We start from the raw sequence: 144,179 nt of genomic DNA on the forward strand, positions 1-144,179 counted from the left end.
TTTCGATTTTGTCATTCGTGCTTTTTTTTGTCGTGGAGAAGCAGGAGTTTTCCAATGCATCGATTGGCGTTTAGTTTCGGGATCGTAAGTAAAAAACCACGATTCATCGCAAGTAATAACATTTTGTAAGAAGGTGGGATCACTTTCAATGTTTTCCAGGATGTCAGAACAAATCATTCTTCGGCGTTCCTTCTGTTCAATTGTGAGACACTTTGGAACCATTTTTGAACACACTTTGTTCATGTTGAAACTTTCATGAAGAATCTGCCTAACACTTTCCTTGTCGACTCCTGTTAACTCAGACACTGCGCTGATTGTTAAACGGCAATCTTGTCGAACAAGTTTACCGATTTTTTCAATGTTTGCATCAGTTTTTGCTGACAATGGTCTGCCAGTGCGAGTGTCATCACTGGTGTCTTCGCGGCCATCTTTAAATCGTTTAAACCACTCAAACACTTGTGTTCGCGATAAACAATCATCGCCGTACACTTGTTGTAACATTACAAACGTTTCACTTGCAGATTTTCCTAGTTTGAAACAAAATTTGATGTTAACACGCTGTTCTTTCTGTACACTCAACATTTTCCGACGCACAGACAAAACGTCAACTACTTAAAACAGACGCCACGGGCAGACTGAGTGCAGGAGGCAGATGAAACTCGAGCAGTAGGCGGAGCGAGAGTCACGTGACAGGCCACGCGACTTTCAGCCTTATTGCATTCGTTTTATTGTTTCACCAGTACTAGTCCGGTTTTTTTCTAGCCACACCTCGTATATTTTTTGGATCAAGTTTCATTTTCGCACTCTAATTCATCTGAAGTTCACCCACTGTGATCGTAGAGCGGGTGGATGAGCAGCGCTCACGTAGTTATAGTAGACACTGGGACAATTCGAGCGGGAGTTATTAGAATGAGCGTCAAGGAAGCTGAGTGTAGCTGCTCCCATAGTCTAAAGCGGCTGTATCGACATCTGCCTACATGCACTGAGCAGTTCGAGGGTATAAATGTTAGCTGGAGACTTCTATACAGTGTGCCAGGAGAAGTCGAGGCATAAGTTCTTGGTTAAAGGGCTTGGTTTCCTTCTATCACCTAACAACTGAGTGAATGTTGAAGACGTAGTATACAGTAAGGCATGCAAATCATCCAACCATGCAATAGCATAACGTGTCTGAGAAGATGCACATCATACATGGTAAAGGCAGTATTTTCGGAAAGCTACTGGTAGAAAGTATTTGACTGTTTTCTGGAAATTGTCTTGAATGATTAATTATGTCATTTTTCTCTTCTTGAATTTCAGTATTCTTTTATAAAAACGGAAAAGAAATTCAAATAATCTGAAAGTCCAGTGAAACGCTCCATCCGAGTCATGTGATGCCTGTGAGTCATTGTCCAGCTCGCTGCTCCTTCTGTTATAATGCTAATCCACAGTGATGTCTTCTTTTGGAATTTAGGTTTCGGAAAATGGATGTCAAATGGTGTGTAGTACCATACTGTACAAATACATCTATAAAAGCTCCTGGAAAGTTTTTTGGACTGATCCAGAATATGAGAAGATGCGTAAAATGTGATTGCACTGTACCGGCAGACTGCGACCACATCGACAAACTAGTTCACTAACTTAATTAAAAACGTGTTGCACTGTGAAGTTAACGAGAATTTACCTCCAAGATATGCTTTCCCACTGTTACAAGGAAGCATAGCGTCATTCCACGAAAATAAACTTTCAGTGAAAATTGTCGTTTTGCACATCTTCACTTAAATGAAACAGTAGTTTAGTTGCTTCGATTCCCGGCCGGGCTGGGGATTTTCTCTACTCGGGGACCGGGTGTTTGTCTTGTCCTCATCATGTCATCATCATCATCATCATCATCATCATCATCATTGCCGGCACGGTAGCTCAGCGTGTTCGGTCAGATGGTTAGCTGCCTTTTGTAATAAAAAACTGAGTGAAAGGATTAACAATGAACTTGAACAGGTGTCATGGGACGTCCACCCCGGACAAATGCAACAATGATTAACGAACAAAATGAGATAAAAAAAAGGTTGTTAGAGTAGCAGACTGTCGAATTTTATATGGTGGTGTCCACAGATCGCTGGTTCGAGTCCAACCCGAAAGAACTTTTTTAACTTATTTGTAAACCAACTCAACCCTCCTCTCATATGAAAACCAAATCACAACTGCGTAACTTCACCACACCCATCAGAAACAGAATATTGTTGTGTTTTCCTTGCTGTTTACATTCCCAATCACTGTTCTCACATGCCACATTCAAAAAGATATTTTCTAGTTAATGTGACCACACACGTTTTATTTTATTAGAAACCATGGTTTTTATCTTTGTACTGTCCAGCTAGGCTCCTTATTGTTTAAAAATGTTAGAAGTTTCACCACCTTACATAAAGATGAAGTAAGGGTGCTTCAGACACTGGTGTTAGTTTACGCTCACAAACATCACAGACCTTACGTTTGTGTCTCCGTACAGAAAACCTCATCGTCATATACCTCGTTGTACTGAGGGCATACGGTGATATCTTCACTACTACTAATGCTTTCCAAAAAAGTGAATTGTATGTTCGCAAAGTAAATGCATTTATCCTCCGTCCATTTCTCAGACTAAGATTAATGTGAAGCTGTATGTAATACATCGAAAGAACTGCTACAATCTGTTCTTGCTAAAGCTATTTACGTATTTCGTATAAATTTTTTATAAATATGTGACCCTTCCAGGATTTGTACATGAGACGTCAATACGCGCAGTCAGCGCCGCTGAGCTGCTCCTTATACGAACACTATCAATGATGAGTGTCTTCTTTATAGGAAATCAGCACTAAGAATTACCAAGAATAATTTTATTGCGTTCTGGGTCGTAGCTCATGACTGATAGTCGGCAATCTAGGTATAATATACTGACCCATTTGCAAAAGTTCTATAATTCCTTAGTTTTGAGCGAGTTTAATGATGTTGCAGGGAACAGGGAAAAGAATGTCCGTCGTTGCTCTTACTGCCGCTCTAAATGGGTGGGGCATAAACACATCAACTTTCACAGGGTTTCCACTATAAACGTTCACAAAAATCCTTCCTACTGTTACTTAAAATGGTAATTGCGTTTTGCGTCATCAAATAGCTAAACTTTTCGCAGAAAAAGTATCTAAAAACTTTGTATCTTCGGCTATCACTCCTATAATACAGGTAGAGCTTCTCCTTACTCCTAGTCAGCCAATAACAGAACGTTTTCGATCACGTGACCAAATCTTGATATTTAGTCATTTTTAAGCTTTAATTACATAAAAATAACATATATTTTGTGAGGATACTGACCATAAATGCTGTTTGAATGTTCTAATCAATCAGAATAACAACCATTCAGAACCATATTTTTAACACAGAAAAATAGCCTATTCTACATTCCCTCATTTAATTACTGCAGAGAGGAACAAAAGCTGAAGAAGATGCTAGCATGTGGTGATCGAGGACTTAATCTGTTAGGCGAGGCCTGCGAAGAACACGATACCACATATTCTGCAAATAAAAGTTTGGCAGGATGTCACACTCAGATTATATTTTAGCTGATAAAGGTTGGTTGGCTGATTCGCGGGAGGGGACCAAACAACGAGGTCATCGGTCCCAGATGATAAAGACATGCATATACAAGGTGGTCCATTGATCGTGACCGGGCCAAATATCTCACGAAATAAGCATCAAACGAAAAAAGTACAAAGAACGAAACTTGTCTAGCTTGAAGGAGGAAACCAGATGGCGCTATGGTTGGCCCGCTAGATGGCGCTGCCGTAGGTCAAACGTATATCAACTACGTTCTATTTTAAATAGGAACCCCCATTTTTTATTACATATTCGTGTAGTAAGTAAAGAAATATGAATGTTGTAGCTGGACCACTTTTTACGCTTTGTATGGATGGCGCTACAATAGTCACAAACAAATGGCTCACAATTTTAGACGAACAGTTGGTAACAGGTAGGGTTTTTAAATTAAAATACAGAACGTAGGTACGTTTGAACATTTTATTTCGGTGTTCCAATGTGATACATGTACCTTTGTGAACTTATCATTTCTGAGAACGCATGCTATTAAAGCGTGATTACCTGTAAATACCACATCAATGCAATAAATGCTCAAAATGATGTCCGTCAACCTCAATGCATTTGGCAATACATGTAACGACATTCCTCTCAACATCGAGTAGTTTGTTTTCCATAATGTTCGCACATGCATTGACAATGCGCTGGCGCATGTTGTCAGGCGTTGTCGGTGGATCACGATAGCAAATATCCTGCAACTTTCCCCATAGAAATAAATTCGGGGACGTCAGATCCGGATCGTGTGGGCCATGGTATGGTGCTTCGACGACCAATCCACCTGTCATGAAATATGCTATTCAATACCACTACAACCGCACGCGAGCTATGTGCCAGACATCCATCATGTTGGAAGTACATTGTCATTCTGTCATGCAGTGAAACATCTTGTAGTAACATCGGTAGAACGTTATGTAAGAAATCAGCATACATTGCACCATTCAGACTGCCATCGATAAAATGGGGGCCAATTATCCTTCCTCCCATAATGCCGCACCATACATTAACCCGCCAAGGTAGCTGATGTTCCACTTGTCGCAGCCATCATGGATTTTCCGTTGCCCAATAGTGCATATTATGCCGGTTTACGTTACCACTGTTGGTGAATGACGCTTCGTCGCTAAATAGAACGAGTGCAAAAAATCTGTCATCATCCCGTAATTTCTCTTGTGCCCAGTGGCAGAACTGTACATGACGTTCAAAGTCATCTCCATGCAATTCCTGGTGCATAGATATATGATACGGGTGCAATCGATGTTGATGTAGCATTCTCAACAACGTTTTTGAGATTCTCGATTCTCACGCAATTTGTGTGCTACTGATGTACGGATTAGACGCGACAGCACCTAAAACACTGCTTTTGCATCATCATTTGTTGCAGGTCATGGTTGACGTTTCACATGTGGCTGTACACTTCCTGTTTCCTTAAATAACGTAACTATCGGGCAAACGGTCCGGACACTTGGATGATGTCATCCAGGATACCGAGCAGCATACACAGCACACGCCCGTTGGGGCATTTTGATCACGATATCGACCTTTTCCGCAATTGGTAAACGGTCCATTTTAACACGGGTAATGTATCATGAAGCAAATACCGTCTGCACTGGCGGAATGTTACATGATACCATGTACTTATATGTTTGTGACTATTACAGTGCCATCTGTCACAAAGCGAAAAAAGTGGTCTAACTAAAACATTCATATTTGTTTACGTACTACATGAATATGTAATAAAAAATGGGGGTTCCTATTTTAAAAAACGCAATTGATATCTGTTTGACCTATGGCAGCGCCATCTAGCAGGCCAACAATAGCGCCATCTGGTTTCCCCCTTCAAGCTAGACGAGTTTAGTTCTTTGTAGATTTTTCGTTTGATGTTTATTTCATGAGATATTTGGCCCGGTCACTATCAATGGACCACCCTTTATATACAAGAAGGGATACCGGTATAGGGCAATGTATTGCAGCATTTGCAACTGATACATCAATGCACACCAGACTTAAAATGGGTGCTGAGGTAAATTTCCAATAAGTTACGAGCATTACTCGTCACCCACTTACGAAGAAGAAAACACAAGGGTATTGAAAAAATTGCATCAAATCATCGGTGTCAGAAGCTAAAAGTATCCTAAAGCAGAGAACTGTAAATCTAAAAAATACGGAACTGTACATTTAGATGTTGCTGGATTAGCTGGAACTCACTGGGTAGCATATGTTTATAAAAAAAAAGAAGAGAGAATAATATCTACTATTTTGATTCATTCTGCGTCTTATGCCTGACTTACACTTCATATTGATTGCAATCCTTCGTCCAACAGAAAATGTGGAATTTGGATAGGTCCAGTAGACACATATCGACGAACAGGTTTTGTGAACTCGACCGAAAACTCAGCCATCTCCAGAGCGTCGAATTCTTTGTTGAAGATTGTGGTCCATTTAACATTTGGTCTGGTGATACATTTTTTGCATTGTAACATCGCTTTCAGTGGGAAACTAAGTGAATTTTTTGGTGGTTTCTAACATTCTCCATAGTTCTGCTGAAAACTGCATTATTCATAGGTTTGTAAAGATCTTTTTCAAACTCACACATCACAAAGCCCTCTTAGGAGTGTGAATGCCAATGCATTATTTTAATCATCATGATTGGTTGAATTCAATAGTGCAGGTGGCTTTAATCAGTTCCATTCTCAAACTGTGTCATTGATGGGAGTTCCTATAATGTGTTATACACACATCAAAAAAAGTTTTGCACCACCTCAGTTCCGAGAATTCTGGAACCTGTACAGACAATTGGAATAGAGATCAACATAAACATCATTTCCACCCTTTTTATTGCTCGTGACACATTATATGTTGTACCACCATACAGCGACACCTTCAGAGATGGTGGTCCAGATTGCTGTACACACCGGTACCTCTAATACCCAGTAGCACATCCTCTTGCATTGATGCATGCCTGTATTCGTCGTAACGTACTATCCACAAGTTCATCAAGGCACTGTTGGTCCAGATTGTCCCACCCTCAATGGCGATTCAGCGTAGATCCCTCAGAGTGGTTGGTGGGTCATGTTGTCCATAAACAGTCCTTTTCAATCTATCCCAGGCGTTTGGAGAACATGCTGGCCACTCTAGGCAAGCGATGTAGTTATCCTGAAGGAAGTCATTCACAAGATGTGCACGATGTGGGTGCAAGTTGTCGTCCATGAAGACGAATGCCTCGTCAATATACTGCTGATATGGTTGCACTATTGGTTGGAGGATGGCATTCACATATCGTACAGCCGTTACAACACCTTCCATGACCAACAGTGGCATACGTTGGTCCCACATAATGCCACCCCAAAACATCAGGGAACCTCCACCTTGCTGCACTCACTGGACAGTGTGTCTAAGGTGTTCAGCCTGATCAGGCCATCTCCAAATATGTCTCTAATGATTGTCTGGTTGAAGCCACATGCGACACTTATCGGTGAAGAGAACATGGTGCCAATCCTGAGTGGTCCATCTAGCACGTTGTTGGGTCCATCTGTACCGTACTGCATGGTGTCGTGGTCGCAAAGATGGACCTAGCCACGGACGTTGGGAGTGAAGTTTCACATCATGCAGCCTATTGTGCACAGTGTGAGACATAATATGATATCCTTTGGCTGCATGAAAAGTATTATTCAACATGGTGGCGTTGCTGTCAGGGTTCCTCCAAGCCATAATTGGTAGGTAGTGGTCATCCACTGCAGTAGTAGCCCTTGGGAGGCCTGAGCGAGGCATGTCATTGACAGTTCCTGTCTCTCTGCATCTCCACCATGTTTGAACAACATCACTTTGGTTCATGCCAAGACACCTGGACACGTTCCTTGTAGAGAGCCCTTCCTGGCACAAAGTAACAATGCGGACACAGTTGAACTGCGGTATTGACCGTCTAGGCATGGTTGTACTACAGACAACACGAGCTGTGTACCTCCATCCTGGTGGAATGACTGGAACTGATGGGCTGTCGGACTCCCTCTGTCTAATAGTCACTGCTCACGCATGGATGTTTACATCTATGGGTGGGTTTAGTGACATCTCTGGACAGTCGAAGGGACTGTGCCTGTGATACAATACCCACAGTCAACATCTATCTTCAGGAGATGTGGAAACTGGGGTGATGCAAAACGTTTTTTGATGTGTGTATATCTCCTTTTACTCCCCAGTGTTGTAATCAGCTTGGGGAGGGAACTGTTTCATGGAACTCAGCTTCAGACAGCAGAAAATCTGTGTGCGTCATGCAAACAATTTGGATATATCATGTCCACCTCCACAACACAGCATACACTAAAATCCACTGCCACAGCTCTGAAATCACCTAATTCAACAATTTCATCATCAGACTATCATCAAAACACTCCAGTAGGCAGAGATCGTTTCATGTTGTGTCCATATAAACTGTTTACATCCAAGTAAAGTATGTAACTCGAATTACCAAGTGTTTTGTTGAACTTTTTACCCTTTTACATGTTTTTCCCTTGGTGTGCCGGTGGACAGCTTGGCAAAGTCCCTGCAAATCCTGTGTTCAGAAAACAACAGCATGTCAATATTGGTTGGGAGTTTGATGTTGACTTCTGTGCTTTTGAGCATTATTTCCACAAAAGCACTGGTATGGTGTAATAGAATGCAGGATCCATTGTGTATGTTTCCATGCATACACTCTGAAATTTCTCTAGAGTGTTTGTTAGCAAGCATACATTGTATCGTAAATCTGCCAAACACCCACCACATGCCCGTATTCTGCATCCGTTATGGTATTGTGTGTAAGGTTACTGGAAAATGGAGTTATGCCAGGAAATGTGGTTTTGTTGAGTTTCTCCATCAAATATAGATATTTGTATGGGAGAGCCCTTTCTTTGTCATGAGCTAAAACTTAACATCATCAGAATGTGTAGCTCAAGTGTGGTACACGTCTTCCTGATGCATGAAGTATTGCAAGCATAAATCATAGCAAGTCCAGAAATCACAGCATAATATTTGGGGCGATTTTCTTGGACATGAATATATATTTTTCAATGCTTTTAAATAGGACATTAACCTAACCAGTCCACAAATCAATATCAGCTAAGTGCTCAACAAGAAAATGAGCATCATACCTGCTCAAACTGTGGCAAAAAATGGGTATGTGTCATGGTATTTGGTTGTTAACGTCGCATGCAGTTTGTGCTGCACTGCAGAACTTGCCAGTTAGATGACACAGATCCCTGCATGGAGTTTTAGCTATTCTAACTAACAGAAACCCACAAGTATAGCAGTTAACTGCTTTCTCACACAATATTTAATTTTCCTGTGCTGATCCATGTGGTACATATAGTTCGGTGAAGGTGGTATGCGAGGCAGTGGTGTCATCCACAAGGCATGCCACAGGAACTTTCTTAGATTTTAAGAACTTATTTGCCTCACTGGGCATATCCACACTTACTGGTTCTTGTGTAGAGCAATACAGCAGAAGCTGTATTAATCACTCACTCGTAGTACAAGTTCCGAAAGTAAGTGTACTCAATTTTCATATTTTATGAGACAAAGTGTATTTGAAAAAAAATATGGGATATTGTTGATGCACTTATTGACAATTTTTTCGTGTAATCACCATCCCATTCAATATATACTGAGCTGTGGCACAAGCTTCTTTATGCCCTCCTTGAAGAACTCTCTCACCAGCTCCTTCCCCCACATCAGAAACTCTTTCTGCAACTGCTCATCGGTTGAAAATTTAGTTTCACTCGTGCGTGCCTTCAGTGAGGTGAAGAGATAATAATCTGAAGATGCCAAGTCAGGAGACTAAGAGGTTTGCTTCAGAACATTGCAACAAAATGAGACTAAGAGCGCTTTGGTGGCTAAGGCTGTGAGATGACGGGCATTGTCATGAATTCCTCTCCTTTTGTTTTGAATCCTCCTTTTCAAGTTTTCTAGGGTCTCTCAGTATTTTTATTCATTGATGGTCCTCCCAACAGAAATTGCACGAAAATGATGCCTTCTTGGTTCCAAAACATCAAGGCCAGAACTTTTCCCCTGAAACTGTAATTTTGAATTTTTTGGCAGATGGGGAATTGGTGTGACACCACTGTCATGACTGTCTTTTTATCTCATGTGTGTAATCAGCCACCCATCTTTCATCTCCAGTCATAACAGAGTGCAGGAAGTCTTCATCTTCCAATTCAAGTCACTCAAGAAACTCACAGGACCTACTGACCTTATTTTAATTGTGCTGCTTTGTCAGTTGTTTTGAGACTCATCTTGTGCACAGTTTTCGGCATCACAGTGTTTCTGGGAGTGTCTTGTGTAAGAGAGTTCTAGATTGTTGTGGAACCACCACAGAAATTTCATCCACTGTCAATTGGTGCTTTTCATTAACAGTTTCCTCAACTTTTTGCACCAACTTATCAGTCAAAATGGAAGGTCTTCCACTCATCTGTTTGTCACGAACATTTGTTCTGCCTCCACCAAACTCCCTACACCACTTAAAACACTCGTTCTGTTCGTACTACCTTCGCCTTAAGCCATTTTGATTAGCATATTATTTTTGGTAGGTGTTATTCCTTCAGAGATTAGCACATGCCTTGCACTTGGTAGAATGTCTTACCAACATCTTTCATGCAGCCGGACACTATAGTGTGAGTTTATGCTCACTCTGGACAGAGAATCCCATCTACCAATCAGTGTTCCTAACAAAAAAAAAAAATTACTTTTTGAACATGCCTCATAAATTAATTCAGACACCTAGGGCAAATATGGCCTGCATCTTTTCGTTTTTACATATGGGAGGAAATTAGGTGTGACATGTCCTTCACCCAGCAATAGGGTTGTTTTCCCCTGTGAGAGAATAACAACAAACCTACATGTTTAGGGCACTGACTGATGAAACTGGAAAAGTAAAAGGGTCTGACAACTTTATTCTCCTCTGGTTGCTTTCCCCCAGGCTGTAAACACGAATAGATATGTTGGGATTCTGCCATCTCAAAATTAGGTACCTCTTGGAGTTTCATGGGGAAATAAATAGCATTAAAGTTATACTATCCACAAATATTATCTGTCTGGTATTTACCAGGGTGGTTTGATATGTCTGGAAAATTTCTACGAATGAAAAATTTTTGTTGTCTCTTCATGGTTGGTAAGCTTGATTATACCTAGGATCATATACAGAATTACAACAATGTACAGCATACAGTTCATTGTTGACAGCTGTCTGAATTGCTCAGTGTGTGGACTGCGGTTGAAAATGGAGAAAACTGACTTTTGTGCTGTTACTAAACATTTTCCTTCGAAGGATTGGACTGCCACACAAATCAAAACAGAATTGGATGAAGTTCATGTGGACTTTGCACCATGACTGAAGACCATTTACTTTTGGATTACTGAATTTAAATGTAGTCAGATAAGCATAGAAGACAAAGCATGCTCTGACTGTCCAGTTGAGGTCACCACAAGGGAAACCATTGGCAAAATTCATGATATAGTGATGCAAGAAAGTCGAATAAAAATTCATCAGATTGATGATTGATTAATTAATTGGGGACTAAATGGCGATCATTCGTCCCACAATTCCAAAATCAGTCACCAAAGAGAGAAGGTCTGCTAAAAGTGGATTGATCCAGTCAGAGGTGTCAAACTATAAAACAAGGAAGTTAAAACACACACAGTAGAAGGCATAAAAGTGTAAACTAAATTTAAAAACTGGAAAAACAGAGGGATAAAAGAGTGGTCTTTCTGCAGGGGAGTGGTCATGGGTCCCAGACCAAGAAAACATGAAGAGAGGTCCCAACCACAACCACCCTGCTCCTGCTCCGGAGTAAAGCAAAACCTTATATCTAAAAATAGAAACCACTTTCATGGAGGAAACAGAGAACCAGTTCAACCTTCCATGAATTGTCTGTTAATGTTAAAGATAAGGAATCTGGAAGACTATACTTAGTACGCAGGGCCTAAACAAGGGAACATTTTACCAGTATATGGGACACTGTCAGTCTAGCTCCACAGCCACATTGTGGGGGTGGCTCATTACGCAAGAGAAAACAATGGATTAGCCTGGTATGACCAATGTATAGGTGGCATAAGACAGTGGACACAATAGAGCCAAAAGTTGAAGAAAGTGACACCGGACGGAGCCGGTCATATTTTTGGTGAGCCTCAGCATAAGATAGGCGATCGAGCAACATGTACACTTGGATCTTCTCTTCTCTCTTGTAAGCCAAGAAGTTTGGCGAGCGAGGAGAGTGGTGGTCATAACAATTCACACACCCAGGTGGTGGTACACAGGGGCTTCCCTTGTGGAGTGGGTGTCCACTGTCACCACATAGAGGATCTGCCATACAGCGGCAAGAGATATGCCCAAAATGCAAGCATCGGAAGCACCTCATGGGTGCTGCGACGTATGGATTCGTGTCACATATGTAGCATATAACCTTGACCTCTTCTGGGAGGATATCTCCCTTGAAAGCCCAAATGAAGGTGCCAGTATTTTTGCAGTTGTCTTTACAACTCTTCTGAACACATTAAAAAAAAAATGAACGCCGCATAGCTTTAGATTAGCCCAGAGTTCTCATCAGTTTGCAGGATGAGGTGCATATGAAAAATTACTCCCTGGACCATAATCAGTGACTGGTGAGAGGTAATAGACACTGGGTGATTGCCAAGACATTCACAAGCACGAAGAGCTGCAGATTGTGCAGCAGAGGAAGCTTGGTTCAACAGGCAGCCCAAGCGCATCTTACTGAGAGACTCCACTTCACCAAACTTGTCCCTAATACTCTCCACAAAAAACAATGGTTTTGTGGTGGTGAATGTGTCCCCATCCATCCTAGTACAGACGAGGTAGCAGGGAAAGTGTTTCTTCCCAAGATGGTGAGCCTGGCCCTCTTCTCAGGATGTAGCCAAGGAAGGGAAGGCTGCTGGGTCATATGAAGCAGTATTCAATGATCCTTTACCATTTGAAGAGACAGCCATTTGAGAACGGCCACATTTTTGCAGCTTGATATGCTTCATGCACCAAGCATACACCCTAATGCCAGCCACTCTCATCAGGGGCTCTCCCCATGGGCGCTACCCAGCCACAGCAATGGCCATCTGGCACAGCAGCCATTGCCAGGAGTTCTGGTGCTCCAGGATGACAAGTGCACCCTCCTTGGCATACATGGGGAGACAACAGCTCAGGTATCAGCAGAGTGATCCTTGTGTTGTCAGGGGACTCAGCCAGACAGGTACATAACAGCCCCACCACATGGACATGCTGGTGACCTAATGGGGTGGAGGGGGGGGGGGGGTTACAGTGGGGAAGGAAGAGGGGAAGGAAGGGGGGGGGGAGAGGAATACATGCAATAGATGCGAGGGAGGGAGCTCTTCCCCAGATGGCTCAAACTAAAGACTAAAAATTTAGACATGGAGGTCAAATGCCAAGGGGGGAGAAATGCCAAAAAGGTGGAGAGAGAACAGGCAAGAGGAAGAAAATCAGGTACCCATGTTGACATAAATCACAACACGGAGAGGGGAAGGAGTGAGGATGGGGAAGGAAGGTCACAGTGAAGGAAAAGCGGCCTGGGAAGGAAAAGAGGGCTGCAATAGCTCGAGGCTCTGTGTCTGCACCATGCACAGACTCACGAAAGAACCATGAGCCCCAGGGAGGGGAGGTGGGGGGGGCGGGGGAGGTGTCTCAGATTGCTGAGACTGTAGGCATCCCAACTGACTATGAAGAAGCTGTGTGTGACGTGGGTACACCAATTGTCCACGGTCGACCAAAAATGCATCCAGTACATTTCAACACAATATCTGGCAATGTTTAATCGCAGTCTGGAAGACTTTTTGCACTAATTTGTGGCTGTTGATGAAATCTAGATCCATCATTACACATCACAGTAAAAATGGCAGCCAAAACAATAGACAAAGGTTGGTGAAAGTGCATCGAAGAAGGCAAAGACCATTTTGTTAGCTGGTGATGTAACGGTGCCATGTTTTTTTTTGTTTCCCAAGGAATAATCATCATAGATTACTTGGGAAATGGTAGAACCCTAACTGGAGCCTATTAAGCTTCATTGTTGGATCATTTGAAAATTGCATTGACTGAAAAAAGATCAACAGTGGCATACAAAATAATGCTGTTTCACCAGGATAATGCATCATCCCACACACATCAGTGATAACAATGGTGTAATCTATTTGTGCATTGAAGCAGCAAAATGGCAGTGCATTAGTTCATCCCCTTGTAATATTCTGGGTGCAGCTGCTATAGAGTTTATATTCTCTAGGCATACTGAACTACAAGTCTGGACACACTATTTAAGGTAGTTTTAGATTGGTGCGTAAGTTTGTAGTGTTTTTGTTTTGCATGTTGGTATTCCAGTCGCCACAGGTTTATTTGTCGATTGTCCTTTTGTGTTTGTAATTCACTGTTGATATTTGAGTTTACATATCGTCATTTGGAGATAGTGAGTGGGGCTGCAGACGCTAGAAAATGGAGTGCCAAGAGGAGAAATCTGAACTTTCCAACATATTCTTCTGTATGTGTTCAATAGAGAGGCAACAGCAGTGGGAGGCAGACACATTTTCACTGTGAATGGAGATAATGCCATTGGACACATTATGGCAAGAAAACAACTTTCTCATTTTACATCAAATCGTTTTGACTAATTAGTGACTTTCCATATTCAGGAAGACCTTTGGTGTTTGATTAAGATCGTTGAAAACGGATTAATCCCCACTTATCCACATCACTGTACTCGAGAACTGGTAAATGTGATGAACTGTGATCTTTCCACCACCGTGCAACATTTGCACGTACTGGGGAAGGTTCAAAATTTGGGTGTATGGGTACCGCATGCTCTAAGCCAAAATCACAAAAATCAGTGGGTGGTCATATGTGCATCTTTGCTTGCTCGTCATCAGTTGGGCTCGTGAACAGCGCTTACCATTCCTATCCTATACTGTTACTGGTGACTAGAAATGATGTCTCTATGCTAGCATAAAGAAAACAAAGTAATGGTTGTGTCCAAACAAAGCAGCAACTCCCCATACAAAGACGTGCCTGCATCCACAAAAGACAATATTATGCATCGGGTGTAACAGCGACAGTACGGTGTACTACGAGTTGCCTCCTCGAGATGTAACCATCACTGCTGACATTTGTCAACAACTGAGATGTCTTGCGGCTACAATCCAGGAACAATGATCAGGAAGACTGTGTGAAGTGATGCAACTCCACGGTAATGCCCATTTGCATTCTGCAAGACTGACAGTAAACACTATACAAAAGTTGGCTTGGAAAGCCATTCCACACTCACCTTATGCCCCTGATCTTGCCCCCTCAGATATTCACCTTTTCTACTTTCTATCTAACAACCTTCAAGGAACTTATTTTATAAATGAAAATGTGCTCTGAACATGTCTCTACAAGTTCTCTGCCTCAAAACCATACGATGTTACTGTTGCAGAATCAAAAGGTTATCCCAATATTGGCAGATTGGTGTAAATAGTGAAAGACACTGTATTATTGATTATTAAAGTCTCTGTTATGTATAACCATTGTGTTTATTAGACTTATGGAAAAACACTACAAATTTAGGCACCAACACAATACTTGCAGCTGCTGTCTAACAGCCAGGGTGGTGAATAACAAAGTGGGATGGTTCACAGGTAAGTGAGTAGGAAGCATTGGGGAAGACATGTTGAGCTGACTGAGGTGCACGCCTTCACCTCTATGGTCGCTATGTGTGTTAGGAACACGTGGCATTACTTAGAGTGAGGCAACAACCCGCAGTACAATGAAGTGGCTGTCTATATCTTATTGGATGCCAAGTGGCGAGCTCTTTGATGCAACACAGTGAGCCGCTTGTGATGGTACAGGCATGGTGCAGTGTGGCATGCCAGAGTCTCTCACTGTGGACTCTGCGGCTGAATGTATTTGATGTTTGTGTAATGGTTTAAAATACTAAATAAAGCACACAACTAGAACTGATAATGATGTCTGTTCCAAGCACAAGTTCCTTACAGTGGCTATGTTTTTTAAAAGTTTTTGATTCATAACTAAGAGCATTGAAAAGTTATTATGCCAGTAATGTTTTTAACAAGCTAATTAACTCCAATTTCATACTTTGCACCATGCTGGTGATGTTTGTAGTGTGTTTTTGATGTCTTGGGAAGCTGCATTTTGACTGTGGTAACCATATTGGGTCATAAGTCATAGCTCTAAACATAAGAGTGACAAATACAGAAGCAACCATAAATTATAATGATAACTAAATAAAATAACCACAGGAAAACTGGCAACCATGCAGGCTGGCCGAGTACTCTCAGCCAATAGGACAACAACCCAACTACGATTTTGAATTTTCTGCCATTTGGACATAAGGCAATTGGCCTAGAAGGGAGGGGGAGGGGTGATATCTGGCAACAAGACAGGCTGGCCTGAAACCCACTCAGCCCCATTACTGGCAAGGTGGTGGAACTTCAAAACCCTCCACATTGTCTCACAAAGTGAGAGCATGTGGACACTGTTGGTGGTGATCTGTCAATCGGATAGTGTTGAGCTCAGCAGCCTGCTTGGTGCTATTCACAAGGAGTAGGCCATGTGCTGTTGCAGGATTTCACTCTCTCCCTTCTCTTATCACAATACAATACAAACATAACACCACACCATATGCATTCATTACACTCAACCATACTCCAAAAATACATGTAAGACACAGCTCATTCATATCTGTGTGGGAATAGACTGCTGTGCATGATGGAAGGAAACCCTTTACGACTAGGTGGGTGAGCTCATTCCTTGGATTCTCCCAGTCAACAGTGCCATATAACTTTACTTACCTCACCTCAACACTCATGTGATTTGACTCAGAGGCACATAACTTATCTGACATCCCACCATCCTTATCCTTGTCCTTGTCTTTAGAAGCAATGTTTAAAGTTGCTTACCAGCTGATGGACTGTGTTAATGACAGCTGGAGCAGATGCAGTAACGTGCAACGAGCTGACATGCTGTGTGACACACCTGATGTCCTCATGAGTTACTCGCTGCTGGCTGTGACTGGTTCTGCTGATCCACAGTGTCGTCTCAACATCGCTTGTGTGCTGCTTAATCGACAGAGGAGCTGATGCTCTCATGAGGCCCTGACATCACACTCACCACAGGAAAAACTTGTGAACTAAAAGTTTCTTTGTATTGAACCAAATATTTTGAGGCAACATTGTGTCAGTAACTAAAATGCACTGGCACTTAAATAACTGTATGCACGAAGGTTCTAGTTGAACACTGTCTTATGCACTACAATTTCACTTGCTCAGAAAAACAGACTACTACGACCACTTTCCTGGTGTGAATGAATGTGTACTCTTTCTAATATTTCTTGTAACTAGAGGCTCCAGGTGCAAGACAATGTGTTCATACACTAGTGTATACAAGGCTCACAATGAATGTACTATTACTTGCTCCGGGATACAAAGATACTTATCGAAATTTATGATACTGTTAATGAACATGCCAGTTCTGAACGATGTTAACTCCTAATAGGAGACAGATACATGACCACATTACACAATTGTAAAAGTGTAACACAGATTCAACTGAGGCCCCTAAGACTTATTGAGAGGTACCACTTTATGTTGACTTGCAACTGAAGATTAGATGTCCCCAGTCAGTGACTTCATCAGATGTTGCAAAAGCATATTCATATGTTTTGTGATGTGTGGTAGGAGACTGTCTTTTGCATCTTTATTGTTGTTTGAGATGGTGTATCATAATTAAGTATCTGCATGTGGTAACTTGCTATGATTGTCAAGAGTAGCAGTATGTGTCAGCATCAAATTTAGCCAAGAATCAGTGCATCATAACTAATGAATGCCACTACTTTGAATAATGTTGTGGTTGTTGCTTATTTGCAAAGTCTTTAACATTACATTCCACAGGTCCTGTTTGAACCTATACAACAGCAAGAAAAGGAATCATGTCCACAAAACTTATACCAAAACTGTTAAGCATTTTAAGATGATACTCAACTATTAAAAATAATTATAAAAAAATGTGTGAATTGACAACATGCCTTATGGTGTTTGTGTCTTTGAGTGTGTTCTAAACCATTACTTTTTAAGGATGTAACGGTTGTGTGAAAACACTTATCCACTTACAACCAAGCAGAAACAATCTTCCTAACCTTGTCTCACATGCTACTGTTCCAGGTGATAAGATGGGCAGATTATGGGATTTTAAGGGATCAAACTACTATTGTCATCAGCCTCTATATACTGGGTATGTCAGAAATATGGGAGAAAACTATTTGATCATAAAACACAGACAACGGGGTTGTGATATAGGACAGCCAGAAGAGGGTAAAGAATAAATTACTAAAAGAGTCATGAGATAAAAGATAACAGGGTAGGGTAGAAGACAGTTGAGAGCAACCGGAAGCCCAATGTGGCTTTTCATGCAGTGGGAGGCGCACCCCCACACCAGACGAGGCTACCCCACCCACTGTATCATGTCAATAGCGTTACGAAGTCAGATACCTAAGAGGAGGAGCACTAAAACAGATTCTTAAAAAATGGACACTCCCAGCACTATTAGTAATGAGTAGGTGTGTCAGTTCATACCAGCACCCCATCTGAGAATAGCCCAGCTAAAAATGAGGCAGAAGGCACCCCTCCTTCCACTCCATCCAGCAGCTAGCAGTCCAATAACAACAGTTTCAGATAAAATTATATTTTGGTACATTATAAGTTCATTGAGGTGTTCCCACTCAGAAAAAGGAGTGTTACAGTATTTCAAACACGGAATATTAAAAGATAGGGATATTTTCTGTTTGACTTTTGTGGGGTCACAAGTTATTAGGTGCTTCTGCTCAGCCAAAGGACAATTGGTCTGTGCTAAAAGTAGTATGAGATATCTGTGAGGATGAAATTGTGATATCTGGGATATCACGTGCTTTTTGTTGACCATGAATACACCATAATTTGACTCACATTTTGTGTGTGTGTGTGTGTGTGTGTGTGTGTGTGTGTGTGTGTGTGTGTGAGAGAGAGAGAGAGAGAGAGAGAGAGAGAGAGAGAGAGAGAGAGAGAGAGAGAGAGAGAGAGAGATACCCTAAGTCCTGATTGTGGACATACAAAATTTACCCAGCATCCTTTCTTTTGTCTTTTTATAAACTGGCAGGCTCTGGTTCAAAGTCGGTTAGGGAAGATAAGAACCATCTTTCAATAGATGGAACTTCTACTGCTGAAGTTCGCTTCTGTGACTGCGACATATAATGGCCATGATTATCTGTGTCCATCACGAAACTGGAGATCCATCAGGGACTGGGGGACTCTTCAAGAAAGCGATAAATTCTGCTGAGTGTATGATTTTGGTGGTCAGTTGTTTGAGGGTCCCTTCAGTTATCCCACGGGGAGGTGTATCAAGCATTAGGGAAGTACTAAGACTGGGCCAGACAGCATTGTTAAGAGTCCAAAGTAGGGGGCATCCAGCTGAGTATCTGTAAGAAAGGAATGGAATGACTTGATAGTAATTATTATGACTGGGGTCATTGTGAATGTTCCACTGAATAAAAGTGTAAAAATTAGGGCTACAGACCATAAGGTTGGTGCCTGAAAATGATCCATGTGCTGTACTCAAATGAGTGGGGGGACCGTTAGTCAATACCCAACATCAATATTTACGAAAACACCTGCTCTGATGAACCATCCATGTTCATGGTCTTAGAGCTGCCCCATAAATGGTTAAGGGCATTAAAATCATTCAGGAAAAGATACGGTGGAGGTAGCTGGGAGATCAGATTGATATCAAAGTATCTCAACTTTCCCTTGGGAGATGGGTGGTGAGGGGGAGGGGAGATAGACGTTGCAAAAGGTGAATCGTATGTGTGTTCCACATGTATACTGCTGTCACTTCAATCAAGGTATTAAGTGGTATTTAGTCACTAGAGCTGGTCTCGAGCACTGTACACATGTCACCTGAGGCTCTTTCAGTGTCAATTCAATTTTTATAACAGGCTCAATAATTATGTAGCACAGGTGAATACATCATAAAGAAATGAGTTTCCTGAAGAGCTATGCAAAATACTGAGAAGTGCAGGAGACAGTGTTTCGTATCATCAAGAACGCAATAGTAGTTATTACAGTTCAATTTGTTTATGTTTGTGTGTGTATCCAATGGTTGAGTGAAAAGGAAATAATTGTTAATGATGACTTGGTTTGGATTAGTATCACCTGTTCGTTGCCACCTTCACTGGTGTTGAGCTGCAATGATCATGTTTAATATGGCATTTGAAAACATCTTGATAGATAACTATGACCCACTTCACATTTTATGTACCGTTTGCAATGAAACTTTTTCCTTTGTCGTGTTTCTCTTTACTTCATCTTGACTTGTAGAAAACTCATTGTATTGACAGCAATATTCTGCAATGTTATACTCCAATATGATGTGTTATTTAACAACACCTCTGTCATAAATATACTAAACATACACAGCTGAATGAAATTTTATCTACATTATGAATACAAAGATACAAACCAATTTCTGTGCTGTTAGTTTACATGGATAATGAGTGTGTAGGTCTGCGTGTTTGCAATATTTTCTTCATAGGTAGAACAAAAATTCAAGTTAAATGGAATTTTTGTAATAAATTATGTTCAATATGTGCTCTTTTCGATCAGAGGCACAGGAAAGCAAACAACTCATGTAGGATGCTTGTGTGATGAAACTATAGATTAATGAAATCTATAATTATGTCTGCCTGGAAGTTTCAAACATTAATTTAGCCCTGTTGTTTATGAAACAGAACTGTGAAACTCAATGGAGAGACAATGGATGGCTTATCATGATGAGAGGTCAATTGAGAAATGCATATTAATGCAGCACTATATTTATTTAACAGTAAAAATATATTTCAGTACTACATTCAAATAACAGTATTAAAAATATATTTCACAGATATAATTCAACTAGTGTCAACAGTGTCATTTGTTTTTCAGAAGACATCAAATAAATGCAGTTTTATAGCAATCAACTTTCAACAAACACTGAAGATGAGAAGCACTTATTTCAAATCATATAAAACTTTTTCCGAATTGATCTCTAAATCTAATATCACATGGTAACAATTAAGACTTCTTCAGAGCAACAAAGCAATACGTAATGTTTAAACCTTTGCAAATAGTACAGCAACTCGTGATGGCAGGTAAGCCTAGAAAAAAGATGCTCAAAGTGAGAATACTACCACAGACAGAATGTAAAAAGAGAATAAAAATTTAGGAATTAAGGGGTACAAACCTTAATAGAATATTTTCGGCCTGCAAATCCTTCATTTGATGTGAAATGTGAGACTGAGGTATCAATGCGATTATGACCACCAAATTCTGAAGAATCAGTATTCAGAACCACTTTATATTCTCCAGGTACATTCACGCCAATAGTGTAATCTGTGAAGCTCTTCGATATGTGAAAATTGAATGCAAAAAGAACTTCTGCTCTTTCAAATGCAATGACTTTATCATCTTCATGTTTCCAGCTGACATAACCCTGTAACCAAATACATTGCACCTATATTTTAACAATGAATTATTTTATCACAGCTCAATAGGATAATTTCATATGCAAGAGTCAAGAATACAAACTGCAGACATTTGTGTTCTTCATTCTTCAATTATACATTTATTTAGCTGCTTTGTGGCAGTCTGTCCACCATTGTGTTTATTAATTTCTTTCATATGCCAGTTTATAAGCTGTATGGCTCTAAAAATCTAATATAAAAGCAATGAAAAATTTCTTATGGTTCTGTTAGAACTACAAAATTCTGTAAACAATAAACAGGAGACTGCAACCATTAGAGAGAGGCAGGACACAAAGTGAAGAAGACCAAAAGCTAAGCAACCTGCCAAAGGCATCACCAGTGCTAGACGAGGTAAAAATGACTCAAAATATTGTGGAATATATTAGCTGTTACTCCAGAGGGAAACTACACAGATGATTATAATTAAAGTTAAGCTTTCAAAACACTGTAGAAATAACGCGTTGGTCCGATGACTGCCGTGGGTTTGGAGAAAAGATTCGGAAATTCGAAAAGATGGGTTCTCTTGATGTGCAACCTGATAGGAAGAGGAAATGAATTGATTTGACATCAGTGGAAGCAGTGACCACAGCAATGCAAGAGGAGACAAGTAGTGGTGTGGAAACATGTAGTGCACAGAGAATTGCCCGAACATTTGACATACCCATGAGCACTGTGTGTAAAATCCTGCAATACATCCTTCTTTGCTATCCATTCAAAATTACCCATTTGCACGAGTTGCTTCCTGTTGACCTGCCATCATGAGAGACCTTTGCCTTAGAATTTCTTGCTTGCATCGAAGTGGACAGACAAAATCCACTTCCATCTGACAGGATATGTTATTGCACAGAATTGTCTAATATGGGCAATGGAAAATCCACACACAAATCAACCAGTACCACTTCATCCTGAAAAGGTCACTGTGTGGTGTGTGTTTTCAGCATCATTTATCATAGGGCCACATTTTTTGAAGAGACAGGTGCTCCAGGTCCTGTTACCTGTACCATCACTGCTATGCACTATGAGTGTCTTTTGCGCAACGATTTCACTCCAGCTCTCCAACAGCGTGGATGGGTTAATTATTATGCAAGATGGCACACTTCCGCACATTGCAAATCCAGTTAAGCAGCTGCTGAAGCACCATTTCGGAAATGCTAGAATTACCAGCCGCCATTTCCCGACAGCCTGGCCGTCCCAATCACCTGATCTTAATCCGTGTGACTTCTGGCTGTGGGGCTACCTAAAAGATGTTGTATTCAGTGTTCTGATTGCAAAACTTAGCTGTACTGAAGGCACGCGTTCCAGAACACATTCTGAACGTGACCCTGGAAACACTTTGATCAGTTGTGGAACATGCTGTTTCTCGATTTCAGTTTGTTGCAGAAAACGGTGGACAGCATATTGAACGTTTTGTTCCAGTCACATGGAAATTAATAATCCAATTTGATTTTAATTTATGCTTTTAATGCGGTTTTTGGTCTCAGGACAATTAAAAATTGATTTTTCCCATCTGATGTCATATGACCCTTACATAACTAACAGTATCACACCTGTACACCCATGGACACTGAGTAGTACAGTTTGTTTAATGTCAAACGTACATCTTAGGCATTGCTGTATGATTCTTTTGTCATTTGTAGTTGACCACTATTAAATTATGCTTCATTTTCTAACTATTTATTTTTCTTCTGCCATATGTTTTCCTCCTCCTCTGATAATATTCCGTAGCAATTTGACTTCTTTCTGGCTAGTGGTGTTATTTCTACAGCGGTTTGAAAATTTAACTTTAATTATAATCATCCTGTACATTATAAAACAATTAACCACTCAGTAACAAAACAGATTAGTACAATGATGTAGGGCCACAAGGAAAGAATGAACCTCCAGCAGATATTAACAAAAAGCAGGTGCACAAATCTTCCTCAACCCAATTGTGCAGCTTATGGAGGGCATCAAGTTGGATGCTGAACTGGTAATCACAGCATGGGAAAGTTAATTACAAAGAATTTGGTAATAATCTGGAGGAAGACCAAATGGTTTAAGCCAAAACAACTATGAAATAATAGGGGTTGGGGGTTGAGTTGTTTGGGGGAGGACACCAGACAGCGAGGTCATTGGTCTCATCGGATTAGGGAAGGACGGGGATGGAAGTCGGCCGCACCATTTCAAAGGAACCATCCCGGCATTTGCCTGGAGCGATTTAGGGAAATCACGGAAAACCTAAATCAGGATGGCCGGGCGCGAGTCCAGTGTGCTAGCCACTGCGCCACCTTGCTTGGTGAAATAATACGCCAAATGGAGTAGTCATATACAAGTAAATTATCATACTAATTAAAAGAACAAATTCGGACACATTTAGTATCAGATTGGCGGAAGCGAACAACTGAACAATGTATGTACAGATACATAGAAGATAATATGCATCAAAACCAAAGAAGGTGTATAAACATTTAGATGGCAGCATGAGATACGCTAAACCAGAGGGGACCAGCACATTCATTGCTCAAAGACAATTATGTTTCACAAATTCAAAAGGCCATAAAGTAACCCTTCTGTCTCCATAAGTGACTGACAGAGATCTTTAACACCAACAGGAAGATTATTTGCAAGTGTAATTAACATATGATATGCAGCTGAAGGTTTCACAAGACAACTAGAAACACTTTATTTGTAACAGGTAGAACATGATATAGTAATATTGCATGAGAGATTAGTTTTCATAGCCTTCTTTTTCAAGGTGAATGTGCACACTTAGTATTATTAGAGATTTTCCATTTAATGAAAGAAACAATTTCTTATTTATGTATTGTTAGATGAACTGCACAATAACAGAGATGAAAACAGGACAAATGGATCAGATGAAAGGTGTCCTGTAATGACAGAGTAGACTTCTTACAAGTTTTCACCAACTTGGGCTGAATCTGTCTTGCTAATAAACTGTCCAAAACTAAGAATTTTGTGGTGGCACTGTATTTCAGTTTATGCATGTTAACAAAACATACACAACACAAACCCCTTTAAATCCCTGTACAAAGAACATTATTCTGTAGATCAGGTGCATATACCAGTGGGCAACAAGAAGCAACATAAAAAAAGAAACACGGATAAACCATTTTTGTGCGACAAATTTTTCACACTGTCCTCAATTAATTGTAGTATGAAATAATGCCTTACACTTACACAATGAACTAATGCTACACCAAGAACAAACAGAACTTAAACTCAGCATGTTTTTCTAAAAGGTAACTCAGTCAATGATATTTTTAACTATGAAAACTATGATCATAGGCAATAGTTATGACTAGTAGATTTTGCCAGAATAATAGATGTCACTAGAACTTATGATCCTCTCTTGTGGCTCTCTCTGTTAATAAAGTTTATGAACACAAAGTTACCTATGTGTTTGTATTACACCAACTACGACTACTGCTATGTAGTGTGAACAACTTGTGATACGATGGTCATATGATAACTGAAGAATGCTCTCGGGGGTATTTATGTGATCCCATTTTTTAGGATAAACTGACAGCCACAACTGGAAATGATCAAATGTACAATGGTTGCCATATATCCACATGACGTCCTCACAGTAGTTACTAAAAAAACTACAGCTAAGTTAGAACAAAATTGTTACAAAGTTATATTGACGGTTCAGCAGTGACGTTCTAACATGTTGAGGACTGTCAAAAACAATAATCTTTTCATGTTGCTGAAAGACAAAACTATCGAGAACTAGGGATCTGTCCATTACAATATATTGTGGTCCATTGATGTATAAGACGTGAACTGGTAATTAGGAATGTATTTCCTTGCAGAAGGGACATACAATGCTCAGATTTCTAAATCCTGTGACAAAAAATATAAACTCCATACAAAAAAGTACCACTGAATCCTGTAAAACTTTATCGTGATGCCATACATTACCAATGTTGTTAGTTTCAGTACACTGTATGGACATATAATGATCAGCTGAGTTCTACTCAAATCCTTCTTTAAATTGTTATCAATTGTAGTCATTAAATTCTCATGAGCACTAAACATTTCACTGTCAAGAATCCAAAAGATCACCACCACTGCCACCAATAAAACAACAGAACTGTCCCTCTTGGCTTGTGAAAGTGTGTAGCTCAGGAGGCAACACTATATACAGTGTGTTACAAAAAGGTACGGCCAAACTTTCAGGAAACATTCCTCACGCACAAATAAAGAAAAGATGTTGTGTGGACATGTATCCGGAAACGCTTAATTTCCATGTTTGAGCTCATTTGAGTTTCGTCAGTATGTACTGTACTTCCTCGATTCACCGCCAGTTGGCCCAATTGAAGAAAGGTAATGTTGACTTTGGTGCTTGTGTTGACATGCGACTCATTGCTCTACAGTACTAGCATCAAGCACATCAGTACGTAGCATCAACAGGTTAGTGTTCATAACGAACGTGGTTTTGCAGTCAGTGCAATGTTTACAAATGCGGAGTTGGCAGATGCCCATTTGATTTGATTTACAAGTACGACACAACATGTGGTTCATGCACGATGGAGCTCCTGCACATTTCAGTCGAAGTATTTGTATGCTTCTCAACAACAGATTTGGTGACCGATGGATGGGTAGAGGCGGACCAATTCCATGGCCTCCACACTCTCCTGACCTCAACCCTCTTGACTTTCATTTATGGGGGCATTTGAAGGCTCGTGTCTATGCAACCCCGGTACCAAATGTAGAGACTCTTCGTGCTTGTATTGTGGACGGCTGTGATACAATACGCCATTCTCCAGGGCTGCATCAGCGCACCAGGGATTCCATGCGATGGAGGGTGGATGCATGTATCCTCGCTAACGGAGGACATTTTGAACATTTCCTGTAACAAAGTGTTTGAAGTCACGCTGGTACGTTCTGTTGCTGTGAGTTTCCATTCCATGAGTAATGTTATTTGAAAAGAAGTAATAAAATGAACTCTAACATGGAAAGTAAGCATTTCCGGACACATGTCCACATAACATATTCTCTTTCTTTGTGTGTGAGGAATGTTTCCTGAAAGTCTGGCCGTACCTTTTTGTAACACCCTGTATACCCTAGTTGAAAAATTGTATTTGTTTATTCATTATATATGTACTCCAGGGTTCAATCCCCAGTCAGTCGAAGAACTTTTCCTGTCACTCATTGTTTCTTTGGCCTCTGGAAATGGTTTGTGTATACAAAAATGTAGGGTAGCACCACAGTCTGGCATCTACATTAATCTGTATGTCCCCCCCAACTGGCTGGGTCAGTCAGTTTGAAGTCAGGAAAGTGCTTACTTCTTTCGCGATGTCTAGGAAGCCTACATTCATGTTACGGATATTTTTTTTGTTGTTGTTGACAGATTATCTGCACACTGGAAGCTACTGCTGGTCTTCAATTGTGGTTATTGTGGTTTTTACCCTGCCCACAGTTCCCTTATAAGGATTTTTAGTATCAAACTGGAGAAACATTGGAGGAGATAATTAGTGGTACTATAAATTGGTTTGTTGGGGGTTAAGGGACTAAACAGCAAGGTCATCAGTTCCTTGGTCAAGAGATAACTTACCTGGAGTTAGTGATGTTAACCCAACTTTGATCTAATTATGTAAGTATTGTAGTGGCAGAGGCCTGTGCAAGTGATCATGGCTTTAATCACACTGACTGCTGTAATCTCCTAGTGCAACATTTCAATACCACACCCATCTCAGTACAATGGTAAAATTGCTCAGACTATGACCACCAGTATTACCAAGACTTTAAAGACTTTGGTGCCCCCGCAACTGAAGCAGTACATGACACACAGAGTATCTGTCCAACAATAAGCATGCCCTGGTGCTTATTAATACTAGCATTCCAACCAGCAAATGGCATTGAAGTTGTCACAGCTGAGGAGAGGGCTACCACTGAGGGGCCGTTGTCATTCACTCACCATCCACTGGAGCAGCTGTCTCTGTTAGCTACACTAAATGCTGGCAGCCAGATGTGAGACCAGGGTTTGTTCACTGATGTCTCCACTGCCGACACATACCATGGCAGACCACCAGCTCACATAGCTAACAGCCTTGGGCCTCAATGGCTGCACCAGCACCTGATGTCCAGGAATGCTTACCCCGCAGGATCGTCACACTACTGGACCCTGCTGGGTATAGTATCTGTAGGCATCTTCGTGACTATGCATTCTGCACTGAGGATCATGGATTTGATGCCCACCTCTCACTTACAGGATGAGTCTTCTGCAATAAACTGTTGTAAACAAATAAATGAATCCACTGCTTGGAAACAGAATGTGATTGGAACTGCCTCATCTACCCGCTACAGAGCCCCAACATCCTATATTTGGAATGTCAAAAGCACTAGTGGGGAGGCTTCAACAGATGTCAGACATTGGTGCAGAACAAAAATGCAGCAGTAATTCAACAATAGTGTTCAGCAGAAGAATGTGAGTAATTGCGAACTATAAGCACTGTATGGGGTTGTATGGTCATCTTACTTTTCCCTCTCTAAACTTACTAATATTTTACATTTAATTCTTTTGGCTTCTGTCAGTAATGGATGGCGAGTGAAATGGTGTTGGGTGAGAAAGTAGCAGCTCGACAGGCTATTGATCAGATTGCTCAAACGAAAGCAGATAATGTGTAGTTACATATGGAACTAAAGAATTTACAGAAAGAAACAGAAACAGTACAAACCACAAACTCAGGCGAGTAGGTGACTACAAGTCACTTGGTTCTGGTTTCCTGCAATTATTTGGCAAAGGAGGGAAAGTTTTCAGGGCTTTAATAATCTTCAATGAATTTTTGTCTGTCTGAAGAGACTGCTAGAGCCTCACGGCACCAGCCGATAACTTTTGTTGTTTCATGACTTTAAATATCTGCCATGAAACCACCTATTCTGATTAAGGGCTCTTTCTGCAGGCACCATCATGCGCCAGAGCATACGCCACCTGCCTTGTTGGCCAGTGCCTGGAGTCCCCAAATAGACAGGATCTTACTTGTTGGCATGAATGGGGAGGTGACAGTGCAGGCATCAATAATGCAATCTGTGCGTCATCAGGTGGTCACCACCATACGGGCACCTGCCCCCCCCCCCACCCCCCCCCCCCCCTGCCCTCTTCACATGGAAAGGCTAGCATGCTGACTGACCTTCCTATAAGGCTTGCAGATTCTTACATTTTGAAAAGATGGAGATCATATTCAGCTGGTGGGACTGAACATAAAATAAACAGAAATGTGTGATGTAAAATAAAGGGAACAAAGTGACAGAAGCCAGAATATATGTTCCACCTAGTTTGTTGTGAGCAGGGAATCTGTACTAGTGAATATGTCTGAGAAAAGATATAGACAGAGAGTAAAACTGCAGCACAGCGAAGGGAGAAGTACTGCAATTGCTTGAGACCCAACTCATGTCATGTATGTACTCACTGGAGTGTTGCGAGTCTCCTGGGGGGGATACTATAAATGTACTCATCAGCCAACTTAAAGATAAGGACAAAGGATGCAATACATGTGCTCAGAAAAAATAAAACCTGAAAAGTTAGGGAAACAACAGAATCACTAAGTGGTAAAGCTAAAAATATGAATGGCAACATATCTGGAATATGTCTTACAGTTCAGAAAGACAAGTCCAGTATTCTATTGGACATAAGTGATTGTGCAAAAGTAAGTCACCAAATCCTTTCAAAAGGGGATGATCCACATGCTGACTGGTCATGCATTGTATCCTGATTACTTCTGTAGATTCAGTAAAAGTAATAAGGACACAAGCAATTTTTACACATTGTATATACCTAAGGATGGTAACAGCATGTTACTGAGGTCATCAGTTCCACACAATGCAGGAATCCAGTCACAGCTAACAGATAATACATTACATTCAAAGTAACAAGAAACTGGAAGGCTAGAATGGATATGTGCTAGAATGAGTGAGAACATACTATTCGAGTCTTGAGTGTGGGAGCTGGCAGTGCTGTAAAGATGTGGATTTGGAGAAAGACAGCACTTGAAATTTTGTTCTTCGTGTGCTAAAATTATTACAGTACCACGAGCAATTGAATCTAGTAGTGTTATTTTATTTTTCTTTATACTGTATTATGGCAGTTTTTTTTTTTAATATATATGTTTAGTGATGTCTTGCTGCTATTTTCTTCTCCTCTAGCCTTTTTCTCTCTTTTTTTAATTTTCTTTTTACATATAAATCTTAGTAGCAATTAATGTAAATGGATAGATAAAAAATCTTCTCACCAAGTGGCAGCAGTGGAACATACACACAAGATTTAACTTTTACAAGCTTCTGGAGCCGGTGGCTCCTCCTACTGGCAGGAGGCGGCCAGTGGCTCCTTCTTCTGGCTGTCCAGTACGCCTCGCCTTACCTAGGGTTCTGGGTGACTTTTCTGAACAGTACCCTTTTCCTTGAATCTTTCCAGTCCTTTGCCTTCATCCTCTTCCTGCCCGTCAATTTTACTGCCAGAAGAAGGAGCCATTGGCTCCAAAAGCATCCTTTTGTATGTATGTTCCTCTGCCACCACTTGGTCAGTAGATATTTTATCTATCCAGTTACATTATATTATCAATAACTGATTATTTCTGTTGTTATTTTAGTAGCAATTTAGTAATGTGTAATGTGGTTTTAGGAATCGGTTTAGTGCACTGCTTTTCACAAAACTACATATTTTTGTACTGTCAATAATAGCAGTTCTTAAGTTTTTCCTTTCAGTCATCAATGCATAGAAGAAGTATTTTGGAGCAGATGGTCTTTGGTGCCAGGGTGAGTGCAGCAATCTGCGACTGCTGCTGATACTGTAGTGTACAGGGAAGTGTTATCAAGTGAGTGTATGAGAATACAGGATGACAGACAGAATTTCTATTTGGAGTCACGAATGGTAGCTTGCTCTTAATGTAGAAAAATGTAAGCTAATGCAGATGAGTAGGAAAAACAATCCTGCAATGTACGAATGCAGTATTAGCGGTGTGCAGCCTGATACCCTCACATCCATTAAATATCTATGCATAACATTGCAAAATGTGTAACATTGCAAAACAGTATGTAGGGAAGACAAATGGTTGACTGGTTTACTGGTAGAATTTTACGCATGTGCAGCACATATATAAAGGAGACCGCATAAAGACCATTAGTGTGACACTTTGTGTACTGCTTGAGTGTCTGGAAGTCACACCAGGCCAGATTAAAGGAAAATATCAAAACAATTCAGACAAATGCTGCCAGATTTGTTATTGGTAGGTTCAACCAACACACAAGTATTATAGAGATGTTTCGTGAAGTCAAATGTGAATACCTGGAAGGAAGACTATGGTCTTTTAGTGAAATACTACTGAGAAAGTTTTGAGAACCGGCATGTGTGACTGATTGCAGAAAGATTCTAACGCCACCAATGTACATCTTGTGTGAAGGCCATAAAGACAAGATAAGAGAAATTAGGGCTCGCATGGATGTGTATAGACAATAATTTTTCCCTAGCTCCATTTGAGAGAGGAACATAAAAGGGATATAAGGTACCCTCCACCATAAACCATATTGCGGCTTGCGGAGTATGTATGTCTGTAGTTGTAATATATTATGAGACTTCTGTGACAAACTGACAACAATTTAAAGTTCACACTGAAGCATATACCCTAACACAAAATTGTTTAGGTTTTCATGACCATTTGGGGAAGTGCCTGTTGACTTTTGTCTTAGAATCTTCGGAAGACATTTGTTTCATGATTTTTCTGAAGCTTCACCAGCATAAGTTTTGAGGAATACTGAGAACCTGGGGCAGCATGTATAAAAAAACTGGCATACATGGAATGATACCAGTGCAAGCCACAAATATGTCAGTCAGAGCACCTTTGCCATGGCGGAAGAACAAAAGTTGGATATGTCCTTTCTGCAGAACGTGCCTAGGCTACGTAGTATGCAAACACAACACGAAGACTACTTACAAACTGACTAAGAGATCTAAGAATAACTCAGATTGCCAAAGGACAAAAGAGACCTACTCGCAATGTTTGGAATATATCGCTTGTACATGTGGAAAAGTGTACGTTGGAATGATTGGACAAGCCGTCAGTATCGGGTTCATTGAAGATAAAATGGTATTACACATGGGGACAGATGGAGAGATCAGCTGTGCAAAGCACGCACTGTACAAAAGCAACCACATACTAAAACTCATTGACACATAGGTTCTTGCTGTGGAGAAGAGCTATCGCACCCGTTTGTTCAAGTCAGCCATAGAAATTCAAAAACATGACAACACTTAACAAGAACAAACTAAGCTTCAAGGTAAATCGATACTAGATTCCCATACTGCAGCAAACAATTGTTGTGGGTAACAAGAGCAGAATCCCAGCAGTAATGACCAGGGAAATGCCTGCAGAGGTTGGCATGACAGATATATACAGGGTGAGTCACCTAACGTTACCGCTGGATATAATTCGTAAACCACATCAAATACTGACGAACCGATTCTACGGACCGAACGTGAGGAGAGGGGCTAGTGTAATTGTTTAATACAAACCATACAAAAATGCACGAAAGTATGTTTTTTAACACAAGCCTACGATTTTTTAAATGGAACCATGTTAGTTTTGTTAGCACATCTGAACATATAAACAAATACGTAATCAGTGCCGTTTGTTGCATTGTAAAATGTTAATTACATCCGGAGATATTGTAACCTAGAGTTGACGCTCGAAACCTCCGACTTTCAGTTGCGTGTTGTAACGAACACGGGCCACTGTCGGCGAGCCGCATCGGCAGGGACATGTTTACGATGACGACCGTGTTTACGAGTGTGACTGTAGTGCACTGTTGTGGTTTGGTCTAGCTGTTGCAGTGTCCGCATGTAGCGCTTGCTACTATTGTTATTCTGCATTTGTCTCCGCACGCAGACCAACTGTAGTACACCGTGTTACCAGACGTCTGTGATAGTGTAGTGTTGTAGGAACTGTGACCATGGTGTATTCGAACTCTGAAAAGGCGGAGATGATACTCATCTATGGCGAATGTCGACGAAATGCAGCTGAAGCCTGCAGGGTGTATGCAGAATGGTACCCGGACAGAGAGCATCCAACGTGCCGCACATTGCAAAACATCTACCGCCAACTGTATGGAACAGGTATGGTCGTAGCATGCAAACGGGTCTGTAACAGGCCCGTCACAGGAGAAGCGGGTGCAGTTGGTGTGTTAGCTGCTGTTGCCATGAACCCACGCATGAGTACACGGGACATTGTAAGAGCCGGTGGACTGAGTCAAAGTAGAGTCATGCGCATACTGCATCGTCACCGCTTTCACCCATTTCATGTGTCGCTACATCAGCAATTACATGGTGATGACTTTAATCATCAAGTGCAATTCTGTCAATGGGCATTAACAGAGAATGCATTGCAATTCTACCTGTTTACCAATGAAGCAAGTTTCACAAACCACGGGGCAGTGAATCTACGGAACATGCATTACTGGTCCGTGGACAATCCTCACTGGCTCAGATGGGTAGAGCGACAGCGACCGTGGACTGTAAATGTATGGTGTGGAATCATTGGCGACCACCTCATTGATCCTCACTTCATTGCAGGGGCCCAAACAGCTGCAACATACATTGCGTTTCTACAGAATGATCTGCCAACGTTGCTCCGAAATGTCCCACTGGAAACGCGTCGACGTATGTGGTATCAGCATGATGGTGCACCTGCCCATTCCGCAATTAACACTAGGCTGACCCTTGACAGTATGTTCGACGGGCGTTTCATAGGACGTGGAGGATGCATAAATTGGCTAGCCCGTTCTCCTGATTTTACACCTCTGGACTTCTTTCTGTGGGGTACGTTAAAAGAGAATGTGTACCGTGATGTGCCTAAAACCCCAGAGGATATGAAACAACGTATTGTGGCAGCCTGCTGGGACATTACACCAGATGTACTGTGGCGTGTACGACATTCATTACGCCAGAGATTGCAATTGTGTGCAGCAAATGATGGCCACCACATTGAACATCTATTGGCCTGACATGTCGGGACACACTATTCCACTCCGTAATTGAAAACGGAAACCACGTGTGCATGTGTACCTCACCCCTCATGGTAATGTACATATGCGTCAGTGAAAAAGACCAATAAAAAGGTATTAGCATGTGGACATAATGTGCTGGTTCAGTCTCTTCTGTACCTAAGGTCCATCACCATTCCCTTTGGATCCCTACGTAATTCGGTGCTCTCCAATACACACAATCGAACAGCGGAGGAGTGGTACTCAAGCGTCAACTTTAGGTTACAATATCTCCAGATGTAATTAACATTTTACAATGCAACAAACGGCACTGATTACGTATGTTCAGATGTGCTAACAAAACTAACAGGGTTCCATTTAAAAAAATGTATGTTTGTGTTAAAAACATACTTCTGCGCATTTTTTTATGGTTCGTATTAACCAATTACACTAGCCCCTCTCCTCACGTTCGGTCTGTGGAATCGATTCGTCAGTATTTGATGTGGTTTATGAAATATATCCAGCGGTAATGTTAGGTGACTCACCCTGTATAATATCCCGATATGCACTTTACTCCAGTCCTCCACCACTAATGGAGGGTGAATCTTTGATCATGTCAGCCATACTTGCAGGTGAAATGTTTGGGGTTGGGGGGGGGGGGGGGGGGGGGGAGAGGTGGATGCGGGAATTAGAAACTACACACACACACACACACACACACACACACACACACACCCTTCCCCGGAACAACTTTTTTTCCTGCAGATTAATGCCATTTAAGGTATAACAAAACAATGAAAAGTCCAGGTTGGAATATCAACAGTATTATGAAAAGGATCGACAGTTACTCACCATATAGATAACACTATATTGCAATGCTTGTATTGTTCAGAAGTATGATAAAAAACACATGAAATGCATTCACAGTTGCGAATAGAGACAATCGTCAGTTGTACAACAGAATGATCATGAAAATTTGTGTCAGATTGGGACACGAAAACAGATTTCCTGATTATCGCAAGTGGTCGCCTTATCATTAGGCTACCTGAGCACAACTCACAGCCAGACTCAAACTTCCATATGTCATCAACCATGTGTCCACAACATACACTCATACATTCATTATGTATATTCCCCAACAGGGATGACATTTTAATTGAAAGTTGCTTGCCCATGTTGTTGCATAAATACAATATTGCAGTGCCGGTATTGCATGCATGCATGCCTGAAGGAACATTGCACTGTACTTCTAAACAACACAGTAATGCTCGGCTAGCCTAACGATAAGGCGACCACTCACAATAAGCTGGATATCCAAGTTCGAGTCCCACTCCAGAAAAATTTTCATTGTCATTCCATTATACAGCTGATGGTTGTCCACCAGATTCACAGCTGCAAATGTATTTAATGTAGGGATGACACATTGACTTGCAGACATGCACAAGGAAGAGACCGTTACACAATGAGATTTCACCCAAAGCCTTCTTCAGGAGGGGGTCGAGGGGAGGGGGGGGGGGGGGAGTGCACACGCATTCACACAAGCACACATGACTGCTATCTCCAGCTGCTGCAGTGGGTGGAGATGTGGGTGTGAGGTGTGCCTGCTTCTATGAACGAATGTGTGTGTTCTTTTCTGAAGAAGGGTTCGGCCGAAAGTTCATTGTGTAACACACTTTTTGTTGTGCCTGTCTGCAACTCAACGGGTCATCTTTACAGTGAGTAGCAGTCTATCCTTTTCATAATATTGTGGCTACTTTAAGGTAGTCTATTTTATTCTCATGATCAAAATAAGGCAGTTACTTGCCAAGAACAAAAACCGTTTTCTGTCTATTCCTGTGGTGTTGCGTGAATCCATGGGAAAATACAAATCAAACAACCAAGTTAGTGTGCATCTGGAGATAACAAACTGAATCAATGTTCCACAGACATTTGGGACAGCTTCTTTTTGTAACAAAGCTTTATATTATGTCAGTTTTAAGTGTACGCCTTTATGTGAATAATACTTGGAAGCCAAAAATTATTTGTATCTACTGTTGTAATAAAAATTTGGGGTTGTCTAGGAAATTGATGAACTAGTATGATTTGCAACTATACTACTAGCCGAAAGGACTGTGGCCCTCACAAATATACACTGATGAGATAAAACACCATGACCACCTGCTCAATACCTTGTTGGTCTGTCTTTGGAACAAACTACATCACTACCTTGTGTATTGGGGAGCTGACAGTTTGGTGGTAGGTTCGTGGAGGTATGTGGCATTAGATGTCTATATACAGGTCATGTAATTTGTGTAAACAATGGGCCACTGATTTGCACATGTGGTGATGGTGCTCAACAGTGACCCATATGGGTTCCATAGGATTTGCATCAGGTGAATTTGGTTGCTGAGATATCAATGTGAGTTCACTACAATGCCCTTCAAACCACTGGAGCATGGTTCTGGTTCAGAGACATGGATAATTATTCTGCTGAAAGATGAAATCACTGTTGGGGAAGACGACATGTATGAAGGGATGCCACAGCTGTCAGTGTGTGTGATTACTTCCACAGGTTCTATGCAAGTGCAGGATAATGTCTCCCTCAGCACAACACTGCTTTCACTAGCCTATGTCCGTGGCGCACTGCACATTGTGATCTGCCATTGATGACAGCATTCATGGAGACAACCATCAACCCAGTGTAGCAAAAATGTGATTCATCTGAAGAGCCGACATGTTTCCATTGATTGATGGTTGATTCCTGCTGGTTCCATGCCCACTGCAATCATAACTGACGATGTCATTGGGTCAACATGTGGACACGTAGGAGTGGTCTGCTGGTGAGCTCCATTTTCAACAATGTACGGTGAATGGTGTGCTCTGACACATTTGTGTGTTCACCAGCATTGTGCACTTTTGGCACAGATGCCACACATTACCATCTATCCTATTTTACAGAGCAGACAAGCCTCTGAATGACACATTCTATGAAGGGTCATGGATGTCCGACCATTTAGCGCCTAGTGGTAATTTTACTGTACTGCTACCTCTTTCCGTAGATGCTCACGACAGTAGCACGTGAACATTTGAAATGCTCTGCCATTTTTGAGATACTCACTCACAGGCTCTGCATAACAATAATATGCCCATTTTCAAAGTAGCTTATCTCAGTGGATTTCCCCCATTTGCAACCCACATCTTTGCTAAGGTGACCCCTTGTTCGTGACTGCTCTGCTTACATACTTTTGCTACCGCGTCATGCCTGCAGTGCCACAAGGTGGCATCCAGTGTCGCAGTGGGCAGCGGTCATATGCAAGGTGTCCAGTGAACCTCGAAATCTTTAAAACCTGGTAAAAAGCCTGGAATTTTGAAAATCTGGGAAAAAAACCACAGAAAAAACATTACATTTTATTTAGAAACCTTGATTTTTAAACTTTTTCAGTGCCGTACCCATATTAATAAACTATTAATTTAAACTATCTGTGATATTCCAAAAAGAATTCGAATATTCAAAGGGGAATCTACATGTTATACACACAATACAGGTTGGTAATCCAATGTTTACACAATGATTCATAATTGTTTTATACTATTTGAGCCGTCACATGAGGCAGGGATTTGAGGAAGCTGATTGGTGCTACAGTGTGAGAGGTGAGGAGATATGGGAGAATTAATTGCTTTGAAGTCTGGCATAAAGTACAGATGAGCTGCTAAGGTAGAAATACATGAAAGTAGTAAATTTTGTAAAAGCATTTTACATAGACGTTCATATTCGGTTTAGTACAACTATATCAACTGTTAATCATTGCAGATGGCAACAGTTGGAAACAAGAGTTCATAGTCACGAAGAGTAGTGACTTGTACCAATATACATATTTAACAGACATATGGGGCTGAACCACTGCTCAATGGTGACAGACTGACATAATATAATGAATGAAGAAGTTAAAGCTAGATGTCGGCTTTACCATGGAGCAATCAGCAGTCTTAAGTCTCGATAAATGTGTAGCTTGTGAATGCTTGCTTGGCCATTTTGTTGAGTGAAGTGGCAATAACCTTGTGTAGTAATGAAATTAAATCAAGGGTGTTGTAACATAATTATACAAACAGGAAGAGGCGAATGACAGTTTAGACGTTAGTAACTGTGTCTCACTTTGCAGCATTTATACAAATATTAGTATTAAGTAATTATTGATCCTTTTTTTACTGGACTCTCCTGTTTATATTTCTTTCCTTTTGCAACACTGTGCAATGTTTATAATTTCTCTCATTTCACCCTGCGGTGGCCATGGATCAAATTGAAACAAGTGACTGTTCCCAGCCAAGCAGCATGAAGTACAGGATCTACAAAATAAAATAAACAATTTCCTTTAAATGTGTTCGTGTATTCGGTAGTACTTTCACTTTTAAGCAGCTGAATAAAGGTAGCAAACCGCTTAACAACACAAATAAATACTGCCCAGATTGTCAAATAAAAGAATGCATGCTTGGTAATAACAGTTGGTAATACTGTATAACCAACAATAATTAGAAAGAGAACAAACAAGACGAAATTGTAGTACAGTTTTGAATGGGTTCACACAGCAGTTTATTTAAAATAGTGTTTTCTGCCTTGGGGATGTTGAAATCTCAAAAATGTCGAAATCATGTACAAGCACAATGCAATATCGAAGGTCTTAAACCTTCAACGTAGGATTATCTCCCTTAATGAGCAGATTACGACAGCATTTTAAATTTCTAAATTCGGTCAATAATTATATGAGATACAGAAAATAAAATTTTTGTTGCCTCTGGAAGCTGTTAGGTAACTTGCAACTGGAACTGAGTTTGATCGTTGGCTGTTTCGTAGGTGTTGGTTAGCTGTGCGAGTTGAAAGCAATTTCAAATATCATACAGGTTGAGACTTGAGAATCAAATTTGCCCTCTTATGCACAAGATTCTTTTCAATTGTAGATATGAAAAGCCTCAGTTGCATTCATTAAATATGTGACGAAAAATTAATATGTGACGAAAAATTTAGGTTTAAGCTAGGGAAGAAAGTGGGGACAGGTAGAAACTATCCACTTGCACAACTTTTTATTCGTTTTTAGGAGGGAAGTGGGAATTTCATCCAAATTTTGATAAGAATTATAAACTATTTTTAGTATGAAGTACAATTTATTAATTTGTAAATTTGTAAATTTGTATTATTTACTGGCTACTATTGATTGTGTCGTTTCTAATAGGAGGTTCAGTGTCAAACAAAGCGATATATTCAAAGCCACAGAACGATCCAGAGAATGAGTCTACAGTGTACTCATATTTACTATCAGATGACGTTACAAGAGCTGAAATTTTGTGGTGTTTGTGCACCATGAGAGTTATTTGTCGGTTCGGAACTGTGTAGTGTTATTATCTTCATTATATCCAGACAGCCAAATTGCATAGAAAATAAATTGTAAAAATCAAAACTGTTAGAGCATTGAACACGCATTGGCACCATACAAATACGTAAACTTGCTGACCTCATTGACAAATGTGAAATGACTGAACTCATATTTGATGGAAGTATGAATACTGTTTCTTGAAAAACCGAGATGGATTTCTATGTACGATTTTGGGATCACGAAAAATCAGTAATAACAAAGCAGTACTTTGATTCTGGCATTTGGAAACATGCAAGGGCAAATGATTTGCTAAAAGGTATAAAAATATTGTTGGGTTTGGAAAACCTAAATATTTGCAGTTATCAATTGAGGGACCAAACGTGAATTTAAAACTTCTGAATGGCTTTAACAAGAAACTAAAAGAATCCTTTGTTTGTCTACAACTGCTACAAATTGGTACCTGCAGTTTACACATATTACATGGCACTTTCTGAACAGGCATATCCAAAAGTAATTGGGAAATTGTGTCATTTTTGACAGTGCTTTATTATTTATTTCCTGTTTCACCTGCACGAAGGTCACAATACACTGAGATAACTGGATCTTCATCTTCTCTCAAGTCATTTTGTTGAACAAGATGGGTCGAAAACAACAATGCAGCAGAAAAAGCTGTGGAAATTCTTGAACATATTTGAACTTACGTTACTGGGATAAAGAAATTGAAAACTACTTCTCAGTCATCAAGTTTCAAGTTGCTTCTCAAGCTATCGTTGACAAATTGCTAGCTCCAAAACTGGCATTCTTCACTACAACAGCACACTTGTTGGAACCATTTTTACTCTATTTTTAGAGAGATGTCTCGATGGCTCCATTTCTGTATGATATACTACACAATCTTATGAAAATACTGATTCAGCGAGTTTTGAAACTAGAGGTCTTAAAAAGCAAAATAACCATCTTTACTGAAAACTGACTTAAAGGATGTAAATAATCTAATTACCGCAAGACAGTTCAATCTGGATTCTGCTATGAGAATTGTGCTGAAAAAAAATGAAGCATGTACCTGAAGAGGAAATATTGTTGCTAAAGGAAAACACGTGAACAAGCATTATTGGCATAGTAGAGAAGTTGCCAAAACATAACTTATTGAATATAACATAAAATGTGTGATTTCCTGCTTGAATCCAGAAATTGCATTAAACCAGACAGTAGCTCAAAGCAGATTGACAGTATATCTTGAAATTTTGGTATCAAACGGAATAATGTGGATTCAAATGCAGACTGTGTCAAACTTGGAATTTGTGGTGAACTGCAGAGAAAATAGGATTGAAGACGAGATGAAATGTTACAAAAGAAGTAAAAATCATATTGATAAATTCTGGATTAATATTATCGAATTATCTTCACAGTCATGCCCAAATTTCTGAGATTTTGTGCAAATTATTTTAATAATCTCACATGGAAATGCTACCGCTGAGTGAGGCGTTTCTGTAAACTCTGAAATAATTGTTGAAAACCAAACAGAAAAAAAGCCTTATTGCTCAAAGACACACATGACAGTCCAGGACGCAAATGGAGTTGACAATTGCAACATTGACAAAAGTCTTATACACTGTTTTCGAAATGCACATTCTTTGCAGAAAGACTATATGAAACATAAGGTGAAGGAAGGTGAAAGAGAAAAGGAGGAATGATTGTTGAACAAATGAAAGTAAGCTGAAATCAAAGAATTGGAAACAAAAAGAGCACATATGTTGAGTGAAGCCTCAAAGATTTCAGCAGAGATAGAACATTTAAAGAAATGATTTATTCATGTTTATTATGACAGATTTCCACAGTTTGTTCCCTTTAATCAGCAAGCTACAATGTATATATATTTGTAAAAACAGAATTTGTACTAGTTTTGAAAAAATGATGTTTTAGTCTCAAATTTAACATGGAAAAAATTTGCCTTTAAAACCTGGAAAAAACTTGCAGGAAACCTTGAATTTGAAAGTGATCAATCGCTAGAAATCCTGTAATGTTTTGGCTTATCAGTGTAGATAGATGCTCAGCTGGAGTCTGTTAATTGTTAGCACATAATTTTAATGTTAAATATGGATGGAAACATTCAAGTTTACAAAGTCTGACAGTATACGATTTTTTATATAGAAAGTGTTAAATAAAATACACGCAGAGGTAAGATTTTTTGCTTTACTAGATTATTGCCTTTATTTTGATTATTAGCTGTAAACGTTTTTCACTGATAAAATAAAATTCATGCAGTGTTAAGAGTGAGCTATGTACAAACAGTGCTACCAAAATTAAAATTCAAGAACCTTGCATGATGATCTTGGAAAGGACCAAAATTTTAAATATGCTTGGTAAGATATATTACAAGAAGATATGGGCAAAATATGTGTTATTTTGAAATTTTTGTGCAACAGACGCATAATTACCTTTTTCAACTGGATCAAATGCTTTATTTAACACCATATTAGTGGTGGAAAGATGCCAACAATGTATGTAGATGTTGTCACTTTTTTTTTGTATTCAAGTGAAGCAGTTTAATACTATGCTGTGGGTGAGCGCTTGAGACATATAATATTGGAAAAGGAAAGAACTATGTTTCAGTGCTGCAGTTAGATGACAAGTCTTTAGTGTACAGAACTAATTTTAACTGTGACAACAGATTTGGTGAAGTACGGAATGTAAGTTAAATTATGGCAACAGACAGACAACATATGGATTAACGAAAACATACAGTTTTTGAAAGTATAACATAATTGGATTGATAAAAAATATACTCACCAGGTAATGACAGTAGAATACATACACAAAGGTCTTTTGGGACTGCAAAGGACGAGATTTGAAAATCTGAAAGCTTAAAGATGGAAGATAGGGTAATACACAAGACAAAGATTACACCAAAACATTGTGCACTTGTTAATAAGAACAGAAAGCTAAGTAAATTGTATGCGACAGAGGTGAGGGAAGACAGACAGGACAGAAAATGAAAGAGATAGGAAACTAAATGGGAGTGAAGAAAGGAATAGTTCTGTGAAGAGATGCTGAGACTGAAGAAATTAACGTAAGTTAAGGCCTGATGGATGGAGACAACCAAGGACATGTTGTAACACCAGTTCCCACTTGCAGAGTTCTGAGAAGCTAGCATCTGGGGGGAAGAATCCAAATGGTACATGTGGTAGAACAGGCACCGAGGTCACAACTGTAATGTTGTAGAGCATGCCCTGCAACAGGATATTGTGTGTTACAAGTAGACACCCTCTGCTTTTTCCCATTCATCCTAACTGAAAACTTGATCGTAGTCATGCTGACGGAAAAGGCTGAACAGCGTTTACACAGGTTCTCACAATGATACTGTGGAGATTGGGTGGGTGACGAAAAGATTTTCTAGGTGTGGTGGGCAAAATATCAGAGTGGACATCATTTCAGGGCATTACTTAACCAAGTCATGGCTTTGTCAAAGTAGCTGATTGATGAATTCAAGACTAGGATAATGCTGAGTGACAAAAGGTATATTCCTAAGTTGTTGGGGTTTTTTAAGGGGATCAGCAGTAGCAGGACTGGATGTGATGGCCCAGGAAATCTACTTTTGAACTAGGCTGGTGGTGTAATTACATCCAGAACACCGAGGTGGGAATGGTAGTGTACTGCTGTAAAGAGTATGCATCTGAACAAATACATTTGCCTTGAATGATAAGATCTGACATGGAAAGGATGGTAACTGTCAAAATGTAAGTACTGTTGTTTGTTAGTCGGTTTAATGTGAACAGAAGTGTGTAGTTGGCATTTGGTGAGGATGAGCCCAAGATCAAGGAAAGTGGCATGGATGATTTGCCCACCCCGCTCCCATCACACACCTTGCTTGTCACCATTGATGGCACCTCCCTCTATACCAAACACTCTCCATGCACACAATCATGTGAAATGTAAAAAGGCAAAATGTATTTAGAGAATCCATGAATTTTAATAGGTCAGCCTCACCACAAGTTCATATGATAAAGATGTCACAATATATCTAAAACAAATTAGGGGCTGAAGGCTTAAGGATTCCAGGAAAGCCTCCTTCAAGTGACCCATCAAAAGATTGGTATAGGAAGGAGCCATCCTGGTTCCCATGGCTGTGCCCTCTATCTGTTTGTATGTTTGGCCCTCAAAGGTGAAGTAGTGGTTGGTACATATAAAGTTGATTACATTTAGCAGGAAGGATGACATAGGTTTGGAAATGTTCAGCAGCAGACAGGTCATGGACATGGGGGGATGTTGTTATAGAGGGAGGTGGTATCAATAGTGACAAGCAAAGTGTGTGATGGGAGTGCGGTGGGCAAAGATTTACGATGATCTCGAAAATGATTGCTATCTTTAATACAGGACGATAATTGGGTTTGTGGATCTTAGGAAGATGGTGGGTGTGCGTGATGCGGGTGGGGGTAAGAAGTTCTACGGATTGAGGCGTTAGTCCTTGTGAAGGGCCTGAGGTTGTAAGTAGGGACTGCATGTCAGTTTGAATCACAGGGATGGGACATTGATGGCAGATGCTGTATGTAGGGATGTCAAGACAGCTAATGTAGACTCTTGCTTACATACTCCTGTCAGTGAAATACCATAGTGGTAGACCCCTTTTGTGCACTGAGAAGATAATCATGGAGTCATCAGTTTTAGCAAATGAAGAGCCTGGAATTCTGCAGAGGTCAGGTCAGGGTCACGTTGTACGGACCTGAGGATGGGTTGTGAAGCAATACTGTATGTGAGGAATTCTTGGAAGGCTTGTAAGTGATGATTTTGAGGTTGTGGTGGTGAGTCAAGATAAGATCGTGGTCCGAACTGTTCAAGGCAGAGCTTAATGTCAGGGTTGCTGATGGAAAGTTTTTGGGATTGGCTTGCAAAGTGGTATTTCCCTTTTAGTTTTCTATATCTTTCATTTTCTGACTTGTTTATTCTCCACCCCCCACCCCCCGTCCTCCTCCACCACCACCACCACTGCATATAATGCACTTAGCTTTCTGCTCTTATTTACTTGTGCACAATGTTTGATAGTGATCTCTATCTTGCATAGTACCCTATCTTCCACCTTTAAGGTCTAAGGTTTTGAAATCTAATGCAGTGCAGTCCCTAACAATCAGTCTTTCATTCTCATTCTGTTTGTTAAGTTTCCCCTGATCCAGGGTTCTGGGTGACTTTTCAAATTCTCTCCTCTTCCTACACCTCACCAGTCCTTTCCTTCCCTATTCCTTCCCCCTCAACCTGTCTGCCAGGAGGAGACACTGTGTCCAAAAGCTTGCAAATTTAAATACCTTTGTATATGTGTTCTCCTGACGCAACTTGGTGAGCTGTTTCTTTATCTATCCAATTATATCAGACAACATATGGATATATCTGCAAAGATTATTTCTGGAGGTGCAACAATCAAAAGCACTACGAATAGATTAGGACTATCAGACAATCCTGTGTGGACAGTAGCAGATTACTGTCCACCTCATGAAGTGCGAACTATACCTGAGTACTTGCACAGTTGGTAAGGACTGCCCGAAATACGTTAAATGTGGTCAGTTTTTGGTATAAAATTTCCTTGCTATATATTATGATATTTTTGTTTGCACAGTTTGTAGTTTGTTGTTACATAGTGTTCAATGTTTTAATGCTTCTGATACGATTATGGAAAAAAAGAAAAACAGCCATTTGTCATATTTATCTCACTGTTGTGCCCACTTTATAGACACAAAGTAGCACAAATACTGGGTTTATCATCAGGAAACTGTTCAAGGCTTCCAGTTTGTAGCCTGGTGAAAGTCACTGGGATAAGCCGTGACCATGACAATCTACCCCCCCCCCCCCTCCCCACCCTCTCTAGCATTTACATATAGGCCCACTAGGCACAGGCCTAGGGGCGACACCTTAAGAGGAGCCACATTTTTTGCTCTGTACTTATTTTAACCTTTTCAATTTAAAATAACTGTGCTTAAAAATGACAAAAAATGTTAATATTGTTAAACAACTTGCTAGTTTAAATAATCCTCAAGAACTAAATTTGACAATACAAGCTTGGAAATATACGTAGTTTACTTGGCGACTGAATGGAAATTTAACATTGGGTTACTGTCTGGTATCGTCTTCAGGATTGTTCAAAATATTTTGAAGTAAGCTGTCAGGATGGCAATCTACAATACAATGTTTGAAATGTTATTATTCTGAGAATGTTGTCGGCTTCTACTTAACCCTAACATATTTTCCCAGTGAAAGTACTGGGACCCCAGAAAAGCTGTGATGGACTAATCAGCAGTTTCTTAAATACTGTAACATGTGTGGGCCTCAGTATGTTAACCCAACTCTACTTAAATTTCGCGTAGAAATTACGAGGAAGTAACAAGTCAACCCTCCTTCCAGAAAAACTTAAATTTTGCCATAAAAAGAAATCGCGTGAAAATTGTAAAGACGAAATCAAGAAACTGAATGAACGCATAACGAGCTTACAGTTCATAATCAGCAGTATGAAAACGGACATTTCGAAAATACAACAAGAAAATAGTGAACTGAACACGCTAAAACTTGTGCGAGATAGTTCGTCCGTTACGGAAAAGTGGTCTAATGTAAAGTGCAAGAACAGCAAGTCCAAAGTGCAAATTCGGAAAACCTGCGAAAGTTACGCAAGCTTTGTGCACGAAAACACATTTCAAGTACTTTCGATAGCCGATAGTGAAAATGCAACTTACAGTTCACATGAACAATGGGAAAAGCAAAAAGGCGCCTTGGGGAATAAGGTAAGAGAAGAAAATTTACTGACGCAAACAACTGTGAAGGAGGTCAATATAAATGTGCCGACCAAAAATTGTGTCGAAGTGTGTAGTAAAACAATACAAAACGATTCGCAAATTGTGAACTCCAATAACAGGAAACTGTTTGTGTTTTCAGACAGCCATGGTCGTGGACTTCCGAGTAAACTAAAAGAAACAACTAAAACATTTTCGTGTGGTATAGTGAAACCGGGAGCCCCACTTAGCGAAATTAAAAAAATGACCGAATCCGCAGAGGCAAAAAATCTGCATGATAAATACTTCGTTGTACTTATGGGAGGCGCAAACGATGTCTACAAAAATGAAACAGTGAGTGCAACGCGCGATCTTAAACAGTGTCTGAGGAACCTCACTCACACTAACGTAATACTTGTCAATATTCCGCATCGCTATGATCTTGTAAGATGGTCATGTGTTAACAGGGAAATAGAAAGTGCCAGTCAGTCAGTTTGCAAAAATCTGCAGACATTTTAAAAATGTGAAATGCGTTGATATAAGCAGTATTGGACGTAGATTCCACACGCAACATGGTCTTCACCTGAATGGCTTGGGGAAAGAATATCTGACAAGCCTGATAACCAGGGTAATAAAAAACCATCAAAATAAATTCAAAACCAAAACGATAATTGCATTGCCATCGCCTGACTCTATAACGAAAACGCTTCACAAAAATTCATTAGAAACTTCATCAGCAGCAGCAAAACATGTAAAAAAAGACCAAATTTTAACAGAGAGAACAGTGGACATCGATTTCAACAACAAAAGAACTACTGTTCCTCATCAGCCAAGTATTATTTTAGACGAAAATAACAAAAACGAGAAGACTCCAAGTTCACAAGGAAACACAGCAGTAGTGGTAGAACCAACATTTGAAGTGTCAGAAACAGCACCACCATCAACAACAACAAATAGAAGGCTGTTGGACAGAAGAAATGCTGAGCCGCCTCCTCATCTCAACGATTTTTTATGTGTGGGCCTGAAGAAAAAGAAGGCACAACAGTAGGTAGTGTCAGGTGTCTCCTCTCTCCTGTCTCAAGGCAGACTCCAATGGATTCTCAGTCAGGTAACAGCACTAATAGAATGAAAAAGCAAGAGGAAGGCATCTCTTTCTTTCATCAAAACATAAGGGGCCTCTTAAACAAAACAGATCAACTCCTTATCAACATTAGTGAAAAGGACAGTATAAATAATGCACAGATTTTGTGCTTAACTGAGCACCATGTTACTGATAAATGTGCCTTGCCATCTATAGTAAGTTATACTTTAGTAACATACTACTGTAGGGAAAGTAAAGATAAAGGTGGAGTAGCAATTTATGTTAAGGATAGTGTAGCATACAAAGCTATAGATATTAAGAAATATTGTGTGGAACAACAATTTGAGGCATGTGCCACAGAAATAACAACTAAATTCTACCCAATAATAGTGTTGGCTGTCTACAGGGCTCCTTCAGGTGACATAAAAACTTTTCTGCATTCAATGGAACTCCTTCTCTCATGGTTACTTTCAAAAGCAAAGGATATTGTAGTATTAGGTGATTTCAATATAAACTTTTTGACAGAAAATAAGAATAAAATAGACTTTGAGATTGTGATGACCTTACACAATCTGACATCAGTAATAAACTTCCCAACAAGAATTACATCCGAGTGCCAAACTATGATAGACAACATTTTTTTAGATGTAAATAGACATCAGAATTATATTTTCAGGCAGGTTATAAGTGGGCTTTCAGATCATGATGGACAAATTCTCACTATTTATGACGTTAATCTGTTCAAAAAAGAATTTCCTCGATGGAAATTCATAAGAGTAATTAATGAAGAGGCGAAAGGAACTTTCAACCACAGGTTGCAGCAAATGGATTGGTCTTTAGTATATAGCCATGATGATGATGATACTAAGTTTAACTGTTTTATAAATGAATTCTGTGCTCTTTTTGAAGAAATATTTCCCAAGAAATGGGTCAGAAACAGTGCTTCCAATTCTGTAAGCAAGCCTTGGATTACAAAAGGTATAAAACAGTCATGTAAAACCAAAAGGGAAACTTATGCTGCAATAAGATTCTGTAAAGATGTAGAAAAATGGGAACACTATAGAATATACTGTAAAATTTTGAAGAAACTAATACAGAAATCAAAAGCCCTTTATTATGAGAAGAAAATAGATGATTCTAATAATAAAATAAAAGCAATTTGGAGCATTGTAAAAAAAGAAACAGGAAGAGATACAACAGGTAAAGAAGATATAAATAATATCAGATATGAAGGTATCCTAGTAGATAACCCCAAAACGGTGGCTGAGATTTTTAATAAACACTTCCTATCAGTAACTCAACAGATTGGTTGCAAGCCCGATGTTGATGAAGCTGTAACTCTTTGTCAAACCGTATATTCAAACACAATTTCAGAAATGCACCTTAATCCTGTCACTGTAGAAGAAATTAAAAAAATCATCATGTTTCTAAAAAGTACGAATTCTGCTGGAGTTGATAATATATCTAGTAATTTATTGAAATATTCTTGTGTGTGGATAAGGGACATTCTCTGTCATATTTTTAATGCTTCCCTTCAGAAAGGTGTTGTTCCCAGTAGACTTAAGTACGCCATTGTGAAGCCCCTGTACAAAAAGGGTGATAAAGCTGAACTAACTATCGACCTATCTCTTTGCTGACAGCTTTCTCCAAAATTCTAGAAAAGCTAATACATGTAAGAATTACTGATCACCTCATGAAGAACGGAGTTCTCAGCAAGAGCCAGTTTGGCTTTCAAAAGGGCCGTTCAACAGAAGACGCAGTCTACGCACTAGCAAATGAAGTCCTAGAAACTCTTAATGAAAAAATGCTAGCACTTGGTGTCTTCTGTGATTTATCCAAAGCATTTGACTGTGTTGATCACCAGATTCTCTTGCAAAAAGCAAAATTAGTAGGAATAAGTGGTGTTGCAGGCAATTGGCTACAGTCGTCCCTCCAAGACAGAAAACAAAAAGTTGTGTTGAATAGCTCGGGTGGAGTATGTGACACTTCCTCAGATTCTGAATGGAGTTCCATTACATGCGGAGTGCCCCAGGGCTCAATTCTTGGGCCACTATTATTCCTGATTTTTATAAATGATCTACCATCATGTACAAGCCTGCCGTGTAAATTTACATTATTTGCTGATGATACCACAATTTTTATGAGCAGTAGAACAGACAACAATCTTGAGGAACTCATTAATCACATACTCTCAAATATGGTTAATTGGTTCAAGGTGAATGGTCTCTCATTAAATTCCAGTAAGACCAGCTTTATTCAATTTTGTACAAAAACAGAAAAAGAGAGAGAGATAAGTGTGACATGTGGTAATCAACCAATAGTTAGAACGGAAACAACAAAATTTCTTGGAGTGCACATTGACAAGAAAATGAACTGGTCTTCACATATTATTGATCTCTGTAAGAGGCTTAGCTCTGCTGCCTATGCTTTACGGGTTGTCACTACATGTGTTGAACCTAACACTGCAAAAGTGGCATATTATGGCTATTTTCATTGTCTCATTGAGTACGGAATTATTTTTTGGGGCAACCAGCCATTAGCAAGGAAAGTGTTCATTGCACAGAAGCGAGCTTTAAGAATTATATGTGGATTGCGCCCAAGAGACTCTTGTAGAAATAGTTTTCGTAATCTTAAAATATACACAACTACATGCCAATATATTTTTTCTCTCATGTGTTTTGTTTGTAAAAATATAGATATATTTCAACCAAACAGTAATTATCATGAGCATAACACACGGAGGAAGAATGACATACACAGTGAACTCAGAAATTTGAGCTTGGCACAAAAGGGTGTCCACTACACTGGAGCAAAACTCTTCAATGCTCTTCCTCCCGAAATAAAGACAAAGATTCATAACAACAGTGAGTTTAAGAAAGCTCTAAAAATATTTCTGCTAGAAAAAGCTTTTTACAGTCTAGATGAATTTTTAACTAAATAAATTGTAATATTTTAATATTATATAATACAAGTTGACATAATGCCTCTATGAATTTTATTTAACCTGAGCTCTGTATTTGTGTGTGCTCCGTATCTGTTTTCTGTAGTGTTTTAATGATTCGAAGAAAATATGTATTTTCTTTTTCTGTATTGCTGCCCAAAGAATTTACTGTATAAATTTTTATATAATTATGTACTCAAATTTCTGTATATGCTATAAGATTATCAGATTGTATTTGTAAAAAACTGGCTCGTTCCACGTCCTTGTGTATCCAACACAGTTGGACCTATGGAACACGAAATAAATCAAATCAAATCTCCATTACTGTAATTAATGTGAAAGCTCTGTGGTCTTCGATATCTGATCTTTGATTTAATGACACCCGTTTAACAAAACATGTTGACACTGGGAACGTTTTACATTTTTAAACATGTATACACGAAAAGAACATAACCAGAATTTCTAATAATGTGTGAAATAACTTCACAACAGTTTAAAAAATTATTTATTTATTTATTTAATTACTTTTTTTTGGCAAAAAAGAAGAAGAAACCAACTTTTGTTTGTCCCATTTATTGTGCTGCAGCCTGCACGATATCACGGTTCCTACTCTGTGTCATTGAACAGTACGTGGCTTTGCAAATTTCATATTAAACTTCTTAACGAAGCTTTTTTTCTTCGAGGGAAGGTTACTTTAATTTTATATTGGCACAAAAGGTGCATCTGCGTGTAGACACAACAGCAGTGTTCACACAAATGACGACACACCACATCAACTTTGTAGTCCGTCTTCTCCGCCCACAGAAACCGCTAAAATGTTATAAGAATAAGTGGGATAAGAGTCAATCCAGCACACCTCACTGCAAGAAACTGCAAACATTCCGGCAATGTGGGAAACAGAAGCTGAAACAGGGACTGTCCCGTTTTCTTTACGAGATGAATTCCAGCCAATAGGTATGCTTTCACTGTTCACTGACAACAGAGAAACGGGCAACAATGAAATTAAATTATTCTGCATTATTGTTCTTTCACAGCACAGTTATGTCGAGTAATCCGAGTTGCTCCATGTTTAAAGGAAGAATCTTTGTGCTTATGTGCCGTGTTTAAAGTAAAAAGTTTTGTGCTCATATGCGATGTAGTACAACTAGGACTTTTTTTCCTTCCTTTTAACAATTTTTTTCTTTTGTTTTGACTGTTGGTTGAGAATTTTGTAAGTGCCTTAACATGAATAACAGTGAGAAAAGCAAACAAGCAAAATTAAGTGAGGCAGCATTTCGGAAATTATTGAAGGAAAGGTGAGAACGAGAAGCCAATGTCCTAAATACGTTTGGCACAGTAGATAAATTTTTCGCAAAAAATGTTGCTGGTTCAACTTCGAGTTCAAGTGGTACAGATGATATTTCTGGCACTGCATCTATCGTAAGAGAAGTTAATACAGACGAAACAAAAGTTAAAAATGAAGAAAAGCAAACTGTTCCCGATTTAGAGTTTCATGAAAAACTAAGTGTCGAGTCAGACATTTAAAAAAAAAAAAAAAAAAAAAAAAAAAAAAAAAAAAAAAAAAAAAAAAAAACCCTCATTAGTAATGATCCTGCAGAATGGTGTGTCAATGAATCAACAATCAACGTTCTCTTACAACGTGGCATTAATCAAAATTTTAACAGTGATTTTTCTAATTAAAAAAGATCAATAGGTGATAAAACCAGATATTTGAACAAAAATGTATCTTACCGTAAACTTTTAAATGGTGAATAAACTTTGCACGATTTTCTAGTACACTCCTGCAACACTGGTGCTGTTTTTTGTGCACCATGTAAATTGTTTGGAGGTAAGGCCATGATTGCTACTAATGGTATTGCAGATTGGAAAAGTATTTCTAATATTTTATCTCATCATAAGAATTCACTAGAACATAAAAATTCTGAATTATCACTCTTAACAAGGAAAAAAGTCACTACGAACAATAAATAACCATTTCAAGTCGTGTTGAGACAGAAAAAATGTACTGGAGCAGTATGTTGAAAAGGATGTTTGCAGTAGCGAAGAAGCTAACAAGTCGTGGACTTTACCTATGTGGACACGTTGAAAGATTCCATTCATTACATAATGGTCAACTTATGACGTCTCTTGAACTTATAGCCGAGTTTGATCCTTCTCTCGCACAGCACATTGAACGATATGGAAAGCCAAGGCAGGGACGTATGAGTTATCTTTCTTCAACAATCTGTGATGAAATAATAGAGCTTCTTTCTGAACGAATAAAAAGAATTATCATAAGTGAAATAAAACAGGCCAAATATTTCTCTATAATAGTAGATTATACTGTGGACATTTCACAAATTGATCAATTATCTTTCTATTGAGAATGAGAATGGTGAACCTGTTGAACGTTTCCTTCTGTTTTTACCAAACCTGGGACACAAGTCCGAAAATATGGCTGAGGCCATAATAAAAGTCTTGCCTATAAATTCCATTGATATTACTGACTGTAGAGGCCAGTCATATGACAACACAAGCAATATGTCAAGAACCTACACTGGTTTACAGGCACGCATTACAGAACGAAACCCGAAAGCGCATTATGTGCCTTGTGGAACACATTCGCTGAATTTAGTCGGCACTAGGGCTGTTGTTGGAAAGCATGTTCATTTTTCAATGTAGTGCAAAACCTCTATAATTTTTTCTCTGCTTCTACACAGCGCTGGGATAAACTACTTTCTTTCATGAAACCAGGAAGCAAAACAGTAAAAAGTTTATCAAAAACACATTGGTCAGCAAGAGAGGAAGCATGTGTATGTCTATATGAAAAGTGGGAGGGCATTATCAATGACCTCACACATACTACCAATAACATGTTTGAAAAACCACTTGTGCGAAATGAGGCTTCAGCTTTATTGAATCAACTCAGCTGACTAGGAACAGTATTCATGACGACAGTTTGGAAGAACATTCTCCAGAGATTTAATAGTGTGAATCTGAAATTGCAAAGTGTAAATATTGATACTAAAATAGTGCATGAAGTATATGAATCACTTGTAGGATTTATTGCATCTATTCGTGGCATGTTCGACTATAATGAAAATAAATCCATGGAGATTGTGACTGATATAGACTATGAATCCACCTATAGAAGATCATGAAAACGCAAACTTCATAATGATGAAGTAGTGGACTCTGAAGAAGTTTTTCTGACTGGAAGGGAAAAATTTAAAGTCGAAACATTTCTCCCAGTACTCGACAACTTGTACCCCAAATTAGTGAGGAGGAAGGAAAGCTATAGGACACTGTTGGACTCCTTCACAGTTTTCAGTAACCTGAAGAACAGTTCACCCGGGGATACTGCTGAACATGCAGCAAAACTCCAAGAGACATATGGCACAGATTTAGAGCCTTCCTTCCCTAGTGAATGTGTACGGTTTGTGGAACTTTTGAAATCTTCTGGGATTAGTGATATACCAGTTGAAGTGAGTAAATTTTTACAAAAAGAGGTTACAGTCTGTGTTTCGAAATATTGACATCGCTCTTAGAATATTTCCATGTATGGCACTTACAAATTTTTTAAGCAGAATGCTCGTTTTTGGCTCTTAAAAAGACTGAAATCGTACCTAAATTCTATGTTGTCCGAGGAGAGATTGAACGCCTTGTCCATTCTTCACATCGAAGCCAACCTCCTAATTGATAACCTTCTGAACTGTGAAGGTATGATCAAAGAGTTTTCTGCCGTCAAAGCCAGACACAAACTTTGCTGAATGGTGAGTCTGTTTATTTATTCATATTAGTTTTAAAAATTTAAGATTATAATGTGATTTTCATTATAACTTGGAGCACATTCATTGGATTAACAAACTATGTATTACCTGTTTATTTTACAATTGTTGATGGCGAAACGTGGAACTAAACCTCGTTTACATGCAGACGTGACCGAAGGCGGCCAATAATACTAAACAATACCCGAATGACCCAGGCCACTTGGCGCTGTACAGTCAAGTCATACTGATACTGTAGTATATTACAACATGCGTATTCTTGGCGTCCGCTGAAATGTGTAGTTATCAGGGAAATATATGTTATCGGAGAGTACGCTCAGATGAAAAAGTGTTAATAAATAACGTAATTCAGTTCTGTCGATAAGTACGTGAAAGTTTTGCTAATACTGTTAGAAAGAGCTATGGTAAGAGCAGTAGCTGCAGTACAAAACAGTTCAGCCCTTACACGGATTAAAGGTATTGTGTACACTTATTATGCAGCATCTAGTTACACAGACCCTAATGCTTTTCATGTTAACTATTAGATTATAAAACAAATTTGATTTTTCCACACTAATCTGGAAAATTATGTAATAACAAATCCAGTTCAGTGATTGTTCATCTGCATTTAGTTATCAGTTTGTGCACTGAAATCTCTATTTCATTTTCATTTCTTTCGGTTTCCTATAGATTCATGTATTAATACTGAACATTATTATCATTATTATTATTATTATTATTATTTTTTGCATGAGGGGAAGGACACACACACACACACACACACACACACACACACACACACACACACACACACACACACACCAAGCATTAGATCAGTTGGTACATTGTGATTTCCTGATCACCATGGTGTTATATAAAACTTCATGCAATGCATGTACACTAGATTGTTTTCCCATGATGAATGACTATTATTCAGTACCATTATTTCCAGAGTCTACTTCAGACACATGAGGTACAATGCAAAACTAATAAGGTCATCGTAAAAAAAGAAACTGAATGAGGGCAGTGGTGTAGTCATCAAGACATTGAACTCATTTGGGGAAAGTGGCATTCACATCTCCATATGGCAATTCAGATCTAGTTTACTGTTGTTTGGCTAAACCACTGAAGTGACTATTGGGATAGTTCCTCTGAGAAGGGTAAGTCTAACTGCCTACAATATTCTTGCCAAATCTGAGCCTGTGTTCCATCTCTAACAATCTCTTCATCAACAGGACACAAAACCAAATTTTTTTCCCCCTACACAAGTGCCCACCTTCACACTAGAAGCGTTTGGGGGAAATCTCATTATCCAATAGCACTCTGACCTGGGCCATCAGTGGGAAAATGCAATGAAATAATTCAGCATGCTGCTCCAACACAATTACACAACTTTTTAAAAAAATTAACACAACTACAGGGGCAATAACTACCTTCAATCAAAATATGCTTTGGAACACAATCCTCAGTATGTGCATTATAGCTTAGCTTATACCGCTAGTATCTTCTTACATCAGTGTCCGAGCTCTTTAATGATTTGTTTGTCACTTATCACCCTCCAACTATGAGTTACACCAATTTCTTACCTCTACCGATTAAATTTTTATATCTTATCATTAAACGCTAATTTCAAAACATGTCAAGTAACTTATTTCTCATGACAAGTTTTGATTAACTCATGTTCATCAGGCCAAAATGTGAAGAGAAAGCAGCACATACAGCATCTTTACATTTTGCACAGCTGACTGCTTAATACCAAGTACTACTTCACCAATGCTGCCACCTCATAACATTTTGGTCTGAAGAGGGCTTAATTAAAACCAATTACCAGAAATAAATAAATTAAAAAAAACCTTTGACTGTTTGAAGATCAGTTTTTCATGATTAGTAACCAAAAGATCCATGTACACTGTGGTCTAAAATTATTGCTATCATTAAATAATCTACTTGTAACATGATTTTAAATACTGAAAAGGAAACAGAAAGGGATACTTTATGAAAAAAACGAATGAGTTATCTATAATTATATAAAGACAGCAGTCACATGTTGACATGCACATAATATTAGGTTTTCAAAACTGTAACAATATGAAACACTTTATGAGAAAATATTTGTGTGCACTATGTTATAAGGCTGCATACAGAGTGTGCTTAGCAAATAAGAGCCTGAGACAAACACGTAAATAAACTCACATAATCTTTGTGAAGCCACCCAAACCTTTCTTCAGCTGCATTCATTGCTACATCAAAATTGTTCAGGAATTTGTACTTAAGAAGCTCATCATCAACGAGATGCCACTGCCGGCGTGCATAATGGTAAGAGTCATTATTCCCAGCACGAGGGAAGTCCAACCATTCAGGGTGTCCGAACTCGTTACCTTGAAAGTGTAAACAAATAAATTAACACAAACAAACCACTAATGATTATTTAAGGGCTTCAATAAGAATGGCACTATAGCAGTTAAAATGGTAACAACAAACCAATAAAATTCAAATAAGCTTCTCCACCAAGTCCATGTGTTATTAGCCTGATCATTTTGTGCAAGGCTAGTCCTCTGTCAATGACAGGTGTGGGCTCCGAAAGTACTGACATGTGTGTATACATTTCTTTGTCCATTAGCCAAAATGCAAGTGTTTTATCACCTACAAGGGCCTGAAAAGGAGAAACAATTTTATGCAGAGTTACACATTGGTGTATAAACATATGTTAATATGTAAGATAAACCGACGACAGAATATTCTGTACAAAATATTGGTATCTTCAGGTACTGTTGAAAGCATCAGTGCATAGCACAGTCATTAGTTAACCATAAATATCAGGAGGTAGTAAAAAGTTTATTAGTAGTGAAGTACACATTAATTTAGAAATACTCGATTATCAGATCAATACAGGGTGTTACTGAGCACGAATACAAACCGTTTCTGAATTTTCCAGAACATTCTTGAATTTAGAGTGGCAAGTTATATTATTTAATAGTGATGGGCTATGAAAAATGGACTTTGACACCACACACTTAGGAACAGCCCCCTGTGCCAAGACCATTTTCTCTTAATCACAGGTTTCCTGCCTTAATAGAAAAGTAATAGCACCTTGTTTTCTTTTCAACTTAATCCATGGATGAGTCAGCAACCCACTGCACTCTGCTCTCATCATTAGTTTTTATCTGATGCTACCAGCCCATCACCAGCTGTCTTCTCCTTGATTCTGTTCACTGTATCATCAATACAGTGAGACCACTCTAATAACCAGTCAACCTCTACTTAATAGCCACCTTATTCACTTCTGTATGCAAACATTGCAGAAGCATGACAAAAATCAGAGACAGGTAAAATTCATGTACCCAAAATCAGCACTCTATGGACTCCAGTGTACAGTGATGAGAGCCCTCATTCACCAAGGTGACAAGTTATGGAACAGCGATATACACATGTACAGACAGCAGCAATATCACGTACACAAAGTGTAAAAGGGCAGTGCGTTACCAGAGCTGTCATTTGTACTCAAATGATTCCATGTGAAAAGGTTTTTGGCATGATTATGGCCAGATGATGGGAATTAACAGACTTTAAATGTGGAATGATATTTGGAGCTAGCCACACAGGACATTACATGTTGGAAATTGTTAGGCAATTTCATATCCTGAGATCTGCAATGTCAAGAGTGTGATGAGAACACCAAATTTCATACATCACCTCTCATAAAGGACAACACAGTGGCTGAAGGCCTTCACTTAAAGACCAAGAGCAGTGATGTTTGTGTAGAGTTGTCAGTGCTAACAGACACTCAATAACCACAGAACTCAATGTGGAACATATGATTAACATATCCATTAGGAAAGTGCAGCAGAACTTGGCGTTAATGGGCTATGGTAGCAGACGACTAATGCAAGTGTCTTGCTAACAGCATGACATCGCCTGTAACGCCTCTCCTGGGCTCGTGACCATATTGGTTGGACCCTAGGTGACTGAAAAAACTGTGGCCTGGTTCCAATTTCAGCTGGTAAGAGCTGATAGCAGGGTTCGAGTTTGGCGCAGACCCCAAAAAGCTATGGAATCAAGTCATCAACAAGGCACTGTGCAAGCTGGTGCTGGCACCATAATGGTGTGGGCTCTGTTTACATGAAATGGACTGGGTCCTCTCATTCAACTTAACTGATTATTGACTGGAAATGATTATGTTCGGCTAACTGGAGACCATCTGTTCCAAAACAATTATGGAATTTTTATGGATAATGCGCCATATCACTGGGCCAGAATTCTTTGTGATTTGTTTGAAGAACATTCTGGACAAATTGAACATATGATTAGGCCACCCAGATTCCCGGGCACGAATCTCATTGAACATTTATGTGACATAATTGAGAAGTCAGTTTGTGCACAAAAACATGCAGTGGCAACACTTTCACAATTATGGATGGTTACAGAGGCAGCATGGCTCAATATTTCTGCAGGGGGACTTCCAACGACTTGCTGAGTCCATGCCATGTCAAGTTGCTGCACTACGCTGAGCAAAATGAGATCTGACATGATATTAGGAGGTATGCCATGACTTTTGTCATCTCTGTGTATGTTGTAGCACTGAATCAAATAGGACCTTAACATCATCCTGTGGAATTAGTTTTTATGATCTATCAGGATCTCAAGATCAGCTGTATAGATAACTAGAGCAGCACTGGAAGTCAAGTTGCTAACCACAGAAAACAAACATTATTTTCAATAAGTGGCACCTTAGATAAATGAACTGGCCATGACACAGCATTCACAAAGAAGTCCTCTCAAACATTCCTTATAGCCAATGTACAACACTATTAAGATGAATACATGAGGCTATATTATTTTAATGAGGCAGTGGACCCCATTAGGACTATTTGCACTTCCTAGCAGCCATGACTGCTCATGACGATAATATTCCAATCATGACAGGTTTTTTTTTCTTTTTTTTTTCCGAGTATGAAGCTGGATAACATACTTCAATAGGCCGAGTGCTCTTCAGTGGTGTTTCATACGTGTTTGTCCATCATGGAGTATTCTTCAGTGCTATTCCATGCACATTTATCCAAATTCAAGTGAGACACATTATATGCATCAAGCCTTTTCATTTGGAATTAGGGAAGATGCAAGCAAACTACATCACAACAGGTGCTGGGGAACTGTTGAGTGGAGGGGAGGGAGGGAGGGAGGGAGGGAGACTCCTTTAGCAAGCAGTGCTCCAAAACTGTAGAGAACTGCCCCTCTTGTAGGTGAGTGTCTATCTTTCAGTGTTGACATTTTTTTAATCTCTTGCTGAGCATATGGCTTATTAGGTTTCCTCTGCTGAAGTCTTACATGCAACATTATACTGGCACTGGAGGCCACATGCACTACAGTTTCACAATACATAAAATCAGAATTACGAAGTTCACCCACTTGCCCTGTCCAAAACGGTATCCTTGGTTTCAATTAGGCAAAATGATCAGGTCTGCAAGTAATAGACAACAGCCACTCCACAACTCTGCTTGAAATAATATTCAAGCTGCTTATATGAGAGACCAGTTTTTTAAAGGGAAGCAAATCATCACAGTAGAATGTAAGCAGGTCTAAGCATTACTAATTATTTTCAGCGATTGTCCTCCCAAATTGTCAACAACAGTAGGCAAGGAAACTATTGAGATTACCTGGACAGTGCTATTTCGCAGTTTCAGCTCTTGGTAGGAATTCCACAGTGGGGTACTTGACCAACAAGTGTGTGGAAATTATGCTCTACTTGTTTGCTACAACAGTAGCAATGTACTGTCGAAGTAGTGAAATCAGAATGGGCTGAAAAGGCACTCTAGCTTCTAGAAATCTGTATGTGGCTTCCAGAAGCCTATCATTACACATCCTTCTCTCTCTCTACTTACTGTGATGTCATACAGCACTGAAAACTAATGAACTGTTCTGACCAGTAAAAGTCCCAAGTCAGCTGTTTATACATACGCATCATTTACAAAATTGATATCAGATATGTCATCTTAATCGAAAAAGGAGACCAAAAAAATGTATTCATATACAAAGCAATATTACCTCATGAGGTCTAGGTTAACATGATGTGTTGTCAATTTTGATAAGTAGTCTACAGTGCTTCACATCTTCAATTATTTTAAGAAAGTCTTTATGAGTTCTGATTAACTAACTTTTGGTGCTTTAGAGAAATGTACACAAGTTCTGATTCTTTAGTTTTTTTTAATGACTAGGACCTCATTGGATAATAGCCTTTCTCATTTATCTTTTTACTACTTCTAATGTATTCTATGTATGTATAAATTATGCCAACTTGGGATACTTCTCATGTTATTCAATAATAAAACTGACGGCAGCATTGTAGTTGACATCAGAATGTTGATACCTGTATTAAACTGGATTACTTTAAAGGCAATCACAAACTGATTACTTGTCTCTACTCTTGTGTACTGTTGTAGTGGTGTGTTTCACCAGTTAGTGCTCACCTTGTAAACCACCTACACATCAGTCAAAAAACAAAGCAGTGAAAGTAAAAACAAGAACGGCCCGTACTGAAGAAATTTATGCAACTATCAATTATGATTCTTCAGTCTTATGCACACATCAATATCATACATTTTTTTATCCAAAGTTCCACTGTCAGTACTAGGGTCACTCACTCTGGAGTGACTAGGTAAGGTTTGTCTATTTATGAATGGTATTCCCCACGTAGGCCCAAGAACTTTAATCAGTAGTGGTGATGATGATGACGATTATTGTGATTGCTGTTGTATGGGACCAAACTGAGAGCTCGTCTGATAGCTCAGTTGGTAGAGTGTTAGGCCTTTCATCAACAGTGACAACAGACATCTTTATGACTTCACAACAAATTTCACTACTTGTGCATTCACACATTATTTTTTCAAAGTAATAGAATCACTCACTTCAAAATTGTGTTACTTAACTCTGACAGTTTATATGTTCCTTAAACCAACTGATATATTCCTTGAACCAAATAATTACTTTTGACACTTTTTGTTCATCATCATCAAAACCTCAACTACAGCAGCTAACCCAAATGTGACATGGCCCTGGCCATGTTGAAGAAACTAAGAGAGAAGGTAGTACACAAGTGATAAGGAAGTAAACTGATAGTCAAAAACTAGTTATACATGTATCAATGAGTAAAGGTAACCCCAATTATGGAGTGATGAGGTAAGAAAATTAAGGGGGACATATTAATTGTGTATGAGGAATAAGAATGTGGAGAAGAAATGTGTGTACATATGTACAGCTTTAACAAAAATATAGTATAGGTTTATAGCCGAGAAACAAATGAACAGAGTTCAGAGCAACTATTTTTCATTTCTACTTTGTAGTCCAATGGTAAATGATAACAGGTCGGTGAAATAGATTCTTTGCACAAAATGATGAATGCATTGAATTAGTTGTCACAGGAGGAGGTATACACTTTATCATGTTTTAAAGTGCTCAAACAGCATTCTGAACAGAAAATCAGAAGTAGAAAAGTTGGAGTGGAAACCTGCAAAATCATCAATAAGCAAAACACAAAGTAGGTATTGGAAACAAACTTTTGAGGTGTTAATTTGTGGATATCAGACCTATTTTTCTACATGAGATTTATACTCAGTGAATAACCAATTCACAGCAAATAGACCTATTACATTCACAATCATGAATGCAAAATAAATAATGGAGTGTAGTTTCGCATGCGTGTGTGTGTGTGTGTGTGTGTGTGTGTGTGTGTGTGTGTGAGGGGGGGGGGGGGGGTAGAAGAGCAGGTAGAGTTGTGCGAGATTAATAGCTTAGTAAATAGTCATCTGCTTCTTTTATCTCTTTGCACCTACAAAACCTGAAATCACTCGACTCATTAGAATGTAAATCACAAAGCTATTTTAATCGAAGTGTAACAGCCGAAATTTAACTCCTCAGTAATTGCTTAAAATTAATTTTATGATACAACATATGGTATTGAAAGTTCTGTTAGATTCAAAATAATTTGGGAGCAAAAATAATGCTGAAATATTTTATGCCCAAAATAAAGTAGGACTAAAACAAGTATGTTGACCTTTTGAAAAGAAACACACAGAGAAGGAACCTTTCGTTTTGATAGCTTCACTAAAAAACCTCATTTAACAAGCAAGTTGAGTGAATGTTTAGCAAGATTATACAAAACCATTACTTATTCTTCAGAAACAAGAAACAACAGTAATATTTTGAATACAGGATAAAGAACACAAGAAAACTTATGTTACCTGGTCATGAGATTCGGCATATGCTACAGCTTTTTCCATCCATCTTCTGTTGGTTAGGGTGTAGACAATTTTACCCATATTCCAGTCCTCATCCTTTATTTCCTTCAAAAGTTTTATCCACATATCGGGTATTGCCATTGCCAAACGGTAGTCAAATCCTAGACCACCTTCACTCACTGGCCGGCAACTTGCTGGCATGCCAGAAACATCCTGAACAATGACAAGAGAGTTTTAATTAAAGATAATGTATGCAAAAATTATGATGCAGACTGTGGGACATGTTTGGCTTCATTAAAAACTCACATACTTTGTGATTAATGTTGCAGAAATCACAAATAATGTATTGACAACACTAAAGAGTATGTTCTTTTTAAATGACAACACAATTGTTCATATACTAATTGATCATAAAGGAACTGTATCAATAGTTGTTCCAGCGTAACATCAGGTGCCAGCATGTCGGCCAAGAACGTTAAAGCAGAGAGGGCTGCGAGATGGCGTCAGCCAATATTATGCTGGCGGATCCCTCTCTAGGATGACACAGACAGCAGCGGCATCTAGGCAAAGAGAATATAAGTGCCACACCCTTGACCGTGGCCCGAGTTTAAGTCTAGCCATTTATGAGGTCTACAGCAGTGACTTGTATTGGAATTGTATATACTGATTATTTGCAGTCGCCCATTGCTTGCGAAATCACCGTTGTAAAGTCTCAAAAGTTAAGTATTGTCATTTCTCTTACTGCAATAAAAAGTCATTAATACGAATTGCTTGACTTGTTGTCTAGCGATCCGAGAAGCAGATTCTGAACCCTATATTAGACGAGTGAGCAGAGCATAACAGTTGTTGTATAATGAGACTTGAGAAACTAAACAACTTTGCATGTCCCAGATAATGAGGAGACTCATTACATAAATGATAGAAGACAAAGAGTCAAATGTTTCAACAAGTGATTATCACCAAGCTATTTAAGCAACTGTGGCTTTTCCAATTGGAATGATGAAATTCTCAACAGCAACAGCTTTTGAAAAGAACAATACAGTGATATGCTCATTTATGCTCCCACTGAAATATTTTGCAAAAATTCCTGTGACATACCAAATGTGAGCTGATGTCTGCAGGTACAACAGAGTTTCAGCTTTGTTATATGACGATTAGTTTACAATGCAATGATGATGACAATGGTAACTTCAAACTTTGCTTGAAGGTCAATACTTTGCTATCACCGCAAAAAATAATCCCCCCAAATAATGACAGGTATGGTATCACTGCACTCTTCTTTTCAAGGACTGCTGAATGTTGTTACAAAGTGTTAGTTCCTGCAGACTAAAACAGTTCACCGGACTAGGGGTCAAACCCAGAACACTGACTTGTAAAACTGAGCTATCCAGGCATACAACACGATCTGGCATTACTTCACTCCTGCTGGTGCTTCTCTCCTATTTGCAAAAGGCAAAGTTCCAGTCCAAGTCTCGGTCTGGCACATAATTTTAATCTGCCAGGGAGTTCCAAAACACTGCACATTGTTCACTTACACAGTAAAAAATTATTTTGATGTTCCTGCACATAAAAGTTATGAGCAATAACCATACAGCACACTGGCTACACACACAGTACACTGTGTTCAATTTTAAAACTAAAATCAAACAAAAATAGATTTTTCCCCACCTTCAAGGTGGCAGGACACTGACATGCATGTACACCACAAAAATTAAGTTTTAGAATCAGGAGACTCTCCATATAGTGAGAGAAAAAGTTGGAGAAAATAAGATATCCAAGATTAGGCAGATACTTACCCAGTATCTTATACAAAAGGAGATGAGCATGAGAGCGAAAGCAGAATTCAGATGCCACCCAAAGACTTGATTTGAAAACCAGAGAGAACTGTTGATAAATTGGGGTAAAGAAAGAAAAACTAGGAGCAGATCCATAAACAAAAAAAACAGGGTAACCAGATAATATTGATATATGGAAAGAACAGGGAAGTAGGCATACTGTAGAAGCAGATAGAGGTAAGTATAAATTGAGGCTGGGTCAGAAACAAACCAAGCTCATGTTACAAAGATAGTCCTCCAAAGGTGGAGTTCAGAGGTACTGCATATTGGAGACACATACCAAATTATGATGAAGCAAGCACCACAAAAAGTAATTTTGTATGATGCTCAGAGAGAGAGAGAGAGAGAGAGAGAGAGAGTATTTTGCACTTAACCGCTCTCACCGACAATTCAGCAGTTGTCAATTTAACATTGAAAGCTAAACAGTGGTTTGACACCTGGTGATACACTAACGAGCATGACAATGGGTTGGAGATGAAACAAAAAGAAGACACTGAAAGACTAGCAATAGTATACACAGATAACACATTACAGCCAAACGACCTTCCATACAGAATAAAATGTTTCGGGCACAATATAGTCTTTCAAGTTAGATTTGAAAACCTGCAGTTTATCACTCAGGTTTCTGTGCCCTGGAGAAATCCTATTAAAATTGGAATATGGAAAATAGTGCACACTCTTCTGTACAGTGGTTAAAGAACTGTTATCCATATGCAAAAATCATCTTTCTTAAGTGTCCACCAAGTGAACAACACAGTTCCTTTCCACAAACTCCATATTATTAACAATGAAATCTGCAAGGGAGTCTACAAACACAGGGAGGCTGGAACTTTGATATAAATTTACAATCTCCATGCAATTAAAGTATCTCACAGGATCATTCTGACTGCCATTTATAGGTGGTGATGGTGGTTGTGGTCTTCATTCTGAAGACTGATTAATTGCAGCTCTCCATGCTAGTCTATTCTGTGGAAGTCTCTTCATCTCTGCCAAACTACAGCCATTTGGCTCTTCCTATTGTACTCAAGCCTTTGTCTCCCTCTACAACTTTTACCCCTCCCCCACTTTCTTCCACTACCAAATTGACTGTTCCTTGATGCTCAATACGTTACCTATCAACCAAACACTTGTTTTAGACAAGCTGTGCTATAAATTTCTCTTATCCCCACTTTGATTCAGTATCTCCAAATTAATTATTTGATACCCATCTAATCTTCAGTGTGCTTCTATAGTACCACATTTCAAATGATTGTATTTTCTTCTTGCCTGCACTGCTTATCATGTATGTTTCACTTCCATAAAAGACAACACACAAGAAATATACCTTCAGAGAAGCTTCACTGAAGAAAAATGGCATAACTTATCTTGCATATCTGGTGGAATAGTTTTGTCATGACTGGCTTCCCAAGGATCTGAATAATTCTGAGGGAATGTCGTCTACTCCAGGGACATTTTTTCTTTCTTTACTTAAGTCTTTCAGTGCTTAGTTAAAATCTTCTGACAGTATTTTCTCTCATTTCATCTACTCCATCTTCTCTTTTTCTAATACTGTCTTCAAGTTTGTTTTCCTTGTAAAGACCCTCTATATATTCCTTACACCTTTCAGCCTTCCTTTCTTTGCTTGGTATGGGCTTGTCATCTGAGCTCTTAATATTGAAGCAGGCGCTTCTCTTGTTCCCAAATGTCTTAATTTTTCTATAGGCTGTATCTACTTTTCCTCTACTCATGCATACTTTTACAGTCCTGTATTTCTCATCCAGCCACTCCCATTCTGCCATTTTGCACTTCCTGTTAATATAATCATTTATTAAACATCTGTAGTCCCTTTTGCCTGCTTCATTTTTATACAGTCTGTTTTAGTCAGTTAAATTCCATCTCTCATGCATTATTTAAGGATTTAAACTGGGCCATGTCTTTAATTCTATTTGGTGCTCTGCTGCCTATGTCATTCTCTCTTCTCTTGCGTTCCTCCCCCCCCGTTCAATCAATCATTGCCTATGATGGGCCCTTCAAAATTCTCAATAACCTCTGGTTCTTTTAATTTATCCAGATCCCACCTTCTTCATTTCCCAACTTTCTGCTATTTCTTCCATTTTAATCAGCAATTCATAGCTAAGAAATTGAACTAAGAGCGCATATCTGGTTGTGGTAACGTTTTTCAGTTTAAAATCTGGTTTCAAAATTGCTGTCTTATTATCATATAATTTATATCATACCTTCCAGTTTCTCCAGATCTTGTTTCATGCACACAACTTTCTTTCCTGATTTCCAAACCAAGTGTTAGCAATCATTAAATTGTACTCTCTGCAAAATTCTATCAGGTGTTACCCCTTTCTTCCTATCCTCCAGTCCATGTTATCTTATTATTTTTTCATCCTTTTCTTTTCTTCTACTGAATTTCAGTCCTCCACCATAATTAAATTTGTAGCTCACTAATAATTTCTTTTAACAGATTAAAAGAGGTAACCCCCAGGGGAATGTTATAGGACATTACTGTTCACTACATATATGATCAGGTGGATAACGTTGGAAGCTCTGTGAGGTTGTTCACATTTGATGCTATTGTATGTAGGAAACTTGCACTGTCAGAAAAAAAAATCAAGATGACCTGCAGATGATTGATTCTTGGTGCAGGGACTGACAGTAAACTCACCACATAAATAAATGTAACATATTGTGTATAAGCAATCAGAAACACCAATCATCGTTGTATTACACAACTGGCAATCACTGGGAACAGTTACAATCATAAAATATCTAAGATTTTGTGAACAGAACTATCTAAAATGGAATGACTACATAAGAAGAGCTGCGCATTTCATCACAGATTCACTTACCAAATACAGAGTGCAAATCACCTGAAATGTTTTATAGTCTTGAAACTCAAATTACATGAAAAACCATTTAAAATAATCTTTCCCACATAATATTAAAAAATCCACACTCACTTCAGCAATAGTTGTGATTTCTGGATACAGATCATGTAGAATGTGATTTGCCATCATTAAGTACATAACACTTTCTGTGTCAGCGTCAAGATTAAAGTAATCATCATAGCTTCCAGAAAATCCTTTATTAGCCCCATGTGAATGGTAGAGCATCGATGTAACACCATCAAATCTAAAATATATATGCCAAATTATAAATATTTGCCTTTTCAAAAAATGTGTAATTCAGATCAAACATGTGAATTTTTAGAGAATAGAACAGCTAGTAAAATAAAGCAGTTGAACAAATGTGTTTGAAAGATTACATTTATAAAAAAAAAAAAAAAAAAAAAAAGTTTCCCCAAGAGATATAAACAAGCTCCGAGTTCACACCTATGAATCAAACTTTTCCCCCCAGTCATATGCTGCTAAAAAACTGTTCAACAAATTAATAAAATATACCCAAAGCATTCTTACCTAAATCCATCAAACTTATATTCTTCTTTCCACCATCTCAAATTTGACAACAGAAACCTTAGAACTTCATACCTAGAAAAAAATAATGAAGTTATTTCAGGGAATATGATCTCACTATTCATATTATATTTGAAACATACCACAAAAGCAACTATTTATGTGAAGCAACAACTTACTCTGTATAATTGAAGAGTCTACTGCCCCAGCTACTGTGGTCACCCCTTGGACCATCATGAAAATAACAGCTGTTGGTTCCATCAAATTGATTCAAGCCATCAAGAACATTTTTGGAAGCATGTGAATGAACCAAATCTATAACAACATACAGCCCATTGGCATGAGCTGCATCTACAAGTTCTTTCAGTTCTTCTGGTGTACCAAAACGGCTAAGAAAAGAAAATATAATATTAGAATATTTGTAACCCATGACAAAGCCTCATATACCACATTTCTTCTTAATGTTACTTCAGGTGCAGTGACCTTGCATTTATATAATACAAAGGAAAGGAACTGTTTAATGTCATGTTTACAGAGCAACACAATGCGTGTCTATATATAGTGATATTCTGAAGGGAAAGAGAATTTCAGTACATGCCCTCCTGATCAATGAAAAACATCCCTCGTTACTGTTGGCCTCCTGGATAGAAAATAAGTTACACAGTACCAGTAGTTTATAATATAGATTTAGGTCTACCACATGCCATTGATTTTATAAAGAGATTTGATCATAAGAATCTTTCACTCCAATTAACAATTTTCTCACATTGGTGAGATGTGTAAAAACACATGAGAATTTAATCTGCAACCCACTGTCCTTAAAGTAAATCACCTGCAGATGAATGATAAATCTTTACCGATCAACTATTCTGTGTTGAAATAGATTGACGCTGGTTTATAAATTCAACACACACACACACACACACACACACACACACACAAACGCAGTTCACACATACGACCATTGTCTCTGACTGCCAAGGTCCAAATGCAAGCAACTGTGCATGGTTGGAGAAGCAGTCTAGGTGGTGGGAGTAAGGAAGAGGGAGAGCTGAATACAGGTGGTGGATGGTGTAGTGCTGTTTGTGGGAGTCTCTTTGTTGTGCCTATCTGCGACTCCACATCTCCACTACATGGTGAGTAGCAATCTATCCTTTCCATAATAGTGCCATAATTCAAATGTTATAAATAATATCTAGCAATGGGAAGTTTGCAGTCAGTATGTATTGCTTGTTTTGACTTATGGCATCGACACATGGACTTCTAATGCAAAAACTTAGGTTGTTCAGAAATGACTGGGAAGACACAGGATGGGAATTACTAAATTGGAATGGAGGACATGATGATGCATGTAATGTACATGAAATGGGAGTGAGTAGGACATTTAAAACAGGTGAATGAGTGGTAGGTGGACCACGTAAGTACTCTGCTGGATCCCAAGGGACTGAGAAGATAACCTAATGAAAGGTGGTATAATAATGTTAGGAAACCTGAAGGAACAGTACTGATGTGTACCTGAAAACTGCAATGCATGGAGAAGCCTGAAGGACACCTTTATCCAGTGGTGGACATCAAACGGCTGCTGCTGATGATGATGGTAACACAGACCCTGAATGAATGAAATATTTACATCAAATAAAACTCGCATGTAACAATCTGTTTCTGTCTGCATACTGTGAAAACACTCTCCCATATAATGTAATACAACTTGAATAGAATCCAACAGTTGGGGTGAAAGACAAGAAGAACTGGATGAAAATAATAAAACAAACTGAGAAAAGGCAGCTGCGGAGACTAATGAGCCAAAACAAGCACTGAAGGACAAAATTATGCAAAATTATTGCTTCAATCGGCAACTGACAGCTAAGTAATACTTATACCAATCAATCAGAAAATGCTACCTCAATCTGTCTGCTACAAATGTCCTAATAAGAAAAAAGAAATGAGTGCCAAACTGAAAAATTGCAACACTTGAAGGGAAAGAGAAGATCTCAGTGCCTGCCGAATTTATTGCTAGATGTGTACACGAGCAATTGAATTAGAGATTGCTGCCCGTTAGTGACAGAGCCTTCCTGTCGCCATGGGGAACGGAATAACGCTGTATCACATGACTGTACTGTCATCAGACCTTGCACTGGTTGTTGCTCTGACAGTAAGTGCTTGATGTGTAAATTATGCAATATCGGCCCATTTGATTGCAGTAACGTCAATAGAGTTCATCAGTCACCTAGTAAACAAATCACATAGCGTATTTTATCACACCCATTGCACTTTCTTGAGATCACTAGACATTACTTTCGCTTCATATGCTGTATCCCAATTAAGAATGGCCTATTGAGTTCTGTTATACTATGAATTCTTCGATCAGTTTGTACGTCTGGATTAAAGGCTTAGTAGCAAAACAGAACACAATGTGTCATTCTCATCTGAGAGAGAGTATAAGTAGTGAAAGTAGTGTCCAGTGGTCTCCGGCAAGTGTATAGGACTGATATTGTTGATGATATATACTGGTGAGACAAAATAATCACTGATCTGCGTATCAGGGATCTGACATTTTTAATGCAAACATTTTAGGTTAGGTATTACCATGACTGTTATTAACATTAAATGAAATAAGTTTACTGTTACCAGTCACTGTTTAATTATCTCCACAAATGGCACTGTCTCCAGTGGTCACAGGTTCCTTTCACTGTCTTAACACATCACATGTATATTGTCATTTCTGTAAACAAAATATGACAGTATACATGTGATGTGTTACAACAGTGAAAGGAACCTGTGACCACTGGAGACAGTGCCATAAGTTCCTCCAAAAAATCGTACACACACACACACACACACACACACACACACACACACACACACACACAGAGTCATATTAACAAATGTAAATCCACCTGATGATGGAGGTTTAAACCTTTGAAACATGTCATGGTGATAATTAAAAGGTGACTGGTAACAGTAAACTTGTTGTTTCATTTAAGGGACCTGACAAATCATTGGTCAGTTTGTGGGGGTACATGGCATTAGATATCTTTGCACAGATCATGAAATTTGCGTGAATAACAGGCTGTTGATCTGGATATGTGCTGATGACACCCGACTGCGAGCCAGATGGATTCCATAGGATTTACATCAGGTGATTTTTGATGCAGAGACATCAATGCGAGTTCACTATAATGCTCCTAAAGGCACTGCAGCATGGTTCTGGCACTGGGACACAATCCATGTTTCCCAGTCAAGGCACTACTCCAAATGAAGCTGTTTGTGTTGTTGTGTTAATGGCAGCCTATGCGTGCCTTAGACCAGATGCCACTAGTTTCTGACCAACTGACCAATGACGTAGCGCGACACACAATGCTGTGACGAGACCATTACTTGTTCTTGGATGGCAGGCACAGATTTGAAGGGGTTTGGTATCCTCAGTGCTAAATACGGCTATCCTCCCTTGTCAAGGTCAGATGTGGTTGACCAGAATCTTGACGATGAGTATACACGCTCTCACATTCCCATCTAGTCCAAGATCAGGTTACTGGCACATCCTAATGTATTACAGATCTGGATATTGCATGAATTGACCAGCCGGCCAAATCGATATCCACAGTGAGGACCCTTTTGAACTTCATCGATTACTGATAATGTTGTCTCACACGAGCATGCGGCATCTCCATGTCCTTACAGTGATCACTCAACACCTGACACAGTCTACTCCCCCTTAATATCCTACCAGGCCTGGTACCAACACTAAACATGAACAACACTAATGCACTCTGGTGGCTGTTCTACCTGTGACAGACAATTGCAACTTTAATTATTTAAATACCTGCTGATGGCATGTACATGTATGATGTTACATAGACACTGAGCATGTCATCTGGATTCTTCACCTTTTTCTCAGACATTGTATATGATCACCTCCAAACTTGTATCTTGCATAATGACTGCAAGGATAAAATTAGAGGCATGCAGGTATATATAGAGGCTGGAAAGTGATCCTCGATTTTGCATTACACATCTCTGCATTTGTCCCATTATAGGTGGGCAAAAATGTAGACTCTCTTTGATTTTCAACTAGAGCAGATTTTGTTATTGTGGTTAATGGACAAAGAAGACCAAAAACTGTCAGTTTATGAAGTGTATTGAGAGCAACACTGTCCAAAATGTAGTCGCATGTGTGTCTTGCAGGGATACACTGATTATGATTAACAGTGGATGAAACTAGTCCTCCGTACTGGTCTGCTGAACACTGCAGGGGGTTGTGACAGAAACGAATGGCTAATATGACATAATAGTCATCACACCTGAGCCTCTGTTTCTACATGCACTGACTGATGGTTTCATGAAAAATATATCTGCTGTTAGATGTCAATGTTAAAGCGTTTTTCAACAACAGGTTGTTGAGATTATGCAGAGCAGATTCTCAAAGATGCCAAGTGTCGGAATGTCTATGTTCTACAGGTCACAATTGTATCATCATCATCCTCCAATGGTGGTTGAAATACCATATTTTTCAACCATATCCAACCCTTATAGATTTCCTCTCATCTATGTTACAGATTCACCAAATTTTATGGTGACATTAGTGAATACCGTATTGATAACAAGAAACAGATAGTCACAAGTTCGGTATTTACTTCAACAGTAAAACAAAATACGAGTGATACCTGAACAACATGACATTCTTTGTTCTGTCTCAACTATTTTATTGTTGAAATGGAAAGGTAGAGAATATTTAAAGATTTATTTATGAAATCTAAAAGTTAAGCAAGTGAAAATATCCCCTACTGGCAGTCAGTGCCTATATACACAGAATAAGGCAATAGTATACACACAATATGCGGAGAAATTGCAGGAAAGCATCACTACACATTATGGTATTCAACCTGAATGATAAGCTCTAGAATACCTTGAAGCAGCATAGAAGTTAGTAACTAGATAGCCAAAGCTTGCATAGTATGTGTGTTCCATCACTGCCATTAGCTGAATCGTGTTGTACCCTGAAACATGGAAATCATGAATAAGAATTTACTAAGTACAGCTGTGTCAAAACAATAGCTCCAAATTCATAAAAATTATATTTTCTCTCCTTTCAATATTAAAGGCCATCAGTAGGATCTACACAGAAATTTTATAACAACTCTTTTTCACAACTATGCTAGAGGGTAAAATTAACTGCAAATTATATTCAACAAAAATATTTCAGTTATTGAAGTGGCAGCCAATGCCACAATAAGAGGAAATTTCTTTATAAGTATGGAATACAGCTTACAGACTGACAAGCACACAAAAAGCATACCAGAAATGTATACTGTATGATCATTTTATCTTTTTCAATTTTAATTGTTTTGAACAATAATCATGAGCAAAAGAGTTAATATATGTAACTCCACAAATTAATTGAGCCACAATATTTGCATTTCTTGATTCAAAAAACTTTACCAACAGTCGTATATTTTGGGTTATTTTATTTTATATATCAAATGTTACCAGTTCCAGCAATTAAATACTGTCATCTTCAGGCCCCATATGCTTTTCTTGTATTAACAAGCTTATCGTATGATGTCACAAAACTAACCATAAATCTGAACCGTTATGCAACTGATTCAGTCAGTGTCACCCTTTCATATGAATCAGTTGCATAACTGCTTGGATTTATGGTTCCAGTTTTATGGCACCACACAATAAGCTGGTTAATACGAAAAAAAGTGTGTGGGGCCTGAAGATGGCAATATTGAATTGCCGAAACTGATAGCATTTGATACATAAAATAAAATAACCCAAAATATACGGCTGTTGGTAAAGTTTTTTGAATCGAGAAATACATACCAGCCGATGTCCCCTGGCCATAATGGACTGACAGACAATATTTGCATGTTTTACTGCTTCCATTACCATCACACTGCATCACAAGGTGCCGATAGATTTATGGACCAGAAACTGTTCGGTGAATGAACACTCAATTTGGGCTTCAATGAGAAAATATAGCCTTTGCAACTAGTTGCATGAAAGTACTGGACAAATCACATGGCACTTTGAGAACATTGTCAGGTGCTATGAAGAGGCATTACTCCCCACATGCCCTGCTGAATATGTTGAGACCTGAAGAAACCAGATAGTTGGATGTCGTTCCAAGAGCAGACTGGCAACCAATTACGCCACATATGTTTGATTACGTGGCCGTGACCATGGCAGATAATGCTGCAATCAACCGCTGACTACTGAGCAATACAAAAACTGTTTCAGAGCAGCTAAAAAATATGTGGCTCCAAAAATTCTGCAGAACATTTTAAAATTGTTTCCATTCATGATTCATATGTATGGTACCTTATATAATAAATTGTACACTAATAAACTGACTTTGTTCTTTGTTGTCTTACACAGATTGAATTCAACACCACCTATCATTGGAAGACATGGGATGAAGAAGTACTTCTATGACTGGTGAAGACAACAAAATACTATATGCTATTAATCTTTGCTTACAATCACCATCAATAAGCTTCCTCACTTAGTGAATGTATTACATTCCTCAGCTACTGTGTGATGTGGATTTGTGGCCAGCTTTACTGGTCCCACAGTTACTGCTTCCCCAATATGTCATCTCCACCTTACAACTGGAGAAAGTTGTTGACCACAACTGTTTCCATGCATGTCGAGGCTCCACTGTACAATTCTTTCCCAGTTCAGCAGTTTCCTGACTGTACACTTGCTTACTAATGAATTATTAGCCCATCATTTTCAAATGAGAGGGGAACTTACTCTTTTGCAGAGAATACATTGTGCTGTTTATATTTAAGATCAAAGTTTTCAAATAAATGTCTGCCTCATTCACTGGCTCTCAAAATGCTGTGAGTTCTGGTTTTAAGACTCTCTGAAAACCTCGATTTGCATCAATCTACAGAAAATCAAGTTTCTGTCTGTCCATCCTCGTGATTGGAGGTCTGGAATATATCGGCCATTTACTTATGTAAGTACATGAAACACCTACAGCAGTTCTTATGATGTCATTTATTGTATGGCTACCAGTTTCGGTGCTTCAGTGCACCAGCTTCAGGCCTTAGCTGATGCTGAAGAGGTTAACACCACCCGTATACATGATGCATCAGTGCCAGCATCTATAACTGGTTTATGCAATCTGCAACCATGATGTTCTCTTTCTAGTCATCAGCTATCATTGAGTCGATAGTTGGAGAGACAACATCATAACCCCTTCAGCATCAGCTAAGGCCTGAAGATGGCGCACAAAGCACCGAAACTGGTAGCCATACAATAAATGACATCATAAGGACAGCTATAGGTGTTTCATTTTCTTACATAAAGAAAATCATGTAAAAAGACTTATTATCCATACCCAGAGAGATGCTTCATGGAGTTTTGCAGTGTGTTACCTTACACTTTTGGACAGTCTCAGACAAAAAATAGCAACATTTTGAGCACACTATATGGAGTCATAGATACTGTGTCCACAAAACCAGGCAGAAACATAAAAGTATTTCTATGAAACTGATTTTTTATTTTGTCCATGTCCTTGGCAATGTTTGCAGTAAAATTTCCCCAAGTGTGCTTCTTCTGCATTCCACACAGAGATGGTTAAGTAGGGCATGTTTTATTATAATCATATTGTAAGTAAATAGTACAAGTTGAATACAAATTCTCTTTTCCAAAAAAAGACAATTATGTTTCCAATTTTAAATTACAGATGATTCAAATAAATAAAATTTCATGCACAAGGCACCCACACCATGGCTGCTAATTTTCTCAGAGCAAAGCACCAGATTTTTCCTTACCCATATAACAGCACAATGGAGAAGAAAGGGGGAAAAATTACAACATCAATATCTTTATCTCGTCTCCTGTAACCATATCCACACTGATTCATGTCTGCATGTTAAATGGAATTGCATTATACTCTGTTAAAATGTAGCATGCTATGAGGGACACACTTCAGGAATTTTTATCAAGCCAAATGCACCAAAATCTTTTGCATTGCCAGTTTTGATTTAGAAATGTGAAAAGTAGTACAATAGAGTCAAACACATTACTTAGTCAACTGTAGATTATTACTTTTGCTTTTGGGCCACATACCTTGCTGGGAACACACTGACCTCACTCCTCAGAGATGAAGTAATGTGTGAACAGGGTGATTACACTTTGCATTCCATACTTGTGATGAAGGAGGGTGCCCAGTCTGTTGTGAATCTTACTTTATCCATATAAGGCTGCCAAATGGGTGGACATCCACAGGAAAACACTCTTTACATGGTAAATTTCCCACTACCATAGAATTTCATCCTCTGTAGAAAAGTGAACACTTCTACCAATGCATTCTCACATATTATAATACATTCATAAAATATAGTTGCAGAATTTTCCTTAAGGTCAGTGGTGTCTGATGCCATGAAAAAGCAAAAATGGTGCAAAATCTATTTAAATTGACAAACTGCTGTTATTGCACAACAGCACTGCTGATATTACAAAGTAATAATGGTTATTCATTACAACGAACATTTTAATTTTTCGTTGTTCACGAACATTAATTTCAACTCTCAATGCTATATTAGATAGTACACAATAAGGAGGTTGTTACATGAAGTGTAATATTTCACAACTTAAATTGGTCAAAAGTTTGTGTTTTCAGAATTACAATATTTATCTGCTTCTATACAGCCCCTTTAACTGGGATTTAATGCCCGATTGAAACTGTAGTCTTTAGTCATGACTTCTTTTTCAGTTGTTGGAGACAGCAGCAAAAAACTCACAAGGAAATCAACAACTGAATGGTACACAGACATTGACAGCTGTTTTCAAAGTAATTGCTGCAACTTCCTGAACTTAGAATTACAGCCTGAGAAAATTTCATTAAACAGGCGTATTTTTGCCATCACCTCACTGTAAATATAGAGGACAGTTATACCGATAATAAATTAATTGAACATATTGTCTCAGAATTGTCTTGCAAGGATTTCTTTGAAGTGACCTTCCACTATTACTGCCAGAAATTCCTACAAGTTTTGGCATGCCTGTTCAGTATTGCAGTGCTCATAAACATTCTAGCTATGGGGCCACAAGTCAATTTGTTGAATGCACTTGCTTAACAGGCACCAATGCTATACCATTAATTTTTCCTGTGTGTGGACAGTGAAAGAAAGAAAGAAAGAAAGAAACACACACACACACACACACACACACACACACACACACACACACACACACACACACACACACACACACAGAGAGAGAGAGAGAGAGAGAGAGAGAGAGAGAGAGAGAGAGAGAGAGAGAGGAGATATTCTAACACTGAAAAACAAAATAAGCCCTTAAGAAATAGCTAAAAACGTAATTAAAGGAATTCTGCTCTGCTGTAACAAGGACAGTGATCTTCACATCATCTTACAGAGTTCTCCAGTAACCTCTGTGGTACGATTCCATATTTTGGAACAGAGTTTGAAAGCATTGGTGGCACTCATATATGGGACGTCATCAATCTTTGGCTTCCAGAAGGCCATTTATCAATTCATCAGCCATAAAATCAAATATTTAAATGAAAAAAAAATTATCAAATGTTGTACGAAAGTTCTTGTAGATTGTAAATACTTTCAGATTAAAGGAAACCACACGCCAAAAAGCAGAAGTGGTGAGTTGTTGATAGGCATCCACAAAAGAAGAAAAACTTGCTAGCTTTCAGATTTATCCTTTGATGAGGTAGAGTACACACACCCACACCCATGCCCACACGTGCCTCTGCACCTACGTTGTGCCAGCTACACTGACAGTGCCAATGCTATTTCGTAGCAGGTGGGCTGGTTGTGATTTTTTTTGGGGGGGGGGGGGGGGGGGGGGGGGAGTGTTGAGGGAGAGCGAGGGGGAGGTAAGGAGGGGGAGGTAAGGAGGGGGACTGGGGATGGGTGGCTAAGAGGGAGGCCAGTTTGCCGGCTAGAGTGCTGGAGGGAGGGGTGTCAGGTACAGTTGTAGCGGTCGATGGGAAGTGGCACACGCTGAAGGCTGCATCGGGATGTGAATTGGGAGGGGGTAATAGGATGGAGAAACGAAAAACTGTTGAGTGGAAGGTGCGGGGACAGTGTGTTACCCGAGACTAAGACCAGGATGATTACCGGACTGGAGGATGAGTTCTAATGATAACTCCTATCTGTGTAGTTCAGAGAAACTGATGGTGGAGGGAAGGATCCAGGTGGCTCAGGCTGTGAAGCAGTTATTGAAGCTGAGCATGTTGTGCTCGGCCGCATGTTGTGCTCGGCCGCATGTTGTGCTCGGCCGCATGTTGTGCTCGGCCGCATGTTGTGCTCGGCCGCATGTTGTGCTCGGCCGCATGTTGTGCTCGGCCGCATGTTGTGCTCGGCCGCATGTTGTGCTCGGCCGCATGTTGTGCTCGGCCGCATGTTGTGCTCGGCCGCATGTTGTGCTCGGCCGCATGTTGTGCTCGGCCGCATGTTGTGCTCGGCCGCATGTTGTGCTCGGCCGCATGTTGTGCTCGGCCGCATGTTGTGCTCGGCCGCATGTTGTGCTCGGCCGCATGTTGTGCTCGGCCGCATGTTGTGCTCGGCCGCATGTTGTGCTCGGCCGCATGTTGTGCTCGGCCGCATGTTGTGCTCGGCCGCATGTTGTGCTCGGCCGCATGTTGTGCTCGGCCGCATGTTGTGCTCGGCCGCATGTTGTGCTCGGCCGCATGTTGTGCTCGGCCGCATGTTGTGCTCGGCCGCATGTTGTGCTCGGCCGCATGTTGTGCTCGGCCGCATGTTGTGCTCGGCCGCATGTTGTGCTCGGCCGCATGTTGTGCTCGGCTGCATGTTGCATAACGAGGTGATCAACTTCTTTCCTGAAAATAGTTTGGTGGTGGCCATTCATCCTGATGGACAGCTAGTTGGTAGTCATACCAACATAGAAGGCTGTGCAGTGTTTGCAGCAGAGTTGGTATATGATATGGCTGCTTTCATAGGTTGCCTGGCCTCTGACAGGATAGGATAAACGTAAGACAGGACTGGAGTAGGCAGTGCTGGGTGGGTGGATTGGGCAGGTCTTACATCTTGGTCTGGAACAGGGATCATATCCCAGTGGCAAGGGATTGGGAGTAGGAGTGACAGGGATGGACTAGAACCATGTGTATGTCGGGTGGGCAATGGAACACCACTTTAAGAGGGGTGGAAAGGATCCTGGGTAGGTCATCTCTCATTTCATAGCAGGACGAGAGATAATCAAAGCCCTAGTGAAGGATATGGTTCAGTTGTTCTAGTCCATGGTGATAATGAGTGGCAAGAGGGGTGCTCCTTTGTAACTGATTCTTAGGGGTGGTGGCAGGATTGCGGAGTGTCAGGAAATGGCATGGGAAATTGTTTGTAGACTAGGTTTGAGAGGCATTGCCTGCCTGCAAAGGCCTTTGTGAGACCTTCAGCATACTGGGCAACGGAGTTCTTGTCACAGCAGATACATCACATGTTGCTTGGCTGTGTGGGAGAGATTTTTTTCCGTAAACAGGTTGCCAAACACTGCATAGCATTTTATTTTGGTAATATCAACCAGCTGTCCACCAGGGGGAAGAGCCACTGCCAAACTGTTGTCAACAACAAGGTTGACCACCTGGTGGCAGAACATGCAGATGAGCACAAAATGCTCAGTTTCAATGGCTGCTTCACAACCCAAGCCATCCTAATCTTCATCATCTGCTTCTCTGAACTATGTAGATGGGAGTTGTCCTTACAACACATCCCAATTCATGTCCCACATAGCCTTCAGTGTGTGCATTTCCCCACCGACTGCTACAACTATTCCTGCCACCCCTCCCTCATGCATTTCTAGTTGGAAAAGTCGTCTCTCTTTAGCCTCTAGCCACCCATGCCCAGTCCCTCTCCTTACCTCCCAATTCCCCTCCCTCTACCCACCCCACCCGCCACTACCCCCTCCACAACCAGCCCACCTGACACACAATAGCATTGACGCTATCAGTGTAGCTGGCACTGTGTGTGTGTGTGTGTGTGTGTGTGTGTGTGTGTGTGTGTGCGCTCTAACTCAAAGGCGCCCATTGCTGACTCAACCCTTCTTTTTGGCGAGTGGTTACCTTTAATCCGGGGGGGGGGGGGGCGGGGCAAAAAAAAAAATAAAAAAAAATAAATAAATAAATAAAAAAATAAAATAAAAAAAAAAGATAAAAAAATTATCAAATAAGATTTTCTGAGATTTTCATGGGAATCCAATTGTGTAAATGACAAATTGCGGAAGCTGAAATTCTATCCGCAGGAAGTATGATTATTGGCTAGATTACTTCATATATAACTTAATAGAAAGCAGACGTATGTTAGGTAACTCCACGAGTTTGTATTAGAAGTCATCTTCAAAAAGATGACAAGTCAATAATAAGTTGACTTCCATCACTGTAAAGGGATATCAGCAGGAAATATTGGATACACTGGGAGAAATGGTAATTATTAACCCCCCCCCCCCCCCCCCCACCAAAGTAGTTACCAAATTTTCATACCAACTTGACCATGAAAATTTCTCCTAACAAGGATTGTCAAAACTGCTAATGCTTAACAGAAGCAGGCACTAATCAAGGTATGTCGGGAATTCCACTACACTTAAAGCATAACAAAGCGATGTCTATCTTAACACTATCATTCATCGCAGTGGAAGATGGCTTTATGATTACAAGCACAAGAGTGAAGAAGCTAGCACACTCAAGTCATATTAGTTGACCAGCACCAATGAAGGCTGCATTTGTGCCAGTCCCTGGGGAAAATTATTGTTTTTATTTTCTTTATTTGCTATGGAATGCTTTATGAACATGAAGCCTCCATTAAGAACAGTTGTTAAAGCATTTTGAAGATCTTGTCTCCAATACCCTGAATTACATCCTTTTGCTTTGTACTTGCACCATAACAATGCACATGCTCATACTGACAACAATGCCATCAACTACAATTTAAATTTCATGCGTATGTTATACTACTGAAGTGTAAGGTTCGTCTTAATATAAATGTAGTAGTTTTGTACCCTTACATAAAATAATCACAAAAATGTTAAATCATCTGATTCTGTTGGTTACTTTTGGTTCCTGTAAATTGAGATGTGTGGCTTTTGAACATTTCGCAAAGAAAAACGTCTCATAGTGGCATGACATGCTGTACCATCCTGCTGAAAGCATAACTTCTCACTACCCATTTGATTCATTGGTTCAAAAACTGAACACGTAACTATCACATCACATCACATCACATCACATCACTATCATCTGGGGGTGAACTTTTTTTAAGAATTTACCTTGGGCTTTATGTTCACCAAATATGGCAATATGTTTATTCACAGATCAATGTAAGCAGAAATGTAGCTTGTCTACATGGGAAAACCACATCCACTTCAAGCTTCATAATTAACCACTCACAAAATGCCTCAGTTACCGTATTAACTGAACTAGTATGTGTGCCCCTACAGATGATGTGTCAGAATTGGTTGCACTATGGCTAACAATAAATGTAATTCCTGAGGGCAAGATAAATCTGTCTGTCTGCTGTAACATGAATACAGGAATATTGTCAAAACCAACCGCCAACTGACAATATTGAGTCTGCTGAGGGCTTCAAAGGAGTTATGTACAGGTATGCCCGGAATCTCTGTCAGTAATGTTATTCCGATGTGGAACGTCAGGAAAGCACTAATTCAGACATTACTGCGGCAATCTTAAAATATTAATTGATGTAAAATGCTGAAACCTGAAGCATATGGTAAGAACTCATTGTAAGACATCCTTGTGATTTATTATGACTTCTATTGCAGCAGTGGAAGAGAGATCAGAAACATAACAGTCCATAAAGATATGACAGGACACACAGTTTGCTACCTAGAACCAACTGATCACTAGGAAAAATACGGAGCACTGCTTGGAATAATGCAGACAATGGTGTCACTGGTCTGAGGAACGGTGGATGGAATTTATGTGGAGTGATGTATCACAGAACATTACTAGCACTTAGCTGGATGTGTGTGGACATGGTGAATGCCTGGCAAATACTACTTACCTGAACGTAATGTGGGTGGCAGTGAAACAGGGTGGTGGTGTGACAGCCTTTAACTGTTTTCCACGGTTTAGGCAGAGATCATCAATTTTGGTTGGTAATATAATGCATGTAGATATTCATTAAATATAATAGGAGTGTTCTGGTAATATTAAAACAGTTTAGTTTCAGGTTTTTCTGTATCACTACGTTTTTGTCTCCAAAGGAAGACCTTAATATCATGGTTCAAAGCAACTGAGGTGGACTTGTTAGCCATGGCCTACATTTATCAAATATATTTGACATGAAAGAGTGTGGGAAATCAATTTTCTCCGGGAAACTGATAACAGTTATTCACTATACTGCAGCAACAACAGAACATATTGGTCATTCAGTGTGACAGAAATCAAGGTAGAATAATCTCTGAAGATTAAATGCTGCCACAGTAACAGATGGTGGGCCTTCATATCATTAATTATATGGCTTATATCTCTGCATTGAGGAGCAATTTATGCCTCTATTCATGGCAATACATGTCTAGAGACTTTTGTCCTCATAGTTTGTTTCATGTAAAAACTTTTTTTTTTTTGTACGTTACCGTTCCATGATTCTTATGATGGAACCCTCGGCCTTTCCAACTAAGTTCCCCTACATAATATCATAAACCATTTACAGTAAAACCCCAATTTTACAGTCCTCCACTTCATATTTTACAGCTTTTTATGAGGTGTACAACTTTGCTTCAGCCGTTTGCCGATAGGTGGCTACAACAGTAAGTAGCGGTCGAAAGAAACAGATCGCAGATGTCAGGCAGTTAGCTTAGACCTCCGTCAACATAACCTCATTCAAACATTAGTCTATTTGTGCCTGCATCATAAAGTTGTTCTCGATTGAAAATGTCAGTTTACGAGCCTAATTCTCATCATTTGCAGGAGATGTTACTGTTTTGTTTCAATATGAAGAAAAGAGTGGCCGGGTCTCATCGAATGCTCTCAAGTACGTATGGTAAGGACACTATTAGTGAAAGAATGTGTTGTGAGTGGTTTCAATGCTTCAAGAACAGTGATTTTAACATCTTAGATCGACACAGTGGTGAAAGAGAGAATGTTTTCAAGGATGCAGAATTGGAGACATTGCTGAGTGAATACTCAGCGTCAAACTCAATAAGAATTGGCACGATTAGTGGGAGTGACACAGCAAGCCATTTCAAAACGCCTTAAGGCTATGGGCATGATTCAGAAAGAAGGAATTTGAGTCCTGTGCGAGCTGAAATCAAGAGACGTTGAACGGCGTTTGTGTGTTTGTGAAGAGTTGCTTCAGAGGCAAAAATGAAAGGGATTTCTGCATCGCATTTTGTCCGAGGATGAAAAATGGGTTCATTATGATAACCCTTGTAGTAACCAAAACCAACTGCGGAAACGCCTTGGGCTGCAGATCGGAGCCACCAGGTGGGGAAGCCGGCGGCGGTGGGGCACGCACCACCGAGTAAACACAGGACGAGTTGGACGACAGACCAATGACAACTGACAACAACCGACCACGACCGACTATGACCGACACAACAAGGAAGAGATAAACAACGGAGGCTTGTGGAAACCACAACACCAAACACCAACAGTAAATCCACTCAGAACCAGAGCCAGGCAAAGGTCAACAACGAGCAATGACCAGAGCGCAGTACCGCCGAGATAGAAACGAAATCCAGAGCGAGTAGCAGACTGGCTGGACTAGGGCAGAGCGGGTCCCTATATACGAAACCGGAGGGAGTGGCTATTGGCCGCTGTCTGCATGTGGCGTAGCGGTGGTGCCCTCGCTGCGCGGAACAGCAGCCGTCCATTTGTTCTGGCGCGTGTTCGACTTCCGCGGCGTAAGATACTGCTCTGCATTTGGTGGGTCCAGCTCGGCGTCGTGTACTATGAGGTGTTAAAACAAAGTGAAACAATCACAGGTGCTCATCATCGAACGCAATTAATGTGTCTGAGCAGAGCACTAAAAGACAAACGGCTGCAATACAGTGAGAGGCACAATAAAGTGATTTTGCAGCATGACAAGGCTCGACCCCACGTTGCAAAAGAGGTCAAAACGTACTTGGAAACATTAAAATGGGAAGTCCTAGCCCACTTGCCATATTCTCCAGACATTGCTCCCTCTGACTATCACCTGTTTAGATCAATGGCGCATAGCCTGGCTGATCAACACTTCCGATCTCATGAAGAAGTCACAAACTGGATCGACTTGTGGATTGCTTCAAAAGATGAACAATTTTTTCGACACGGGATTCGTACACTGCCCGAAAGGTGGGAGAAAGTAGCTGCCAGTGATGGAAAATACTTTGAATGATAAATCTGTAACCAATTTGTCTCATTAAAGCCTCAAATGTTGGGGAAAAAAATGGAGGAAGCAAAGTTGTACACACGGTATGTTCATTTTTGTCAGTTCGAACAGAAGTCCTATTGTCTCAGCACAATGCTTTCCCATAATTAATGATTATGTTACAATATTTCCTCCATTTTAAGTTTTATTTGACATTATCATGGCCTTTAACAGTGATTTTCATACAGATTTCTGCTAAAAGCCTTAGGTTGGTACGACCTGAAGTAAATATTCCTCCTCAAGATGCTCTATAACATGATTTCTGTCCTCTTTCTCATCCAGGATGTCCCTGAACCAAGTGACCACCTTGTCGGCAACAAGCTGTAGATTTCATGCCAATTGTTGTCTGTTTATGAAGGCTGTCAACTTTAGTGCTTTCATCAAATTGTATCACACATTGTGTCACATGTTTTGTCATGATTTTATAATGATTATCTGTAGTAAGTCTCACACTATGACACAAATACCTTTTTAAAGTAGTTTCATGAAAGACTTGCTTCTGTGGTTTATTTACACCATTGGACATGATCAGAATGAAGAGGGGAAACCTACATGTACGTGTCACCACTCAGCCACTGTCTTTGTGATTATCTCTAAGGCAGTGGTTGAGTGTTACCGTACACAAACATGCATTCACTCTTTTTTTTCCAGATAGTGTACAATGGTGAAAATAAATCATGGAAGCAAAAGCATTTCATGGAAACACATTGAAAAGATATTCATGTCCTAATGTGTGACTTATTACTGACGATCATAATACAGTTACGGTAAATAAAACTTTTAACACAATATTGGTTAATACACCAAAGCTGGCAGTCTTTGTAAACAGAACAATAGGCATGAAATCTACAGCTTCTTGTGTTTCCTATTCTTTCCTGTATTTTATATTTTCCTGCATTTTATACTTTTTTGAATCAGTCCACTGAAAAGTGTAAATAGGAGGTTTTACTCTATCCAGTGACAGGTAATTTCAAACAATTGCTACCTCTTTAATAACTGATAGCCCACAGAATATCACTTGCAAATTCTGGATTTCTTTTATGTTTATGTTCTTTTTTTCTGATGAAATTGGTTAGATACAAGATGAAATGATTGCAGGGAAAGAATTACTACTCATTTTATGAATGACACTAAATGTTAGCAACTGGAGTATATTTAAATAATTAAGAGTTTTGAGTTGGTGTGTTAATACTGGATACTCCTCCAGTTGCCTGCGCCCCCCCCCCTCCCCCCCCCCCCCTTTTCAATAATTCGATACTGAAAACATTTATGTACTATTGTCTAATTATGATGCAAAAGTGTCTACTTTAATAGTCATAATTAATTAATGTAGTCATTTGTTTAATACCCAAGTCATGTTACTTAATGTTTATCATTTCTACTTTTGTTTGTAAGACGAATACTGTTCCTCTCTAAGGCACATATCTATAAATGCCACTGACATTTGAATATCATATCACAGGAGTTACCAGGTTGCAAGCTCAGGATTATGCCTGTGAAACAAGTAATAAAAGCAAAAGTCATAGCTCTTTCTCTATAGAGAAACTAAATTTCATTTACAGAGAAAAGTGTCATATTAAAAACATCAAATTGAAGTTACTGTATCGCATAACTTACCAATGAATTTGTTGCATTTTATGATATTCTTCCTACTAGCCTCTTTAAATTTTTATTCTTGTTCATATCACTCTCATACAAATTAGTTTGTCTAAACAATGACCCTAAACTCCTACCATGAAGGAAAATACACTCATGTTCAGAAAAAACAGAACACCTTGAATGACTAGAGATAGGACGTTCATATTCACAGGAAATGTACATTAGTATGTTCTGCAGAAACGATTAGTATTTCAGTCACCTCAGCTCAGTATATGTCCTGTTGCCTAGTAGGAACATGGTCCATCATGGGCCCTGATAACATGTTACAGGCATGATGGAATCGACGTGTATAAAGGTACAAATGGCATCCTGTGGTATAGGCATCCATGCTGCATTCACGTAGTTCAAAAGTTCACCTGTGGTAGTTCATGTTGAGTCACAGCGCTGCACCTGTCATTTCACCATATCCCACACATTTTCGATTAGCGACAAGTCTGGAGCTGCAAGCACATTTTACTGGTAGGTGATGTTGCACTACAATATCGATGCTGGCCTTGAATCTGCAGGTCAAAATGGTTCAAATGTTAATCACTTCTGCAGAACATACTAATGTACATGTCCTGTGAATATGAACGTCCTACCTCTAGTGATTCAAGGTGCCCTGTTTTTTTTTTTTTAATTAACATGAGTGTACTTCAACACTAATTCATAAAATTTTGCCAACAGAGAAATGGAGAAAGGTATTATTACAAATACTTACCATTTTTGACAATGCGAGGTATCACATTATTAATAAATTCTTTGTATGTTCCAACTCTAGGTTCTTCCGTAGCTATGCCAACATGACACTCATAAATTCTCATACTCTCTGGCCTTTTTGGTTCAGGATGCTTGAAGTGGTACCTCTGCAACAAGTCATTCACAAGGTATATTTCTGGGTCTTGCATCATTTGCCAAACAAAACATAACAACTAACTTTAGTAATGTTTATGGGATTGTTTTAGAAAACTGTCATACAAAAATTTAAATCTTGCACAAACCCAAGAAGAAAATAAGGATATCTCCACATCATAACTTTTGTTGCTATTTCATTAGAAACACATCAATCAACAACATAAAAAAGGCTATGAATATCTGGGTGCTTTGCTCAACATTTTCCACATGTATCACTGTCAGATATGTCTTAAAGCCGAGTTTTCACTTTTGTATTAACAGTGTTACAAGAGGGAATATGTTACACTGAATCACAGTTCCTGTTATAAAATGTTTCATTTATTAACTGAAATTCTCCTTTGGTCAGTTTCACCTTCTTCAAGGTTCTATGGGTTTCAGCAATGCTGGATCTTCCTTCTTTTGAGTAGCAGTGCCATTTAATATAGTGATGGTCGAGATTTCGTCCACATTGCCGCGTTCTGCAAATGGATTTTTTGAAAGGCACTCGGCACACTCTTGTTACAGTCATGTCATAACCACAATCAAGTCCAAATTTATTACGAACACCAATGTACAGCCAGAATAAAACTGAACCCCTGCACAGAGTGTGCTGCTGTTTATACAAACATCGGCTATGCCAGAGTATCAAAACATTATAATCATAAGAAATTTTAAGAACCTTCTGGTTAAATAACAAATAATAGCTGATAGTCAGGTCTGAACTGGTGACCTGCAGCATGCCAGACAGTGACGCTATCCACTATGCCACACTGCATGCAGATCATCTAGTGGCATCACTACCTCTTCTGGAGAAAAGTTCTCATTTAAGCCCAACCCTTTTTTTTTTACCCTAGAAATGTTCAGAATTTAACCATATTTACAAATTAATTTGTGATGTGAATGTAAAATGACTCATTCCACATCATTACGAACTATTGTGCAAAATGATCCGTGGAACATGAAACTAATGGTCCTCTGCATGGCAGCACTGGTGGATGTTCGTTTTTGAGTCATGTTGTCACATTCTCTTCACTATGACGAGTATCGAAGGCATCCCCTCCCACTGAAGCTTCACAATCACCTGGTAGACCTTTAGAATCCTTTAACAAGAAGCCCCCATCATCGATCTGTGTAAGGCTTCATATGGAGGACATGGTCGACGCCTCTGTGCTTTTATCTTTTTGATGAAAGGTCATAATGCTCGCCTTCATGTGTGACACCTGACCAGTGATGAAGGACATGATATGCCTCGAAGCAGTGCTTTAGTAACTTTCCTGGTAGCCCCACTTTCTGCACGGGGTAAAAATTCGTACCAAGTCTCCCAGGCTCTCTCTCATTGTCCAGTGCTTGGCATTATAGTGCTCCCAGTTTCTCTCTCTCAGGCATCGAGGGTCAGTATGCAAGCCAGTTGCTTGTTTCTTCAGTCCTAGTGATGAGGTGTTTCACAGAGTCATCCTGATTACTGTCCAGTTGAAACACAAATAATCTATCCATTGCTATTTCAGCATTGCAACTGTGGTGCAGAAAGAGCAGTGTGAAGATGGCAGTGTCTTGCTTCTCTGTGTTGTGTATGTATGTCATGATGTGCAGTATTATATCGTAATCTCTCTATTTGATATACATACATTGTGGGCATACCTGCCAATGTCTTATTAAAGTGTTCTGTGAGGTCATTTATTTGTAGATGGTAGGCAGGAATGCTCTCGATATATCCTGATATCTAACAGAGAGATTGGGATAGAATACTGTCTGTCATGACATTAGTATACAACATCGTAATGTACTCCTTCTACAATGTTCCATTTATTAATTGAAATTTTCCTTTGATCAGTTCCTCCTCTTTCATGTCTTCTATGGTTTTCAGCAATGCTGGATCTTCCCTCAGTTCAGCAGCAATGTCATTTAATGTACAAATGACAGACTTTGTCCATGCTGCTGTGTTCCACTAAAAGATTCCTTGAAAGGCAGTCAGCCTCCCTATGTTTGAATCCACTTTTGTATACCACTGTGTGGCATTTTCTAAACTGTTCAACTGATGCCATAAATCCAGTTTCTGCATTTCTTTTAAAACAAATGATTGATTAAACTGAACTGTAATCTAGCCCAGGAGTTTGGTCTCAGAGTTTACCCGTGCAAGGTAAATATTAATAAGTCAGAACCACATCCTCATCCTATAGTGTTTAATATGTAAGCACAATCTACAACCAGCACTGACATTAACTGCTTCTCAGTAATGCATTAACGATCAGCTCTCAATAAATTTTACTCAAGCAGTATGATAATATTGGAACAATATGAAACTAAATTTAAGTTTATGACAGTGGAAAATTCTGAATGGAGCAAAAACTACGACATGGGCTAGGTAATAAAAAGACTGGTATAAGACGAAACCCATAAAGGTGTCAATGGATAGCTGACTGTTTCAGGTGCATAGCCAACAAATATACAGTGTTATTGTTCAACTATCGTCCTACTAAAGTTTTAGGCAGCTGTTGTCTTTCCTCCATATTTGAAAAGGAAATATGGTGTTTAAAAAACTGCCTTCTACAAAACAATGTTTTCCATTTTTGTTTACTTACACATGTTTTGATACTAATGCATCACTTTCTGCAGGTCTTTATTATTTCTGTAAAAGTATCACACAAATTTTTGATTACATTTATATTTCGTCCTAAAACTATAGCATTTATTCTATTGTGAAGGAACATTATGTAAAGCTTGGTTTTGCAGGGTGGCCTGCTGTTATGCACTTCATCACTTGACAACATCTCGTCTCATAAGTAGTCAGTAGTCAGAAATGGTATATTTGACCAAGCAGTAATTGTTTTTGTATACATTTTTTCCCAACAAGAACAAATTGATCATCATGTACTTTTGTTTTTTGTCATACAGTGCAGACTTAGCATGCTTTGGGGGATGTAATTTCGCACACTGTGTATTCACACCTTTTGCCACTTCACTGTTTTTCTGTGTAACAAATTTTCAATAATGAAACAAATTTACTAAGAATTATAGTGTCACACTCGTCAAGAAGTGTCACTCTATTGTTCAGTGTGTCTTTTCCAGTATGGACCTAATGAGGAATAAGTGAGAGTTTGAAAATGGATGTTGGAAGATAAACAGTTCGGCAACTGACGTGTTAAGTATGTGGCACACTGGATCAACACATATCACTGAATATGGTGTCAAGTGGTAGCAGGATAACTAGATATTTTTGTGATCAACAATTTACCTCTAAGTGTATAATGTTAACTGTTGTGTATGTGCTAATCAAGAAGAGAGATTTGGAAAGTGGAGTGTTACTGGAGTGCATTTTCTGTATCAGGTATATGAATTTTAGAAAGCACATAGCAGGCTTGCAAGATTTGTTTGGAAGAATACATGGGGGATTATGACAAGATTAAGAGAACTATCTGATCAGTCTTCAAAGAAGTTCACTGCCTGCTGACCCTCTTGAAACTGATCATCATCATGCATGATAGCAGCAGCATCCCTGGTTATCGCAATGCTATGGTCACTAATGTACGCATGAATGACGTTTGATTCAACAGTACTTACATCACAAGCAGACGTGAAGCACCCTGAATATACAGTCGGATGTCAATGGAACTTCGAATACACGCTCACCATTGGTGGGTATGTAAAAGATTATAGATGCAATTCTCTGTGACAGGTAGAATGGCCATCAGACTTCATTAGTGTTGTATGTGTTTAGTGTTGTTACCAGTCTGGTAAGTTATATATGGGGCTCGAACAGAATCAGATGTTGAGTGATTAGTGTGAAGGAAACAGATGCCATCTACTTTGTTATCAGTACCTGACAGTTTGATAGGGGCCTCAGGGTTCATATTTCCAAATTTTTGTTAATTGGACTGGCTTTCTTCATCATTGAAATGACATCACATACCCACTATCTCAAAGTTTTATTTTGTTTCCATCTCTTCCAGGTGCTCCACTTTGTTTGTCATACAGTGTATAAAATACAATTGTCCAACTGCTGCCCCTGCCGCTGCCACCACAACCACCTACTCAAGTCCTGTCACTGACGCATTCTATTTCATTAGCAGAACAGTGAAAATTCAGCATTAAGGCCATACGGTGGAAATACAAAGCTGTAGCAGAATATGTCAATGAAGCTCTTTGGAGCAAGTACACAAGAAATATAAATATCTGGAAATGTAACTGTTAGAACTTCAAGTTTAACACATATATTTAGGAACGACACAACAACACATATAAGTCACAGAGTAAGTTGACCTGTGTACAAGTCGGCATTCGATTAAACACTGAGTCTCAGTCTAGCGGCTGCTGCTCGGCTGGCCGCTTAGGTGGCGCAGCTGCTGCATGGCTGGCAGACAGCGCCGCACATAGAGGAAGTGCGTAGTTGCGCGGCGGCACTTTGAATAATCGGCGAGTCACAACAGCAACACTAATCATACCTGATCTTTGGGAGGATTCCACAATCTTTGTTTGAATGTGTAGCCTTCTGACTTTGGCGGCTGTAAGACGTATGGTGCCCAAGGTGAAAGTCTGTCCACACTCTCCCCAGAATGTGTTTTTACAATTATCTGAAGAGAGAAAAAATTTGAATATAAATAATCCAGAAGTTCAAAACAAAACAAGTATTATTTACACAACTTATCATCAGGTAATTAGGTTTCTGTATATAACATTTTGTGGCTAAAATCCAGATCATTGGCACTATCAACCAGGGTATTTTTCCTGTACAGTATACGGGAACACAATGTATCAGATTTGTGTAGCCTGTGGGGAATCGCTAAACTGCTTCTCTGCATTTACATCCGTATCTCCGAATTTGTATATAAAAGTGTTATGCAACTTTCATGATCTGTAAGTATTGTGTAAATAAAGTCACATGTCGACTGACTATAGTTTTCTCACATTTTCCAGAGGAGAAACTCGGGATAACATCAGAGACAGAAACTTTTGGAATCTGGGACATCTGAAATAATTATTCAAGAGGACTTACACATTGATTTCAGGTGATTAAATAGTGTAACTACTCCACATTTTAATGTACAACACAAACTCTACATTAAGTCATTTAAGCACTGCGACCTTCAAATGGTTCAAATGGCTCTGAGCACTATGGGACTCAACATCTGAGGTCGTCAGTCCCCTAGAACTTAGAACTACTTAAACCTAACTAACCTAAGGACATCACACACATCCATGCCCGAGGCAGGATTCGAACCTGTGACTGTAGCGGTCGCGTGGCTTCAGACTGAAGTGCCTAGAACCGCTCGGCCATCCCAGCCGGCCACTGCGACCTTCAGCTCACTTGTATTCATTATCATAATTTACCAGTTTATTGTATATCCGAGTGGAGTAATATTTAAATAGAGAGTAGAAGAATAATTGTTCAATTACATAACAAGTGCATAGCTGACATCTAGTGAGGAAGTTTATCAACGAAGCTTGTCCAGTGCTGCCACCTGTTACTGGCACTACAATTAGGACTAAACATGAGAAAAGATATTGAAACTACTGATTGTCTTTCTAAACAAGGAACATAACATTCCAACGCTACGTACACCTACAGTAATAAAATAAGTTTGTTTTAAAATCTTAGACCCAAGGAGGAGATAATATGTTAGCAGTGATGTGGAATACACAGCATTAACTGTATGAAGCGGGCGATCCTGAAGGTAAAAATACAGTATCGAGGGAAGACTTTCAGACATGACGTCTGAAAGTTTCACGTTCAACACAGTAATGCAGTTCCAGTGCTTGACTGCTACTGACCAAGTTAGTGGCATTTTTAGGTGACACTGAGCAATGGACTTGTTTCTCGGAACAATTCGAATCCTCTGTCAATGCAGACCTGAACTTGCCTATCAGCAAACATGTTTCTTCGAGAGTATTTGGGCAGAAACCCAACCATTTGGTACATGATATTGGTGTAGCTGCAGCTGCCAATGAATAAATTCAGGAAATTCAACATGCATACTATGGTGACTGAATTATTCAAGAACATCTTGACTATCTGGAAGATGTCACATCTGTAGTGTCTGATTCCCCTGAATCTTTAACTTATCATTTACAGGACACAATAAGTGAATGCAAGCTCTACAGGCACTACAGGAAGACAGAGGCTTGTGGTCGATTCTTACTTCCAGAGGTATTTCACGTATTCCTGGAAGATGTATAGTGACACTGCATAATTCATATAAAATGGGAACAATTGTCCGAAGGTAACATTCTGAAACTGATGGAATTCTTGTTAGAAGAGGTTGATGGGGGACCAACAGTGCAAAAGATTCTTGGGGAAACTTGCAGACCAACTGACATTGTACAGTCGACTCTAACCTTCAATGTTCGATGCAAGTCAGGACATACAGTTAGGAGGTCAGTGTGAAAGGCAGAAACCTACTGTGTCTTGCAAACAGTATTGTCACTGGGTGCATGATTGTGAGGTAATGTGAATACTAGATATTTAGTATTCAGTTACCTCCAAAGACCCTGTGTATATGTAGTAGGGCCACAGGGTGTAAGTAGACTTCCACAGTGTGTTTTAGATTATGGTAGCCAGTCTTCCTTCATCATCAGCAAAATAGTGATTGACAATTCAAAACTACAAGCTTTTGTAAATTGCCCGCTGGGAGTCAATGCTCCTTTTGAGTCTTCTTTCACTATGTTACACAACATTGGCTGCTCCACATGACACTGAGAGGTGCATGGAACATGCTCACTTTACAGTTACCACAGTCAAAAGTTTTCATTCACTTTCAACACATCTGTCAGTAACTCAAGAGCTGAAAAGACAACATAGTAAAAGCTTACAACTGACCGATCTCAGAGAAGGATAAAATGATCTCTCCACTGAGGTACAAAATGAAGCGGATCACCACCAGAAAATTGTAAAAAGATACTGTGTCAATATGCATCTCATCATCACTGGCTTTATTGCCTCCGAAAATTGGATGGATCCTTAGCAGAAGCCACCCAAGGATTTCTGTAAATCATACTGTCATTAATCTCATCAAACCTGCTGTTCAATCTATCACTTGACAATGCAGTCCAAAATTTCTGGTCTTATAGACAATAGGAATATGCAACAATCCAGATGAATCAATGAGAGTGAAAAATTCAGCTCATGAGGAATTTCACATTTCACATTCTACTGAGCACCAGTAAAGAATAGTCTGTCTCCCATGAAAATTGACAGCTGTTGTTCTAAATAACAGCTGTAACACTAAAATACACTTTGTCACTGCAGAGACCTTTGGAGAAGAACAACGTCCTCCATGTCGCCTATGAGAGACAGATGTCAAATTATATCCGAAACGGACACGTTCAACTGCCCCCCCCCCCCCCCCCCCAAAGAGTTTAGCTGACCTCTTATTTGTCCCACCAGATAGTGAAGACAGAGAGACATGGAAGCACCATGTGACGAGACACATTCAACCCATCTCTGTACAAATAAGGCACTCCCTTACAGTAGAAGAAATGGTAGCAGCTTGACATTATTGTATAATGGCTGTACAAGAACACTGCCCTTGCTATCCACCTCATTTATGCCACATTAATCATAGAGGAATAACAACCACTTATCCTGGACATAGGCTTTTAATCCTACATACTCACCTCTGTTTACATCATCTTTGGATTAGAATTGTGCTTTCAGAGCTTTATTCCTCCTCCTGGATACTTCATGTCCAGCATGCCATAAAGGAGGTCATACATCACTGTTTACCATGTAAAATAGCACATGGTATCACTGGTCAAGAAATAAAAGCATCACTGCCAGTTGACTAGATACCACCACACAGACAATTCCCAGACAGTGGTGTTTGTTTTCCTGGGCTTTTGTATGGCAGAGTAGGAAGTATCACAGCCAAATCCTATACTGTCCTGTTTATCTGTACTGTGACAAGAGCCACTCACCTAGAGCTAGTCCACAATGCACCAATGGACCAACTTTTGTTGCCACTACAAAGATTTATTGGCAGACATGGAATTCCACACACCATCTATGCCCAAGCATTCCACACTACAAACAAACAGATAATAGAACTGTAGATGGTTGTCTAAGCTGGTTGGGAGGATGATGGGAAAGAATGACTAATTCAACCAAAAGATATCTCTTAAAAATGCTCGGTTGCTCCAGCACGAACAATGAATAGCTAAAGATTGAGCTCGTGAATACCGAAGCCACCCTCAACTCGAGGCCAATTGCCCAAAATCAAGGAGGAGGAGATTAGTGTTTAACATCCCGTTGACAACGAGGTCATTATAGACGGAGCGCAGGCTCGGATTAGGGAAGGATGGGTAAGGAAATCGGTCGTGACCTTTTCAAAGGAACCACCCCATCATTTGCCTGAATCGATTTAGGGAAATTGTGGAAAACCTAAATCTGGATGGCCAGACGGTTTGAACCGTCGTCCTTCCGAATGCTAGTAAAGTGTGCTAACCACTGCACCACCTCGCTCGGTCACAAAATCAAGACTAAGGGCTCTCTCCAGCATAATTCCTCAGAAGAGAGACTCTTGACATTGCCAGCAGTACACAAGCTACCAATCTTAACAGACTTGGTGAGGGAATTCAGGCTCTGTTTGACATCACAGATTCAACATTTTTTCTACTCATCTTTAAGTTTTGGGTAACAGACTTATTTGTAGAGTAGCCTGAGGTATATCTTAGGTTGATAACTGATAGTTTGGTAGTGGGTTGGGAATGCCAAAAATGTGATGATATGCAAGAAGCCAGCTACATTTCCTGGGCAGTTCAAGTAGCTATACTTGAGGTTCAAGTAGCTATACTTGAGACCACCAGTAATCACAGGTAGTGTACATCTCCCATTACTTTGTGCTATCTCAGCAATACATCATATTCCTCATACTGATTTTCACTGTTAAGGCAGTTAATTTGTTGAGTTTTGTGACCAAAATCAACATTTCACTGAATACACTGCACATTCCTTCTTTATAATGAAGTCAGGATTTGACACCACAGCTTCCACTGATTGTGATGAAACATGGTGTCACAATCCACTGCTCTCCCAGTGGCTTCTTACAACCAACTGCTGATCATCATTGCTTACTCATCATACTTCAAGTCAAGTGCTCCCAAACTCCTCCATTGAACACACAAATAATAGTGTGGGACACCCATTTTATCAATGCAGCATTATTTGTAGGTGCCTTTATTACATATTCAGAGAATTAATAATTTTGCACAGAGGAAACATGCCAAAACATTTTTTTTACAAATACTTCATGAAAAATTATAGCAACCTGATTATGGTGATGTGCGAAACTGATTCACAGCACCTTTACTAGCGTGTCACCCTGTAACACATATTTCTGCATCGCCATCACCATCACCATCATGAACTTGGTACTAATGATTATTTTCAAAAATATTCAATCTTTTCCCTCCAGTAAGTACAGTGCGATATTACTAGCTACAATACTTGATACATTCAGTGTAAGAAAAGAGAGATTGCTACACACACACACACACACACACACACACACACACACACACAACACACCATTCGTTCGGACAAGAAAGCACACCTCATACACACATGACCGCCAACTCTGGCAGCTTGGACCAGAATGCATTCTAGTCCAAGTTGCAGGAGTTGGTGGTCATGTGCGCATGAGGTGTGCTTGCTTGCCCGAACAAACGGTGTGTGTGTGTGTGTGTGTGTGTGTGTGTGTGTGTGTGTGTGTGTTTCTCTTTTTCAGATAAAGTCTGTGGCTGAAAGCTTGCAAGTGTCGTAACTGTGTCTGTCTGCAACTTAACGTGTAATCTTTATGGTAAGTAGCAATATGTCATTTTCTAAATTTTTGATATTCCTGCCTGACATTTCTATTGCTTGATACTTGATATAATTGTTTATTCTACCAACATGACATCAAATATTTTCTTTATGTTAAGAAATGATTATTTCTACAACAGTTAAGCTATACAAGTGCAAAATTCTGAAGAGAACTAGTCAATGCCAGGTTACCAACAAGCACATAAAATCTCTAAAATATAGACCAGCTCTACAGTGGTTGTTTTATGGTGATATTTACGTACTGAGATGATAATATTGATACCATTGGTGCTGATAAAACATTACATGGTTACAAGAAAATAAGTTGCTGGAAATACTCTTGTAACCCTAGGACTGTTAAGGTTAGTGTAATTCATTACAGGCAGTAAGCTCAGTCAACACTGAGAAGAGGGGTAGAGAGATACAGCAGGATATGTCATGGAATACATGTAGTACAGTGCAACCATTTTTTTGCTATCTCTGTTATATTAGAATATATAAACAGTAAACAACATTGAATAATCCTAAATAACTCGGTGCAGTATATTTTTACTTTAAAATTTACCACCAGATGCATGGTGCACGAAAAAAGTAGAAGTAAAAGAGATATGCTATCTAACTTTCTGAATTATTAGTTCTGAACACTATGTAGTTTGTTTCTTTTACTTTTTAGTGTGTCTATCGGCAGTCCTGCACATTTCAGTTCCTGGATGTAAGTACTGTGTAGAAAGTCTGCTTAATTATTTATTAGTTTTTACAACTGAATTTTCCTTTGGTTCAAGAAAAGTAATTACCAAAGTTAATTAGTTTCATGTTCCATGGATCATTTTCCAAGACAGATTGCAATGATGTGGAATGTATGATTATACATTCACATCGCTGATTAATTTGTACATGTGGTTACATTATGAACATTTCTAATTTTTTTAAAAAAATAAAAAGGTATACATATGTTGCAAGTTAGTAAGTCCTACCCACCACGTTTTGTACATTATTCTATGGAATAGGTGTTGTCAAGGAGAAACTATATGGTTGCAGAGACCTTTTCAAGTCTCAAGCATCTGTGATGTATATATGCAGACTGAAGTGATTAATGAAAATTTGTACCAAGACCAGGATTCGAACCCAGGTCTCCTGCAGGAGATCTGGGTTCGAATCCTAGCATTTGTACAAATTTGCATTCACTACTTCAGTCTGCATGTGTACACAAAAGTAAATATGCAATTTTTGATTAAAAATTTTTGTCACGCTAATGTCATTTAGGCACATACACCAATGCCAGTTTTGACACAGCTGTATGAAGTACTTCATTGTGGCCTCACTGAATGATCTATCTGCCCATTCAGGTGGTACAAACTTAATGGCTTAGTTAGAAGTGAACCGAAACTGTGTATACATGATTCATTTCAGTATTGTACTACTGGGCAACCTTATTCAGTGCAACTAGAGACCAAGTACTAAGAGAATTGGTGAAACATCCTTCACTTAATTCAAAATTCACTAGAGAGCAAAACAAATTACTGAACTTGTTTAACCATCAGCAAGGAAAGTAAAGTCTCACAAATGAAGCTGTGTGTTTATTAAGTATTTACATGATTGTTTATTTAGTGCTGTGACAATGGCTATTTGTTGATACTGAATAAATTAAGGTGTCAATGATCATGTTGTTTTATACCTCATAACCAATAACAATAGGTGATTTCTACAAATGATTAATGATAAATTTAAGTAAGTGAATGGCACCAATACTGCATTAGGTACCCACATTCATAAACCCATATACACAGTAACAATAGTAGAATACCTTTAATATCGATAATTGTTTATGAAAATAGGGGTACATATGTTTAAATATTTTCTTTGCTACAGGTAACCTTACATTTAACAAGAATGAGAGACTAAATTGGAGGAAGCAAATGTCAAATACATTTCAGAATTGTAAGAATACCATAAATTTGCCAGCAATGAACTCTATTGGTCTGTAAGTTGCAGAATCATAAGCAGGTATCTTTTGCACATTTATAATATGTGAAGTCAGGCTGAGATTAGATAAGTGAGAACCTCTCTCTTTTAGAGCTGCCTCCTGCATGTAATTTAATCTTGACACTTTCCAAAGCACAAGTCAAAAAGAAGTAAACAAATGATAACCTAAAATGGATAAATTTACTCTGTAATTAACTAAAGCTTACCTTTATTTCTGACATGTGATCTATTGGACAGGAGCCGTCAGGTCTTGGGGGAATATGCAACTCCCATTTTCCATACTCACGTCTAGCATATGGATGACTTTGCCTATTCCAGTTATCTATAGCATTTCAATCAAAAATACAATGAGACATTAACATGTTTCAATTTGCATGAAAAAATAAAATTAAACTCTTCATAAAATACTCACTGAAGTCCCCATACAAATATAATTCTGCAGCACCAGGTGCCCATTCTTTACAAGTAACTGAATTGTCAGGATTTACGTGAATACCATACGATTTGTATCCCTGAGTGAATTTTTGTATTCCACCATCATATGCTTCTATTTTGTCCAAACAATCTTTGAAGAAAGCATACCTGTAAAACATTTTCATAATAAGAAACACCATCATTACCTATTTGCCAAGGCCTTGTTAAACTAATTTAAATAGCTTACACAAACTGTACAAAAAGTTTTCAACCAACGTCCCTTCATTAATCAAAACTTAACCAGTAAATGAAACAACATTACAGTGAAATATTTGATACCTCCCACGTGCACAGACTGCGGTTAGAGTGCGAGTTGGTGACGATAACCAATATGAAAATTAAATAAAGGCTGTGGTAACAGATTTATCTGTTAAGTAGCCTGAAATATCTATGTGCATTTTATAATTACTGGACTTTTGTTATAAATAACTAAAATTACAAGGTAAATTCAGAAAAGTTGTGTTATATCATAAACAAACCTGTAGTGATTAATTTGTTACATATTATGAATATGTATTCTAAACCAACTATTAAAATGCAGTGGGACGGAGAGAGGGGAGAGGGAAGGGGTAGGAACTATGAAACAGTTATCACAGACTAGTTCTGCAAATACTGCTAGGCTTTCAGTTTCTTCTTTAACACCATTAACACCATATTTTACAACTGGAGAAAAATGAGTCTTTCAAAACAAATCATAATTTTTGTGATTTTGCTGTTGAGACATTTCATTACAGATACTGCGTAATATATTTCTCAGTTTTCAAGCTGCATCATTTCATATAAAACACACTAGATTTTGACAGCTGTCTCCACAATTTTCATCTGGAGTAAAAAATATCAGCTGCCAGGGTGTTCTGCTTATATGAGCTTGATATAAATGCAATTTGAAAATATGAGAGTCTTGGCTCATGTGTCATCGCACTGGGATCCAATTATCAGTTATAAATATGTCAGACAAGATTAGAAGAAACAGCAACAATTTTAACAGACCACATGTACCTCTCCGAGGACACCACCTTGTAGAAGTACTGTCTGTGTGGGCAGAAAGGCTTGCATGTTTGCAAGAAGCTGAGGGCTATGCCAGTGGCAGCACAGCTATTGACAGCTTCTCCCATGCCAGACAGGCCTCAGTGGACGGACCAGACAAAGAGTGTCCCACAATGCCTGATCTCTCCCATTTCCAATCCCAAATTCCTACTCTATTTCCCCAGACACCCAATCCAAGATGCAATACTAACCATGCTGATGAGTGTGTGGCACATGGGAAGATGTGTCATTAATGGAGCATCAGGGGTACTGGGGAAACTTCCTGAGTAATTAGCCTTGCACCACAAGGGGTTCTGTGATGTCGACTGATCTCTAATTCTCGGTGAACCAAAACTGGAGAACACAGAACAAGAAAAAACAAACACTGAGGGGCATTAGAAGAGCTCCATAGAAACATCGGGGTTGGAACCGACAGGAGCTGTTTCTGCAACTGGATCAGGTGATAGATGAGTCCAACATGTGGAAACTGTCACACAGAAGTTGGAGCATGTGAAGATTAAATCCTTGTCAGATCCAAAGGAAAAAATTTCTCAAAGAACACAAAAAACAAAGGTAAAGAATTAAAAAATGGTATGAACTAACAGGTCTTTAACCTAAGACCCCTAAAAAATGAAGAGGGTAGTCTCAGAGTGAAGGAGGTAAACATACCTCTTCCACTTCTAAGACAGGAAACAAGAGAACAAGGAAGGAGTCTAATATTCCCACTTCTCAGAATGATCACACCCAGAAAAAGCTGAGGCACAAAATAGGAAACATACCTATAGCACTGCAGTCTCAGGACGGCAATTATCCAACAGGTATATCCACTGGTCAACATCCCCTCGCAGCAGACAGAACTTGTTCATATGGCTCTCTTTGAGAGGCTTTGGGGAGGGGGGGGGGGGCAGAGACAAGTCTCAGGCACATATTGAGGAGAGTCTAGGGGGAAGTCTATCTGGAAAAAGGTGCTCTTATCTTTGTCTGAGAGGGAATTGAAAAACTGGATTGTCTTAACAAGATAGTGCCCAAGATACCTCTGTGGGACGGGGTGAAGCAGCTGATCAAGACAGCAGCTGAGTTCTTCAAGACTGCAAAGGTATCAATTTGGATGTCAAAACTTCTTAGGGCATAATCCGTATCACTTCAGGCAGGGGGGGTTACCTTCTAGTACCAGATTTTATAGAATTTAGCATATGTTAAAATTCAGGAGTAAGTACAAAACATGTATTTTTTTTTCGTTTTCTCAAAAAACCTCCTGCCCTGTGATACAAGCCTCCAAAGATGACACTGGTTACAACATTTTGAAGATATGAATTTCAGAAAAAATTTTAAAATGCTCCATCTCTGGAACAGTTCTAGATATTTTGTTGTTTTTTTATTTGAAAGATAATTGCTTTATGATTACAAAGAAATACTCCATTTGGACTTACCTGTCAAAGTTCTTTTACTATAGCATTCTGAACTTTTTTATGATTACTGGAAATTATTTTTAAAATCTGCCAATCCATAAAATTTTGATTGTTTTCTGTTGATTAGTGCCATATAGTTCTACATTCTCTTAAAAACGGGGCTTCCACTTTTAAGTTGGACAGGTTTTATTTTAAAAAATCATTTTTTTTTTTTTCACTTTCAAGGGTAATGTATATCTTCACTGAAGTTATTTCTTATCACTTTCACTGTTGCAATTATTTCTTATCACTTTCTATGTTGCAATTATTTCTTGTCAGTTTCTTTGTTGCAGTTGTTCATTGCAGGTTTCTGTATTGTAGTTATTCAATGTTAATTTGTTTACTGAAGAGGCTTCTAAGAAATCTGAGACCATCCAGTGAGTTCTGTGTTTCCACGAGGAATTTGTCAGTTGACACAGTTTCAGTGTGTTTTGTGAAACAGACTATTTGAAATGTCTTCTGACTGGGGCCACAGGAGAGTGAAGTGTGCTGACTATTTGCATATCCATAAAAAGAGTGATATATAAAACAAACAAAAAAATACCACTTTGTTCAGGTTGGGAATAAGTGTTCTCATTTGAAGAGCCTGTTTAAAAGTAATGATGTTTCCAGTGATGGCTTTTTGTGTTCTAAATGTTTTGACAGAATAAAAACAATGATAGTATCTGAAGAAGGTGAAGCCTCCCATGGTGTAGATTTTTGGTTTGTTTTGGTTTTAGGGCGCAAAACTTCTATGGTCATTAGCGCCCGGTCCGTGACTTAGGAAACAGTAAAAAGCCGAAATTGAAAACCAGCAGCAATGGGAATGAAAGTCATAAAATTGGAGAAACTAAAAGCAGAACGAAGGCTTAAAAATCCACTACAGAAAGGGGTTGGTTGTCCCCAAAAAAAGCTTCAAATGACTGACGTCATTTCACTGGCACTAATAAACTTGAGAACGCGGTCGGCTGAGCGCGTGTCATCTGCTAAAATCGACGATATATCAGGCGAAAGCTGTAGACGGGAGCGTAACGGATTAAAATAGGGGCACTCAATTAAAAGGTGTCTTACCGTCCACAGCTGAGAGCAGTAGATACAGAGTGGGGGAGGATCGCCGCTTAAAAGATGTCGATGGCTAAAATGACAGTGCCCTATCCGGAGTCTAGTTAAAATTACCTCCTCCCGACAACGCGTTCGGGAGGAAGAGGTCCAAGCACAAGGAAGAGCTTTCATGTCCCGCAATTTATTATTGGGAAGTGTCGATCAATGCGTGTGCCATAAATGAACAACACGTCGACATAAAACGCTCCGTAGATCAGCGAAGGGAATCAATTGAATAGCTGGCCGAGGAAGAGAGACTGCAGCCTTGGCTGCAATATCGGCCGTCTCATTTCCACAGATACCAACGTGTCCCGGGAGCCAGAGGAACGCCACCGAGACGCCCCCCAGGTGGAGCAAGCGCAGACAGTCCTGAATCCGGTGGACCAGAGGGTGCACAGGATAAAGAGCTTGGAGACTGAGGAGAGAGCTGAGAGAATCTGAGCAGATAACGTACTGTATCCGCTGATGGCGGCGGATGTAGTGGACAGCCTGGAGAACAGCGTAAAGCTCCGCAGTATAAACCGAACACTGGTCGGGAAGCCGAAAGTGATTTGGGGTGTCGCCAAAAATATAGGCACTCCCGACACCTAACGATGTTTTCGAGCCGTCGGTGTAAATAAATGTGGCGTCCGTCATTTGTGCACATAGATCAGCAAATGCCCGACGATAACCAAGTGAAGGGGTACCATCCTTGGGAAATCGACAAAGGTCACGGAGCAGGCAGATCCGGGGACGGAGCCAAGGCGGTGCTGTACCCCAAGTTGTCAAGAAGGTTTTAGGAAAGTGGAAGGAAAGAGAATGGAGCAGTTGACGGAAGCGGACTCCCGGTGGTAGTAGGGAGGAGGGGCGGCCTGCATACCCTACATCAAAGGAGGCGTCGAAAAAAATGTCATGGGCTGGATTAGCAGGCATGGAAGACAGATAGCTAGCATAACGACTCAGAAGGACTGCTCCCCGATTGGACAGCGGAGGTTCAGCAGTCTCAGCATAAAGGCTTTCCACAGGGCTGGTGTAAAAAGCTCCAGACACTAAACGTAATCCACGGTGGATAGAGTCGACACGCCGAAGAATAGACGGCCGAGCAGAGGAGTAGACTATGCTTCCATAGTCCAATTTCGAGCGCACTAAGGCGCGATATAGGCGGAGAAGAACCACACGGTCCGCTCCCCAGGAGGTACCATTCAGGACACGGAGGGTGTTGAGGGATCGCAGACAGCGAGCCGAAAGATAGGAAACGTGGGAGGACCAGCACAGTTTTCTGTCAAACATAAGACCCAAGAATTTAGCGACGTCTGAAAACGGAAGGTTGACAGAACCTAGATGTAAGGAGGGCGGAAGAAACTCCGTACGTCGCCAAAAATTAACACAAACGGTCTTACTGGGAGAAAAACGGAAGCCGGTTTCGATGCACCAAGAGTGGAGGCGACCGAGACTTCCTTGAAGACGTCGTTCAAGAAGGCTGGTCCGTTGAGAGCTGTAGTAGATCGCAAAATCGTCCACAAAGAGGGAGCCCGAGACATCAGGAAGGAGACAATCCATAATTGGATTGATGGCAATGGCAAACAGTACAACACTCAGCATGGAGCCCTGGGGTACCCCGTTTTCTTGGGAGAAAGTACGGGAGAGAGTAGTGTTCACCCGCACCCTAAATGTGCGCTCTGCCATAAATTCGCGAAGAAAAAGGGGCAGCCGACCTCGAAAGCCCCAAGAGAACAGTGTGCGGAGGATGCCTGTCCTCCAGCAGGTATCGTATGCTCTCTCCAGATCAAAAAATATTGCTACTGTTTGGCGTTTCCGGAGAAAATTGTTCATGATATAAGTGGAGAGAGCAACAAGATGGTCAACTGCAGAACGATGCTTTCGGAATCCGCATTGGGCAGGTGTTAAAAGACTGCGGGATTCCAGCCACCACGCTAAACGGTAATTCACCATACGCTCCAAAACCTTACAGACACTACTCGTGAGAGAAATGGGGCGATAGCTAGAGGGGAGATGTTTGTCCTTTCCAGGTTTCGGAACAGGAACGACGATAGCTTCCCGCCATCGTCTGGGAAAAGTACTGTCGGTCCAAATTCGATTATAACGGCGAAGGAGGTAACGCAGACTATGGGTTGATAAACGCAGCAACATTTGGACATGGATACCATCCGGTCCTGGGGCGGAGGAGCGAGAAGAAGAGAGTGCATGTTGGAGTTCCCGCAAGGAGAAAACAGTATTGTAGCTTTCGCGATTTTGAGAGGAGAAAGCAAGAGGTCGCACTTCCGCTGCACGTTTCTTCGGGAGAAATGCTGGCGGGTAATTTGAAGAGCTCAAAATCTCAGCAAAGTACTGACCCAACGAGTTAGAAATTGCGACGGGGTCCACTAATGTGTTACGCGCGACAGTGAGCCCAGAGACCAGGGAGAAACTAGGCGTGCCTGAGAACTGTCGAAGCCGACTCCAAACTTCCGAGGAATTTAAAGTACGGTGCGGTTCCACCCGGACAGGGAAGGTGTGTAGTAGTGAGGTACGCAGCAATTTTTGTGCCTGGAGGGCACTGACTGTTTCTAACAACAGGGTGCCATTCCGTAATCTGGAACAAGACTTTACAGGACCTGCAATTGCGTCGACACCTTTCTGAATAATGAAAGGGTTGACCGTGGAGAAGTCGTGACCTTCGTCAGACCGAGAAACAACAAGGAACTGTGGCAACGATGGAAGAACTGACTGTGGCTGAGACTCAGTGAACTTACGTTTGTGAGCAGACATAGTGGAAGGTGAGGAAACCATTGCGGAAGAATCCCCCATGATTACCGGCGTCTCCGATGGCGCGCTCCTCCCTTGTGGGGGCCCTCTCTGAGGGCACTCCCGCCTTAGGTGATTGTTCACAACTCAGGTCACACCTCCCGACAAACGGACGGAGGGACCAATCGGCACTTTCGGAAGGTATCAGCTCGGGTAATCACCCCTCCCTGGGCCTGGCCGTTACCAGGAGGTACGTACGTGTCCTACCTGTCTACCCGGGGTGGGGAATTACGCGTTACCCCGTCACCGGCTACGCATGGAAGTGCGTGGGTCGGCCTTCAGACACGCACAGGGAGGAAGAAAGAGAAAGGGAAAGGAAAGAAGAGAGGTCTCAAACGCCGCAGCGGAGAATAGGGTAAAGAGAAGAGGTAAGGAAAAGAGAAGGACAAAGGAAGGATGAAGACATACAAGCGAGGAAGGCAAAGAATGCGGTACATTTACAAGCGTCCGGGACGTAGGCACAAACCATACTCCCAGAGGGGGAGAAAGGGAAGGAAAGAGCCAGAGGTGAGGGGGGGGGGGGGGGGGGGGGGGGGGGCGAAGATGGGGGATGGGGAAGGATGCGGAAAGGGAAGGTATGCAGCCCGGAAAGGAAGGAAGGCCACATTAGCTCAGGGTCCCGTGCTCGCTACGCACGTATCCACGAAAGAGTTGTGGATCCCCTGGGGGGCCATGGTGTAGATGATGCAGATTTTGCATCAATAGAGGAAGAATTAAATACCCTGAATCAGTCAACTACAGAGGTAGGTGTTAGTCCTGTAAAAGAAACCGTGATCAACGAAGTCGAGTCATAAGCTCCATGCATCAAGAAAGCACAGAGAAATTACTAAAGCTATGGATGAATACACTACAGCAAAACTGACCACACTCTTCAAATTAGAAATTCCATCTTCAGAAGAAAACAAAATAAAGCACTTGCCAGGAATTTTTCACAAATATCAATTCAACTGTTGGAGATTGTGCATCCTACAGTGAAAAGGTGCAAGTTTGAACTATTATTCCAGAGACATCTTCAAAGAAAACAATTTTGAACCATGTTCCATCAGTATCAAAGTACATGTAAACAAATAAAGAAATGTGAGGTCTGTAAAAGGAGTCTTTAGAAGACCAGATCCCTATTATGGTCATCCTGTAGAAGCAGCTCAAGTTCAAATAGTGCAGTCATTTTATCTGGAAGATAAATGGGACTGTTCTCGCCAGAGTGCCAACAAAAATGACACTATAACTGTAACAGTTGAAGGTCAAAAAGTTGTGAAAGTGAAGAGGTACATGACTCGCAGTATTATAGAAACTTCTGCAATTTATAGAACTTCACATACTGCAAGATCAAAATTTTATGTATTACGACCTAAGTAGGTAGTTTGACACCCACCAAGAGATGTATGTTTATGTATGTACTGGACGAATTTTGAACTTTGAGTGGTAACTTTGAAGAACTTACTGGAGCATGTGACAAACGACACTTTGGTTATGTGAAGTCAGTAGTCTGTGACGTAATGAAAGAGACTTGTTTGTTTGAAGAATGTGGTGACTGCCCTGGAAAGGGAGGATTGTCTTTACAGACACTTGGCCTGGAAGATGTAGCAGATAACTCTGCAGAAATTACATATGCGACATGGGAGGAAAATAAACTAATTAAGAAAACTGTTGCCTTTGACAGTTTCATTGATGAACTTGGTAAACAGTCAGTGAAAGCAGTAACACACCAGCACCTGAAGAAATTGCAAGAACAACACATTGCAGAAGTGAAAGGGTGTGTACAGGCTGAAGAACTATGTTTAGTGCTTCACTGAGATTCTGCTGAGAACTGGTCTGTAATTCTCCCACAAGAAGTACAATGGTATCATTGGAGTAATGACCAGGTTCAATTTTTACAAGAGTGACATATTTTCAAAACAAGACCACAAGTTATAATTAAATGTTTCCCTGAGACATTTAAGTCTCTTTTTATTATCTACAATAATGATCGAAGCGGACAAAATTAATTAAAATTTGTGCTGCAGCTGGGACTCGAACACAGGTCTTCTTGCTTGCAAGGCAGAAATGCAAACCATTACACCACTGCAATACGATGGTCAACATTGCTGCACGAACTATCTAAGCACGGTGCCCTCCCCAACACAAACAATTCATTTTTCCCTTACATATTGTCACTACTGCCAGGGCTCTCCGACATTGGCAAGCACCCCAGCATTGGACATAATGGGACGTCCTTGTACCATTGGTGATCTTATAGTTCATGCAACGATGTTGACTATCATACTGCGGTGGTGTAAGATGATAAAAAGAGACTTGAATGCCTCAGGGAAACATTTAATTAAAAGATCTATAAGATCACCAACGGTACAAGCACATCCCATTACATCCAATGCTGGGGTGCTTGCCAATATTGGAGTGCCCTGGCAGTAGTGACAATATGTAAGGGAAAAATGAACTGAAGTTTGTGTTGGGGAGGGCACTCAGCTTAGGTAGTTCGTGCAGCAATGTTGACCATCGTACTGCGGTGGTGTAATGGTTAGCATTTCTGCCTAGCAAGCAAGAAGACCCAGGTTCGAGTCCTGGCCACAGCACAAATTTTAATTCATTTTGTATGCTTCGATCATTATAAAGACCACAAGTGTTGCTATTATAAGTGATGACACAGGACATGATTCAGCACATGCTTTTGCTGAAAACAGGGCCAGAGAAGATCATTATTTCTGATGGTGTTCCTAGTCATTTTAAAAATTGTTACTAGCTGTTTGAATTGAGTAAGTAACTTGTGCCAACTGACTGGGTATACAGTGCTACTGGTCATGGGAAGTGGCCTTGTGATAGTGTATGAGACCTGCTGAAGCACCATGCTACAAAACATAATCTGTCCAGACCAAATACAGCTGAGATTCAGAATGCTGAGGATTTTATGAGAGTCGTGAAATCTTACACATCCACAGCTCTCATTCTTTTGCCGAAAGAGGAAATCTGAGAATTCCATGAGCAGAAAAAAGAAGAATGGTCCAAACAAACTACTACCGTGAAAGAAATTCAGAAGACATTTCTGGACTCAAAGTGATGGACGAACTCATATTGCACGCACTTCAAAGAGCAAGAAAGAAGAAATTTCGTTCACTCGGCCAACACCTCAAAAACAGCAGGATACTATTCAGATTCACAACCTAAGAAGGGGGATGTTTGTGGCGTGTTTGTATGACTGTGACTGGTGGATTGCAGAGGTTATAGACACCAGTTATGAGTCAAACGAAATTGTAGTGAACTTTATGCTACCACATGAACCAGCTGCTGGATATAGGTTTCCAGCTGAAAGACAGTGACAACACCATCAGTGCTTACTTGCTGTCCACAGTGTTTTAAGATTGTAAGTGCTCCAGTTCTTATTGGCTCAACAGAAGGGCATCACTCTATATCAAAGGAAGATACTGAAGCAGTGGAACATATTTTTAGTTCACTGACTTGCTACTTTCAGTACAAAACAGAGTGCACAGAAGTTGTATAAATTGAAACCTTTAAGTCTTTGGACCTCTCAAATACATTTTGGAATCATTTAAAATGCTTGATAAATGAGTCTCTTACTCATTTTTCAAAACTAAAATTATGTTAAATAAGGCTAGGTTTTGATATGGAGGATTTCTTTGTAATCATAAAGTAATTATCTTTCAAATAAAAAAAACTCAACAAAATATCTATAACTGTTCCAGAGATACATCATTTTAAAATTTTTTCCAAAATTCACATCTTCAAAATGGTATGCGCAGTGTCATCTTTGGAGGGCTGTATCTCAGAGCAGAAATTTTTCTGGAGAAAACAACATGTGTGTTCCTTACTTAGTCCTTCACTTTAACATATGCTAAATTCAATAATATCCGAGGCTCTGAACAAGAAAGTACCAATAGAGAATTGGGGCGTAATCAATCAAAAGGTTGTATCAGACAGGGCCAAACCCTCTTGGTGGAAGTCTGTGCAAAATTCCTGAGGGCAATGCCAGGACAGGACATGAGAGTGTACCCAAGGTTCTCACAGGTTACCATCAGGGTAACCAAAGATATCAAACGCAACTATGGAGGCAAGGTGGGGACTGCGAGTATTACAGATAAACCTGTAACACAGCAAAAGGGCAATGCCATCCTAAGTTGTCTTCTGGGAAAACGGGGTGGATGTGGCCCTGTTTTAGGAACTCTATTTTATGCCTCAAAGAAACTGGAGGTAAGTCTGTTTATGCTAGAAATCTAAAGAACTCCAGAACATGAATTTATGTCAACATGGAATTTCATTCATACCAATAACGGTCTTTTGTACCAGGAAGTTAATGACCATCAGGGAGAAACAGTGTGAGGAAGCAAGCATGAGGGGAATTGCATTGGCTGCAGCTTATCTTGCTTATGAAGACTGAGTACTCTTTCCCAGGAAGTGAGGAGACTGGGTAGACAGCTGTTCACAGCACAATGAACAACTGCTGGTTGGTTGTGATGCCAATGCCCTCAATCTGGCGTGGGGAAGCAGTGACAACAGAGATGAGTACCTACCTTGGTTTTCACTTTTGAGCAATCTGGAGATTCAACCTTGCAAGAAGGAAAGGACAATGGGAAAAATATTGGGAAGCCCTTGCCAAATACAACTACGCAGTTAAGCAAGCGAAGCCGTATTACTGGACAGTATTCTGGGAGAAAGTGGAAGCTACAGCTACTTGTGGCAGACTTCACAAAGTCGTCACCAGAACACCACCTCATCCAGCAGGTTCTCTAACGAAGGAGGATGGTGACTATACAACAACAGTGAATGAGATGCAGCATGTTCATCTCAAGACTCACTTCCCTCAGTGCACTCTGTCAGACAACACAGATCAAGATTGAGCCCCTCAAAGGCACATGTTTACAGGTAATCAAAGGGAGAACTGGGAATCTGCCAGAAAATGTGTTGATTTCAAAACAATAAAATGGCTGGTGGGAATGTTTCAACTGTTCAAGTCACCAGGCCCAGATGACATACTTCAAGCTGTAAAGTAACAAGCAGGAGAGAGTTTAATCACACTCCTATGTAGGCTGCTTAGGGTTAGCCTAACAGAAGGAATCTTTAATAATGCTGTACTACAGTGAGGGTTGTTTTCATTCTGAATCCAAAGAGTACTGATAATACCAAGGCCAAGGATATGGGACTAACCAGTCTGTTCTTTCTTTTAAAGACATCAGAAAAACTTGTTAATGGACACATTATGGAAAGGAGACTAAGGTTCGTTTACATGTAAACCAGCACACATATCAGTCAGGTAAATCACAGCACTTCACACACTTGTTGGGAAGGTGGAGAAAGTACTGTACTTTCAGGAAGTAGCTTTCTGCATTTTCCTAGATACTGAAGATGCTTTTAGCAATATGACCTTTGAATCCATGGTTTGAGCTACAGAAGAGCATGGCACCGAGACCACCATATATATGTTGATTAAGACGATATTGAGCACAAGAAACGTAGAAACCACCATGATGAATGGAGAAATGGTGATCAACACCACAAGATGGTGTCCAGAAGGTGATGTTTTGTATCCACCACTGTGGATCCTATTGGAACTCATTAAAGAGCTAAATACTAGGGGCTACTTTTACCAAGGATATGCAAACCTAGTCCAAGTATGAATTTAGCACAAATTTACTAGTACTGTTAGAACAATGGTAGAACATGCACTGAACATTGTGCAGAAAACAGGATCTAATGGTCAGTCCCATGAAAACTGTTGTACCATATACAAGGAAGCATATACAGCACACAGACTGTGCTGGTCCTAATGAAACACTATTTTTAGAGGGGGTAGTGAAATATCTAGGGGTAATCCTGGATGTGAAACCATTGAGGACCACTCACATTAAGAATGTATGTTTCAAGGTGAAAGATACTCTTATGAATGCTAGAAGAGTGTGGGAAAAAACTGGGGCCTACACCACATGAGTATTTACTGGATATACACAACTGTAATAAGACCTATAATTTATTGGGATACTGTATGGTGGAACAAAGCAGAACAAAAAGTGGCTCTAAGGAGCTTGGCAAGGTGCTGAGACTTAGCAGCACACCCACTGATGGGATGGAGACCATGCTGGTGCCTCCACTACACCTGTGGGCAGCAGTAGGGGCATACAGGCTAATAACTAGATAGCTTTAGGACACCCTGAATCTCATGCCAATATAGGAAATGTGGTAAATATAGGAATGGTAAGAGAAAATGCCAGCAGACCATAAAATAACTTCCAGCTGCTTCAAAAAACACTTTTCAATTTTACAACTGGAAATATTGAGAAGTGGAAGAATGAACCATGACACTATGCAGGACACAGTCTGGTTTACTGATGTGTTGAAAACAGATGAAGGTACTGGGGCTGGGGTACATGAGGTACAGCTTACACTAAAGAGCACAATCTCTCAAGATAAGTAGGCCACAGTATCCCAGGCACAAATATTGGTTATCAAGGCATGCACGGAGGAGAATTTGCATAGGAACTACAAAGATAATAGCATCTACATTTATTCAGACAGCCATGCAGCTCTGAAATCCCTACAAGCCCCTGCAACAAGATCAAAGATTATTGCGTAACGCCACAAAGCCCTGTGACACCAGGGGAAAGCAACAGGGTAAACCTGATGGGGTGACAGATAACTCAGGAATCAGTGGCAATGAACAAGCTGATAGCTAGCCAGTACAGGTGTGAGAACCCCTTTTATTGGACTGGAACCTGTCCTGACCATCACTGAGGCCATAGTTAAAATGAAAACTACAAAACGGGATCAGAAAGCAGCATGCAGAATATTGGAAAAAATAAAAGCAGAGCAAGCTAATGGTGGCAAAGCCTCATTTTAAGAGAAGTTATGTAATCCTGGGCTTGAAGAGGAGACATACTAAGCTCATGGTAGCACTAATGACAGGCCATGGGAACCTTAAGAAACACCTATGTATGATAGGAATAGAAAAAGTAGCCCTTATAAGTAGGCTGTGCGGTGAGCGTGATGAAACTGCACCAAACCCAATCTCCGAATGTGAAGTGTTTGAGATCAAAATTCACAGAATATTCAGATCATCAAATCCTGAAGGAATTTTGTCAAATAAGGCCTCCCACTACTCTTTAATGGGTCTGGTTGGCTTTACTAGTACCACACGAAGTGAAACTGCAAAATAAACCCTGTTTCAGTGCTGGCAGTAGTGGGCTAGGACCATTGTTGTTTTTATCTACCTGCTCAAATCAAATCGGAGGTACACAATTGCAACTACCTTCCTGCATGTGCTTAGCTGTGGCACTTTCTGGCAGGTTATATATGCAGCTATTATGCCTATTTAGGCAGTAAACTGTGCCAGACGCAGTATTCGGTAGTTCTTATACCTAATGATGGTGGAGACAGTTGTCAAAAGCTACAATAGTTTATTTGAAGTGATGTGGCTTGAAAACCAAGAAGATTTTATTCAGGCATGCCACCTTGAATGAATCTGAGGACACATATTGTGTACTGACAATAAGTTTTGACAACTGTAAAGTTTAAAGCAATTAGTTGTGAATCTCTGCTTTCTTGGGAAATGTTATATGAATTATTCTCAGCACATCAGCCAAGTAAACTAGGTGAAGTCTAGAAAATTTTTTTGCCAATAATTTGCTTGTCATCTTCTGGCAAAAATGCCAAGAAAGAAACTATCTGAAATGTCACGTCCCACCAACCAGCATACTCGAATGATATACCAACAATAATACATAAATCATATTAGTACACACAGTAATTCTCTGCAGTAATTAAATCATTGATTCTGAGTTTGCTATCAGAAATACTTGACACAGAAACACTATACAGGTTTACATATTCTTCCTCATGACTCCAGCCTTTAATTTTGACTGTCTTATAATGTAACCAATCTCTCCTTAGTTCATGGCGTTCCACATGGTTACACAAGACCATTAGCTAAGAGGCAGTCTACAGAAATGCACATAAAATAACAAAAGCTGAAGGTTCCTTTCATAGATCAAAACAGAGGAAATTAAACACAAGTAAATGCCACCCTGTACTCTTATGTAATGAGCAAAACAGCAGAAAACAATGTGGGGTTCTGAGCTTTGCTTGACTTTGGATTCTTCCAAACATTCTGGGAAAGAGGAATATCTGATACTAGTTGTCCACTTTGACCAGTAACATAGAAAACGTGACAAATCTCAAACTTGGTGACTAATGTGATATCGGTGGGGATTTCTTCAAATGGTCTAACCTACAGATCAATGTCACAACAACCACATATTTGCTTTCACATTCACTGGCTTTGGTAACTCTCAACCAAACTATCACCTTCCAACCTAACCTAAACCTTAAGCTAAGCTACAGATTAGCCTGTCACCATGATCTGGTTTTTTGCTTTCTCACTCATTGGCTTCACCATCTAGGATACAAATTGTCAAAATCTGTGCCACAACATTATGTCACTGGTCAGAGCAGATGACTAGTATCAAATACTTCTCTTGACCTTTCAGTGCCTTAACCACTAAGGCGTCTTATATGGTACTGGCAGAATGTGATGGAAATGTTCATTCACGAGGCGCTTCTATGGAATCAAAATGAAAGTAGTAACTGAAATTATACCACAGACAATACTGTTAACAGAAAAGTTATCCCGTGACAGACCAATAAACTGACAGTTTTGAAGCATAAGAGCCTTACTGGCAAAAATGAAACTGTGGAGATGACTATGATTTGTGCCTGAATAGCTCAGAGAACTGTTCACGAAAAATAAGTGTTCAGGTCCTAATCCAGCACACAAGTTTAATCCGTGGGGAAGTTATGAAATGAACAGGTGGTGGATTTCATTTCAGTACAATACTTTAAGAATTGTCATAGTTGTTCAACATTGTGGATATGGAAAAATACAGATATCAATCTGAATTCCAATCAAACATGAAACCAATCACACAGCTGCATGTTCAGAAATTTGTATGGACATTATTTCTATATTCTGTGACACTACTTTACATTACATTAGTTATATTCCATGGATCTAATAGAGAGTGGTCTCTGTGATGTGGACAGGCATCTGATAAAGAGCAACATTTGACATGAGTCATTGGCTCTGACCAGTGACACAGGAAACATGTGATAAATGCTGAAAACAACATGGTGACAGCAATGCAATACCAGTGACTATTTTTTCAAATGGGCCAAGTTACAGGTCAGTCTGATGCCACAACCAGTTGTTCTTCTTACTCTTTTGCAGCACAGAGAAATGACATTTTATTCTAATTATAAGTTATCGTAAAAAATAAATTTAAGAGAGTCTGAAGGCTATGTTCAACGGAATAGGAGTTACCAAACAGAAAGATCTTAAATTCAGCTACATTATCTACATGACATTTAATGTGTTCTGGTAGGCTGCTGATACACTATTTGATCAAAAGTATCCAGGCACCTGGCTGAAAATGATTTGAAGTTTGTGGCGCCCTCCATCGGTGATGCTGGAATTCAATACGGTGTTGGCCCACCCTTAGCCTAGATGACAGCTTCAACTATTGCAGGCATACACGTTAAATCAGGTGCTGGAAGGTTTCTTGGGGAATGGCAGCCCATTCTTCACGAAGTGCTGCACTGAGGAGAGGTATAGATGTCGATTGGTGAGGCCCGGCATAAGGTCGGCGTTCCAAAACATCCCAAAGATGTTCTATAGGATTCAGGTCAGGAATCTGTGCAGGCCAGTCCATTACAGGGACATTATTGTCATGTAACCACTACACCACAGGCCGTGCATTATGAACAAGTACTCGATGGTGTGTGTGTGTGTGTGTGTGTCAAACATCTCAGCAGAATGTTCCAGAATTAACACCAGATATATTCTTGTAACAAGTTTCCGCATTCTAAAAACACTACCCGAGTACTAACTTGAATTTTTGAAGACTATGATTCTATAACCCATGAAGTGAACGTAAATATTCACAATAAACTAGTTTCATTTTTTATCACCTATAGCAAGAATTGTGGATACTGGAAACGTAACTGAACCAAGTTGGTTTATTAATTCTTGGCAGTGGGCTTTCCAGTTATGGTTGTGACCTATCAGCAATCCCAAAAAATTAATTTTTTTTCCTCTAGTACCTCAACCTCTGAAATACTAATTTCTGTAGCTTGTGGGGGTTCTGTGAAATATACTGAATTGTATGTACTGAGCCTTGTTAAAATTCAATGTTAATTGATTTGCCTTGAACTATCAGGTAATATTTCTGAATATTTCATTAGCTGTTTTTTCAGTAAGGGTTCTGCATTTTTTTAATTCCTACTCCTGTATCATCTGCTACACAAAATTGGGGTCTTCTGAAATTGCAAAGGGAAGCTAGTTTATGTATATAAGAAATAACAGACCCTCAAATTTCAACTTTGTAGTACACCACATCTCATTGCTTTAATCATGAGACCCTATCGTTATGTGGTTGACACAGAACTGAAACACATTGCTTTCTGTCATTCAGATAACACAAAAACCATGAACCTGCTATTCCTTAATATTCTAAGTTTTGTATTAGGATACCATAATTCACGCAATTGAAAGCCTTAGCCAAGTCACAAAATATTCCAAATTTGTGTACTTTCCATGGTAAGGATGAAACAAGAGATGTATGAGTGAACAAAGGATACAACACAATAGTAAATGATAAAAGTATCTTGGGACTACTGCATAATAGTATTAACCAGTGCACCACAGTATAAACTGTTGAACAAATGAGACAGAAAGAAAGAAGAGGGAGAGAACTGCAGAGAAACAGCCGTAGGGGGAGGGTGGCTGACAGCTGTGAGGAATATGCAGCAAGCATGTGACAGGAATGTGGCACCAGTGAGCTCACTTTGGCATGAGCAAGGAGAGTTGCACATATGCATACTTACGTGGAGGAGTGGACTGAGAAGAAGAAGAGGAAGAGGTAGACTGCAGATAGGAGGAACAGGAATATATCCTCTCCTATGAGGCAGGGTCACCTGTGAAAGCAGTAACATCATATAACAGTTCTGCTGTTATTTCTGTAGAGATTTTTATGTAGGAATGACTAGGTAGCATTTGTCCATCTGAACTACTGGCCCTAGATAAGTATGCCCAACAGCAGAGTTGTACATCCAGTGGCAGAACGTGGTGTTGAGCAGCTGCAGTGTCACTAAAAGGTAGCCAGTCAAGACAATGTAATTGTCTGTGTTTTTCTACTCAGTACTACGTAGCTTTGAAGGAGGACATTGCAAGCTTAGAATTTCTTTCAATCTTTTTTATGAACCTACTGACCACTCAACTATTCAGTAGATTGTTATATTTATTTCTCCCATGATTTACCTTACTTTGCAAATCTTAATAATGGGCAAGGAAAGAGTAAGGTGTCAAATGCCCACTTAGGGACAATCCTCCCACTATTTGCCTGGAATGAAATTTAATCACAATTTAATAAGGCAATCTAGTAATTCTTGAGTACGTGCAATTTAACTGCACTGTCTGCTATCCATTTCTTTCAAACAGAAAATTAAATTGAGAAAATATAAAAATAAAGGAGAGAGATCTTTGACTCTTTCCTCAACAGGTGGATCCTTCCTAATATAGGGCCATGTCTAATAACTGTAGCAGATTCTCTCAAAATGCTCTTGCCAGGTCAACTGCTATAGTGAAGTAGCAGATGATTAATTCATTAGTTAGTTGTTTATGTGTGCTGCAAGGTGCGATGACGAATATCACTAGAACAAGTTGAAAAAATTGCACATTTCTCATCGCATGTATGGCTGTTTGAAGCTCAAAAATATGACTCATTCATAGTTAGTGTGGACAAATTTTTATAGTGATAGGAACAAAAACACAATCACCTTTAACGTTTATTGTTGTTTCTAAAATTACGTACATTGACAGTTGATAACAATAAATCATTGGTAAAGTGGACAAATAGTTTTAAGCATTAACAATAACTGTCCTCAAGAATTCCGAGGCATTTGATTCCTAAACCATGAATCACAAATGGAAGAACGATTTGTTTAATGTCAAGTTGATACCAAAGTGATTATAGATACAATGTACACTTGGTTTCAACAAGTATGGAGCAAGATATCTACCATATATTTAAGGAACTATCCAAGCACCACTTCAAATGATTCAGGAAAACCTAAGCCTATGTTAGTATTAGATTTTTATTCCACTCTTCCAGGCTGAATTTACATTCTACACAAATTATAATACACAAGGAAAATTATTTACCAACAAATGAGTCCTATCAAAGTGTGGAGACATTTGTGCATGTATTTACATGCGTATAGCTGAAAACAGTTAAGGGAAGGTAAATAAACATTTATGCTGCAGTGAATGTCAACTTGTTGACGATGACATTCACGTGACGAAACAGAAAATCCGGGTCGGAATGGAAATGGATGAGTAGGAATTCGGTTGTCGTCTTTTCAATGACACTTACGGAGACGAATATAAACAAATATGATAGCCTAAAATTGCCCTTCGGAACATTTGCATTATATTAATAGAAAACCGTATCATTGAGGAAACACGAGCATCAATGTTTTCAAACCATCATAACGTATTTTGCAAATTTTAACTCATTTACTGCAAGCCCGATATTGACCTTGTCAATGTCCTGGAAGGTTACCACAAAAACACAACCTACCGTTTCCTGAATTCCCTCTCATATGGTTTCAGATACGGATCTCTCTGCAGAAGCTCGTCCAAGTTAGGCACTTCAACGTCCATAGGATCTAAAGACGATAATTTACCACCCATTGTTTATAATCGTTAAACTCCAATTCACATTACCCTCCACACTTCACCAATCCAAAGCTTTCACTAACTACAGACATGCACACACACTGAAGATATATCTCTGAATCGAAAGAGGCGCTGTGGTCGGATCTTTCAAGTCGTCCAAACATCTAGTTTGTTGTTAGTTCGTTCGTTGGTTTCATGTTCCATGGATCATTTTGCACGATAAATCGTACGCTTACATCGAAAATTAATTTATAGATATGGCTAAATACTGAATATTCCTAAGGTTTTTTAAAATCCAAATTTGAGTTAATAATTCCTAGCCAACACCTTTTATACATTACTACAACAGAAATTTTTGTTGCAGCATTGTGCACCTCTTTTTGTGGACACTTAAAAATTTTGAAGTCTCTACCATCTTTGTTATTTCCTATCAATGTGTTACACTTATTATTGGTACCGACCGTGGTGGCGCAGTGGTTAGCACACTGGACTCGCATTCGGGAGGACGACGGTTCAATCCCGTCTCCGGCCATCCTGATTTAGGTTTTCCGTGATTTCCCTAAATCGCTTCAGACAAATGCCGGGATGGTTCCTTTGAAAGGGCACGGCCGATTTCCTTCCCCATCCTTCCCTCACCCGAGCTTGCGCTCCGTCTCTAATGACCTCGTTGTCGACGGGACGTTAAACACTAAGCTCCTCCTACTTATTATTGGTATAGTACTCCTAGATATGCGGAACTGAATATGTTGTGTCTTTTTAAAAGTGAGGGCGAGACCATTTGCAGAAAACCTTTCAATAATACTTTTAAGAACATGTTTGATGAAATTGCTTGCACCACATAGATTGTAGTATGTCAGACGTTATGAGAATCTGTAGGCATTTTTATGCCTCCATCTCCATTTAAAAATCATTTTACGAGTCATTGGATGAAGTAAATTAACATGCGAAAACCTAAGGATCTAGTGCCTTGACCATTTAGATAGTTCTTTTTGTCTCATACCTTTCATTTACATTTTCATTCCAACCTAAGTTGCCAACAGAGACCGAAGAAAAAACGCTTCCATTACGAATTTGTGGTCTGAACTGAGATATACCTTACGAGAGGGCAGTCACATGCCGCTGAATTTTCTTTCCTAGACCGACAGGTGGTGGATCAGCAGTTGTTCGATGCTGTCTCGTGTGGACGCACGAAATGTGCAGCGATTTACTGCAGGCATCTGCGCTGACAGCCATTAGGGCTATAGGGTAGAAATATTTCTTCTCTATGCTGAAGAAACAGGACTTCGGAGTGCTTGTATATTCTTGGTGATTACATTCTTCCGCCACACTGCAGTTAAGCCTTCTGTTGTTTTGCCGTCGTACAACCAACTATCTGAGAATCACCGACCACAGTAATTTCCTGTTCGGCTTTAAAACTGAAAAAAAATTTGATGGAATAAGGAAAAAGACAGAGCTTTTCACAAGGTACGAGGGTAATTCCAAAAGTAAGGTCTCCTATTTTTTTATAAGTACAGAACTCTGTTTGTGTGGCAGTTGGTCACACTGTTATGAAAAGTGCTTCACGCACTGTGTGTAAACATGCGCACGCCGCGCTGAGGCGCTCAGTCTTGGCTTGGCAGCCGTTGAGAATGGAGTTACCGTTGGATGGTACCGCCAAGTGCGAATTGCACGCAGTTATTCGGTTTTTGAACGCAAAGGGCACTGCGCCGATTGAAATCCATCGCCATTTGATGGAAGTATGTGGTGAGTCGTGCATGGATGTCAAAAATGTTCGTAAGTGTTGTAGAGAGTTTGCAGCTGGTCGGCCAAAATTCACGACGAAGAAAGGAACGGGAGACCGTCAATTTCTGAGGAGACCGTGTTGGAGGTTGAGCAAAGCATGCGTGAAAAACGGCAGATCACCCTGGATGATCTCTGCAAGTTGGTTCCTGAGGCTTCCCGAAGCACCGCTCACAGTATTTTAACGGGAACATTGAACTACCGGGAGGTGTGCGCAAGATGGGTGCCACGCATGCTGACAGAGGACCACATGCGGCAAGGAGTTGATGCTTCCCGCGCATTTCTTCACCGGCTTGCAGCCGAACAGGACAACTTTCTGAACTCAATTGTCATGGGTGACGAAACCTGGGCATACCACTTTACACCTGAGACCAAGCAACAATTATGCCAGTTCATAACTTTCTGAACAGCATGGCAGCGAGCTGGTATGACATAGGCATACAAAAACTGCCGTAGCGTCTACAAAAATGCATCGACAGAAATGGTGATTATGTCGAAAAATAGCTAAATGTTCAAGCTGTAAACTGATGTAAACCATTGTAGAAATAAATAGGTCTACGTACTTATAAAAAAATAGGATACCTTACTTTTGGGATTACCCTCGTAATATTATCTTGCACAGTTAGTTAATGCTTTCGTGCACTTATTAGTTTATTGTTGTGTTTGGTTAGTTTTTACCTAAGGAATCAAGAGGTATTAAATTAATTTTTAACACTTTTATTGCTATGCATAATCGCTTTCTTCTCTCACAGCTAACCAATGGTCGTCTTCAGATCACCACACAACAAGCTGCGTGCTATAAAATGTCACATATACGCAAGTCTGTACTATCACAGCACGTATGTAAAATGAATTTGTAAAATGTTGTAGCATGCTGCATGTTGTGGGATGATTTGAAGTTTACCAGTGATGGTCGAAACTGGTCAGATGTGATCAGATGGCAGTGGCTGCATCTGTCAATAAACTGATGAGGCGTCACGTCACAGACTTCTCCATTGGCAATAATTCAGTTTTTCCAAAGAAGTGCGTTGCTGTCATGAACTGAAAAGAATTTAATCAAACATCTGACACTCATCGTACCTTGAAACGGAAGAAAGGCTTCCGCAGTGGAACATGTGATATTTGCAAATAAACCGAGTTTCTTAAATCGGAATGTCGTTAACAATTTTCCCTCTCTTGAAAATGGAAACTTACATTAGCTGCCAATGGCTTCTATTTCAAAATGTTTTCTATTTCAAATGGTTTTTGATGATACTTCCTCTTAATTGAATCTCACATACTGATTATATGCATGTAGTAGAGTAATAATGTAACACACAGACTATTTAATATGGTGTTGACACGGCTTTCGCGATTGCAATACTTTTAAATTTGAATACAATACTTGCTCCTACGTGGATGGCCGTGATGTACGTTCTGACACTTTTTCGCATTTGGAAAAAAAACTCACTTTTCTCGTGCAATTTCAGCATGCTGTTGCTATCATTTCAAAGTGGAGTAATAAAATATATTAAACTTATATTACAAGGCTAGCTAGAGGAGAACGTCTGAAAAGCGTTCCAAGGTACAACACTATCCCCTGTATACAGGATGTCTCTCCTAAGAGTCGTATGGCGCGTATCCTCTGGTGTTTCGGCAGATATTTGCAATTTTGTTTTTGTGTGTAGTTGGAGTCAGCCAAAACAAATATTGGTCATCACGTCTTTCATGCGATGCCCAGAGCGAAAGGAAAGCTTCGGTCTGTTTCCCCTTACAAACAAAATGATTTTTAAAGCAGAATATGACCTGCCGGTTCAATGGAGCACTCCCACATTAGTATGTAATAGTCACAAACATATGGCTCACAATTTTAGACGAACAGTCGGCAATAGGTAGGTTTTTTAAATTAAAATACAGAATGTAGGTACGTTTGAACATTTTATTTCGGTTGTTCCAATGTGATACATGTACCTTTGTGAACTTATCATTTCTGAGAACGCATGCTGTTACAGCGTGATTACCTGTAAATACCACATTAATGCAATAAATGCTCAAAATGATGTCCGTCAACCTCAATGCATTTGGCAGTATGCGTAACGACATTCCTCTCAACAGCGAGTAGTTCGCCTTCCGTAATGTTCGCACATGCATTGACAATGCGCTGTTCGTATGTTGTCAGGCGTTGTCGGTGGATCACGATAGCAAATATCCTTCAACTTTCCCCATAGAAAGAAATCCGGCGACGTCAGATCCGGTGAACTTGCGGCCATGGTGCTTCGACGACCAATCCACCTGCCATGAAATTTGCTATTCAATACCGCTTCAACCGTGAGCTATCTGCCGGACATCCATCATGTTGGAAGTACATCGCCATTCTGTCATGCAGTGAAACATCTTGTAGTAACATCGATATAACATTACGTAGGAAATCAGCATACATTGCACCATTTAGATTGCCATCGACAAAATGGGGGCCAATTATCCTTCCTCCCATAATGCCGCACCATACATTAACCCTCCAAGGTCGCTGATGTTCCACTTGCCGCAGCCATCCTGAATTTTCCGTTGCCCCAATAGTGCATATTATGCCGGTTTACGTGACCGCTGTTGGTGAATGACGCTTCGACGCTAAATAGAACGCGTGCAAAAAATCTGTCATCGTCCCGTAATTTCCCTTGTGCCCAGTGACAGAACTGTACACGACCTTCAAAGTCGTCGCCATGCAATTCCTGGTGCACAAAAATATGGTACGGGTGCAATCGATGTTGATGTAGCATTCTCAATATCGACGTTTTTGAGATTCCCAATTCTCGTGCAATTTGTCTGCTACTGATGTGCGGATTAGCTGCGACAGCAGCTAAAACAGCTATTTGGGCATCATCATTTGTTGCAGGTCGTGGTTGACGTTTCACATGTGGCTGAACACTTCCTGTTTCCTCAAATAACGCAACTATCTGGCGAACGGTCCGGACACTTGGATGATGTCGTTCAGGATACCGAGCAGCATACATAGCACACGTCCGTTGGGCATTTTGATCTCAACAGTCATACATCAACACGATATCGACCTTTTCCGCAATTGGTAAACGGTCCATTTTAACACGGGTAATGTATCACGAAGCAAATACCGTCCGCACTGACTGAATGTTACGTGATACCACGTACTTATACGTTTGTGACTATTACAGCGCCATCTATCAGAAAGCGACAAAAGTGGTCCAACTAAAACATTCATATTTCTTTACGTACTACACGAATATGTAATAAAACTGGAGGTTCGTATTTTAAAAAGACACAGTTGATATCCGTTTGACCTATGGCAGCGCCATCTAGCGGGCCAACCATAGCGCCATCTGGTTTCCCCCTTCAAGCCAGACGAGTTTCGTTCTCTGTAGTTTTTTCGTTTGATGCTTATTTCGTGAGATGTTTGGCCCGGTCACTATCAATGGACCATGCTATATATATATATATATATATATATATATATATATATATATATATATATATATCACTAAACGAATCTGGGGCTCATCTATCGAGTGAACGCGTAACGTTCCGCTTTAAAAACCATTTTGGTTGTAAAGGGAAACAAACCGACTCTTTCTGTTGACGCTGGGCGTCGCATGAAAGACGTGATGACCAGTATTTGTTTTGCCTGACTCCATCCACACACTGTTACAACGTAACTGCAAATATCTGCAGAAACACCAGAGAAAATACACCTGACGACTCGTAGGAAAGACACACGGTATACAGGGTGATTTAGCTGCCCCTACCAATGTCGTTTTATGCAACCTGCAATGTTATTCCTGGCCTTAAAAACCGACGCACTTGCTACACGCAAACTATTAGTCCTACAAAATGAACAGGACCTTTCTGTAGGAAATTTAATGTAGTTAAATTGTGTAGTGGGATTCGTTTTCGCTGGAGGCGGTAGTTTTCAAGTTAGTCAAGAAAAAGTACAAAAACAGCATTCAAACGCACCTCACTCCCTCACTTAGCCTCCACTGACCAGAATTTCTAGTACGTTTTTTATGGCACCTCCTCCTACCACTGTACAAAAATTTGCTTCTGCACAAATTCCTTCGCGCATTCGACCTTTTTTGTTCTTCGTTGATTGTAGAATTCAGAAACGGAGCGAGTACGAGTCTAGTGTTCGGGACGTATGCTTCACAAATCAAGGCGCCGCTGTTCATCAGTGTTAATGGGCTTCCTTCCTTCCCGCCAAGGTTGTTAAAATGTTCCCGCTGTAGTTTCGCAACTATGACGAGTCTGAGAACTGTGGCGCTGCGATCGCTTCATGCTCGTAGACTCGGTCCACTGAAGCTTGCTGGAGTGTAAAGCTAGTCGTGACTTACTGTTAGTACGGAAGATGAGAACACGAGGCGAAATGAGCGATTTTCGAGATCAGATGGCCTTTAACGAAGCTATGTTTTGTGAGACTGTGGAGGGTATAAGACGAAAATTAAGTGATGCAAAGTACACAAGACAAATGTGTTCCATTAGAGGAGGAGTGATATTTGGAATAAGTTTCACGCTATAGTCCTCGCTTCAGACGAAAAACATACAAATTTCGTCCAGTGCAAACAAAATAGTTGTATTCTTGTTGATTTCACCCCCACCATCAGAAAACATACCTGCATGTGCTGCGTCCAACGAAAACTGGACACAGTGCAACCTCACTGTTATATCGCTGCAACAAAAGGGAGCACTATTTTTGTATTCATTTGGTCATGGCAACTTATGTTTATGGGCTAACACCAAGCATTGTTGCTTATCGTTCATTTCTGTAATTTATTTTACCATTTAGAGATTGCACTTCATCCTCATGTCACATTTTCTGAACTGTCGGTACAGACTCGGTAACGCCTTGAAGGTGTGTACATGGCAATGTAATTGTTAGACATTCTTTGAATATATATTAAAAATTAAAACAAGTTTACAGCTGTCTTAGAATAAGTTTTATCTGAGTAAATGTATGACTAAACACAACAATATTCACTGCTAACCGACCAGTTATTATACTGGTATATAACTTCCTTCTGTCATTTAGGCAAGTCGGACATTTTGTGACATTTCAATTTTTAATTGAAATTGGCTATAAAGCGGAAACCATGATCGTGTGAAATAAATGAATAGTAATTTGCAGTTCAATGGCGGAAATTTCTTTGAAACCAGTTGCGTATGTAGTGGGAACGCTGTGAGTCCGCGGTTATACTTGTGAACTCGTGTACTCACTCTCCTTTCTGCATCTACATTTATATCTACATAGATACTCCTCAAGCCACTGCACGGTGCTTAGCGGCGATTACCCTGTACCACTACAGTCATTCCCTTTTCTGTTCCACTCGCAAACAGAGCGGGGGAAAAGCGACTGCCTATATACCTCCGTATGAGCCCTAATTTCTCGTACCTTATCTTCGTGGTCCTTATGCACAATGTATCTTGGCGGCAGTAGAATCATTCGGCAGTCAGCTTCAAATGCCGGTTCTCTAAATTTTCTCAATAGTTTTTCTCAAAAAGAACGCCGCCTTCCCTCCACGGATTCCCATTTGAGTTCCCGAAGCATCTCCGTAACATTTGCGTGTTGTTCGAGCCTACCAGTAACACATCTAGCAGCCCGCTTCTGAATTGTTTCGATGTCTTTCTTCTATCTGGCCTGGTATGGATCCCAAACACCCGAGCAGAACCCAAGAATAGGTCGCACCGGCGTCCTATATGCGGTCTTCTTTACGGGTGAACCACTCTTTCCTAAAATTCTTCCAATAAAGTCGACCATTCACCACCCTACCGTTGTTCTCACATGCTCGTTCATCCTCTTAGCGCTTTGCAATCTTATTCCCAGATATTTAAACGACTTGACTGTGTCAGGCACGACAGCAGTAATATTTTATCCGAACTTACAGGGTTTATCTTCCTACTCAGCCGTATTATCTTGCATTTTTCCACATTTCGGGCTAGCTGCCATTCATCACGGCAACTGGAAATTTTGTCTAAGTAGTGTTGTATCTTCCTACAGCCACTCAACTTTGACACCTTACCGTACACCACGGCATCATTAGCAAACAACCTAAGATTGCGGCCCACCGTGTCCACAAAATCGTTTATGTATATAAAGAACAACTGTGGTCCTATTACACATCCCTGGGACACTCCTGACGTTACCCTTGTCTCTGATGAAAACCGAGCGAGGTGGCGCAGTGGTTAGCACACTGGACTCGCATTCGGGAGGACGACGGTTCAATCCCGTCTCCAGCCATCCCGATTTAGGTTTTCCGTGATTTCCCTAAATCGTTTCAGGCAAATGCCGGGATGGTTCCTTTGAAAGGGCACGGCCGGTTTCCTTCCCCATCCTTCCATAACCCGAGCTTGCGCTCCGTCTCTAATGACCTCGTTGTCGACGGGATGTTAAACAACACTAACCTAACCTCTGATGAACGCCGGCCGCGGTGGTCTAGCGGTTCTAGGCGCTCAGTCCGGAACCGCGCGACTGCTACGGTCGCAGGTTCGAATCCTGCCAGGGCATGGATGTGTGTGATGTCCTTAGGTTAGTTAGGTTTAAGTAGTTCTACGTTCTAGGGGACTGATGACCACAGATGTTAAGTCCCATAGTGCTCAGAGCCATTTGAACCGTTTTTGATGAACACTCGCCGTCGAGGACAATATACTGGATTCCATTATTTAAGAAGTCTTCGAGACACTCTCACATCTGTGAACTTATTCCAAATGCTCGTACCTTCGTTGACAGCTTGCAAAGGGGCTCCATGTCAAATGCTTTCCGAAAATCTAGAAATATGGAATCTGCCTGTTGCCCTCCATCCATAGTTCGCAGTATATCATGTAAGAAAAGGGCAAGCTGAGTTTCGCGCGAGCGATGGTTTCTACAACCATGCTGTTTCGCTGACATAAGCTTCTCAGTCTCAATGAAGTTTATTACATTCGAACTGAGAATATGTTCAAGTATTCTACAGTAAACCGAAGTTAAGGATATTAGTCAATAATTTTTCGGGTCCGTTCTTTTACCCTTCTTTGTTACAAAAAGGTACGGCCAAACTTTCAGGAAACATTCCTCACACACAAATAAAGAAAATATTTTATGTGGACATGTGTCCGGAAACGCTTAATTTCCATGTTAGAGCTCATTTTAGTTTCGTCAGTATGTATTGTACTTCCTCGATTCACCGCCAGTTGGCCCAATTGAAGGAAGGTAATGTTGACTTCGGTGCTTGTGTTGACATGCGACTCATTGCTCTACAGTACTAGCATCAATCACATCAGTACGTAGCATCAACAGGTTAGTGTTCATCACGAACGTGGTTTTGCAGTCAGTGCAATGTTTACAAATGCGGAGTTGACAGATGCCCATTAGATGTATGGATTAGCACGGGCCAGCCTATGACTCGCGACTGGGGAAGACCTAGAACGACGAGGACACCTGCATTGGACGAGGCAATTCTTCGTACAGTTGACGATAACCCTAATGTCAGCGTCAGAGAAGTTGCTGATGTGCAAGGTAACGTTGACCACGTCACTGTATGGAGAGTGCTACGGGAGAACCAGTTGTTTCCGTACAGTGTACAGCGTGTGCAGGCACTATCAGCAGCTGATTGGTCTCCACGGGTACACTTCTGCGAATGGTTCATCCAACAATGTGTCAATCCTCATTTCAGTGCAGATGTTCTGTTTACGGATGAGACTTCATTTCAACGTGATCAAATTGTAAATTTTCACAATCAATATGTGTGGGCTGACGAGAATCCGCACGCAATTGTGCAATCACGTCATCAACACAGATTTTCTGTGAACGTTTGGGCAGGCATTGTTGGTGATGTCTTGATTGGGCCCCATGTTCTTCCACCTACGCTCAATGGAGCACGTTATCATGATTTCATACGAGATACTCTACCTGTGCTGCTAGAACATGTGCCTTTACAAGTACGACACAACATGTGGTTCATGCACGATGGAGCTCCTGCACATTTCAGTCGAAGTATTCGTACGCTTCTCAACAACAGATTCGGTGACCGATGGATTGGTAGAGGCCTCCACGCTCTCCTGACCTCAATCCTCTTGACTTTCATTTATGGGGGCATTTGAAAGCTCTTGTCTACGCAACCCCGGCACCAAATGTAGAGACTCTTCGTGCTCGTATTGTGGACGGCTGTGATACAATACGCCATTCTCCAGGGCTGCATCAGCGCATCGGGGAATCCATGCGACGGAGGGTGGATGCATGTATCCTCGCTAACGGAGGACATTTTGAACATTTCCTGTAACAAAGTGTTTGAAGTCACGCTAGTACGTTCTGTTGCTGTGTGTTTCCATTCCATGATTAATGTGATTTGAAGAGAAGTAATAAAATGAGCTCTAACATGGAAAATAAGCGTTTCCGGACACATGTCCACATAACATATTTTCTTTCTTTGTGTGTGAGGAATGTTTCCTGAAAGTTTGGCCGTACCTTTTTGTAACACCCTGTATACTGGAGTCACTTTCGCTTTTCCCAGTCGCTTGGAACTTCGTGCTGGGCAAGAGATTCACGATAAATGCAAGCTAGGTAAGGGGCCAATGCCGTAGAGTACTCTTTGTAAAATGAAACTGGGATTCCATCTGGGCCTTGTGATTTATTTGTTTTCAAATCTTCCAGTTGTTTCTCTACACCAGGGATGCTTATTACTTTGTCAACCATATGGGAGTCTGTCAGATGGTCATGTGATGGTATGTTTGTACGATTCTCCTGTGTGAACGATTTCTTGAACGTGAAATTTAAAACTTCGGCTTTCGATTTGCTGTCTTCAACTGCCACACCACACTGGTTATCTAGGGACTGAATGGAAGCCTTAGACCCGCTTAGCGACTTTACACAATACCATAATTTTCTCGGGTTCTCTGCCGGATCTTTTGCTAAGGTGATGGTGGTAGTTGTTGTATGCTTCGGGCATAGATCTTTTCACACACGCGCGAATCCCTGCTAACCTTCGCTTGTCGTCATTTGTGAGCTCCCTTTCGAACCGAGAGTGCAACAGCCTCTGCTTCCTCAGCATCCTCCGAATTTCGTTATTAAATCATGGTGGATCTTTTCCATCCTTTATCCACTTGCCAGGCAGATAAGTCTCTAGACCACGAGCGAATCGAGTTTACCTGTATCCGACAACAGTCGCAGGTGACGAGCGGCGGATTCTCACGCATCGAGTCTACCTACTGATAACAAACAGACCCGAACTTTTCGACTCTTTAAGTGCAGAACAGGGAATCAGTGATCATAAGGCCGTTGCAGCATCCCTGAATATGGAAGTTAATAGGAATATAAAAAAAAAGGGAGGAAGGTTTATCTGTTTAGCAAGAGTAATAGAAGGCAGATTTCAGACTACCTAACAGATCAAAACGAAAATTTCTGTTCCGACACTGACAATGTTGAGTGTTTATGGAAAAAGTTCAAGGCAATCGTAAAATGCGTTTTAGACAGGTACGTGCCGAGTAAAACTGTGAGGGACGGGAAAAACCCACCGTGGTACAACAACAAAGTTAGGAAACTACTGCGAAAGCAAAGAGAGCTTCACTCCAAGTTTAAACGCAGCCAAAACCTCTCAGACAAACAGAAGCTAAACGATGTCAAAGTTAGCGTAAGGAGGGCTATGCGTGAAGCGTTCAGTGAATTCGAAAGTAAAATTCTATGTACCGACTTGACAGAAAATCCTAGGAAGTTCTGGTCTTACGTTAAATCAGTAAGTGGCTCGAAACAGCATATCCAGACACTCCGGGATGATGATGGCATTGAAACAGAGGATGACACGCGTAAAGCTGAAATACTAAACACCTTTTTCCAAAGCTGTTTCACAGAGGAAGACCGCACTGCAATTCCTTCTCTAAATCCTAGCACAAACGAAAAAATGGCTGACATCGAAATAAGTGTCCAAGGAATAGAAAAGCAACTGGAATCACTCAATAGAGGAAAGTCCACTGGACCTGACGGGATACCAATTCGATTCTACACAGAGTACGCGAAAGAACTTGCCCCCCTTCTAACAGCCGTGTACCGCAAGTCTCTAGAGGAACGGAGGGTTCCAAATGATTGGAAAAGAGCACAGGTAGTCCCAGTCTTCAAGAAGGGTCGTCGAGCAGTTGCGCAAAACTATAGACCTATATCTCTGACGTCGATCTGTTGTAGAATTTTAGAACATGTTTTTTGCTCGAGTATCATGTCGTTTCTGGAAACCCAGAATCTACTATGTAGGAATCAACATGGATTCCGGAAACAGCGATCGTGTGAGACCCAACTCGCTTTATTTGTTCATGAGACCCAGAAAATATTAGATACAGGCTCCCAGGTAGATGCTATTTTTCTTGACTTCCGGAAGGCGTTCGATACAGTTCCGCACTGTCGCCTGATAAACAAAGTAAGAGCCTACGGAATATCAGACCAGCTGTGTGGCTGGATTGAAGAGTTCTTAGCAAACAGAACACAGCATGTTGTTATCAATGGAGAGACGTCTACAGACGTTAAAGTAACCTCTGGCGTGCCGCAGGGGAGTGTTATGGGACCATTGCTTTTCACAATATATATATAAATGACCTAGTAGATAGTGTCGGAAGTTCCATGCGGCTTTTCGCGGATGATGCTGTAGTATACAGAGAAGCTGCAGCATTAGAAAATTGTAGCGAAATGCAGGAAGATCTGCAGCGGATAGGCACTTGGTGCAGCTAGTGGCAACTGTCCCTTAACATAGACAAATGTAATGTATTGCGAATACATAGAAAGAAGGATCCTTTATTGTATGATTATATGATAGCGGAACAAACACTGGTAGCAGTTACTTCTGTAAAATATCTGGGAGTATGCGTGCGGAACGATTTGAAGTGGAATGATCATATAAAATTAATTGTTGGTAAGGCGGGTACCAGGTTGAGATTCATTGGGAGAGTGCTTAGAAAATGTGGTCCATCAACAAAGGAGGTGGCTTACAAAACTCTCGTTCGACCTATACTTGAGTATTGCTCATCAGTGTGGGATCCGTACCAGATCGGTTTGACGGAGGAGATAGAGAAGATCCAAAGAAGAGCGGCGCGTTTCGTCACTGGGTTATTTGGTAACCGTGATAGCGTTACGGAGATGTTTAATAAACTCAAGTGGCAGACTCTGCAAGAGAGGCGCTCTGCATCGCGGTGTAGCTTGCTCGCCAGGTTTCGAGAGGGTGCGTTTCTGGATGAGGTATCGAATATATTGCTTCCCCCTACTTATGCCTCCCTAGGAGATCACGAATGTAAAATTAGAGAGATTAGAGCGCGCACGGAGGCTTTCAGATAGTCGTTCTTCCTGCGAACCATACGCGACTGGAACAGGATAGGGAGGTAATGACAGTGGCACGTAAAGTACCCTCCGCCACACACCGTTGGGTGGCTTGCGGAGTATAAATGTAGATGTAGATGTAGATGTAGACACGACTTCGGAGATGAAGTCACAGGACTCGCTGGCGAGTTTAAATCGAGAACGCGGAACTCATTCCTCACCTCTAATTGACTGGCATTATTCCGCAGCCGGTTTAGTCGAGCACTTGCATATTGTGAAACCGATGTTTGTGTAAATTTTAACCGCATAAAATAAACAGTTACATTGTTGTATTCATCAGGTCTTCTGACTACAAACTACTGTGCTTGTAAGGGTTAAGTTTGGATCAAGTTGTCATCGTAATTACTTTTGGTGTAACGTTTATAAAAGTTGTTTTTCTTTCACTAACCTCACCGACACGTTTAAATTACTAAAGTTAACGAAACAGCCGGCTATGGTGGTGGCGTAATAAGGCCAGTCAATGAAGACCAAAGAAGGTCGAATGTGGGAAGTAATTCGTGCAGCCGCAAATTTTTGTCCAGTGGTAGGAGGGAGCGCCATGAACAAAATACTAACAATCACGACTGGTGGAGACTTGAGTGTGGGAGTGAGGATGCTTCTGAAGGTTGACAGTCTTAAATTCCTGGGATTACAACTTGATAATAAATTCAGTTGGGAGGAGCACACCACAGAACTGCAGAAACGCCTTAACAAATCTGTATTAGCAATTCGAGTGTTAGCAGACATAGGCGACATAAAAATGAAAAAGCTTACATACTTTGCCTACTTTCATTCCATGGTGTCGTATGGTATAATATTTTGGGGTAACTCTTCAAGTCAAACAAAAGTTTTCAGAGTCCAAAAGCGTGTAATACGTATTATTTGTGGAGTAAATTCACGGACCTCCTGTAGAAACCTCTTCAAAGAACTGGGTATACTAACTACTGCCTCTCAGTATATTTACTCCTTAATGAAATTTGTCCTAAATAATATATCTCTTTTTCCAACAAACAGCTCAGTTCATACATACAATACCAGGAACAAAAATGATCTGCACAAGGACTTAAAAGCACTTACTTTAGTTCAAAAAGGGGTCCACTACTCAGGAACACTCATCTTCAATAATTTGCCAGCAAACATAAAAAATTTAGTTACAAATAAAGATCAGTTTAAAAGGAGCCTGAAAGACTTACTAGTGGCCAACTCCTTCTACTCCATTGACGAATTTTTTAATAGAAACAAATTATGTATTGTATATATTCGTACTGTTAGTATTGTTATTTCAGCTAAAAAAAATTGACGTATTCCACATCCAAGAGGATATATGGAACGAAAAACTAATCTAATCTAAGAATGGCGTCAGATAGTGTTTTCGGACGAATCCAGGTTCTTTTTGTTTGGAAATGATGGCCGCATTTTGGTCCGCTGCAGTGTGTGTCCAGGGCACTGTGACTAGTGTGAGCTATGTGAATGACATCCTGCTATACATAGCCATACCCTTTCTGCACAACATCCCAGACACCTTTTTTCAGCAGTGCGATGCACGACCACATGTTGCTATACGAACACGTGCCTTCTTAATGTCACAGAATCTCAGCCTTTTGCCCTGGCCCTCCAGATCATCAGATTTTTCGCCAATGGAAAATGCGTGGGATGTGGTGACATGAAGGGAGCAGCACTGTGACCCAGTGCCAACCACCGAAGATGAACTTTGTAACCAGGTGAATGCAGCATGGAAGGCTATACCACAATACGCCATTGGCTCCTTATACGTGTCGATGCCATCATGCATGGGACACGTTATCAGGGCCCATGGCAGACCGTGTGCCTACTAGGAAACATGGCAAATGCTGAACTCAGGTGACTGAAATGCTAATCATTTCTGCAGAACATACTAATGTACATGTCCTGCGAATATGAACGTCCTGTCTCTTAGTTGTTCAGCTAAGTTTCCACACCTTTATTCTTTTACGTTTTGTTTAATACGAAACATTGTGCTAAATCAGTTGTTGAGTATGGTTTTACATATAATCCGCAAAGCCTAAAAGTTTCGATCCACAAGTCTCTGCCCAACAATTAAGAATTTTTGAACGAAGTCAGTGATAAAAGTGACTGACAAAGCCACTGAAACTTGAAATTATTTTTGCCAGGAGTAGAGCATGAATTTTGAATGGAAACGAAAGCGTGTACAAATGATACGATAAGAGAAAAATTTGTTTTCAATGGGAGAGATTATAAGAGCACAGAAAAAAGGAAGGTAGTCTCATTGAGAAACAATATGACGGCCTCATGCAACAAAAAGGAGCACAAATAGAATACGTGTACATTTTTGTAGCTAATTGACTTTAATCTATTAAAACATACAAAATAGGTTTTGAAATGCCAACAATTCCTCTTTATTTCTCTTAACCATAGGCATTAAAATATTTGCAAAAGTTAAATCATCTGCCTCACAAGTCTACAAGTCTTTCACTTCTTAGTTGATGGGCTTTTGAATAAAGTGTTTAAATATCTTAGGCTTGTAATAACGGATTAATTAAACACTTAAACTGAACTGTAAACAGTATGAGGATTAAGAAGCAGGTAGTGAAAGCAGTAACTTGAATTTGAAGAGTTTATAAGGAAGATACATTAGTCAAGAGACGTAAAGCATATGAAGTCTTGGTTTTCTTGCTTTTCTATAAAAGTTAGATTAGAATGCCCTGCAATCTTCTTCCATCAGTAGTACTGAGGAAGTTTGTGTACGCTGGTCTAAGGACAACTCAGGTTCTGACTCAGGTATCAGTATCGACACAGGACAATCGCTGATGTACAATGTGGCCTGCAAAAGGAGGCGACCTATGTTATGTGACGACCTCGTGCATCGCACCAGTGAATTGCCCTGTACCGCACACACATCACAGTCCTTGGTAGCAATTATCCATTGCATCATATAGCTTGTGATGTGTCCATGATGAGGTGTGTTACTACGTACAGTACATGATGCGTAGTCAAAGATGAAACGTTACTCGTCACGCGAATTGACAGACGTACATTTAATGTACCGTGTGACACGGTGTAGTACCCGTAAAGCAGCAGGAATATACAGAGAACGCTTTCCCAACAGGCGTCATCGTAACTGGAAGAAGTTTATCTTCGTGGATACCAACTTACCAAGGTCATTCACATAACAGAGAGCCAGCCAAGGTTCCCGCCAAAGACATTCTGACCACCAGACTTTGAGGGGATCGTGTTGAATCGTGTGACCGACCATCCAGCAATAAGCACCCATGAACTTGCCTGTGAAAAGTGCACTTCGAAGTATACAGTGTAGAGAGTAATTGTGGAACAAGTGGGAACAACGGATTTTGAGCCCCACATTCATTTCTGTCAATGGATTATCCACCACAGTTCTGTAGTACCAAACTTTGTACGGTTTTTATTGTTCATGGTTGAGGCGTCATTCACCCATGGTGGTGTTTTCAACAGCTGCAACAGCCATGTCTCGATTAACGACGATTTCCACGCCATCCACATCAGTGGCTGGCAGCAACTATTCTCTGTCACACATGGGTGGGCATTGTCCAAGATCACCTAAAAGGACCTTATTTACTGCCTCTTCATCTGACTGGTCCACTTTACCTGGTGTTCCTACCAGATATACTGCCATAGTTGTTATCCACGAAAGGATGTGGTTTCAAGACGACGGTGCACCAGCCCATTTCGCTGTTAATGTCTGTGAGCATCTGAACAACACGTACCCTCATCGTTGGACTGGAAGAGGAGGTCATGTCCCATGGCCAGCGCGATCGCCAGATCTCACACCTCTGGAATTTTTCCCGTGGAGTTACATTAATATGTTGGTGTATGAAACACCCGGAGAAACGGATGAAAACCGGCTTTCTGGAGTCCAAGCTACCTCTTTCCTGGTGCAACAGCCACCAGGGATCTGTGAGAGAGTGTAGTAGAACTTCATGCTCCATTGCCATACATGCACTGAGACTAGCAGTTGTCACTTTGAACACTTACTATGGGCTATATTGTTGTTATGTGGTGTACGCTGTGTATGTCCATAATACAGAAAATATGCATTTTTAGTCATTGGTTCCCTATATCAATATAATCGGTTGTGGACCCACGATCACCTGTTTAAGTTTGACCCAAAAAGTTTGAGACACTCTGCATAGGGATCACCATTGTCCGTGCAGGCTCACTTCGGATCATCAAGAACATAGTGGTATAGCCTGAACTGATTGAGGAAGCTGCTGTTGCCTTTGAACTTCAATACATGTCAGTTACTAAGTTGGAGGACTTTGATGCTGCATACAATGAATTGGCTTTGGATCCCTGAATATTCTAGTTGGACTGTCTTGTTATGTTTTGGGCTCTAGTGGATTTTGACTCAGCACAGAAAGGCTAAAAAACTACACAGCCTGACAAAAAAAGTAAAGTACCCAGAAGAGAATGTTCGACGTCAATGTAACTTTGTACATTTACACACCATTGGCGGATATGTAAATGATCAGAGTTGCAACTCTTGTGAGAAGTAAAAAAATGGCTCTGAGCGCTATGGGACTTAACTGCTGAGGTCATCAGTCCCCTAGAACTTAGAACTACTTATACCTAACTAACCTAAGGACATCACACACATACATGCCCGAAGCAGGATTCGAACCTGCGACCGTAGCGGTCGCGCGGTTCCAGACTGTAGCGCCTAGAACCGCTCGGCCACTCCGGCTGGCTGTGAGAAGTAGTATGACCATAAGAGTGTGTTACAAATGTTTGTGTTTAGTGGTGATACCAGCCCTAGTAGAGTATATCAGAGTATATCAGGAGCATGAACAGTATCAGATGCTGAGAGATCACTATGAGGACATGGAGATGCTGGTACTCATGTGAGAAAGCGTTATCAGCATCTAACAGAGTTTGAAAGGGGCCTCATTGTTGGTCTTCATTTGTCCAGCTGGTTGAACCGTGCAATATTCAAATTTTTGTGTCATTTTGCTGTGACAGAGTGCCATTCTCGATTGCATGTGTTGCTTCAAATAAAGGAAATACGAAATTATTTCCAGTTGCCATGTGATACTTCGACCAAGATGGGAACGTCTTCAGCTGCTATAGATTTTTACTAAGAGGCTGACGAAACATCAACTCCTGTAGCCAACAAGCTTAAAGAGAGCATCATTAAGATTGGACTTTCAGGATCTCAATTAGTTGCTTATAGTGCGGACAACTGTTCCATAAATTACGGGAGAAACCAATCTGTTTTCGTGGGGTTGATAAAGTGTTTGAAGCACCACATCTTACTGCATGATATTGTTACATGCATATACTGCACAATACTGCGAAATATGTGCTAAAACTACTGTCATACGATGTTGAATCATTAGTGCTTAAGGTATTTAATGGGTTTTCTTCAAGCGCGAAGAAGGTGAGTGATGTGAAGAACTTTTTTGAGTTCCTGCAGTCAGAGTACTCCACACTACTCAGGCATCTCCCTACACGCTTTCTGACTATTTTTTCTGCTGTAGATAGATTGCTCCAGAACTGGTCATTGTTGAAGTTCTATTTTCTAAGCCAGGGTGAAGACAATACTGCCAAGCGTATCTGGACATTCGTAGCCCATTAAAACGACAGTGAAGTGGACAATGAAGTAACACTCCCAGAGATTCACATTTATTTTGTCCATAATGTTATGTATTTATTTAATTCAACCATAACATATGTGGAAAGTGATTATGCAGGTTGTTACAAAAAGGTACGGCCAAACTTTCAGGAAACATTCCTCACACACAAAGAAAGAAAATATGTTATGTGGACATGTGTCCGGAAACGCTTACTTTCCATGTTAGAGCTCATTTTATTACTTCTCATCATATAACATTAATCATGGAATGGAAACACACAGCAACAGAACGTACCAGCGTGACTTCAAACACTTTGTTACAGGAAATGTTCAAAATGTCCTCCGTTAGCGAGGATACATGCATCCACCCTCCGTCGCATGGAATCCCTGATGCCTTGATGCAGCCCTGGAGAATGGCGTATTGTATCACAGCCGTCCACAATACGAGCACGAAGAGTCTCTTCATTTGGTACCGGGGTTGCGTAGACAAGAGCTTCCATATGCCCCCATAAATGAAAGTCAAGAGGATTGAGGTCAGGAGAGCGTGGACGCCATGGAATTGGTCCGCCTCTACCAATTCATCGGTCACCGAATCTGTTGTTGAGAAGCGTGCGAACGCTTCGACTGAAATGTGCAGGAGCTCCATCGTGCATGAACCACATGTTGTGTCGTACTTGTAAAGGCACATGTTCTAGCAGCACAGGTAGAGTATCTCGTATGAAATCATGATAACGTGCTCCATTGAGCGTAGGTGGAAGAACATGGGGCCCAATCAAGACATCACCAACAATGCCTGCCCAAACTTTCACAGAAAATCTGTGTTGATGACGTGATTGCACAACTGCGTGTGGATTCTCGTCAGCCCAGACATGTTGATTGTGAAAATTTACAATTTGATCACGTTGATCGAGGAAGTACAGTACATACTGACGAAACTAAAATGAGCACTAACATGGAAATTAAGCGTTTCCGGACATATGTCCACATAACACCTTTTCTTTTATTTGTGTGTGAGGTATGTTTCTTGAAAGTTTTGCCGTACCTTTTTGTAACACCCTGTATACAGATAGCTGATATATATTCTGTATTCCTAAAGTTGTGTACAGAAATTGTTAATATACAAAGAAATAATTTCTTCGGATTCGAGGTATTACAACAGCTGAAAAAATGTCCTCAATGTGAACAAGCAAAACCAGTCAGAGAAATTCAGCAAGCCTATACTAGGATCCTGGAGTATGTAGAAAAATGGTTTGACTTCAGTGAAGATTCAATTTTCAAGCTTAGTTAAATCTTGAAGAATCCCTTAAAAAGCACAACATGATGAAACTTATAGATTATTTCAATATAAATATTGTTATGTCTAGGAATCCTGCATTCTCGTTTAACTAGACAAACAATCAAACAACTAGTATTAATGAGTTTTATTATAACAAGACAATACAAATACTTAACTTTGATAAATGTCGCAAGCAAAGAGCGACATACAAAATAATTAGTCTTCTTCAGAATAGACAGACAACTGTGGTACTGTTACGTAGAGAGACTACGATGCGTCGGCTAATGAAGTGGGTAACGTTGAAGCTGCTATTTAGTGGGCTGCCACCAGTCGGGCGCGGCATGTATGTCCACTTAAGGACTGCTGCTGTCGCGTTGTCGTCCTGGAGGGAGGTCGGTCAGCGTGCGATTGGCTGACCTCTTCTCACAGCCGTCTCTTCTCTGTCGTGCGATTGGCTGACCTCTTTTCACAGCCGTCTCTTCTCTGTCGTTACCGACTGGCATGCCGGCGCTGACTTTATGCCGTAACAAACATAAACGGTGACGTATTATTTTCTGAAATATGTGCAATGAATGACGTCTTGGCATTAATTAAGGTATTACCAGACTCAAAAATTTCAAACAAATGAGTGAAATTTTTAAGAGATACAGAGCATATAATTTGCTGAAAGTCGTTCAACATGTGCTACTGATGCCACCGTCCAATGCGTTTATAGAGGGGATTTTCAGTGTGATGTTAATTATCTGGAGAAATGAAAGAAACAAACTGAAAGTGAAAATGGTGAAAGCTGAACTACTTGTGAATTTTAACTACCGTATGAAATGTGCTAAATTTGTCAAATCCGACAACGGGAAAGAACTTGTTACACCTGTGAAATCAGAAAATAAGTATAACTTCATATAACTAGCAAAGAAACTAGAGGCTCGTGGAAATGGCTGGATTCACGGTATTAACAGTGAATATCATGTTAAATAAATGCACACTTTCCTGTTGAAACACATATAATGTATGTATTGTGTAATGTGTTGTAAATAATAATAATAATAATAATAATCCAGGATCAAACAATAAACACCAGATATTACTGCAAGCATATTATTAAAGATCCCAATACCACAACAGATAAATTCAGACTTTGCAAAAAACAAATAGAAACAGTAGATCACATCACAAGCGGATGTACAATACTAGCAAACACAGAATACCCCAGAAGACACGACAATGTAGCAAAAATAATACATGAACAACTTGTCATACAACATAAACTAATAAAACAACACGTTACCACATACAAGTATGCACCACAAAATGTACTGGAGAATGATGAATACAAATTATACTGGACCAGAACCATTATAACAGATAAAACAACACCACATAACAAACCTGACATCATACTCACCAATAAAAAGAAGAAATTAACACAACTAATCGAAATATCCATACCCAATACAACAAATATACAGAAGAAAAAATTGAAAAATACATCCAACTGGCTGAGGAAGTCAAGGACATGTGGCATCAGGATAAAGTTGACATTGTACCAATTACACTATCAACTACAGGAGTCATACCACACAATATCCACCAGTACATCAACGCAATGCAGCTACATCCAAACGTATATATACAACTACAGAAATCTGTAATTATTGATACATGTTCAATTACCCGAAAGTTCCTAAATGCAATTTAACATATACCGCACAGTTAAAAGGAAGTCACGCTTGATGAAGGTCCGCGTCACTTTCCATTTTTAACCAGACATAACGTCTGAGAAAGGAAAGAAATAATAATAATAATACATTTCTGAGTTGTACGGTTTTGGCTTCAGTTAAAATTGGCAGCGCTAACCGGTGAACACGTGTGTTTGGCTACGTTACAGAATCATGGCAGACATTTCTATTGCGAATCGAGCTTGAGCACACAAACAGTTGTGAATTGACCCTGCACTCGCTGTAAAAGGTATGTTTACTTCGAATTTTTCAACAGTTTCATGCGACGTATGAGTAAACTTGAACAGGTGTATGACATTTTGGGTATAACATAGAAACGCGGTATCGTTTTTGAGAATTAACGTCTAATTAAAACAATGTTTTTACATACTTGCTGCGTGCACCATGCGATTCTAACCTCGTTTTGAGTGGTGTAATCCCGACCGCCCGTAATCACCCCTTCACGATTAATCACACCTGTTTCAGGGGCCACGAAATTACCAAAGAAAGAAAGAGGCCAAATACAAATTAGACGACTTAGAGAAAGTTATTAAGGTTGTCAAGAACAAAGCACGTTCACTGGGAGAAGCAGGTGCTACTCACTATGTTCAAAAAGTACTATACACGACAATCTCAAGAAAGTAGGTAATTTCCCGCAGAACAAGAAAGGGAATCAGAAGAACATATCTTAAAATGCAAAAAATTATTTTATGCGTTAACCATAGAGATAGTGCGGAAAATAGCTGTCAAGTTTGCTGAAGTAAATAATTTGAAGCATCATTTTGACAAAACATGCTAAATGGGAGGAAAAGACTGGTTCTATGGGTTTAAAAAAAAGGCATCCTTATATTTCTCTACGGGAACCTGATTCCACTTCCATCAATAGAATTACGGCTTTTAATGAAACGGAAGTGGAAATGTTCTTCATCAATTTGCAAGCTTTGCAAACAAAATATCACTTTGATGGTAATCGTATTTACAATATTGACAAGACAGGCATTTCTAACGTCCAAAGAAATTCAAAGATCGTAGCACCAGAAGGCCAGAAACAAGTGGGCATGGCAACAAATGGTGAAAGAGGCACTACAATAACCATCTCTTTGAGTATTCAGTGCTGCAGCAAAGTATTTTCCTCCGTCTTTTTGTTTTTAAGAGGAATTAAATGAATATTGAATTATTGCTTGGAGGCAGTGCTTATATGATAGCAGAAGTTAGTGATTCAGATTGGGTCAACGAGAACCTATTCGTAGATTTGCTACACAATTTCATCCCCTATATTAAGGCAACTGTTGCAGAACCAATTCTATTTTAAGCCGCGTACACATCTAGCAACAAAAGTCGCGGAACACGTGTCCCGAGACAGGTCTCAGTGTTGTTCCGGGACATTTTCTCGTGTTGCGAGATTGTCGCTATACAGAAGTCTCGAGTCTCTGGTTCCCCGTCAAAACGGGGAACATGATGTAATGCCGCGCGACATTTCGCAGTCTGTACGTGTACTTTGACGTGTGTGCGTCATTTTGTACCTGGCCACAATGGAGACAACAATGAAAATAATTGAAGATTTTCAAGCTTGCCCTTGTCTTTGGAATGTGACATGTGGGGAATATAAAAACAGAAATATGAGGAGGGATACTATGGAATCTCTAGCTAAAAAATACCAGATGTCACACCATGAAATGGAGAAAAAAATCCACAATTTAAAATTACAACTTAGGCGCGAACATAAAAAGTCATCCGAGTCAAATAAGTGGTTCGTCCCCCAATAAGTGCAACTGGTTTGGGTACAAACCATTACTGTTTTTGTTACAAGGAACGGAGTCCAGAGGAAACCGAGACACTGATTGTGATGAAGCGGGAGAAGTAACATATAAGTGAACTTTATTTAATTTAACAATTTACACAGTCATTTTTTACTCTTACCATAAGTATTTTGTATATTTGTATCTTTTATAGTGTTTTAAAAGTAATTTACCAAAGCTTTTAAATTTATTTTTAATATTATTAACATCAGATAATTATTTTCATTGGCAATGAAGGAAAAATAATTAAAAAATTAATTACCCAGAAAATATGTGTCATTGCCCCTATTGTTGATTGTTTTGCCAAGAAACCGCTCCTGCTGGAGATATAAAATAATCTCTGAATTCATCTCGAATTTTGTGCACATCGGTAGGTGCTCTTACAGGAATACTTTGCAATTTTATTAGACTATTTGGTGATTCAGATCTCCACTGACCTGCTATCAAACTTCCGTCAATGTCTTCTAAATCAAACGATCCTGGAGCAGTATAAAACTCCCTTGATTCAGAATTTCGTCTTAGGAAGTTGTGCAGACAAATACATGTCATAAGCACAGATTCTATTTTATCGGGATCCAGTGCAATAGATTTTAAGAGTACTCTGAATTTGGAACTTAAAATGCCAAATATGTTTTCAATAATGCGTCGAGCTCTACAGAGCCTGTAATTGAAAATCATTTCTACTGATGTTGAACACAATCGCTAGCCTGGATAACGTTGTATCACATGGGTGGATAATGTAAACGCATCATCTGCTACAAATACATAAGGAACAGGGGTAGATCTGCCTGGCAATGCTTTATCTGGGGGGATATTTAGTTTCTTTTGCACCATTTTCTTGTACAAAGATGTAAATTTTAAGACACCACCTTGCGATATTCGGCCCTGACATCCCACATCAGCATATATAAAGTTATAATTGGCATCACCAACTCCAAGAAGCACAGTACTGAAGTTTGCTTTATAACTGAAATACATGCTGCCACTGTTTTCTGCGGCCACTATCTGTATGTGTTTGCCGTCTATACTACCTAAACACTGAGGAAATTTCCATCTCGTTGCGAATTGCTCTGCTGTTGAGGTCCATTCGCGGTTAGATTTTGGCATCTGAAATATTAAACAAAATACAATAACATTAAAGCAGTAAATACAAGTGACAGCTGTTAAAAAAATAAGTTCAATGAAATTGTTGGTTTTTCCCTAGGAGGATAATGACAACGGAACAGAAGAAGAGCGATTTGATGAACGACAGTCCACTCTACCAAAAAAAGAATTCAGAAGGCCACCGATACCCAAAAGGAGGAAGAATGCAGATCACGAAGTTGATATTGCAAGGGATACAGTAAGCTGCATGAAATCTTTAATAGAGGCTGTTAGGAGCCGAGATGAATTTGCGGTTTACGGAGAGCATGTTGCTAATAAATTAAGAAACTGCGGTAGAAGATGCATCGAAATTTCCCTAGCCCAGCGTGAAATTGATGACATATTCTTAAAATTGGAAATGGGAATGTACAGTACGATAGGATATTCACCCCAGGTCAGCTCAAACCAGTAAAGCCCACTTCAAACAATTCCACCTCCATTCCATTCTTCACCATCAACATTCCATAGTACAGACGGCCAAAACACATGCTCTTCAGACTGTTCCTTTACACCCTCAACATCTTCGCAAGATCTGGAACCCTCTTTTCAAAATGAAGGGACCAGAGAAGACCAAACCATAGGGGGTATTTTTGAAAATTTCAAATAGTTGTAATTTAAAAAATGACAAAATTGTATGCCTGTAATTAATTCATTCTTAAAATAAAAAATGTAATAAATAAAAATTGAGTTACTTCTTACCTTTACAAACCCTTTCAGCGAAGTAATTATGGCTTCACAGACTCCTGGAACTATACTTGAAATTGATTGTTTTGACACTCGAAAGGTGTACATCAAGCTGGAAAATGATTCGCCGCTGGCAAGGAACTGGAGGGTGATAGCTAGCCTGACTGAGGCTGGAATGGTTTCCCTAAATATAGTGTTTTCTTTCGAAATCTTTTCTACAACCATTTACAGAAGGGTTTCGAAATCGGTAGGGCTCATTCTGACAAAATTTCTGAAAACAATGCCATCTTCTAGCTTCAGTTTTTCAAGAAGATTCAAAGCTGTAGTAATTCCACCAGAAAATAAATTCCTCGTCCAGTACCGTTTAGGTTTACGCTTTTTGCTTTTTAGCACCATTAAATTATTTAAACAGGGATGAACACCTCAAACAGATATTTCTTGTGACATCGCGCTCTGATTTCTGTATCGCAACTGGCTTCGTACATGTGGACGCGTAACATTGTTTAGCGACAGTCTAGAGACTTTGTATCACGACTGTCCCCATCAAAGTCCCGCGACTTTGTTGCGAGGTGTGTGCGCGGCTTTAGACAATCAAGAAAGTTAGGTTATACTTGCCTGCTACCTGCTTTGACGCCACTGCATACATCACATTTTTTGCAGTCCTGGACCTGACATATTCCAGACCTCTTAAGGATTCATACAACATAGAACGCGACTTGTACATGGCTTCAAATGTTGTTGTTGTTGTGGTCTTCATTCCTGAGACTGGTTTGATGCAGCTCTCCATACTACTCTATCCTGTGCAAGCTTCTTCATCTCCCAGTACTTACTGCAACCTACATCCTTCTGAATCTGCTTAGTGTATTCATATCTTGGTCTCCCTCTACGATTTTTACCCTCCACGCTGCCCTCCAATACTAAATTTGTGATCCCTTGATGCCTCAGAGCATGTCCTAGCAACCGATCCCTTCTTCTTGTCAAGTTGTGCCATAAACTCCTCTTCTCCCCAATTCTATTCAATACCTCCTCATTAGTTATGTGATCTACCCATCTAATCTTCAGCATTCTTCTGTAGCACCACATTTCGAAAGCTTCTATTCTCTTCTTGTCCAAACTATTTATCATCCATGTTTCACTTCCATACATGGCTACACTCCATATAAATACTTTCAGAAACGACTTCCTGACACTTAAATCTATACTCGATGTTAACAAATTTATCTTCTACCATTGCCATTGCCAGTCTACATTTTATATCCTCTCTACTTCGACCATCATCAGTTATTTTGCTCCCCAAATACCAAAACTCCTGTACTACTTTAAGTGTCTCATTTCCTAATCTAATTCCCTCAGCATCACCCGACTTAATTCGACAACATTCCATTATCCTTGTTTTGCTTTTGTTGATGTTCATCTTATATCCTCCTTTCAAGACACTGTCTATCCCGTTCAACTGCTCTTCCAAGTCCTTTGCTGTCGCTGACAGAATTACAATGTCATCGGCGAACCTCAAAGTTTTTATTTCTTCTCCATGGATTTTAATACCTACACCAAATTTTTCTTTTGCTTCCTTTACTGTTTGCTCAATATACAGATTGAATAACATCGGGGAGAGGTTACAACCCTGTCTCACTCCCTTCCCAACCGCTGCTTCCCTTTCATGCCCCTCGACTCTTATAACATCTGGTTTCTGTACAAATTGTAAATAGCCTTTCGCTCCCTGTATTTTACCCCTGCCACCTTGAGTATTTGAAAGAGAGTATTCCAGTCAACATTGTCAAAAGCTTTCTCTAAGTCTACAAATGCTAGTAATGTAGGTTTACCTTTCCTTAATCTATTTTCTAAGATAAGTCGTAGGGTCAGTATTGCCTCACGTGTTCGAACATTTCTACGGAATCCAAACTGATCTTCCCCGAGGTCGGCTTCTACCAGTTTTTCCATTCGTCTGTAAGGAATTCGAGTTAGTATTTTGCAGCTGTGACTTATTAAACTGATAGTTCTATAATTTTCACATCTGTCAACACCTGCTTTCTTTGGGATTGGAATTATTATATTCTTCTTGAAGTCTGAAGGTATTTCGCCTGTCTCATACATCTTGATGACCAGATGATAGAGTCTTGTCAGGACTGGCTCTCCCAAGGCCGTCAGTAGTTCCAATGGAATGTTGTCTACTCCCGGGGCCTTGTTTCGACTCAGGTC

At 40.0% G+C, this 144,179-nt stretch overlaps 1 protein-coding gene and 1 non-coding gene across 2 annotated transcripts; one reads left to right on the top strand and one right to left on the bottom strand.

Annotated features, from left to right (window-relative positions):
- Positions 1 to 20,451: 20,451 nt before the first annotated feature.
- LOC124555166 (1,4-alpha-glucan-branching enzyme) lies at positions 20,452 to 116,768 on the bottom strand. The gene is made up of 14 exons (XM_047128989.1): positions 116,577 to 116,768; positions 97,545 to 97,714; positions 97,339 to 97,454; positions 89,799 to 89,927; positions 85,187 to 85,331; positions 71,361 to 71,451; positions 66,634 to 66,843; positions 66,458 to 66,529; positions 66,002 to 66,173; positions 61,222 to 61,431; positions 55,469 to 55,640; positions 55,181 to 55,365; positions 20,873 to 21,121; positions 20,452 to 20,786 (listed from the first exon to the last, which is right to left on the bottom strand). The coding sequence occupies exons 1-14, from the start codon at positions 116,687 to 116,689 to the stop codon at positions 20,742 to 20,744; spliced, it is 2,079 nt and encodes a 692-aa protein (XP_046984945.1). The 5' UTR covers positions 116,690 to 116,768; the 3' UTR covers positions 20,452 to 20,741.
- On the top strand, positions 106,442 to 106,514 carry Trnaa-agc. The gene has a single exon. It is a non-coding gene; the product is annotated as a tRNA-Ala (tRNA).
- Positions 116,769 to 144,179: the final 27,411 nt, after the last annotated feature.

Source organism: Schistocerca americana, chromosome X, assembly GCF_021461395.2.
Source record: "Schistocerca americana isolate TAMUIC-IGC-003095 chromosome X, iqSchAmer2.1, whole genome shotgun sequence".
Classification (NCBI taxonomy): domain Eukaryota; kingdom Metazoa; phylum Arthropoda; class Insecta; order Orthoptera; family Acrididae; genus Schistocerca; species Schistocerca americana.

Coding starts and splice junctions, on each gene's coding strand:
- LOC124555166 (XM_047128989.1), bottom strand. CDS start 116,689: ATGGGTGGTAAATTATCGTCTTTAGATCCTATGGACGTTGAAGTGCCT. Junction 66,530..66,633: donor AGACTCTTCAATTATACAGA/GTAAGTTGTTGC, acceptor ATTTTTTTCTAG/GTATGAAGTTCTAAGGTTTC. Junction 55,366..55,468: donor AGCTTATTTGAATTTTATTG/GTTTGTTGTTAC, acceptor TACACTTTCAAG/GTAACGAGTTCGGACACCCT.